Source organism: Eleutherodactylus coqui, chromosome 5 (assembly GCF_035609145.1).
Source record: "Eleutherodactylus coqui strain aEleCoq1 chromosome 5, aEleCoq1.hap1, whole genome shotgun sequence".
Taxonomy (NCBI): domain Eukaryota; kingdom Metazoa; phylum Chordata; class Amphibia; order Anura; family Eleutherodactylidae; genus Eleutherodactylus; species Eleutherodactylus coqui.
In genome coordinates, this window is record NC_089841.1 from 203583640 (window position 1) to 203727818 (window position 144179).

A 144179-nucleotide genomic window follows, 5' to 3' on the forward strand; every position below is an offset into this window, starting at 1 on the left:
CTGTGACCAATCACAGGCAATGCTCAGCTGTTATTCAATGAATCGCAGAGCGCTGCTGTGATTGGCAGAGCGCTCAGCCAATCAGACACAACCCTTTCAGCAGGCAGGGATTTTAAATCCCTACCTGCTGAAAGAGCTTCAGAGCAGTGCGAGAACAAGCAGCTAGACACGCCTGAGCCCCGGCAGTGGCGGACAGGTAAGTATATATATTTTTTATTTTTTACACAAGTTAGGGATGATTTTCAGGGAAGAGCTTATATTTAAAGCCCTTCCCTGAAAATCCCTGCGGGGGGTGCCGGCATCCTATTGCTTTCCATTGAGAGCAATGCTGCGCGGAGCTTCGTTCATGCATGTTTTACACGTGCGTGGACGCGCGGATTTTTGCAAACCTACACACGTGCAAATGCACGCTTCTGTGAATGAGGCCTTATATCAACATTACAATCACACATAAAACTTAATTTGATTCTGACAACTTCTTGTAGCTACTTTGATTTATTTTGACAGTGAGTGTATGAACCTCAACATGAAATCAGAAAAATAAAATTTGCCCTGCAAGATTTATCTTAATTCTCTAGCATTAGCATTGTAAAAATATAGATAAGCCATAACCAATGCACCATATGAAGCAGGAATTACCTTAGTGGTTGGACCCCCCATGAATCTGTCTATCACCATAATTAGTAATTTCCTTACCTTCATCCCTGCAGATCTTTACCTACAGTATGCTGAGCATGAAGAAATACAACATGAATGATATATAAAGTGTTGGAAAAATGTAGAGAATTGAGTAATGATTTACCTGTTGTGTGATTACGATTGTCAAACAAAGAAAAAGTTCAACCCAAAATAATAAATGAACTTGGATTAGAACATCTATCTGCAGCGGAATTTGTTATGGTAATATACTTGTGATTTGTGTGTTCTGCTCATAATATAACCATGATATAATTCCTGACACAATTAGCTGTGACCCTGTCTCCCATCCACCACTAAGCCCCCAAAAATTCCAGCCTCTCTGTGGTTTGGATCTGTCTGTGGCGGTTTAAACTATGGTTTACTCCCAAGGTTGCTGGCTGGGAATGAATGCAGTAATTATACTTCTTCAGTCACCCAAGGAAAATATATATTTATTCTACATTAAACCAAGACATGCTGATAAAACAGCATATGTCAATGAATATTCAAAACAGAAACAAGCTGATTTATACCTGTTGCCATGCCGGGTTTTAAAAGAGCTTTTGTTAACATCCGAAGAATTCGGCTCCTGATCCATATAATTGGTGAAAAATAGCCATGGATCTTCCTTTAATGTTAGTGATGTTTCAGATTCTACCTATTGGGTAGAGGTGATGAGGTGTAGTCAGAAAGACTGATCTCAATATCTCTATATCCCAATCCTGGTGTCATATATTGAAAAACAATAGTGTATTTGGATAGGAAGGCATGGATGCACTATACAATGGTATGGCGCACTGAGCCAAGGAGGCCTTGGAACATGGATTTCAATTTTATGTTGTGGCCCCTGTAAGCGATAGAGTAAAACCCAATTTCAAAGTTAAAGAGTAGCATGTGAGAGGCAGAAATACGCTTTCCACGTCTCACTAAGTCCCGTGGGACCGCTACTACGACGGAACTAAAAAAACATAAGCTCTGGCAGCACGGCCTATGCAAAAGCATAATCAAAGTGGCCTCCTTCTGCTAAGATAGGGGTTAACCATCCAGGAAGTCATCCACCATCATCTGCAGAAGATTCACATACCGGTCCCCGTTGAGAGTTCCTAGAATGAACACAAGTCCAACGACGGCTCCATGAATGTATCATACCAGAAGGAGGCCATTTCTAGTACGTTTTCCTTACTTCAGTTATAGCAGCAGTCCCAAGGGACGTAGGAAGATGGATAAAGTGGATTTTTACTACTCCCATGCTACTCTTGTACTTAAAAGTTGGGTTTTACTCTCTCTCTCTTACAGGGGCCGCAAAACAAAATTAAAATCCATGTTCGCGGCCCCCAGGGGCTGATGTGCCATACCACTATGAAGCGCATCCATGCCTTGCTATGCAAGTACGCTACTGTTATCTCAATATAGGACACCAGTTCTGAGATATAACGCTGGGTCCGTCTTCATGACTACCTCCTGTATAGTAGATGACATGGACCCTCTTACTTTTGATAAAAAATTTGTCTGAAATTGTAGGACAGTAGTAAATGGAGAGCTTAATATTTTGTATAATAAGGTCTATTAAAACACATGAATGGAATTTAGATTGGTGTTACCTAAGCATAAAAAATAATTCCCCTATTACTTTATTATTGTAGTTATGGTTTACATGTGCAGCTGTTAAAAGTTTTGAGCAGGCGTTCATTACATGCACATGCCTAGTGCTAAGATTACAGTATAGTGTTATTATGTTATTACAAGTCTTGGCTTGTAATGCTATATTAATAGTTAAAGAAAATTGCCACCCAAAGTACAGTAGAAGTCGTCTCCACCTGTTTACTGTGATGTCTTCTTATACTGTGTTCTTTACAGCAGATGTCCTCAACTTTTCGTAACTTGTGAGCTGCATTTAACTTTGAGTGATGGTTGGGAGCCATATTCAGATCAGAAATGAAGGAGAAATATCATAAATGTAGAGAAATAACAAATTCTGAAGTTGCAGATATTTGCTGAGAAATATTTAAGTGGAAAATTTGACATTGGTATTATGCCATCTGAATTGGAACTCTGGTCGTTACTTTGGCCATATCTGCAATAATGTCAATTGACTGTGCCTGGGGTCAGAACTCAGGACTCCTGTGGTAAGCCACCCAGCAAAGGGGTTGCGAACCACATATGCGGACCAGTGGTTCAGAGCATACATGTGCATGCGACTTTCTATGCACTGTTTAGCAGACTGAGCACTTGTTATACTCTATGTGTGTCCAGCCGATTGCAATATAGTACTGGCTAAATACTATGAAGAGAGTACAGCTTCAGTTTGGACTGGTATTTTCGGGAATTACATGAATAGTAATTTCATGATAAATTCTTACCAACTTTCCGCTATAAATCTATATTAAACTCTATAATAAATCTATAACAACTGAATCTACACAAAGCACTATAAGGCACCCATTGAAATAAGACATGAGACAGACCCTCTAGTGGGAAAGTGGGTCTTTACAGCTCTTTTTGCTTCGGCTAATCAAGGAAAGTGTCAAGCTAAGGCCACTTTCTATTGCATCCATATGTGGATCAGGCCATATCTAGAGGCCATATGTGAAGAAGACAACCCCATTAAGCATGAAAAAGAAAGAAATATTTTACGGTGGTCCGCTGTAGATTGTACCTGCGCCACTGTGTTGGTACAATCCACAGCATTTTTGCAAAGTATGAATTTGCAATTTTTATAAACCTTTCCTTGTATTCATTAGGCAAATGGTAGTGCATATCACTGTGCCAACAAATAGGTCAAAATGTTGTCATCTGCTTTTATCACACAAAGGAGTCAAACCACAACGTTGTTATTCTGTGGGGGGTCGTGGAGAAGGGAAATCACTGGCTGCCATATAAGCGTTCATATCTGCTAATACCCACTAGGGTCAATTTCATAGGAAGTCAATTAACCTCTCTGTATATTTTTGGAGTGTGGGAAGAAACACATGCAAGGACTGGAGAACATGCAAACTCTATGGAGATGTAGTCCTTGGTCAGATTGGAATCCAGGACCCCAGCACTGCAAGGCATCAATGCTAACTACTGAGTCTGTACTTTCAAAAATGCAAATCAGCTGTGCAAGCTCTGTACAGACATTCATAGAATCATAGAAAGGTAGCGTTGGAAGGGACCTCCAGGGTCATGGGGTCCAACCCTCTGCTCAGTGCAGGATTCACAAAATCATCCCAGACAGATGTCTGTCCAGCCTTTGTTTGAACACTTCCATTGAAGGAGAACTCACCACCTCCTGTGGCAACCTGTTCCACTCATTGATCACCCTCACTGTCTGAAAGTTTTTTCTAATATCAAATGTCTTAGAAAAAACTTTTTGACATTGCACCAGCCAAGAATTGTGAAAACGTCTGACGGCAGAACTGTGATTGCAACTAAGACATATATTACAGGCTGTAACTTAAGAGAAATACAAGTTAAAGGGGTATTTTCTTGTAATGCTATAGTAATGTATAATGCTAGGGTATACTGTAACATTATGATCAGTGGAGGTTTGACCTTTGGGACCCTGGTCTACAGAACAAAAAAATGTAGGGTCTATTCAGGCAATGTGCAAGGGACTACAATACAGCTCCATTGACAGTAGGTGCCTGGCAATGTAGGTGTGCCGAGAAAAAAGTATGTGTAGGAGTGCGTATCTCCTCAGTCGGACCTTCACAGATCAAAAAGTAATGATGTATGCTAGCAATATGCCATTAATATCTATGGTGGAAACGCCTTTCGAGTATGTCCACATGTAGCGGAAAATAGTGCAGATTTTCTGCAGTGGAAATTGCACACAAAATTCCTGATAAAAAACTAATCAAAATCTGCGCCATTGGCTTTTGATGTGGATCTGCAGTAGATTTACCTTTTTGATTGGAGGGGTGGAATTTGCTGCAGATCCGAATCAAAAACTGCATCAAAGACTTTGCCGGATTTTTTTTCCAGTGTTCATGCTGATTTTGCGGCAAAGTTTCCGCTGAGGAAATTCTGCACTATTTTCCATTACGTGTGAACACCAACTGTGTTAAAATAACAAAAAAAACTGTACTGCGTAACTTGAAGCTTCTGGGCCCCAATGCAAAACCTGTAAAAGGGCCCCTAACTATAATGCTTTATACATGGTACTAGGCTCTCTATATAGAGAGGCCTTATGAGCCCCTTAAGCCTCCTGGGCCCGGTAGCAACTCCCATGGGAATTCAGTTTCACCGTTGTCCTGGTGCTTGTTGTGAAAGATAATGTTACATGAAGTCACCTGACCTTTGCAGCCAATCTGTAGCATCACCGATCATTCTCCTGGCATCATGGCGTCCACAATGTGAGTTCTGATGCCAGAAGCATGGGTTGTGATGTTACAGCTGCCGATTGGCTGTAGTGGTCAGGTGACTTCCGGTGACATTTTCCCCAACAAACACCAAGACGACGGTGGAGCTACAACGCTGAATCCCCAAGGCAGAGGATGGGTAAGTACGGCTCTTTTTGTTATTTTAACACAATTGGTGGTATAGGGGCAATGTTGTCCGTAAACCAGACAACCCCTTTAAAAAGGCCATAACCATTAGATTGACGTGTCAGATGAACAGAAGCCTTGTTACATAGCGCTAACATACTGTATTCCACTGCTTGACAGTCAGAACATAATTCTCTGCTATTCCAATACTTCCATATGAAATGAGCGATTTCACTCCATATGGGTACAACCACCCTGCATATTTATCCACCGTTATTGTATATGTAAGAACGCTGTTCACCGATTCATAATTGATTTAAGTTGAAACATTAGTCATTTGTAGAGTTCTTGTGAATGGAAAATCTTAATGCTTGAATTAAAGTGTTGTAGAGTTGATATATTCTCCTTAATAAGTACTTCTAGCAGAAGCTACAAAGTGATAAATGATGATTTCATGGAAACATTTAAAGTCGAATGTTGTGTTGCAATAGACGGATGTCATTTCTTCAGATAGACAAAGTGAAGCTTGAGTAAACTTGCTATCCTTAATTTAAAATGTACATATCAGATTTGAGATGATTTTCTTCTGGGCATCGGTCCAGACCACAAGATCTAGCACCACTTCACATAGACAAATGCTGTAGGTCTCCTCTGTTCAAAGTTCAGACATGTCAGAACATCAGAAAGATCGGTGTGTTCTTACGGAACAGTTTCAACAGCAAATTACACAAATGCCTCCTCCTCGTATGAAATTAACCCCACATTTAAACATCCTGTGCCCAGTTCACTGACACCATGAATAGGACTCTTAAACATAACTCTCTATGTGTGTGAAATATAGGTGGTTCATTCTTTATGGTATTATAAACAGTCTGTCTGGCGTCTGTGAACCACAACACCAAGTTAATAAGCATGTGCTGGGAAAATAGAGCCATATCCAAACTAATTGTAGCTATTGTACGCAGTACCAAACTCACTGGTTGCAAGATTGCTTTTCATAACATGACAGAGAATCACTTTGGGTGGTTTCATATCTGCGTTGGAACCTCCACGGCTCTTTTTCTTCCAGCTAAAAGCCAAATGGATAGTGAACAGACTCCATTGCAGTCAATGGGGTCCATTTGGCACTGTTCGGTTCCATCCCAAGATGGAGTTCTTCAGCCACAGGGATTCCCCTTTCCTGCTCCCCAGAGCAGGAAAGCGGAACCTTGACGCAGATCTGAAATCACCCTTAGTCGACTTTATCTGTTTATGGCACCCAAGACAGCTCTGTAGATTTTCCTGTTATATCTCCATATGTACAGAGGGGTCACACAAAGATATGGAAACACCGTACGATAAGCATGGGATTTTAATCATTAGCACTGAGCTGCCCTTTTGACCCCAGCTTGGCTGAGAGCTTTCCCGCCAAATTTGTGTTTACTTCACCTCTTGCCCTGCTCTGGGTGGTTTTGGGGGCCATCTGGTAACAGCAGCTGAGTGGCTCAAGCCCCTGACCAATGGAATCTTGTTACTCAGACAGACATTCACTTCTGCCCAGCAGCATCTGTGTTATATTACCTCCACTTAAAATCAGTTTCTACATGTCTTATTGAAATATGATTTATAGTCCCATTTAACTTAAGGCATGCATTTCGTACAGTGTTTCCATATTTTATCTACCCCATGTAGACTTCAATATTGTTCTATAGTTCAATAAAACAACATTATTACGCCATGACAAATGGTTGGTAATTAACAGTCTGCACATCTGACACTACACATCTAGATAGATCCAAAACTCTTAGAAATTGTACTTCATTATTTGGATTTTTCTAATTATAAAGGAGCCATTGATATATTTACAAAGGTGCTGCTGTTAAAGAGAATTGTTTTTGAAGCTCTTAAGCCCCTAACACCTTTAAAACAATAATGCAATGCACATTTCCATAATTAATTTGTTAGTCATCCTGGTCAAATCATACCTTTGTAATGAAGGTTTTTAAATTTCCCATGCCACATGCAAATTACCGGTGAGCGGTCCAGTAGGCCGGTCGATCCATCTCTGATGGGCTAGTCGCGCCATATGTTCTGCTCTGCATACCTCCCTATATACCGCCACTTTATGATACAGTGATGTGATGCTCCTGTAATGTGGAACCTAGTAAGATGTGTGTCTGGTACTAAGACGCTGTTTTCCTTCATTATACTACTGCATTCTGTACTTTAGGATATAAAAATATCCCCTATTGTATGATAATAACTTTGAAGTTCTTTTCATCATCAATAGAGATGAGCGAGCATACTCGGTAAGGCGATTTACTCGAGAGAGCATTGCCTTTTTCGAGTTCCTGCTGGTTCGTCCGTGAAGATTCAGGGGGGCCGTGGGGGTAAGCGGGGGATTGCAGAGGGGATCGGCAGGGAGAGAGAGAAAGAGAAATCTCTCTCTTCTCCCCGCCCCCGAATATTCAGGAACGAGCCAGCAGGTACTCGAAATAGGCGAAGCTCTCACCTTACCTTACCGAGTATGCTCGCTCATATCTAATTATCAACATAATTTGAAGACTGTTTTGGTGACGCATTGTATTTTATTTTGGTAGTAAACGTTAATCGATATGTTTAGTATTTACTTATAAAAAAACCTACAATCTTACCGAAAATTTGGAAAAATTTCCAGTTTTCAAAATTCTTAATTGTTCTGTTGTTAAAATGGATGATACCATACAGATTTCTAAATAAATAAGATTATACATTTTGTTTATGAAGGTATTATTCTATTAATTTACTTTTTGTTTCTTTAGATATCTATAAGGGTGGTTTCACATCTGCATTTGAGGAGCAGGCAAGGGGAATCCCTGTGGCCCATTGGTTCCATCTCTGGATGAAACTGAACAGCGCCAGGCAGACCTCATTGACTATAATACGTCCTCCCACTTTCTGCCCAGCTTTTGGACAGAAGAAAAAGCGCTGCATGCAGCTTTTTCCTTCCGGTATTTGAAGCCGGATGTGCAACGGAACCTTTGACCGGAGGTTACAACACAGATGTGAAACCGGCCTAAGGCTTTTAAGTTTAATAGCAATTTCACCCATTTTTCAAACAATTTTTTAAGGGATCATTTTGGTTCTGCCATGCCTTTGAAAGGCTTATATATTAGAACTTCCCCATAAATCACCTCATTTTAAAAACTGCACCCTACAAAGCATTCGAATGAGGCTTTAATAAGTTTATTAACTCTTTAGGCGTTTAAAAGAATTAAAGCAACATGGAGGTGAAATTTGAAAATTCCTTTTTTTTTTTAAATTCAGTTTTAATCCACTGGTAACACAGATCCTACATGTGGCTCTAGTGCGCTACTTCATACGTACCTCTCATAAATGAAGGAACACCGTGTGGATTTTCAAGCCTTCTTTTTTACAATTTTTTTCAGCCATCATTTCAGGTTTTCAAAAGTCTTAAGATGCTAAAATATAGTAAAATGACCCCATCTTGTAAACTACAACCCATAAGGCATTCATCTAGGGGATTAGTGAGCATGTTAAGCCTGCTAGTGCATTACAGAATTAATTAGAATTGGTTTGTGAAAATTAAAAACTTTTTTCCAATAATACATAGATTTAGTTAAAAAAAAATTAATTTCCCCAAGCATTTAATGAGAAAAACCATCTAACAATTTTTTTATTGAATTTCTCTTGAGTATGCCAATACCGTATTTGCAATTGTAAACTGCTCTTTGGGCACTTGGAAAGGCTGAGAAGGAAGGAACATCATTTGGCTTTCTAATTACTATGCTACTATGCAGTATTTCGTGTTTTTTTGAGTTGGCTCAAATCTTTCTGCTTGGATGTATGACAGGGCTTGATAGAACATCATGTGCATTGGGGGCCTAAGTTGATGATTTACAGAACAGTGGGTCACAATAGCAGGGGCTATAAGGTGAAATAATAAAATAAACACCCAAGAAGCGTCCCCATTTTGAGAACTACACCCCTGAAAGCCTTTATCAAAAGGAATAGCGACCATTTTCAGAATACAGCTAACTTGAAAAAAAATTAATGTAGAGTAAATGGTGCAAAATGAAAATGCCCAATGTGTTGTACCCAGCTTGTACCATCAGAAACACATATCCCAATTGCCTCAGTGGAAAATTGACTGGTAAATGATAACCCAAATGTATTATTTTAAGCCACTGTATAAGCTCAGAAGTTTGGTGTTTGTCTCCAGTCCACAGGAAGAAGAGATCATCATGCAATGACGATAATACACGATATTTTCTTTAAAGGGGTGTGCAGAGTTTGAAAATGCACATATATAGATTGGCGTATGATGGCGCAACATGAGTGCCTATAGCACAGCCACGAATCTGCTGACAAATTGCATTCTGAAATTTGAACACATTATTATGTAGGATAAAAGATAGATATTCCATGAGAAATTCTCCTTGTATGCTGAGCATGGATCCATCTAGAAATAAGAAAAAGTCTAGAGCCTTTTGTACCGTAGTCGTGGGGTATATTAGCATATACTGCAGAAACATCGGTGGTTAAAAATGAAAATTTAGAATGATTAGGCTTAAATAGGTTGAGTTCACGAATCGATTGGGTGGAATCCTTAAGATATAAATGGTAAGCTTCTCGCCCGTTACTGGAGATGATGATTCAGAAAGTGTGACAGGTTGCTGGTTAGGGGGGAATTACTACCCGAAATGATGGGGTACCCCGGTGGGTTGTCTGTAATCTTCTGTGTCTTAGGCAAATGATAGAAATATGCTGATTCGTCAACATTTAGAAACTGTTTTTCCTTTTTATTTAACAGTCCCTTCTGATGTGCATCAGTTATAAGCTGCCTTGTATGCAGCAGTTGATAGGAGGTGTGAGAGACAGTGACTAGCAAAGTGCTGGAGGGCAGACATGTTTCGCCTAGAGTGCTCATATGTGGCTTTAGGGAGCACCTCGGCAGATACAGGTCACCGAGCAGCCTGGGCTCGGTGGAGGAAGCCAGCATTTGGGTGTCAGTAACACTAAGTTACTGACACATTGTAGTTTATGTAGTGGCTCCAAGCCGCATAGTCCGGGCTGGCTTTTCCTGGAGTGGTCAAAGCGAAGGGTGGGATGGCCACTCCCACGTACCAGGCCTTATAAAGCCTGGGCCTGCAGGTCTTGGAGGAGATGTGGGCTGAGAGAGCCGGCTCAGTGGAGCTAGGAGCCCGGCTAGCCCAGTGTGTGGCTGAGGAGGCAAGAGGTTCACAGGGAGACGCCCCTAACCTCAACACCTAGGAGAGAGTGTGATGAGACCTCTGCAGGTCTGAGAGACAGGCTGGCTGTGCGCAGCAAGCAGTACTTCTGACAGTGAGTAGTCAGGACCGAGCATATGTGTAGTGAGTGCTCAGACGAGCAGGTGTTTATTTCTGTTTTTACTTTATGTTTGCTGCAATAAACCCAGGCGAAGCCTGGACTAAAGAACTTTATTGCCTGGTGTCGCTGTCTCTGGCCGTGGACGCCCCGGCCGCTACCTTAGCCTGACGCTAATCCCTCACAGAGGGTATATCAAACTTGTAACGACCACTTGTCTGTGAGTATGTATGTGTGTGTGTGAGTGATTCTTATGCTCCACCCCTGGTGATGTAATCGCTCCGCCCCATGGAGACATCATTGAAGGTCCTACAACATATTTAAAACACAGAGTCTGACCGACAGAAGAACAACACAGTTAGGGCTCTTGAAAAGGGTAGGACAAAGATAACAAAATGAGAGTACAACTAAGCCGTTATTATCTCAGACACAACTCAGCAGTCCTGACAGAACACACTGACCTACCTCCACCACAGAGATCCAGTGAGCTAAAGGACCTGTGGTGATGTCACTGCTGAGGGAGGAGCCAAGCTCTGTTTGTCTTGTGTGGTAATCAAGGTGCTGTGTGTGTGATGTCTGGGGATCATAATGCATGTACTATTCATCAGAGCTGTGTGGTGCATTGCGCCACCAGAAACACTGGTGCTATAATTTCCTACACAACTTAGCAGCCAGACAGAACACACTGACCTACCTCCACCACAGAGATCCAGTGGGCTAAAGGACCTGTGGTGATGTCATTGCTGTGGGAGGAGCTAAGATGTGTTTGTCTTGTGTGGTAATCAAGCTACTGTGTGTGTGATGTGCCACCAGAAACACTGATACTATTATGTCCTAATAATTACTAGTCTTTGTAAAAAAGAGTATTTTATCAGATTATAATCCCCTCGCCTTTGTTGGCAGTTCTGATAACCATATCATAATTATGTGATAAAGAATTTAGAGCACATTTTTCTTGTCTAGTTATATTACTGTATTTAATAGGGTTCAGGGTTAAAAGATGACTTGGGTGCCACATCTATACTAATAATTGAATCAACTCGAGTATTAAAAGGACTAATCTCATTGTCCTTATCACTAAAGTGGGACATAATAGTGTAGTGTCTAGTTAAGGTCAATTTGTGAACAAAAGTATACAGATTTAGGAAAATCGGTAAACTATCCAATGGCACAGTGGGGCAAAAATAGAGGCCATTGGACAAGGACGTCTCATGTTGGCTTAAAAAATATTTTGATAGATTGAATAGTTTGAATGTTACACCTGATTCTTCTTGTTTTTTTCTAAGTCTCTTCCAACCTCGACACCCTCACCTCTTTTTTCTTTTTGATGTGAGACGGTGGGTTGTGGAAAAGAATTGAGTTATGGTGAGATCTGCTGATCATGATGTCATCTGCTTCTTTGTGGGTTTTAAATTTTTGTTTTACTGTTAACCTTGTATACGACTCAAACACGTTGCTAGTAAATTCATTCTTCAAAATCCTGTGTTTTTTCCTTTAGCAGCGCCAATTGATTCTCCATTTGTGATTTTCCCGGATCAGGATTCACGAGACCTGCCCGCTGGTACTTGCACGAAGCGAGCACTTCTGGTTGTTGTACGCCTAGCGCAAATCCATCAGGCAAGTGTGTAATTTCACCTATTTTTTTCATTTGTACGGGGACCCTGCACATTGGAACGCTGTTTTCTAATTTATTTAAGAGTTGCAGTTCTGAAGATGTGTCCACAAGTCCCTCATCCTTCCCTGGGTGCTGGCCCCTACTTGTTCTTCCTCTAGTAATAGCTCAGATCCATTATACCTCACCAGTCCTACCCTTGCTTGTTTCAGCGATTCTCCTTGCACCTTGCTCCAGACCTGATGTAACTTTAGTTTTACAAAGTTCTTTGAAGCAGACAAAAGAAAACGGGCTGCGTCTCGTTAAATAGCACTTCTTAGCCTGCTGAACATTTAGGCTGGGGCCGCATGCACTTTGCTGGCTCTCGCTCAGCTAACAACAAGCTCCCTGTTGCTGGATAACATGCCTCCATAATGGAACGCCATCGGTGACGTCCCATAAACAGGAACGAGACTATCTAGTCCTAGCCCATGTGACTGCTATACAGGGCATCACTGGACCTGAATAAGGTGGTGATGTCACAGATCATGTGACTCACCTGTATATTAAAGAATGAGCACAAAATTAAAATAGTAAGGGCATTACAAATTAACTATAGGCAGCATGGGGATACAATTAGAAGAAAAAATATGTCAGGCAACCCCTTTAAGAATACAGTAATATCAATTATTTATACTTTAAGTATAATTTTTTTCTCAATCCTAAAAGGGTTTGATAAGAAACTGAAATTGCCTTTTTTTCCTTAACACTTTATTTCCAGTCCCACTATGGGACTTGAACAGTCAGTCTTTTGATGGCTATATAATACACTGCTATACTTCAGTTCTGAGTATTTATGACATTTTGATTACATTTGATTCTATTTTTTGGGGGAGAACAGCAGTTCTTTTCTTTTACAGCATTCACCGTGCATTATACAATATTGCTGTCATTCTGTGGGTCAATATGATTAAGCAATGTATATAGTTTTTAACCCCTTATAGACCAGGGTGTTTTGGTCCTAAAGGACCAGACACTTTTTTAGGGCAGTAAAACAACCCCATGTGGTTGTTTTACTGCCCTATTTTTTTTTCTTCAGCTACCAAAATTATTTTTGTTGGTGTTTTTTTCCCGTGACATATAGGGTTAATTTTTTTATATCTTCTTTTCTCTTACTTTTTTCAGTTTTTTAAAGTTTTTTCAGTTTTTTATTGGGGGTTAAAAAAATGATTTTTTAACATTTATAGTTGTTTATTTTTAAAATTAGTATATATATTTACATTAAAATAAAGTAACAGGTTCCTCAATTTGTTCCAGACGTTTTAATATATCATTTGTATAGTTTTGGATTACAGGGTGCATATGGCGACGGTTTTGGTTGACGATGGCAATTTCTTTTTATTTTATTCTGTAATTTTTTTAAACTTATTTTTGTAAGTATCTTTTTTCAACATCTATGTCCCCCATGATGTCATATAAAACCTTTGGGGGTCATTCACATTGTCTTTTCAAAAAATATATATATATTTCACACTTTTCCACTGTAGCTGGCAGCATACATAGGAATCCCAGCTACAGGAAAAAACATCCCACGGTAATGGCAATAGTCACTATCAGAGCCGATAAAGGTCTGCTAGGTTCCTTCAGCTCTGCTGTAACAGAGGGCATCAAGTGGTCACGTGATCACCGCATTGAACAGCGGAAGTAACACTTCTGCTTTCTCTCTGCAGTACATAGCGCTCATTGAGCACTATGTAGCCTGGTAAGGAGAAGGCAGAAGCGGTTAAAACCTACTGCTTTCCTGAGAGAGAATTTTTGTTTTTTTGAGCATGTCTTCTGATGAAGAGCAAGTTCTTGCAGCTTGGCCACAGTTTCGCAGATTTTAAAAGCCATGTGAGACGCTGAAGGAAGAAGAGGTGGTTCGGAGTTTACCTTCTGGTCTTGCAGAGTGCCCATAAGGATCATTTTTACACCCTCTACAGTGACTTGATGCGCCATCCTGAGAACTTCAATGCCTTTTGTCCTTTGTTGGTCACCTTGTTCAATAAACGTCTGGAGGTGGTGTGTCCTGGGCATATGTACACCAACACCAACATGTGTCAGTGCATTTCTCATGAGGAATGGCTCCTGGTCACCCTGAGGCAAGAACATGTTCTATTTTATTTTATAATGACACTCTATGTCCCAAATGAAGCAGTGCACTGCATAGAGTCCCTTGTTCCTAATCATGTGTCTTTATAGTTAGTGCACAGGTGAGGAATAGTTTTATATGCCGCATGTTGACTTAATTTTTTTATTTTGTGTTTCAGGTTCCTCACTGCTGGAAATTCATTCGCTTTACTGCAATTTGTGTTCCTGTTGTGCAGCTCTTCGATAACAGGGCTTGTCAAGAAGACTTGCAACATCATTTGGCAGCAGCTGAAGACATCGGTAAAGGCCCCGACACTTGTCAAGACCGGATGGACATCAATGATAGATTTCAGGCTACCGTGTACTTTCTGAACTGCCTAGGGATAGCGAACACATCCATGTGAAGAAACCGTCACACTCAGGGTCCCAATGTTACAATTCTAAGCAGTATTTCTTAGTAGTGCAGTTGGCTTTGGCTGATAGTAACTATCGTTTTATAATTGTGGATATTGGAGACTCTGGGGGCACTGTGGATGCTCGTATTTTCAGGGCTTCCAAAATAGGTCAGTGGCTTCTTTCTGATCAGCTGTCCTTTCAGAACCACATATCCTTCCTGGCTCTTCAGGTCCACCAGCCCTATTCTTTATTGTGGCAGACGAGGGCTGTATCCTGACCACCAGTGTTCTGCTCTCCTTTGCTTGCAGAGAGTTGGATGCCATGAGGTGCATTTTTAATTACCAGCTCACAAAGGCTCGGTGTTTCATCAAGTGTGTTTTTGGCATTCTCACCAGCAAATGAAGAATTTACCAGAGCACATTGCAGATGCATCCCAAGAATGTGTGAGCCATAATTAGAGCTTGCATGGTTCTGCGTAATTTTTGCTGGGCCAGCGACGAAGGTTGGAATGCGGATTAGGATCAATTTGCAACTCTCTCACCAGATGTTGCAGCTGACCAAACACTGCACGGCAGGCCTGCATCATCTGCCCTCAGAAGTCAGGGACTTCTATGCAGACTACTTTCTGACCCCCTCAGGGAGAAGTTCCGTGGTAGATGGGCTGATGGATTCTGTTTACGGAGGCCAATGATCTGGTCTCTCCAAATCGCTTTATTTTCATTTTAATGAGCTTACATGTTTTTTTTTCAGAGTTAGACTCTCAAGAAAACGAGGATCAAAATATCCAGGTTTTGTAATATCCCCCTAATCCCCCTAAGAAGTAACACATTAACGCATTTTGCGTACATTGGCCAAAATCTAAACCAATCCCTCATTTCCCTTTTTCTTCCTAAAAAATAATAAAATAATACTTTAACTCTTGCGCCTGCCTAGTTTTTTGTTTACAGAAGTAGCAACAAGGTCTACAACCTTTGGTTTATGATCAACTTTAGTGTTCACATCCAGTAACATAATTTATACAATTGCATTCAGATATTGTTCAGGAATTTCTTCCCACCAATCCTGCTGAAGTTCCCACTGAAATTTGCTGCACTTTTGGTTGCTTTGCTTTCACCTTTCCATCTACTTAATCCCAAACAAATAAGGGTTTAAGTCTGGAGGAGGTGTGTTGCAGCAGTTCTGGAATTGCTGCCTTGCTGAGAAGTCTGGAGCTGGTTTTGGAGATATTTCTGCATCTTCAGGGCTCAGTGGGTGTGGTGTTTGGTGTGACGTGCTTGGTCGCACCTGTGAGTGATTACTGGGGCTATTTTACCTGGCCTGATACCAAGTTCAACTGCGGCTGATTTTCAGTCTCTGTCTGGTTGAGCTAGCATTCAGAGCTCTGATCCTGTCCTAGATCGTTCAGTTGCCTGCTGCATCTCAAGCTAAGTTCTGTGCTTGTTTTCAGCTCTAGTTTTGGTTTTCTTGTGTTATTTCCCTTTCCCACTTAGGGTCAATTAGGGGCCGAAACACATAGTCACAGCTGTCCTTATTGGGGCGATCGCCCTGCATTCAGGCAGGGCCCATTTCCTGTGTTAGGTTATATAGGGACAGTGTTTCGCATATTTTGGTTTTATCCCGGTTTTGTTAACTCGTTCATTTGCATTTGTGGGAGATCTGCAGGTGACAGATCCAGCGTGTCCTGGTTGGACGTAATACTGTGTAGGTTATGCCATTCTTTGAAGCCAACCATCTTCTTCTTATCTTCTTAAGTAGTTATGATATAACCTTGAAGTATGTTTTGTATCATCGTCCTGCTGAATGTCACTCTATGTCCAAAATGAAGCAGTGTACTGCATAGAGTCCCTTGTTCCTAATCATGTGTCTTTATAGTTAGTGCACAGGTGAGGAATAGTTTTATACGGTGCATGTTGACTTAATTTTTTATTTTGTGTTTCAGGTTCCTCACTGCTGGAAATTCATTTGTTTCACTGCAATTTGCGTTCCTGTTGTGCAGCTCTACGATAACAGGGCTTGTCAAGAAGACTTGCAACATCATTTGGCAGCAGCTGAAGACATCGGTAAAGGCCCGCCACTTGTCAAGACCAGATGGACATTAATGATAGATTTCAGGAGCCAATTGATGCTGCATGGCTTAGGGAACTCTTTTTTTTAAATTTGCAATCTTAGCAGTGGCTTTCTAACTGATACTCTACATGTCAAACCTGGAGACAGAAGTCTTCTCTTTACAGTTGAAATTGACTCTTGTTTAGTTTTTGCTGCATTAAAGGGGTTTTCCGTGGAAAATACTATTGATGACCTATCCTGTTAGCAATTTCTCTGTAGGACAGACCTACATTTCTACATTCCCTTTTGCCGAAAGCCATCCCAGCAATGATTGCTCCTGTGTTTTTACACAAGAGATATCATCGCTCAGTGACTGCAGGCAGAGTGAGTCAGAGATCATTTCGGCCGGTCTGCTTCCATTCACAGTAAACAAGCCATCATTCATAGATGAATGAAGATCAGTTTAATACAGAACAATGCAGTGGCAGACAAATGATGTATTTTAGGTCTGCATTAAATGTCCGATCAGCGATTTATTGATGATCGGTCTTTCACTGCATGCGTTCACACAGTACAATTATTATGCAGACTGTTCCATCTAATGAGTGATTTGCATGATAATTGTGCTGTGTAGAATGGGGCATAAGACTTACTGTCTGTCTTTTTTGGTTAATTGCTTTTTTTGCCATTATGATGGCAATATGCTCTTTCCTGAAGAGCAGAACTGTCCAAATCCTGCCCTAGAGGATGTAGATGCAGTTTATTCTAATGCTGGTCCAAAGGGTTTGAAAGTAATCGACAAAAGTTGAGACACCTGTAGGAATAGTTTTCATCCAATTTCAAAGTATAAATTGCTTTCAGTGCTGCAGAGCTGCTGTCCTTGAGGTGTTTCCTGAAATAAGCAGTTTTCTTAAAATCATGAATTCAAACTATTGTTAAATTTCAGGTTAATATTTCATAATATTTTTAACTTACCGGACTTGGGCTGTGTTAATATCAAGAATAACTGGAAAAATGGAGGCTCTCTAAAACCTCTGACCGGTAGTGTATGTAGCACAATAGCAAGCTTGATCTTTCGTGGAAAAAGAAAAAAAGATTTTCCATTTGTCCCAGACACCCAAGCAAATTAAAACTGGCAGCAATGTAAACATTGCATAAATCAAGCAAAGAAAAGTTTGTGCCAACAGAGGGAGCAAACTATGAAATGCAAACGCAATGAGTCACCTACATTGCACAGACAAAATTCTACTGTACCCATGTACAGTGCACAGCTATTTGCTAACAAAAAACACGGGTCCACAGCATTCTCATCACTGAAAAAAATAAGAGGCCTGAAAAGCACATTAAAAAAAGAAGTATCTTGGTCACATATATAGCAGAGCAGAGTAGGGGAGACTTCGCCTGTAGTCATTTGCTTGCAAAAAAAAAACAGAGCCCAACATCATTTTCAGGAATGAAAATGGAAAAGGAACTGAATTAAATAAATAAAAGATTAAGTATACTTACCTAATGTATTTTTTTATTTCCATCCCCCAATCTCCCCTGGAAGACTCCCTGGGCCACCTCTTTGCAACAGGTGTCTTGAAAATTCCCCTCTTTATATTCCTCGCAGGTGGTGTCCCACAATGTAGGCTTTTGCTGAATTAGGCCAATTAAGCCCTCTATGTCCACATTCCTAGGTATGGTAGTGCTGTAGCTGTGCTGCTCTAGGTCTTACTTCCTACTTTCTTCTTTTCTTTTTTAATTGCCTAGCAACAAGCAAAAACTGAGCGTATACAGATGTACTTTGCATATTCTTTGCGGGGTTTTTTGCACACAGATTAACCCTTTGCAATCCAATTTTGGATTCAGGGTTTCCTAGGGGGTTTTCTCTTTCTGCCATTATACAATGGCACCATCTGCTGGCTGGAGCCAGTACTGCGGTATGGGACATGCTGGAGAGGCCCCCGACAACAGAGCGGCCAGTAATATACAGTAAGAATACCCTGTCGGACGTCTTTCGACATCGGAGCTGTACAGCCTTCAATCAGAATGTCTTTAGACGTCAGACAGTGGATTGGAAAGGGTTAACTTGAATTTTCCATTGAAATCAATGGACGCTCAAAAAACACTGAATTTCCTTGCAACTGCGTATTTGTTGTATATTTACGCACTCCCATAGACTTGAATGGGCAGCTTTGGGCCACAAAAATGCATCAAAGTAGGACATGCTGGTTTTTTTAAAACTTGATCAAAAAAATATGCTCATCTGAATATCCAAATACAAATCAGTGGGGACCATGGTATCCATATTATCCACGTAAATATGCTCATGAGACTAAACCCTTAATAAATCTGTTTCATATCTCATAATGACAAGAATTTATCAAATTAAATTGTGGAAAAATATGAAAGCAAACACAATGCGTAGCTAGCTGTGTAACATTTTATTTCGGAGCGGCATACATATTTCTGGTCAACAGAAAGGTTCAGAGTTGTGTGATAGAAAAGCTGTACAAATGCCAATATACAGTTTGAGCTTAACCAAAGTAACTATAACCTGGGTTCATTCAATGGGGTAAATCCTTCAGCAGAAGCCGCTTTAAGAATTGAGTAAATCCTTTTTTTTCCCATGATGCGTTTTTTTCATAGCATGCAATTGAATGCTAAAATGGTGTGGGATCCGTGTAGAAAAGAAGCTGTGTGAATGGGACACAATGGAGTACATCTGAAACTGGTTCATACAAAAGTGTGGAAATGGATCTCAGAGGGGAAAATGGAGGAAGAAAAAAAATTAAAATCTTGATTTAAAAAAATTATATATATATGACTAAATAAATAGAAATTAAGTATAGCCAGCACTTAAAAAAATTAAAATATTCATGACTAAAACAATAAAAGGTTTGTACAGTAGGCTACTTTGGAGAAAATTGATGTGTTTGGATGATAAACTTCTAGGCAGAGCTTAAAGAGATTGTACAAGATTAGAAAAGGATCAATCTTTTTCCTCAAAAACAGTGCCACTCGTATCCCTAGTCTGTGTCTGGTATTGCAGCTCAACCCTATTTAAGTGACACATGCCCCGCTGCAATATCAAAAAGAGCCTACAGTAGAAGTGATACCGTTTTTGGAAAAAAACAAACTTTTTTCACATTGTGTACAAGCCCCTTAAAAGGTGTTGTCAGGCTTCAAAAAGCGTCACTTCCTGTTCTCCTGGCATCAGCACTCACATCCTGGGCGCCATTGTGGCAGGAATTCTGAATGCCGACACATCAGTTTCTGATTGGCTGCAGTGGTCACATGATATCCACGGTCAGTACAGACTGGGAGGGGCGCAGGAGCCATTGCACTGTTTCTTGGGGGCGGAATAGAGGCGAGTATTTCTTCTTTTGTATTGCTTCTAATGATTATTGTATTGCTTCTAGTGATTTACTAGGCAATCTTGAGGTCAGTCTTGTGCATTCTCCTTTTTCCTCCACAAGAATTTTTCATTCTTTACCCAAAGTGAATCATTCGAGCTGTCCTTTTTAGAAACTGAAGGCAAAATTGAAGTCTCACAAGCTTTTTTAATTACAGACAAGTCAGTGAGCCTGTTGATACTTTCATCATTTTGTTCACTAAGAATATCCCAGAAGTCTTTAGAATGGCGCCTTGGTTTGGTTGCTGCAGGTTCACCCTGAGACGGCATTGACAAGACAGCAGACCGATGATTACTCTGAGAGGTAAAAAGATCATCCAGTATAGATGTGTCACCAAGTAAGTCGGAAACAAGGTCTCTCTTCATTTTCCTCGGCAGATTTTTGTGTTTTAACAAGTGGTCCTCGGTGACATCGTTGATTTCTTTGGAAAAACTTGTACTAGACTCTGTTATTTTCAAGTCTGTATGTAGCGACTGTTTACTTTCGTGGTAGTTACTACTCTTTTCCATAGACATACTTAGAGATGGTTCGGTATTCCTCATGTCTGGGAGATGATTCTTTTTTGTCGGATTTATTTCAGTTTTCAGTTCACAGTCATCACTAATATCGAAATCCACAGGTTCAGTTTCCTTATTTGTGTAGTTTGGAGATAGAACTATACTTTTATTTCTTTTCATTTTGATTACATTATTTTTGACCTTAGATTTACTTTCTTTTCTTTCATTTTTAGTTAGAAGAATTTTATTTGGGTAAAGATCCTCCACCTCAGAATATCTTCTGGCATAAAATTCTCTAAGCATGGCTTGTCTCACATGTGATTTTACACTGACGAGATGGTGAGCAAGCTCTTCTGCGGAAGCCATTTTGAAATATGCCACCATTTGAGAAAAATGTCTCCTAAAAAAAAAAAAACAAACAATGTAAGTTTTTTTTTTTCATATTGCCCTATATTCTGTAAAATACACATTTATATTATAAAGTTAAAAAAATATAGTCCATGCAAAAGCCATAAAAGCATTAGTCCTGGTAAGATGTGGTTGGGCTTCACACTGTAATGCCCCAACAGTCATTGTTTTATAAATGATTTAACCAATGTTATAACCCTATTGTTCAGTAGAACCACAGGTGGTCCATATGTTGCCTCTGTAATATGGACACAAATGTGCATCAATTACAGCTATGCGAAACCAGTCTTAAAAAAAGGACTGACCAAAGTCTCTCACTTTCCAGTTAGTAACATTTTTAACGTAGCTCTTTCTTTCGCCCAACAGGTTGGAAGTTTTAAGACTGGTCATGAACTTTTACATATGAAGTGGTGTTTTATGAATGTATGGTATTTTTGTACTTCTGCTATTCTTTAATGCCAATTAACCTTTCTACATTTGGGACAAACTTATAACCATCGTGGTTAACTATTTGTGTACATGAACTGCACCGTTTCCACTATAAATCCAAGTGAAGAAGAAACATACTTGAATATGACTTTTCTTTCAAATACTACAGATCAGCATGTGGACTGGCAAACCATATTAGTCTAATGAAACTGGTGGTGGTCATATGAGTAAACAGAAGAACACATGCAAATATTTTGTGATGAAGACATTTGTCAGCAAGTACAACCTAAGGTTTAGTCAAAACCATTTGTTAACTTCTTGCTATACTTAGTAATGATGTGTGCCTTTTTTAAGTGGTAATTACTTAAAATGCTTCTCACTGTTAATCAAGACCAGACTTTCTTGCAACATGCAAACTGTTTCCTGAACACATATGTACAAAGTTGTGATTCTGTTCAGTGTAACAGCCAGTGTTGCTATGCAGACATTAAATTCCTTACTTTTATCTCCATTTTCCCCTCATTGTTCTAAAGTCCAACAGCTCTAAACCTTCTGGATAAGATCTCATACAAACATAGATCTATAGTCATATAATGACCATCATGCGTTAATATGGACATGTGTAGGTCAACAAACCTAGCCGACCTAATTATTTTACGGGTACATATGCATGTAGCAGAATTTACTATGGATTTTTAGTGATATATAATCACTAGTTCACCGTTGGTTGCCTGCTCTTTCCAATTTATATTGCAGTGTAAAAGGGGCCTTAACATCACAGGCAGGATTAGACTGAAAGGTGTAGATAACATAGGATCCACCATTAACAAATGGTGATAAGCTCTGACTATCTATCTCCCCTCCCTGCAAAATGAACCCTTCATAGGTCGCAGAGCATACCTAGAACAGTCTCCCAAAAAGTCATTGGTTCAGCTCCTGTCCATTGTGTGACCGGTCCATGAAGCTGCTGCAAACCATCTCTCGGGGTTGTCCGGTAACTGGACAACCCCTTTTCAATAGGACCCCCCGGCCTAAAATAAGAAACAGAGATATACCTACCCCTCTGCAGCCCGCAGTGCAGACTCTGCAGCCCAGACATTCTTGTGAGAGATGATGTCCATGAAATTAGGTGACTGCTGCATCCAATGGGAGGCTGCAGTGTCACTGCCCATTCTCCTAGTATCATCGCTCACCTCTCGAGAGCCACGATGCTAGGAGTTCAAGAATGTGACGCAGCAGTCGTCACGCGATTTCCTGTGATGTCATCTTTAAATGCAGCCCAGGAAAGTTGGCAGCCCCCACAATCATGTAGAGACAACAGAATAATAAATTCTAAAATAAAAACAGGTAAGAAAATGGAACATGTTTCACTATTTGGTTTTAATTAATAAAAAAAATCTAGGGAACATATTCCATTTAAAGGGGTTTTGTCATTTAATAAAAAAAAACCAAAACAATACTTACCTATTCCTCCCCAGGCAGTCTTCTTACTGCATCTTCTCCAGTCCCCCAGGTCACCTCACCGCAAGCAGACTGGATCCTTCTCTTCTTTTTATGGAGCATCTATTTTCTGCATTCTTCTTCCTGCAGGTCAGTGTAGGTTACGTCACTGGTGACATAACGTTCACTGCCTAGGAAGGAATGACGATCTATTGCTGTGTCCTCGTGAGAGATCATATACTATTGCAGAGAGACAGCATGCATGTGCAGTCTTAGCAACAGCTCGGCACTCCCTGCTAGGCTATGAACAGTGCCCTGCAGGAAGGAGAATGCCGGTAATGGATACTTCGTCACTGGAAGAAGAAGAATCGGCCAACTGGAGGTGAGGTGACCGGGGGAATGCAGGAGACAGGAGAAGATCGTCGGGTAGAAGATGCGGTAAGAAGACTGACGGGAGAGGAATAGGTAAGTATTGAATTTTGGTTTCAAATGACAGAGCCCCTTTAAGTCCAAGCAGTGATGTTTACTCAATGCATACCATTTCTGCTGATAACTCACATCATCTTTTAGCAGAATAGGGCTTCTAGCACTTCTCTGACCTCTAGGTATGCACTGAACTTTAATATGTTCAGTAAAGGTTAATGCATGTAATAGCAGATTAGCTTCCTTTTTTCTTCAGCTGTTCAAGTTTTCTTGCATAATCTACAGCTGCGGTTCCTTGAACCTTCTGTAGAATGGAATTTCTCTCCGCCTCAGTAGATGCAAAAGCTCTATTTTCTGTCAACTTTAAAATCTTTTTTTTTTTTTCAGTCTGAGGTGGTGGGATGGAAGCAGTAAAACATCACTTTGAGGACCTTTGATGGAAGGCTTGCATTCATTTGCTGTCAGTTTGTAGATGTTTCTCGCAGTTGGTCATCGTTTTAGGTATTTTGGCATCCACCATTTTCTTCTTTGCTAGACTGATTCTGTACTGGTCCATGCCATCTTTGGGTGATGTTTCAGTGGCAGACTGATGTTCTCTTCTCCATTATCGCTTTCTATGTCGTCTTCTTGTGCATTATTGCGCTCTATATCTTCGTCATCTCCATCCCCTACCTCAAGATGTGACTGTACACTTGGAGAGCAGTTGTTGATGGAACTCATTTGTTTCAGTTATATTATTGCAAACATGTTTTAAGCCTAAATATCACATACTAGTTTTGACCCAGTGATATGGGAAGTCAGATTTCAGACTCTCTCAGGTCTCTGGAAATATTAAAGAGCAAAACTTGGCACTATTTTACAGTTTACACAGAGATGCCTTCGAGTAAAACTCAGTGCAGCTTCTACATGCTTGAATGACCTTTGCAAGTCTTTGCAGACTATTATTACATAACTAGCATGTAGTGTTATGAAATTTCTACCCTGATTCCATGAATATTTGCATTTGCTCCCATAGCTAAGTCCAATTGCACCACTATTAGATTATCCATTATTGGGGATAATGGACAACCCTGTCTTGTTCAACTTGAGATATAAAACTACTTAGACAGGAATCCATTATACAGTACAATACCATAGAGTTAGGGAACAAATAGAGGGCCTCCACAGCATTTAAAAACAATCCCCTAAATTGTGTATTCCACAAAAAATTCCAGTCTGCTCTGTCAAACGCTTTTTTTTGCATCTAATGACAGAAGTGCACTGGGGTCCCTCGACCTCTCCATCCAGTCTACCAAACCCAGTACCCTTTTACAGGCATCTCTCAGATGCCAATCTGATCAATAGAAATCAAAGACTTGATTATTACCTTCAAATAGTCCCAACATATTTGCAAAAAAAATTATGTCCCCATTTAAAAGGGTGATTAGTCCACAGGATTGTCTCCAGGTTTCACTGGGGCAGAAAAAAAGGCTATTAATTAGTATTAAATAGCCCTTCACAGTATAGACAATATTAAAACAAAATTGTATTGATATAGTTAAAAAAATAGGGCTTAGGACAGAGATAGATACCACATTAACCCCATATTTGATAGTGAACGACTAAAAGAAATGATAATTGAGGAGGTGATGTGACTACCTGGACAAACATGTAACACAGAAACAAAAATTTAAGATTAAGGAAATAGGCAGGGTCCCCCCTAAATCAGCAATAACTTCCCAGGTAGTCACATATGAGCCCGAAATGCCCCGTGGCCTGCGGGTATGGGGGGGGGGGAATTGAGGTTCCCTAGTTAAAGGGTTGATACTGAAGCCCTACCAGGACCAAAAGTTCAGCTGTCCCTTTATGATCAGACAGAAGTGGCCAAGGTCTGGGCATAGGAGTCTAGCCTACATACCAGTAGAGAAAGACCTACATTGATTTAGTATTTTCAGTAATTCAAATAGGTCAATTCTTAGGTTACAATAGGTAGAATGTTGGTTCCCTTTATTGTTATTGGTTCATTAAAATTGGATCTTGTTGCTTCGTTGGTTCCAGGACTGTCTCCGCGTTTATCTACCTTGGGGAGCATAATAACTAATGTTGTCTTCTAAAATTGCCTTGGGAAAAACTATGCCCTTCCAAGTGATATTAAAAATTCTGGTCAAATATGTGCAGAATATCCTTACAATCTACATAATATTCATTTATAGGGCCATTTGACTCAAGGGTTTTCCTTCTCTTTAGGATATCAATGTGATTGGCTTGTTTAATATTGCTAGCTGATCTCTGGAGAGGTGGAGAAGTTCAATCTTATCTAAGAGGAGATCTAGATCATCTTGTTTTGGGCAGATATTTTCTTGGTCTTCTTTAAATTATATAGGTCCTCATAATAGTCAGAGATAGCTTGAGGAAAAAAAGATTTTACTGCCTTTTGGATTCACCCCCAAAAAATCTAGATTCCTCCTACTCAAGGGTGACCTATTCTTATCGCTCAGCACCTTACGTGCTCTATCTCCTTGTTCATAGTATTTTGCTTGATCCTTCCAGAAAACAGTCTCATAACTATCCAGCAATATTGTTTTAACTTTCCTCTTGCCTTATCCCTTCTTGTACTCATCCCCCTTCTTTTTTCCCTCACCTGTGTTCCTCTTACTCCCTTATTGTTTGGTAATTCTGTATTACATATTGTATTTTTAAGACATCTCCCATCACAGCAGGGCTAAAGGAATCTCCTTCCGTGGCTGTCTCAGCCGTGGCAGGAGATAGCGGCCCCATTGAAAACATGTGGAAACCGCTGGGTGTGAGGTGTTTTCATTTCAAAAACAGCCTCGCATCACTGTGGGGATTCCCTTCATCCCTGCTGTGGCTGTCAGAGCCGTGGCAGGAGATCACTATGTTCTCCCATTTTTTTTCAATAGGGCTGGTGGCAGCAGTGCTGGTACCATTGAAATCAATAGGAAAAGATCGCTGAAAGAATCCCCTGCTGCAGCTGTCACAGCCGCAGCAGGTGATTGTGATGTTCTCCCATTGGTCCCAATTGGGCCGGCGGCAGCCGATGGCCACATTGAAGATAATAGTCAGTATCTCCAAAAGAAAGAACATGCTGCAATTTATTTTCTGCATCACAACGCGGTGCTATGCAGGAAAACATTGCAAATGTGAATGAGCCCATTCAAAAGAATGGATTTCATATTTGTGCAAATCTCGCTCATCTTTATCGCCAGTGTGCAGGCGCCCTTAACCTTATTTCTTAAAAGCTTGAAAACCAATAAAAACTTTTATTGTAAAAAAACAATAAAAAACAGCTGTAAGGTCTCCAAAAAAGAATGGAAGCTGTAATAAAAAGAGGTGGACACACAAAATACTGAAACTTTCTATTGTAATTGGCGGTTTAAGATGATGTATAATTTTTAGTAAAATATCTTATTTTTTTTATAATCAAAAACAAATATTTTTGTTTAAGGCCTCCTTCACACGAACGGATTTCCGTCGCGTAATTCGCAGCGGAAATCCGCTGCGTTGCCCGCAGCTATTAGGTTCTATTGAACCTAATAGCTCAGTGCTCACGGTGCGGAATTCCATCGCGGAATTCCGCACCGTGAAATCTTCCGTCCTCTCCCGCGGCATGCTCTATTTGCCACGGGCGTACGCGCGGGCGGCTTCTATTGCAGTCAATGGAAGCCGTCTATTCACGCTATCTTCCGCTGTAGCACAGCGGAAGATAGCGTGAAATCGCCCTACCGCCGCTGCGTCATATGACGCGGCCGGCAGCGTCATGTGATGTGGCCGGCGTCTCACATGCCGCTGCGGCGCGTCACGCCGCAGCGTCATGCGGGACCTGGGACGCCGGATCCGCAGGTAAGTATGGGGTCTCTGGGGGGCGCCGTCACGGGCTCCGCCGCGGGAATTCCGCGGCGGAGCCCGTCGCGGCCGTGTGCAGCCGGCTTAATGGTTGTTTTGATAGAAGAAAAACAAAAGAACTACATGTGACAGTATTGTATGTACACAGCAACACTGTCTAGTACATTTTTCTTGCTGTTAAGCCATCACTGCTTAGCTTAATAGATTGGTCAAGCTGCCTGTGACTAATGGAACAGGTGCTTAGACACAAGGAGTAATAAGCGGGACTAGGCCTATGGACGTTAGGGATGATAAAAATAAACTGGACCACCAGGGTTTTCAAAGGTCACTTGGCCAATGGGGTTTAATGTCCACAAGCCACTGAATATACCATGGTCTGTCGGATAGTTTATAAACACTACTGATCATAGGGATCAAATTAGGTGGCATTAATTTTTCCTTAGTACAACTTTGCATCATAACTATATAGAGAGCGATGTGTGATCGCTATGTTGGTATAATTATGTTGGGTGTTCCATGTTATTTGGCACTTCTATTTTGGTACAGCTTTATGACGAACATCTAATTCACATATCATTATCATACTATCACTCTTTTGTTGCTTAAAGGGAACCTGTCACCATCTTTCTGCAGTCCTGTCTGGGCTAAGTACAGTCATGTGTCTGCTATGTGTATCTGTGCAGTAGTTTGAAAGCAACTTGCATTTTTTATTAGTAGAATGGGAATAGTATCATCTCTCCTTAAGGAGAGCACCTTGAAGGTGTGTGAGGAGACTTATAAGGCCCTCTGGGAAATATATGCAAATAAGGAAGATGGAACAATACCTCTGCAGCGCCACCTATTGGATGGTCAGACTGTTTTGGGGTCCTTCAATAGATGCTGAATTGTTAATACAAGTATTACGTATTGGCCTTAACTATGTCTCAGACATTTCAAGTGCTGTGATCAAAGGGGGTCCGACATCAGTCTCTTCCGTTAAGGCCACTTGCACACAGGCGGGTCGAATTCCACATGTGGGAGCCAGCAGCGGAATCCGACCCTGTGCCCAGCCGGCATCCACGCATACCTGTTTTTGCTTCTTCTTTTCTGCACTGTGGATGGTCTGCACAGCTCGTCGTCGGACATACGCAGTATGCATGATATAAAAAAAAAAAACTCCCGCTTTTTCTGCGGAATTCGCAGCCCATCTGCAATGTCAATTGCGGACAGGCTGCGAGTCGGACGGCTTCCATTGACTAGAAGCCGTCCGTGTCGAATCCGCAGGAAAATGGAGCATACTGCGACTTTTCAACTAGAAAACTAGAAAAACTACACAAAAAACACTCCCCCAATGAAACCCTTAGCTACATCTAGAAAAGGGGGCGTGTATTTTGCAAAGTCATTTTTGTTTTAAATTCGTGAAAGACTACTGTCCTACCCTAATATTAAACGAGATTATCAGAGTCAGTCATTTACTGGCATCATCAATTTCCTATTAATTAGTAGGAGAGCTTTACAGAATATTCATTAAGTTATTTGGGGTAATGTCATGGCTTATCTGCGCACTAATATTTTCCAAGTGGCAGGCCCGTTGCACTGATTTTTCACGAGATCTCACCATAATATACTGTTTATTAAATCTTTCCAAATTCCATTCTGGAGGATTAGCAAATAAATATTTGTTTTTTTGGAGATTAAGGAATTGCAAATGTGAAATACTGTAGTCTTACTAAACCAAGTTCCAATCTGATTTTGGCATGCAGCTGCCAAGAAAACTTTACCTTTCAATTGCCAAGAACATGACCTCAGAGTGCATGTGACAATGTGACCTTCTCAGAAAGGAGAAATTGTTTTTCCTTTTTACCCCTTAGAAAATGCATAGTTCAGCATGAAGGAAATGTTTGTTTGATTGCATGTTTTATTTTTGTATAGTTCCCATTATTTTCCAAATGGTGTCTGGCTGCAGCAGAACTTCAAAAACGAGGTATGAAATAACCATTTTTCTACTGTACTGCATAGGCTGGCTCAACAAACAGGATTGCCCTAATATTGGTTGTCATTATCAATGTCATCTTCTGTAGCGAAGTTTAATTTGACAGTTAAAAGGATTGTCCAGTTGTAAACTACTGTTGGCAACACAGGCCATCTGTAATACATTGTTGCAGGTCTGACACCCCAGAACCCGCCAATCAGTTGTCTGCCAAGTTAGTGTGTCCATACAATGAGTTAGTTTATGCAGGAAGCAGACAGCTACATTCCCATTGGAGTGGACAGGTTTGGTATTGCATGCCAAGTTCCCATTCACTTCAATGTGAGTTGGGCCTGCAATACCAAGCCTGGCCACTGCAGTCGGAATGGAGCTGTCTGCTTCCTGCAGAATGCAGTTTAGTGCACAAGCACACAGGCCAGGTGAACAGTTGATTGGCAGGGGTCCCTGGAAATGGCCCCCATTGATCTATAATACTGAGGATAGGCATAAATAGTTTATAACTGGATAACCCTTTTAACATGTTAAACTGCAGCACAAAACGTTTTCACGTTTTCAACGTTTTTTATTTTTTTTTAAGATAAGATGACTGGTTGCAGTGTTGTGTTAAACTTTGCAGCATCTGTGTGTAGATAAGTCATTGGCTTTGTACATGTATTTTGGGGATTAATATTCCACAATGGACACCTGATGTATAGCCATACAGTGCAAACCACATGTCACCCACAGGCTCCCATTTTATAAAAAGGGGGGGAAAAAAACCATATTGTATACTTTTTGTACAAGATGCCTCTGTGTTTAACAACATAGCAGAATACGCTATTACATACAGTTTAAAAAAGGTTTCCAAAATGTACTAGACCGTCAGAAGCCAAAAGGATACCTTTGTGACCTGCACTGGATGAATGGGGGCAGACAGATACATTTGATATATGTGAAAGAAGCTTTCCCAGCACACATGCCCAACAGACACGGCAAATGGGTGTGAATACCCTGTTTCCCTGAAAATAAGACCTACCCTAAAATAAGACCTAGCATGATTTTCTAGGCTTTTTGAGGATGCAAAATGATTTTTCAGGATTTTGGAGGATGCTTGAAATATAAGCCCTACTCCAAAATTAAGCCCTGCTTACAGTTAATTAAGAGAGTCAATTTAAATAGTGTCCAGGCAGCTATACATGTAAAATAATGAAATGTTTTTAAAGTAAAAATTAATATAAGACACGGTCTTATTTTGGGGGGAAACAGGGTATTGCTTATGCAGAAACAGCTCTTATGTAGCACAATAATGGGCTGTGTGTGAGATACATTGTGATAGATGCTATGTATATAACGTCTATTAACAACTTAATATACTGGTGTTACAAGTAAGTTTGGTTCCCTATTATGGTTTATTTTAGCTAAATTGTACTTACTTTCTTACTACTTCAGGTGTACTACCCAGCACGAACATAGTGTCACCCGACCGAAGTACTTTTTTCTCTTTGTGAACCACTGGACTCATTTGCTGGCTAGTGTCCTCTGGCGTTTCCATACTTCCTTGTTGCGAGAACCCATCCTTGTTGGCCAAATTACATTTCTATACTCAGAAACAAAAAGACATACATAAAATTATACCAACAAACCCAAATCCTTGCAATCTATTGCATTTCATAGTTTTACAATACAACTTGCCAAATCTAAATAGAATGACAAGAGGTAGAGGAGTAAGAGCAAAAAAACCCCGAAAAGCATGAATCTACTGGCTGTAGTCATTAGGCCACTATTATGTCAGCTTGCTTTTACATCACCGCAGCGATCTGTGTCAGTTACACTCTTCCAGTAACATCTCAAGACATATTTCCCATTTCCTTGTACAGTTTGTTAAAAGCATTCAGTGTCACCTAGCAAAACCCCACCGGGCGGCTTGGTTCAGCAAGGAGGTCTTGATGTAAAAAACAGTCTTTAAAATTATCTTTGGATTTCACATTAAGCTGCTGCGTTTCACATTTTGCGACAACGATGGCAGGAGGAACACATCCATCAACTTCAGCATCATATATTAGATGTCAACTTTTCTTCAACTACTAAGAAAGCAAAGTTTTACTGTGTGTTAATGCCGGACATTGACATTTTATTTTCCAATGAACCAATAATGAGGACTGGGGGACAAGGGCAGGAAATTAATTTTGCTTGTAAGAATATGAAACCGACTATTTAGTAGGGAATTTCTAGAAAGAAGAGAGAGTGATGAGCATGGAAAAGTAGAGGAGGTTATATTGATTATAAAGACGTCTGACTGCAGTGAGAAGAATTTACACACTTATCTTAAAGAAACAGCAACTCATTCTTTGGTTACTTGAGTTTATAAACACTAAGACAGAATTAACGGGTTTCATTTCCCTTTTGGATTTTAATGTATCGACTTCATATGGGCAATGACCAAGTGAATGAACAATTATCGGCCCATGTAAAAGGCACTTAAGCTTTTTGTCCCCTCCCCCCAAGAACCCTGGATCCATCTCTGTGTGTGTCTTGCCACAGAAGTCAAGTCCTGAGTTATGACCGTATGCACTGGCAATTTCCATTAATGCGGATACTGTAAACCACCAAATAGTGCCAATTTAGATAGCATAATATGGGCATCAAATTTCACAAGATACAAAAGCTCGAAGACTTCCCTTGTAATGCAACATTGACTGAACTAGAAAGAAAACAGAACCTCTTTAAAGTTAGTCTTTCTAAGTGGTTCCATTGTTTCCGTCATCAAAAACATAATTGAATGCCCCCTAGCAATATTTTCTTGTGACTACTGCTCTGTATAGATACTGTAAAAACTGGTAAAAATGTAATCCGATAGGTTAAGTATTCGGAATTGTAACTGCTTGATACATTACCTGCCTCGTCATGCCTACAACTTGTATTTCTTTAATAGGCCCTAACTTCATCCCTTCTAAAAGTATAGAACGTGAAGCAACAATGCGTTTTGTTTACACATCTGTTTAAACACAGATGATGAAAACACATTTATTGGAATAACATCCAAATCCTATAAAATTAGAAAGTCACTCACTCACTTGTCTCTGCAAGGAAAAAAGAAAACCCAAATGACTGTAAAAACATGTATTGTAAATAAGTCAACACAGCTGGCATTTGGAACTCAAAAGAATAAAAAAAAATCTTTTAATTGCATTTGTGAAAACATGTTAAGAAACTCTCGCTCTTTACAATTCGACTGGTCAAGGATCTTTGCCTGAGGATACAAAATGTTACAGTAAACATAATATTGTAAGATTTAATTCTGGTGTAAGCCTCAGGCAACCATGAATTATCCTTGAATTGTCTTAAATCAGCATTCTGGGACCCATGCCAATCAGTTACAAGACCTACCACAAACTCACACTGAAAGAGAGTTCATTTAACTGTCTCTTGTGTTCCCGGTGAAAAGAGAGCTTTCTAATATCTTCATTTTCTGCAGCCTATTTGACAATCTGTTGCTTCATAAAGAGAACGGAGGGCATTATTTTGGGGTATAATTTGTACATAGTCGAGGCGGATTGTCCTAACAAATTATCATTCATGACCCTAATATTACGTTTCTTGGGGCAGGACAGCGAAATCATAATGTATTCCTTCTTTTTGATTCCAGGACAAAATTATTCGTGCAAAATAAAGATTTATAACTAAATACCAACATTGATATTTGTGTGAGATCCTGTATGACACAGCTTCATATAGTTTTTGTAATATATCTTCACCACCTTTTAATTACTGTTTTTATCAGTTTAAAGGGTCACTCTGGAGAAACTTTATTTTCCTGGAGTGTAATTGCCACAGAGAGCATACTATTGCAGAGAACATACTTACTGATAATGAAAACAAAGGTTTTACGGTCCCTGAATTACTGTTTGGGGGGATTCGTCAGGCCAGGAATGCTACAGGAGGTACAATTACCTGTGGCCGAGCACTTTTCTAACCATGGACATGACATAGGAAATATGAGAGTTTTGATATTGAAGGGTGGTTTCAAGTCGCAAAACCATAGAAGAATTTGGGAATATAAATTGATAACAACTTTTGACACGCTGAATAATGGGTTAAATTATTCCCCAGGATTTATGTGTTAATTGGAGGTGTGAAGACATTTACTGCACAGATAAGATGGCCAGGTGAAAACCACCCTTCAACAGTAATTCAGGGACCATAAGCTTTCAATGCCTTCTCAGTGTCTAGTTAAAAATGTTTGTGTACCTCTTGTAGCATTCCTGGCCTGAACCCCCCACCCCCCCAACAGTAATTCAGGGACCATAAAACTTTCACTCCCTTATCAGTGCCTAGACAAAAAAGTTTGTTTGCTGTTGCAGAATTCCTTTTAAGTGCAAACCAATCACATCCATATCTGTGCCTAGCCATAAGTATGTATGTTAGAAGTGTGAATAAATATTCATGCCTCTTCAGATCTATTCCTTTTTTTTAGCCTGACGAAGAGCCTGAGAGGTTCGCAAGCTCGCTGTAACATCATGTATTTTTGTTAGCCATTAAAAGGTATCATATCTACAAGATTACGTGGTTTCTCTTGCTGGGAACAATCACACTGTACTCTACTGGCTAACACCGTACCAAGTCCTTCCTGCTGCTTCCCAGAGCCCTGGTGGGGTTCCTGCAGTCCTCAGCTGATCATACAGGATTCCTTCCTACTTACAGGATACATAAATCCCGCCTCCACGATGCGATGCCTATGATTGGTTCTTCGAGCGCTGCTCAGCCAATCACAGCTATCGCTTTCAAGATTTATAAATTGGCTGAACTGCTGCTTAGTTAATTCATAAATCCCGCCTTCACAAAGCGATGGCTGTGATTGGTTTTTTGAGCGCCATGGCTTAGCCAATTAAGGCAGTGCTCAAAGAACCAATCATAGCAATCGCTTCATGGAAATAGGATTTATGAATTGGATTAGCCGTCGCTTAGTTAATCCATAAATCTCGCCTCCATGACTCCTGTGATTGGTTCTTCGAGCACCGTGGCTCAGCCAATCAATGAAGCTCTTGAAGAACCAATCACAGCCATCACTTTGTGGAGGAGGGATTTATGAATCCTGTAACCAGGAAGTAATCTTCTGTTGGGCTGCGGGAAAGCAGCAGGAAGGAGCTAGACCGAGCCAAAATAAGCCCTAGTGCCGCCTTTGGGGCAACAATTAATATAAAAGCCTGACTTATTTTCGGGGAAACACAGTACATACTGCTCTTTTTTCATGCAAATCACAAGTGGGGCAGCCATTTTTTTCTTCAATATAGTCACAAATTAACTGACGTAACACATTCAGATCTACACAGCACTGACTAAGGGAGAGAGTGACCTACAATGGAATGAGTGGCCAACAGAAGTTTTAAAGTAACTGGAGCATGTATAATTTTTGACTCATGCTCATATTGATTTATATTACATGCACATATAGTTGGCACCAGCTATTATAGTAAACTTTAAAGTTTATTAGCAACTGCATAATTACGTTTAATACAAGTAAAGTTTGATATGGGTGTTAACCATCAAACCTGTTCTGCTGTAACAAACATTTCATATAGTGAAATATGTTAATCTAATTATGCATTTTGGAAGTTACGGATTATTTGATTCAAACATCTTAAGTAACCTTAATGTGGTATTTCCATCTCAGCACTCTTTGGCTGAGATGGGAAACCTGCGGCTGGTTTCCTGACCACCTTGCCGCATGTTACAGAAACAGTTGTATGCGACAGCCTTAGGCTGCTTCTGTAACTCCCAATGAAGTGAATGGGCATTATGGAAACAGTGTAGCACAGTGCACTATACTGTTTGTGTAGCTCCCTTGGCTGTTTCCGTAACGCCCTTTCACTTCAATGGGAGTTATGGAAAAAGTGTAAGACTGCCGCGCTTGGCTGTTTCTGTAACACCCGGCAAGGTGGTCGGTAACTAGCCGAAGGTTTCTCATCTCAGCCAGGAAGTGCAGAGATACAACAACTCATTTAATGTTAAAGTCCAACTTTTAAATCCAATGAATTTAGAGATCCCAAATTCTTTGTTGGTTAATATTGTGTTTTTATAAGGGTCCTCTACATAGATCCATTTTCTTTTCCCCTATGGCATACCGTGTTTCCCCCGAAAATAAGACCTTGTCTTATATTATTGCCCCAAAAGGGCACTAGGTTTTATTTTCGGGGAATGTCTTATTATACTTACCTAGCAGACTCGGTCCAGGTCCTTACCACTGCTCTCTGGAGCTCCGACACACTTCTTGCAGTCCCCAGCCGCCCACAAAAGATCACTTCCTGGTTACAGGATTCATAAATCCTGCCTCCAGGAAGCGACGGCTTCGATTGGCTGAGCAGCGCTCGAAAACCAATCAATGCAGCGCTCGATGAGCCAATGCGATGGCTGTGATTGGTTCATCGAGCGCCGCTTAGGCAATCAAAACCATCGTGTTGTGGAGACAGGATTCATGAATTGGCTAAGATGCAGCATTGATTGGCCAATTCATAAATCCCATCTCCACAACGCGATGGCTGTGATTGGTTCTTCGACTGCTGCTCAGCCAATCAATGCAGCGCTCGATTAACCAATCACAGCCATGGCTTTGGTTCATTGAGTGCTGCATTGGTTGGCTGAGCAGTGCTCGAAAAGCAATCAGAACAATCACTTTCTGGAGGTGGAATATATGAATTCTGTAACCAGGAAGTGATCTTCTGTGGGCGGCCGAGGACTGCAAGAAGTGCAACAGAGCTTCGGAGAGCAGCAGGAGGGACCTTCACCGAGCCTGCTAGGTAATGTATCTTTTTATTATTATTTAATGCAGCTAGGGCTTACTTTCAGAGTATGGCTTATATTTTAACGTTCCCTCAAAATCCCATAAAAACAGGTTAGGACTTATTTTCAATGTAGGCCTTATTTTTGGGAAAACAGGGTAGAAGAGAAACTGAACATGAAACTGATCTTATAGTTTCCTATTGGATGGGTTTTGTGTCCAGCTGCAAAGTGGCTCTGGACGAAAAAGAACTGGCTTAATAGAACTCTTTTTTTCTAATACGTACGTCCTAATTCCATCTACACGACCACAGAGTTGAATGGATTAAACTCTGGCTGCCTGCAGCTTACCGCATATGGATTTATTAGTGAGCTCAATGCATGAGTGTAGTGTGCAGCAATCTCCCAAGGTCCCACTAGTGGTGGCTGCAGGGACTGCAAGAAGCGGGGTCTTTGGTGATCTGTATTAGAAATACTGACTTAGACGTCTATAAAGATATATTATAAAATAAATCAACACAAACTGTTGGATTGATTTAGGTTAAAGAAGGTGTTCAAGATGGGACATTTACTTCACTTCTATAAAGGAGCAGAGAATAATGTGGTATTACATATCAGGTGCTATATACATTACAACTCAAACAGGAAATTAACTAGTATCACTTGTCACTGTGCTTTCACAGGGAATGTGTTATTAAAACCCAAGCATTTACTGCAGACGACAGAAGGAACGGTGTTAGTCCGTCATGTGGAACAATGGAAACACGTGGAATTACCGACACAGAAAGGTAGGTTGTCCTTAATGAAGTCAACACTTGCCAGAAAAAGTAAGCGAACCCTTTGAAATGACCTGGATGTATACATTCATTATTTACAGTCTAATTGTTATCGAAGCTACAATTATAGACAAAACACAATGTAACTAAACTAATAGTGCACAAACCGTTGCATCGCTCATGCCTGGTATGGAACATATCGAATAAACACTCACAGTGCAGGGAGAAGTAGAAAGTGAAGCCCATGTTTTGATGACTTTTCCAAGAGCTAACTGGCAATAGGTATTTCGATCATGGAGATGAGATTGGAAGTTTGGCTTTCACAGGTGGTAACCGTGCCTCAACACAAACAACTTTCAAAAGACATGTTCTAAAAAGGCTGAAAAGGCTACAAGAACATTGCTAAAAACCTGGCTGTACAGAAATCTATGGCTAGAGAAATTAACTGCAGTGAAGAAAATCCAAGACGGTTGCTACTTTCTCTAGGAGGGAGTGTTCTCACTCCAATAGCACAAAGAGGCGTAAAAGAACTCAAGTAACAGCAAAACACCTTCAGAAGACTCCACAAACAGTAAAAACCTTGCGGTAGTGTTGTATTATGTCGCCAGCGGGAGTTAGGGGTGGCAACATAATTCAGCTGGGTTGACACCCCCAGTTAGTGATTGGCTGTCCCCGCTGTGCTCTTGGCTGTGATGTGCCGAGCAGACTGTCCTCTCCACTGGCCACCCCAACAACACTGTCCTCCCTCCTGCTGTAGCGGCGAGATGCGTCCACTGAGGGCTACTCCGCTCCTCTGTGCGTGTGTCGCTGGCTGTCGGCATCGGCGCCCGTGACAGCTGGGGAAGGAGAGCGTGTATTAATTTTAACCCAAAAAGAGGCGTTAGGTCCTTTTTTTCGGGGTATGTCTTATTATATGTACCCATCAGGCTCAGTCCAGGTCCTTCCCGCTGCTCTCTGGAGCTCTGATGCGCTGAACCGTGGCATTGATTGGCCAATTCATAAATCCACAATGTAATGGCTGTGATTGGTGATACGTCCATTGCTCAGCCAATCAATGCAGCAGTCGATGAACCAATCGCAGCTGTTGCATTGGTTTCATCGAGCGCTGCATTAATTGACTGAGCAGCATTCGAGAACCAACAAGCGCCATTGCTTCCTGAAGGTGGAATTTATGAATTCTGTAACCAGGAAAAGATCTTCCGTGGGTGGCCGAGGACTGCAAGAAGCCCATCGGTGCTCCAGGAATACATTACCTTTTTTTTGTAATGCAGCTAGGGCTTATATTTAAAGCCTCCCCAAAAATCCCCAAAAAGCAGAGTAGGGCTTATTTTCAGGGCAGGTCTTATTTTCGAGGAAACAGGGTATATATGCTACACTGCTGCTTGTGGTGAAATATAATTCAAACCATGGTATCCATAGGTCATGTAAAATACTGCATGTGTAGGATGGTTTCATTCACTTTCATACATTTTGCACAACAAGAAGGAGTTGGTGTATAAAAGGTGGACGCTTCCATTATGTGCATGATTGACAAAGACTTGCCGTGTTCTCCCGAATAAACACACCCTATGCCTGGTACAAGATTTGGAGCGCTGTGGTCTTCTTCATATTTACCTCATAAACAGATTCCATTTAACCCCTTAAGGACCAGGCTGTTTTGTACCTTAAGGACCAGACACTTTTTAGGGATTTTACCCATGTGGTGGTTTTACTGCCCTATTTTGTTTCCTTTAGCTACCAAAATTATTTTTGCTGTTTTTTTTTGCTGTGACATATTTTTAGGATTTTTAAAAATATTTTGTTCACTGACTTTTTTTTCCCGTTTTTTTAGTTTTATTGGGGGTAAAATGCTGAAAAAAATTATTTTTTTTAACATTTATATATATATATATATTTTAATTTACTATATTTATGCTAAAATAAAGTATGGGAACGGGTTCCTCTATTCGTTTCGGACATTTTGATATATAATAGGTATGGTTTTGGTTTACAGGGCACATACGGCGCCGGTTTTGGTTTGTGTTATTTTCTTTCTTATGTACGTATTGTTGTTTTATTCTGTAATATTGTTTTACTTATGTATGTAATTATGTTTTTTACTATCCACGGCCCCCATAATGTCATGTAAAACCTCTGGGGGGGCATTCATTTTTTTTTATTTGACACTTTCCCACTGTAGCTGGGGCATCCATAGGAACCCCAGTTACAGGGTAAAGCAACCCCTGTAGTGGCATTAGTTACTGGCAGAGCTGGTCCGGGTCTAGTATGACCCTCCAGCTCAGCTGTAGCAGGGAATCCCGGAGGTCACATGACCCACCTGCTCCCACAGTAGAAGAAACCCTTCCACTTTCACTTTCTATTACACAGTGCTCATTAAATAGCCCTCCTGCCTTCTCCTCCAGGTTATCAGCTGTCACTAACAGCTGATAACCCGTCCTGCGCTCTGATTGACTGCAGAGCCAGGAGGCTTAAAGCGCCGCTGTAATTTTACTATCGGCTCGATTTTAAGCCCAGGACCAGGCACCGTATATTTACAGTGCCTGGTCATTAATGGGTTAATATGAATATTAATTTTACTTTTCTCTCTTTTAAAGGATAGTATATAAATCCGTGGCACATTCTATATGAAAGTCCATTTATGTTAAATAACGGATTGCACAATACACCATTTGATATTTCACCCCCTACATAAGACTTTGCAATCCCTTCAGAAAGTTTTGAGGCTGGAAAAAAAGTTGAAATCTTAAAGAAATAGACTGAAGCAGTGAAAAATGCTTATTTACAACAAACAGCGCAGAATAATACAAGCTCTGTATGTCCAAGACTCAGGAGTGTGCTGAATATATAATGATGACAGCAAGCTTAGTGCTTTCATTTATACCACACTGCAATAACATAAAGAGGGGTTTACTAATAATCCAGCTTTTACTACAAAGCATCCTGTTGTACGTCTGTCATACGCCAGGGAAGGAGCCAAGTGTCTGTCAGCCAGTTTGAAGGATTAAGGTCTTCTTTTATAGTGATACTTGTACCAATTTATAAAAAGTATAGATATGGTTTCTTAGCGCTGAGTTCCCTCTAAACTTTGGCTCCGGCTCCTACCACAGAGGTCGCGTATGACAGCTGGTAGGAAACAGAGAGGACTGCAGCCTTCCCCCATTTCAGTCACCACATTTCGGTTGCTATAGAGATTAATCCCGAATTGAATGGTTGTCTTTGTACATTTCTTTTGAGCAAAACTTTATGTAAACTTAAATGAAAATCATGCAACTGATTGAAAAAACTTGTATCTAACTGTGGGGTACAGTACTGAGGTTGTGACCAATGGACCTTGTATATTTAAGTAGTAATGTAACACTAACTCTTTTTCCATCGTGCTTCTCTCGCTCACTGCTAATTATTCAATGAAGACTTTGCTTTAGCAAGATATTCTGATCTCTTGTGCAAAAAAACCCAAAAATAATAATAAAAAACAAAAAAAACCTGGGGAATGCATTCCTATAATGTTAGGCTGAAACACAGAATATGATCAAAAGGTTCGCAATTTAATATTATGGCCACAAATTAATAACATGCTGCGGTACGGTTCTCTAAAAGGTCATACCGCTTGCTCAGTGACATACAATTAGGCCGAATGCCCACGGACGGATTATCGCTGCGGAATTCACAGTCAGACACCCGCTGCGAATTCCGCAGCAATGTCCATCCGTAGACATGCTATGATAAAAGATTCTCCTCTGCCCACGAGCGGAAATCAGCTGCGATTTTCCACTTGCGGGGGAGAACCGAATGCTCTAATCTTTACGGAAAATTGCACGGACGGCTTCTATTGCAGTCAATGGAAGCAGTCCATGCCGCGATATTCCACGCAGTGGGAACTGCGGAGTGTTGCAGGAATCCACATCACAGCCCAGCGCCGGCGAATCATGCCCGGCACAGCGCATGCGCACCGGCTGGGACGCTCACAGCGGATCTGGAGAGATGAGTATGGGGTCTCTGGGAGGAGCCGGATCTGATTTTGCATTTGGAATCCAACCTGGCCGTGGGCATGAGCCCTTATGCTGAAAAATGTCCAATCCTTGGACCTCAAGGATTACTGCTAACCTACAGATCTTTTAAAAGTAATTGTCCAGAATATAAAGCTTGACAACTCCATTATTTTCTTTGTTTTTTTTTAACCAATTCAAAACATTAAAAAATGGAAACGTTTATTTTTGCTTTAATTCCGTTTCTCTTCTTCTAAAATTAAACAGTGAGAAGGAATTATGAGAAGGTCATAACGCAGGACTAAACCCACCCTTAGTAATACTCATGCTATGGAATCTGGTCTCAGTAGATTGCCAATGGGTCATACGAGTTCCACAAAGAGTCAAAGTCTGCAGTGGTGGATGGTTTTCCTCAAGGTCCCCTATAAAGAGGCAATCGCCTGGCAGGTCAAGGCCCAACGTGGGCCAACACTGGCAAAATCCGATATTTCTAAAAATGTGTTTCTTTATTTGTGTTTTGAGTTGTGAACCTGAAGAAGTACACACAATGCTCAACTGGGCAGCTCCTGCGCATGATATTAATCCATTAAGTAATATAAGTAGATTTATACTTGAATTCCCCAGTGAGGGGCTGGTTTAGTGCATGAATTAAGTAATTTTAGAGAGAGGTATTAACCCTTTCCAATCCACTGTCTGACGTATTCCTACATTCTGATTGAAGCTTGTACAGCTCCAATGTCAGAAGACGTCCGACAGGGTATTCTTACCGTCTATTGCCAGCCACTCTGCTGTTGGAGCCTCTCTGGCGCACACACACTGGCTATAGCCAGCAGGTGGCACCCTTGTATAACAGCAAAAAAGAAAGCCTTTTAGGAAACCCTGAATCCAAAATTGGATTGGAAAGGGTTAATACTTCAGTATTTGACTGGATTATACTAGACTTTGAAGACCTTGTGGTTGATTGAACACCTCCTGAGAGGGGTTCTCTCACTAAATATAAATAACATCTGAACACTGGGGGCTCCACTGATCACTAGAACTGGGGTCCAGAGTCCCCGCTCTTACTTCCCTGTACAACTGTGATGAGGTGGAGTTTGCATGGGGCGATGGTCAAACATGTATGCTACTTTAAAAGTCTATAGGGCTGATAAGAATGGGACTGGAAAAATTGGGAGTTATGGAAAGTGTAGAGTAAAACTGCTCTGCACTTAAGGTTGCTGGGGTTCCAACATGTCCATTGTCAGAGAACTCTTAACAAAGGACTTCACACAAAGCACCCAGGCATGTTTCAGCCTGAAGAACAGTCTAAAGGCCCATTTACACTAAACGAATGTCAGGCAAATGATGCCTGATAATTGTCCCCGCACACAGGAGCGAGTAGCGCTGGCTCGTCAGCAGAAAGGTGAAGCGGCTGGATGAGATTTCACTCCCAGCTCTCCCCCGCCCCTCTCCATTCACTTAACACAGTGGCCATTTACACTGAACTTTCATTGCTCATCGTTTAGACTGCATAACATCCTGATCGTTCATAGTAAACAGCAGCCGTTCAGCACTGAAGAGCCGCTGTGTTAAGTGAATGGAGAGGGGCGGGGGAAAGCGAGGAGTGAAATCTCCGGCAGCTATCCCTGCATCTCTGCTGGCCGCATTGTCAGACAGCCAACGATACTGTATGTACGGGATACAGTATGTACGGGATACAGTATGTGCAGGGCTGAGTGTTGGGCATCATTTGCCCGTCATTCGTCCAGTGTAAATGGGCCTAAAGTTCTCAACCAACTGATTGTATGTTACAGAGGATTTGCGATTTTTTTAGGGAGTTTCAGATGAATTGTGATATAGGAGTTGAATACAAACCCCATTATTACAGCTAAGCTGAAGAAGGAGAGGAAGTGGAAGGTGAATGCTATCAAAGAACAAGTACACTACATAGTAGTCAGTGGAAACCTCGTATCTGCAACATAATCAGTGTTGAATTTATTGCACTATGAATATATCCATGTGATATTTCATAAAACATTGACAGCTTGACTAGGTTGCCAATAGCCATATACTATTACTTAATAAAACAGACAATATAGAAGAATTAAAATAATTTTCTCCCATAAAAAAGGAAATTTCTTTCATGATACGGTAGTACTTTATGAAGCTCATATTAAAGCTCTTACAATAGTCCGAGTTTAGCAAGCTTCTATTGTCCACATATAGGGGGCACCACTCTCAAACCTTTCATATGTTGTCCTTCATAGTGCGTAAAACATGAAAAGTAACAGTTATTAATAATAGTACAAAAGCACAATATTATTTCAGCTTTTGTTTTCCTTTGACCCGTGAGATAAAGCTTTATTCATAGAATACATACGGAATATAAATCACAGAAATGGAAAAAAATATATATAATTCACTTCCAACGAAGTAGAATGTCTTACCTCCACTGCGGGGGCGGTTATATTGGCAGGAAGCTGAGAAAACTGATTAAATTCAAAAACATCTCGCACCGCCCATCGGCTCATGCGATTCTCTGCTTTGCTTGATCCAACCACATTTTGATTTGAATGAATATAGGCAACTTCTGCAACCCCATCTGAGTTAGAAAAATATCAACAAACATTTTAGTATTTTTTTCCCCACAAGTGCCATATCTGGCACGTTTAGGAGACTGCGATTGGCTAAAGAAACATCTTTAAAATTAGACAGAAGGTTTACCTAAAAACATCTGACAGATCACTGAGACACGTCAGATGATGTCATTGGTTGGAGATGGTCTTGCTAGTCTCCCAAATGATAGAAAAAAGGGTCTGCAGTAGAGATGAGCGAGCATTGCCCTTAGCGAGTACCTGCCCGCTCGAGAGAAAAAGGTCCGGCTGCCGGCAGGGAGCTGCGGGGGGAGAGCGGGGAGGAACGGAGGGGAGATCTCTCTCTCTCTCTCTCTTCCCCCCGCCCCCCCTGCTGACTGCCGCAACTCACCGCTTCCCCGCGCCGGCACCTGAACCTTTTCTCTCGAGCGGGCAGGTACTCGCTAAGGGTAATGCTCGCTCGAGCAATTGCCCTTAGCGAGTATGCTCGCTCATCTCTAGTCTGCAGTTCTACCCTGTGCTGTGTACCTGTGTGCCTTTTCAGAGCTCCACTATGCCTTTGGAAGGTATAGGGTGAACCTACAGCTGCATTAGAGCTCAGTTCAGGGTTTCCGTCTCTCTGCTCCATTTTTGGAGGAGAGAAACTGATGTAAAACAGAAAAAGATTGATCCATTTTTTTCTTCCCCATTGATTTCTTTGGGGTTTAAAAAAAAAATGGAAAGCAGATGTGAACATAGCCCAAGTGCACTTTTGTTATATGCAGCTATTTTTGATACTTTAAGAACATCTGACACATTGCAACAACTATTTTTAACAAACTTTGTAATTTATTAAAAAACATTAACCCTTTCCAATCCACTGTCTGACGTCTTCTTACATTCTGATTGAAGCTTGTACAACTCCAATGTTAGAAGACGTCCGACAGGGTATTCTTACCATCTGTTGCCAACCACTCTGCTGCCGGAGCCTCTCTGGCGCACACACACTGGCTTTAGCCAGCAGATGGCACCGTTGTATAACAGTAAAAAGAGAAAGCCTTTTAGGAAACCCTAAATCCAAAATTGGATTGGAAAGTGTTAAAGATAACTCTTTGTGTATTTGGACTGCAGAGCCCAGGTCAGATTAAGAAACTCGGCCCAATAGGACGCTCGTCAACATGCGTTTTACCCGCGAAGGTGGGGCAATTTTCAAGCAAAAACGCTTCTGTGAAATTCCGATCCTCACGCACGATAGAAGATTGGAAGGGTTTCCATTGATTTCAATAGAAAACCTTGCATCGCAATCGCATACACATCATACAGCACGCGAGAGCCATGCAATGTATTTAAGGTCACACTTACGGACGATGGACGTTGCATTCCAAGGAACACGAAAAAAATAGGACATGCCACAATTTTTTTTCCTTGCAGCGTCGCTGTGAGGGAAAACATCGCTCATATGTAAGACTTCATTTAAAAGAATGGAGTCCATATTTGCTCGAGTCTCACAAAACACACAAAACGTGCGTGAAATTAGCACTCTGAAACTGGCCTCATAGAAGGCCTTATGTCTTTGCATCAAAGTTGCTCATACTAGGGACAACCGATTTCTCAGGTTTGGGAGTTGTAACATTGCGGGTCTCTCAGGTTTTTGAGATAGTTTCTAGAACGATGTAACTTTTTGTTGCACCTTGTGCTGTGCTTTGAAATGTAGCAGATAATGTGCAAATCATGATATATACACTGCATCTAATATCAGAATTACAATTTTCCCAGACACGTACATCATACATCAGTTTAAATGTGTAATTCTCACTCCATAACCGTTAATATAATTATAAATGCTAGAAAGAGTAAGGCCCAAAGTCCACGGGCAAGTGTGATTAGTGGAATATACGCGGGACGATCCGTAAATCAAGCTGCCCATAGGGAAACATCTGCAAATTAAATAAAGTATGCGCATTTGATTTGCAGACCTTTTGGTCCAGAAAACAAATCGCAGCATGCTCTATTTCAGTACAGATCCCGCACAGACGGCTTCAATTGAAGTCAAGGGAAGATGTCTGATCCGTGGTCCATCCCCAATTCAATTGCGGGAAAGCAGGAGTTTCAATAAAAACAGAACTCCAGTGCACATTTGCGGCGGCAGGCTTCCGCATGCATCCGCAATGAAGAAAAGAGAAGACCTGAAGAAGACCTGGACGGGTAAGTAGAAGTTCCGCAGTGTTGCGGGCAGGGTCTGATACCACTGCGGGCTCCTGCATGCGAAATCCGATCCGCCCCTTGGACATGAGGCCTTAGTCTCTTAAATTGTGCAGAAGCAGAGCAACAAGGACTACATGGCCAATTGTGGCTGCTTAATGTACCGTATATACCGGCGTATAAGACGACTTTTGAACCCCGAAAAATCTGCTCTGCAGTCGGGGGTCGTCTTATACGCCGGTAATACAAAAAAAAAAAAAGTGTAAAAAAAAAAAAATTTATTACTCACCTCCCACGGCGTTCTGTCGCGCTCCGGCAGGATGTCGCTCGCTCCTCGTCCCCGGCGCAGCATAGCTTTCTGAATGCGGGGCTTGAAATCCCCGCTTCCAGAAAGCTAATACACACGCCGGCAGCCATGACAGCATTGAATGGCTGTGATTGGCTAAAGCACACGTGGCTTCAGCCAATCACACTATTCAATGACATCATTGAATGGCTGTGATTGGCTGAAGGCGCACGTGTTAGCAATCACAGCGAGCGACATCCTGCCGGAGCGCGACAGAACGCCGTGGGAGGTGAGTAATGAATTTTTTTTTTTTTCTCCACTGTATACCGGCGTATAAGGTGACAGTTGGGGGGTCGTCTTATACGCCCCGTCGCCTTATACGCCGGTATATACGGTAAGATGACAATGTCGCACCTCAACTGATGATTGTGGTCTCATTACGACCTCAAAGTTGCCATGACATGATTGCTAGAAAACCGAACCTGCTAGATTTCACTATGACCACACTCACGATCATTAGTAGTGTGATGTTATGTTGCACAGCCACAAATACCCATGTAGCTCTAGCCTAAATAGAATTAATAGTAAGACAAGTTGGGCCCCAAGACACACCTTAATCAAACCATAGATTTTATTATTCTACATTACCTAAAATTTGGTCTAGAGTCCCCATATTCTTGTGCACACTTTTGTTTTCACTGGCACGAGGATCTTCATTCTTTCTGGACGATTTCCTTGTAACAATTGGAATCCGTTTTCTAAGCTTTCTGTTTTTCGGAGTCTGCTCTTGATTGTCAATACACATCTTCTTGCACTGAAGCTGATCATCATCAGATGAGGGAAATGCTTCTATTGTTTGAGAATTCCTTTCTGCATTCGTATTCCTATGACAATGTTCATGTTTTAGGTTTGAAAAACTAGCTTCATCTGATTTGCTTGGTATTGGAATGTCATCAGACTCATCACTAATGCATTCACTGCTAGAGTCTGTAGCCTGTTGGAAACGGTTCTTTAAATATGGAGATTTGGGTTTTTCAGACTTTGGAAGGATTGTTCCTCTGCTTTTATGGAGTTGTGTAGGAAAGACAATCTCATCGCTCTCATCTGAGCTACTCCTAGCTTCCAGAACTGCGCAAGAAGTTTTAGGAAACAACTTCTTGCTTTGCATTGTGGAGTCCGACTCTTCACCGGAGTCACATGAAATGTTCCAGTCAACCTTGTCAGAGTTTTGATCAGAGTTCTGAATAGTCACTGTTTTGGTCCTTTCGTGGTCACTCAGTTTACTAGTGGAACTTTCAGAAAGTTTGTACTTTTCATCCTGCTCATTGGGTCCTTTCTGCAAAAGTGCTGAAAACCCACATTGTTGCAGTGTAAGTAGCTTACCATCTTCAGCATTTACAGAGACCTTGTTGCTTTTATTCTTCGTTTTCCTAGTATCATCATCACTGTCACTACTAAAATCAAAGGCCTCTTTTTGAACCTGTTGACTTGATTTTACATTTATGGTTTTCTCACCAGTAACTGCAGCCTGCAAACAGATTACATAATGTAAGCAATTAGTCTACGAAGTCAAAAGACCAACAGAAATGTCAGAAAAATGGGAATATAAGAAATAAATATTTATTAGAGATGAGCGAACATGCTTGTCCGAGCTTGATGCTCGTTCGAGTATTAGCATACTCGATGGTACTCGTTACTCGAGCAAGTACCACGCACTGTTGGACCCCTCCCTGTTTTGACCCCTCATTGCATTAACACTTCCTGCTGTGACGTGCCATCGTGTGCTCGTCCACAGCAGTATGTGGCTGGCTGGGGGCGATGGAGGGCGAGGGAGAGAGTGAGAGAGGGGGACAGGGGGAGAGAGGGGGAGAGACGGGGAAGAGAGGGGGAGAGACGGGGAAGAGAGGGGGAGAGAGGGGGAGAGAGGGGGAGAGAGGGGGAGAGAGGGGGAGAGAGGGGGAGAGAGGGGGAGAGAGGGGGAGAGAGGGGGAGAGAGGGGGAGAGAGGAGAAGAGAGGAGAAGAGAGGGGGAGACAGGGGGAGAGGGGAGAGAGGGGAGAGAGGGGGAGAGAGAAAGAGGGGGAGGCGGAGGGGGAGAGAGGCAAAAAAAAAGCTTGGCACCCCAAGCATTGCAAAAATGCTCGGGTCTCCCATTGACTTCAATGGGGTTCGTTACTCGAATACAGCTCTCGAATATTACGAAAAGCTCACATTGAATAAAGAGCACACAATCATTTTGGTACTCGCTCATCTCTAATATTTATATATACACACACACACACACACACACACACACACACATATATATATATATATATACACACACACACAAACTATTTTTTACAACTAAAAGAAAAAATAACATATTTTTCCTTTATTGCAATATGGTTGCCTCTTTCTCCTGTACATAAGAGTAATTTTATAGACTGAGCACAGCTAAATGTATTGTTAATACGGCATAAATGCACGTCTCCAGTACCAAAAAGCCTAAAAATTTTTACATCTAAGAATAAAGTTTTTTTTTTCTTAATCCAATAATGTTTCCTGGCAAGTCGTATGATTTATAGCAGGAAATAATTCATCTTGAACGCACTCTGCCAACTTTTTAAGTTATATGACTTATTAAACTAAACAACGTTTCATGGCCAAAACACTACATAATCAAGTTATTTGCAAGAAAAACATACAACAGGGGTGGGCTGAACACCATGGAGATAAGCAATTAATAGGCATACTGTAGTCTATAATGCTTTTACCAGTGAAGACATTAGTAAGCACATGAAACTGATGCAAATGTGACGGAAGCAGAATATTCAGACATCAACATGTTGAGGGTCGCTTTGCTATTTACTGAAGCAATGTACCATTAGTTTAAAATATGACACACATATAAGAAAAATATTCCGCAATGTATAATGTAATCCAAAGTTGATGTGACTTTAGCATAGAGTGTAATGTCCTGAGAGGCATCATTAAAACTCGCCTATACTTTCCAATCTATGTTGCAGAGGTCTTGGACTTTCACCTCCGCTTCTTATTTCTAGAGGATCTTTTGTCTTCCTAAAATAATAAACGTACCCAAAAGGTAATAATGTTATCTAAAACAAATACAGGAATTCTCTGTTCCAGCAAAGCTAAATTCAAGTAAGGATAAGTGCCAAGGTATTGGAATCAAGCTGAAAGCACACATGTGCTATCAGATGTAACAGGCATGGACATTCAATCGGATTTTGGTATAGACCAATAAACATTGCCAAATAAAGCAAGAAAAAAAAACGTGTATTTTACTATGACCGTTCCCGTCAGCAAAAGCAATCTATCAGACAACAAAATAGTTCTCCTTCAGAAGGAAGCAAACCGTCTCCTTCGTGTTCCTAATAGATGGCTACAATGTGTTGTGGACTGTAAGACCAGGTTTGACCCCTTGGGATTACACGGTAGGTAGATCTCTGTAAAATCACTAACGCCTGTTAGGTAGTAGGGTAAGAAATTGATGAAGACGACTCAGGGTCTTGTTTTCCATTATACTTTATTAAAGGGATTGTCCCAAGAAAATAACTTATCCCCTATCTACAGGATATGAGACAAGTATATGATCAGTGGGAACCCCAGTGGTCTAAGGCCCTTTATCTCAAGAATGGAGGTGTTGATTGTCTCCAAATGAATGTAATGGTGGTCGCATGTGAACACTATTGTTCCATCCTTTTCAATCTTACTTCCAGTGATAACAGTAGCTGAGAGCTCGTATTCGGCTATCTTTGACAGTCCCTTAAGGCCCATTTACACTGAGAAACAATCGCTCAAACGATAGTTTAAGTGATCATCTTTGCATAACTCTAAGTAGCTAATTAGCTGCATTGTTCTCGGAGCTTTTAGCTGGTGTCCCGCTGAGAACTGCCAGCAGGATACCATCTGAAAGAATGCGATCAACGCCGCCCGCTGAGAAAATCAGTGTGCGGCGCTGATAACAGTCAATGAATGAATAGTGCACAAACTGTTTAGAAACAACGATTATCGCTCAAATGATGGCTTTTGAGCAAATTTTGAGCAATAATCGTTGTGTCTAAATGGACCTTTATAAATTAAGTCATTTGGGAACTCTCGGGACCCTCAGTTTCATCATCAGTTGGGTTCCTAGTAGTTGGACTTCCATCAATCTGATCCTTTTCCCCTATTCTGTGATTCTGTGGATAAGAGAAATTCTTTTTATGGCACAGCCCCTTTAAAGGAAATGTAAATGTCTAATTTATAGACCAAAACATTCTGTTTTCATTTCCCAATTGTATATTTTTATTCTATGTTGTTTACAGGAGTGTGAGGACAGCCAACTTGCCTCAGCTGCTGCTCTGAGCTGTGAATAGCAGTTTCAGAGATTTGCTTTCCAGCTGGCACTGGAACATAAGAAATCTCAGGCCTAAAATGAGTTGTTTAAAGGGGTTTTCCCACTACGTAAAATTGCTTTGCAACTACTCTGTACTTCCTGGTTCCTGATGACTGTGGCAGCCAATCACTGGCCACAGCAGTGATCTTCTATAGCCAGTAATTGGCTGTAGCAGTCACATGTCTTTGTCAGCAGCAACCAGGAATGACAGAGCAGTTGTGAAGCAATTTTAAGTAATGGAAAATCCTCTTTATCCTCAACAGTTAAAGGGGTTTTCCAGGGAGAATACTATTAATGACCTATCCTTAGGATAAGTCATCAATGGTTGATTGACTGAGGTCCATCGCTCGGGACCCTGACCGATCAGCTGATTTCAATGAGAGCTGCACTTGCAGTTACAAGCGTCAGCCACTACACAGAGGTCGGAGCAGAGACTTCTGCTGCTTCCACTCCGACCCCTGTGTAATTGTGGCACTGTCAGCAGGTGCGCAATCGGCTGATCGGTCAGGTCCCGAGTGACGGACCCAAGCTGATCAACTATTGATGACCTATCCTGAGGATAGGTCATCAATAGCATTCTCCTCAGAAAACCCCTTTAAGGCCACCCAGGAGACCCATACTTGCTGTGCTACAGCGGAAGATAGCACGAAGGACGGCTTCCATTGACTGCAATAGAAGCCGTCCGCGCGTACACCCGCGGCAAATAGAGCATGCCGCGGGTGAGGCCGGGAGATTTCACGGTGCGGAATTCCGCACCGTGAACACTGAGCTATTAGGTTCAATAGAACCGAATAGCTGCGAGCAACGCAGCGGATTTCCGCCGCGAATTACGCGGCGGAAATCCGTTCGTGGGAAGGAGGCCTAAGTGTTGTGAGCATGCTGTGTATTATGCGCAGAGGTCACTGAGCATGAAGGGTAAAGAGGGAGGAAGAAATGAGATGTCCCATCACCTTTCATCAATAGTAAGATCATGTGTTATCTGCCTTCAGCTTTAGAATAGAGGTATAACCTTTCGTTACAATCCTGTCCTCCCATAACTACCAGGCCACTACTGCATATATCTTAGCTGTAACAGCAGTAGAATCATGTTATCTCAAATGTCATTTCTAGAGATGAGCGAGCATGCTTGCTAAGGACAATTACTCGATCCAGCATTGTCCTTAGCAAGTAACAGCCCGCTCGGAAGAAAAAATTCGGCTGCCGGCGGCGGGGGAGAGCAGGGAGGAACGGGGGGGGGGGGGGCGGGAGATCTCCCCCCTGCTCACTGCCGCAACTCAACGCTCGTCCACGCCGGCAGCCGAATCTTTTCTTCCGAGCGGGCAGGTACTCGCTAAGGACAATGCTGGATCGAGTAATTGTCCTTAGCGAGTATGCTCGCTCATCTCTAGTCATGTTATTTCCTCGGGAGAAGGTACGGCTAATGCTCCTTTTACACTGAACGATTCTGAAAGAGAATTGCTAGCACAAGAGAACGAGCTGGTGACGTCATCAGCAGCTCACTTGTGCAGCTTGTTTAGACAGGCAGATTCATTGTTGCGAATCGTTCACTTCTCGTTTAGTGTTTCACATTTCTATGTTGGGAGGGGTATCGTCTCTCGCAGAAATCCTGTGTATGGTTTCTGGCTTGTTTCTCAATTCCCAATCATTGTTTTAAAGACTTGTTTAAAGAGCCGTACAATGATTTGAAGGAATGCTGCCATCCAATAGAAGTATTGTTCCATCTTCCTTATTTGCATACATTTCTATGTGAAACACTAAAGGAGAAGTGTTTAAATGCAAGAAGTGAACGATTCTCATTGGTTGTTCAGTCATTGAGGAGTGAGGAGTGAGTGAGGAGACTCAGAAGGCCAATCATGCTCCACTGGTACAATTTGAAAAGTAATGTAACATCTCCCTTATTTTCAAAATAAATGTTACATTACTTTTCAAATTGTAACATTAGGAATATGCTTCTGCATGCTGGTGATGTAGAGCGTTGGCATCTCTCCAAATGCCAGTACATGGTCAGGAAGGAATGTTTCCATCCTGTTGCAATTTAGTTGCTGATTTTAATGGCACTTAAATTAAAAAGTTGCAATGGAAATTTAGTGAAATGAAAATCGTGTTGCAAGCCTTATCCCTTATTTAGGGCTCATGCCCACGGATGTATGGACTCCGCCAGTGGAATATCTCAGCGGAGTCTACCACGGCGCCCCCCCTCCCCCCCCCCCAAACCCCCATACTTATCCTCCATACGCGTCCCACATGGAGGGCTGGCGTGCATGCGCAGTACAGTTCATGACATGCCCGGTGGTGGGCGGGGCAGCGTATTCACGGTATAGCGTGACGGACGGCTTCCACTGACTACAATAGAATTCTGCAGCGTGAACATTGAGCTATTAGGTTCAATAGAACCTAATAGCTTCGGGTCAACGCCGCGGATATCCACCACGTACAACGCAGCAGAAATCCGTCCGTGGGCATTAGCCGTTACGGTGGGGGTTTGAGAACCAACGTCTTCATGCCCCAACATGCCGTGTTAGAAGATCACTTTTGGTTGGATTATCCATCGATTACACTTACATAATTTGCAATACACGGTTATTGATATTTATTTACTGATCTTCCACTTTATAGTAGGCTGATTTGCAATCTCAAAATGAGTACATGCCAATGGTGACTCACTGCAGCACTGCTCAGGGTTTACCGCAATACATCTATTCGTTTGCTTGTAACATTTTTTAGAAACCGGTGTCCTTCTTACCCTTTATATGAATGTTTGCTCTGACTGAATAAGACTTTCAAAGTGGATCTATCAGTATATGCTATGTATACACATATACACAGTAGTCTAATCATTGTCCTAAGGGGTGAGGAACTACAGGTAGTACAGACTTCTAGCTGAAATGTGCAGCCCTTACATAGGACAGAATATTAAGCTGACAAACTTGCTTTAATAGAGTTCAATATTGTATGCGGAACATGTCAAGAAATAATTAAACTATTTCATAATTTGCATGGGGGTTTAAGGCCGTTTTCACACGGACGAGAAAATTGAGTGACTTTCTTGCGATGTGACAGCACTACAAAATCGTATGTATATGAAGCCCATGCTTTCCAATGGGTTCCTTCACATTAGTGATGTTTTGTAGCCTGCTACACTGCGGGAACAAAAATTGCGGCATGCTCTATACAGCTGCGCTTTGCAATGTTTTGTAGCCCATGTTTCCCTATGGAGCCTTCCTGTCTGTTGCATCGCATCACACAAAAACACAGTTTTCTTGCGGTGCAACTTTTACAGTACGAAGTCCTACGGTTTGTCCCTAAAATAAGCCCTAGCTGCATTAAAAAAACAATATATTACCTAACAAGCACTGTCGGCTCCGCCGCACTTCTCCTCCCGAAGCTCCGGCACATTTGTCTGTAGTCTTCAGCCAGTGCTCCCTGGTGATGGCGTTCAAAAATCTCACCTGCCCTGATTGGTTCTCGAGAACCGCGGCTCAGCCAATCACTGCGGCGCTCAATGAATCAATCACTGCCATCGCATTGAATTTTTGGGGTGACATTGGAAAAAAATGCAACTGCACCATTTTTGAAGGGGCCTTGTTTTTATGGTATAACACTGCAACTAAAATCAGATGTTACCTATATTCAGTGGGTCAATATGATTACAATATCCAATTTATAGTTTTCCTTTGTTGTACTACTTAAATGCATTTTTTTTTAATTACCGTCACCAATTTTTCACCTCTATAATTTTTTTTCGTCAGTGGGGTTGTTTGAAGGAGTTATGCATTTTTTTTCCTGACAGCGCTCATTGTACGGGATCAGACCTTTAGAGATGCGCCAATACCTGATACTGTATATGTTTATTTATGTCATTTTTTTAAACGGGAAAAAGGATTTTTAAAACGCAAAATTTCTTATAATTAAAAAAAAAAACTTTTTCACTTACCTTTAGGTTTTTTTTTAGTACTCATACAGAACCTGAACTAACAATTGTTTGATTGCCTATACAACAAATAGAGAACGAAAGAATATTGTATTTCTTCAGGCATTTTATTAAGTCATGCCACAGGCACTGCTTAATGGGCAGAAATACATGAAAGCCGACAATCTTATTCTGAGGAGTTCAGGAGATAGAGAGAGCCTACATATATAGACAGATGTTGCCAAGCTGGGAAAGTACATAGCAAGGTCAAAAGCAAAAAGTCAATTAAAATAAATCATTAAAATAAATTCATATATAAATTAATTAAATAGATAAGACACGGCCCAAACATAAACAGCATTAGAAATAAGGTACAGAATTCATATTAATACCAGCCATAGCTATAAACACATTCCAGATGAAACAGACTGTCGCATATCAATGGGTCTGAGGGGAGCTATGCCACATGAACATGCAGGGGTTCAAGCTTATTAGATAGATAGATATTGACAACAGGACCAAGTATGGGGAGTCCTGGTTGTCAGGGAAATCAAGCCATGTAAAAGCCCTACGGAGCCATAGAAGAACAAACCACTGCAGCCATATAAAGGGGATGCACCGAACAACTCTGTACCCAACAAGGGACTAAACAAGGCATAATAGAGTATGTGCATAAACCCATTATAAGGGTGCGTACATACGCACGCACAAAAACACGCTTCTATTTGTAACAATGCATTCCCTATGGTGTGTGCACATGTCCGTACTTTGCAGGTAGGTGCCTGCAAAAATTGGACATGCGTGCACGCATTGTTTTCAATGGAGCCGCGACTGCTGCCGGCGGCTCCATTGAAAACAATGGTCTGCCGGCTCCCTGCATTTGTTTTCAGGGAAGAGCTTTACATATAAGCTCTTCCCTGAAAAAGAAAAATTTTAGTGTAAAAAAAAAATTACTTACCTGTCCGCTGCTGCTGTGTCCCCCATGGGGATGAAGAACACATCTGCCACATGCGGCAGATGTTTCCTTCATCCCTACTAGTTAAAAAAATTCCCTGCTGCTACATCTGCCACATCTGTGACAGATGCAGCAGAGGAATTCTTCAATTCTCTACTGCAGCTGTCACACGTCAGCTGCGTTAGAGGATTCTGCTGCCGGCAATTGATTTCAGGGAAGGGCTTTAAATATGAGCCCTTCCCTGAAAATCAAGTAAATGTGGTTTAAAAAAAAATAAAAAATACATACTCACCTCCCTTCAGCTGCCGGGGCACAGCCGCGTCTTCTTCTGCTGTCCCCTGCACTGTGGTGCTGATCTATCAGCAGGCAGGGATTTAAAATCCCCGCTTGCTGAAAGAGCTGAATGTGATTGGCTGAGGTGCTCAGCCAATCACAGGCAGCTCTCCCAGAATGAATGACTGCTCTCCTCGGCTGCTGATAGCTCAGAACTATGGAGCCGGGGACAGCGCCAGACGTCGCGGCTGAGCCCTGGCAGCTAAAGGGAGGTGAATATTGATATTTTTTTATTATAAACTTTTTTATATGGCTTTTCAGGGAAGGGCTTATGAAGCCCTTCCCTGAAAAGCCATTCACAGGGATGCCGGCAGCAGGATTCTCTACCGCAGCTGTCATGTGCGACAGCTGCGGTTGAGAATTGAAGAATTCCTCTACTGCATCTGCCACAGATGTGGCAGATGTAGCAGCAAGAATTCTTTTAACTAGCGGGGGTGAAGGAAACATCTGCTGCATGCGGCAGATGTGTTCTTCATGCCTGTGGGCGTCACAGCAGCGGTGGAGAGGTAAGTTGTTTTTATTTGCACTAAAATGTTTTTTTTTTCCAGGGAAGGGCTTATATGTAAAGCCCTTCCCTGAAAAAGAATGCAGAGGGCCAGCAGAGCATTGTTTTCAATGGAGCCACCGGCAGCAGCCGCGGCTCCATTGACAACAAGCACGCAGTTGTGTTCATGCGTGTTTTTGCTCGTACCTAGGTGCGGACGTATGTACGCACCTAAGTACGCACAAAAACATGCTTGTGTGAACGCACCCTAAGGGAGGTACTTGAGAATTGGAATTGGGACTGCAGTGTACGCCACTCTCCATTGATGCATTTGACCTATTTATGCCCTTTATGTTTTCATAAACAACTTAAAGGCAAGTTAAACTCATTTTATACGGTCACTAGAAATTCCATTTAGTCTAAAACCAAATAAAATACAGAAGGGTTTCTAAGGAGTAATATTGTAGGACTCACTGCTTTTTCCATGCATATTAATAGTGGAAACAAAAGAGGGGGTTATCAATATTAGACTCATGCTATAATTTTCCAAGTAACTGAAAGTAATAAAGAGATTGGTCACGGAAGCGTTAGCGGTCTGTTTAGTGACATTCACTAGATAAGGACTGCATGGTTTTTGGCTGCGGAAATTGGCTGCTTGCTCGTTTTTATAAAAGGGGCTCAGACACATTGGACTTCATTTATGAAAATTAGGACAGACAAAAGGTGGCAGTGTGGCTTGAAGCAAACAAAAAGCAAACTACTGAACATATTTTCCAAGCTACACTGGAAAAATGACAACTAGCAACTCACTGGCAGTCCACTCTTTTAGCCGACACAAGCTTTAATTGACGATTTTCATTTTTGAAGTGTGTTAAGGCCCATTTACACGCAAAGACAATCTTTCAAACGATTGAAAGATTGACAGCTTTAGAGATTGTTTTGCATAAACTGCTAATGGACACTAATGCCCATTAGCAGTTTATTGCCTTTATTTGCGTGTAAATGAGCCTCCAGCATCTGTTTGCAAATCCCAGCATGTGATCTTGCACTCTTCACATGGGCTGCCGCAGGTTGTCACCTGAATACAATGTAATCAACTGCTTCCATGAAGAACACAGCGGTGGTCCCTGCTATCTCTCTTCGGCTGAAAAATGGATTTTATGCTCACCTGAAAATCATCATTCAGCCGAAAAGTGAAAGATGGCAGAGTTTACACGCAATGATTATCACTCAAAAGCCATAGTTTGAATGAATTTTGAGCGATAATCATTGCTTGTAAATGGGGCTTTAGTTGAGGAATCTGGATAAGAGCACAAGTGCTAAAATCATGCAGCATTCAAATGCATCTACTAAGATCCACCGTATCTTGTAAATACCAGTATAACGAGAAGTTTACTCTAAAGTCCTTAAAAGTCATTTCAACTAAATCACAATTCTATTAATACCCTATTGGTTTACTTACAGATCACCAGCACCGCCAATTTTAAACTTCTGATCAGCTAGATTACCCTTACCAACTTTAACTTTTTATTTTTCTAAACTTTTCTAAACTTCTCTTGAGAAGGCACCAATGGCTGTGGAAGATATGGGGTAGTAATCGTTTTAATTAAATTTACCTTACTTCACTTAAAACCATATTATGATTTTGGACAGAGTTCTTAAGAACTTCATGCGTCTAGAAAACAAATCTATCATCACGCTCCTACAGAAGATGACAAAATTAAGTTTTTTTTCTTTACTGCATCCACATGATCATAGCTTGTGACTTACAGTATTTATCCTATGCCAGTGACTCACTAGGGTGAGGTGGTACAACTTGGTTTGTCCATATATCAAAGCTAGACAAAATATCCTCACACATCTGCGAATCTGGCAGAAAGTTCCATTTGTGGACAGCAATGGTAATATTGTCATCTGTTTTGATTTCTAGTGAGCTCTATAAATGTGTGTATTTAACTTGTGGCACAGACACCTCGTAATGATCAGCGGGTGGTAAAATGGGAGAGATGCTGCGTGTAGGACACATGAAAGGACCGCTGAACCAAAATACAAGTTGCCATATTTAAAAGCTCTAGTAATACCATTAAGTAATGCATATCGGAAAGCATTAGGATTCTATTAAAGCCTAGAGAGCATCCTGATGTGTTTATAAATAAAACGCTTAATCGCAAGTTTCCAAAACCGTAACGGTGTGCGGCCTGTCAACTTAATGGATGCAACGTGAACCATTCCGCTTGCAATGACTACGTCCCTGTCTACTGCAGCATGGAGTCCTTGAACAGGTCAGATGGCAGCTTCATTATAAGGATTATATATTGCATAATGAAGCCTTCTTGGCACACTGAATAAATGCGTTAAGGGAATAAATTTAGCGGGATTTAAAGTTACATAGTATGTAAGCCCGAAAAAAGACATATGTGCATCCACTACAGCCTATTTGCACCCCCCCCCCTCCCCCCACTGGGATTGTTGATCCAGAGGAAAGTGGGGAAAAAAACAATTTTCCCGATTTAAGGGAAAAGATTCCTTCCCGAATCCAATCTGACAATCGGAATAATCCCTCGATCAACACCCCTCTGAAGTAATCAGTGACTATAACATGTAATATTGTAACGCTCAAGAAAGGCGTCCAGGCCCCTCTTGAGCTCTTTTACTCGAATTTGCCATCACCACATCCTCAGGCAGAGAGCTCCATAGTCTCACTGCTCTAACTGTAAAGAACTCCCTTCTACGTCAATGATGAAACCTTCTATCCTCTAGACGTAGCGATGCCCTCTTGCTACAGTCACATTCTTGGGCATAAACAGATCATTGGAGAGATTCTTTGTCCTCTGATATATTTATACATAGTTATTAGGTCGCCCCTCAGCCGTCTTTTTTCTAAACTAAATAATCCCAATTTTGATCACCTCTCTGGGTATTGTAGCCCATTCTGTTTATTATTTCAGTTGCCCACCTTTGTACCCGCTCAAGCTCTGATATGTCCTTCTTGAGTACCGGTGCTCAAAACTCTCCACAATATTCCATGTGTGGTCTGACCGGTGACTTATAAGGAGGAAGAACAATATTCTCGTCATGCTCCCCTAGACCTCTTTTGATGCACCCTATGATCCTATTTCCCTCGGCAGCAGCTGCCTGACACTGGTTGCTCCAGTTAAGCTTACAGTTAACTAAAATTTCCAAGTCTTTTTCCATGTCAGTGTTACCCAGTGGTTTCCCATTTAGTGTGTGATGTATTTCCTCTGCCCATGTGCAGAACCTTACACTTATCATTCATCAGATGAGTGTCCACACCTAAATTTAAAACTTCCTCCTATGACTGCAATTCAGCCATAAGAGGCTTTAAAACATCTTTTTGGGTGAGCAGACAACTGCTTCAATGGCTTACCATTTTAAATACAAGATTAGAATCCATAGTATATCAGAAAAAGACCTTCAAAGCAAGATAGAGCAATGCATATACAGCAAGTTGAGTAGTCCTCGCTTAAACGGTTAGTTATATAGCTTGTTATAGGAAATCTGGATAAAAATCAGCACAGCAGTTGTACAATAGCTCCCAAAATGGATGTAATCATTTTGACCATTAACAGAAATATACTTGAATCCCAATGTATAATCAGTAACAGGCTCCCGCACATACTGTGTGTCATGTAAGATATCGGGGTCTCTAGTGGCCAGAGTACAGGGCCTGGACACAAGTGCTATCTCTACACCTCAGATATTTTCCCAGTAATTAGAGTCATGGTACTGGTACAAATAATTAACAGGTATCATCTATTTGGTCTCTGGGAACTGCACACGTATCAAGTCATGGCACAGTACTATCAGCAACGTGTTCAATAAGTATATACAACTCACATACAGCAAATAACCACGTCCTGTACTCGCACACATCGCTTACAAATGGATTGAGGCTTCATTTCCATAAATTCTTCTCTCATCAAAGTGTCCATCCTCAGTAGTGATCACACGGTATTTATTTGCATAAATTATCCATATTCATCACTAACTACCGTATATACTCGAGTATTAGCTGACCCGAGTATAAGCCGAGTAAATATGCTTTACTACAAAAAACTGGTAAAACTTAATGACTCGAGTATAAGCCTAGCTATACTCCAGTATATACTAGGTAAAGAAAAAAAAAAACGCAATACTCACCTCCCTGACGGTGCGGCAAGCTGCTTTAGACTTTTCCCCGCTGCCACCTCCCAGGCTTGGTTTTAAATTCCCTCACTATTAGCGCTGTGTGAGGAAGCGCTGTGATTGGATCAAACGCCAGGCAATCACTGCCAGCGCTCGATAAACAAATCAAAGCGATTCAGTGATGTCATTCACTGAATGCCTGTAAATGATCGAGTGCCAGCTGTGATTGGCTAGCACTCGCTCCAATCACAGCGCTTCCTCACACAGAAGCTTGCCGCACTACCAGGGACACAGACGCCGGCTGGGAGGGGAGTATTCCATTATTTTTTTTTTTAACCTCACTCGAGTATAAGCCTGGGGGGCTTTTTCAGCACAAAAAATGTGCTGAAAAACTCGGCTTATACTAGAGTATATATGGTAGCTTCTGTTAATTTCCAAAAATGGCTGATTTGGTTGGTGCTGTGAAATTACTGAGACGTAGTGTGGGGAGAAGGCTCATGTCATTGATGGATATTACATTTCAGGTTTTTTTAATTGTGAAGCATTGAACATAATGTGATACGTGGACTGTTTTAAAGCAAAAAAAGTTAAATAGATTGATCTAGTTTTGTGGGAAAAGATTCAGTACGTTATCACTAAGATTCAGTATTTTATTCATTTAAGTCCTTGCTTACCATAGGCTTATACCTTAGGTGGGTGGTCACCCTCAATACAGACATAGCTGCCAATACCCCAAGGCTGTTTGCCAATGCAAATCAGCAGCCAGTTGCACTAGCCAAGAGAGGTTGCTCTTATTTGACTGTTTCTGTAACTTCCATAGACTTCAATGGAAAGAGCTGTACGCAAGCATGGCCATCTCTCCATTAAAAATGATGCAACAAGTAACTGCTGGATGTATCAGACAACTGAGATCAGAGCATTCCCATAAATGTGTCAGATGGGAATAACCCCTAAAATTTGACAATATACTGCAATACAGTCCAGAGCTGCATTCAACTTTTTCTGAGATTTACCGTACTAACCGAACTTCCATCACTACTAAAATACTCTGTACAGCATTGTGGGAGAGTTAATGATCTATAATCCCATATGTAAGACCCTAATGTGGAATTCTAATATATACTAATGTTAAATGCTGGCTTAGTGTACTGAAATGACTTAATGGTTAATTCCTTCCATACACCTGCTCTCTCACATCACACACAGAAAGTACAGCTAATAATATAACACTTATAATATTATACGAGGAGTAGCTGATAAGTCTTTGGCTTTGTGGTCTTTTTTTGTTTCTATGGTAACGAATGTTACATCACATGAAAGCCTTATGTGTCTTAAATGTTTTCAAAATGTTGTGTTTGTAGCTTATGCCAACAGTGATCTCGGTACGCGGGAAAACAAAATGGCGGAGTCTAAGGTGATATTCACAGCAATAAGAGCAGAGGCGTGATAACATTCTTGTTTCTGCAAGGAAAGTCCGCAAAGGATATTCATGGTGATATGTCGCAGACATTGGGCGATCAATGCCCTTCATATTCTACAGTTAAGAACTGGGCTGCCAAATTTAAAGCAGGCCACTTCAGCACCAATGATGAGGAACGTCCTGGACGACCGAGAGAGGTTGTTGTTTCGGAGTTCGCTGATGCTGTGCACAACCTCATACTGGAGAATCGGCGCATTTCAGCTAAAGGAATAGCAGACATCATGGGGATTTCTGGTGAACGTGTTTGTGTCATTATCCATGAAGAAGCTATCTGCAAAGTGGGTCCCCAAATGTTTGACAACAGATCAGAACAGCATGCGAGTGAAAACTTCCCAGTACATTTGTCAGTGTTTCTGGTCTAATAAGAACTTCCTGGATCGACTGGTCACTACGGATGAGACCTGGATTTATTTGCATGACCCTGAAACCAAGGAGCAGTCAAAAGAGTGGAGGCACAGTGCTTCTCCTTGCCCAAAGAAGTTCAGGGTGCAAAAATCAGCCACTAAGGTGATGGCGTCTGTGTTCTGGGATAAGGAGGGCGTGCTGCTAGTGGACGACCTTCAAAATGGTTCCACCATCAATGCAAGGCATTTCATTGAACTTTTGGACCAATTGAAGGCAGCTCTGAAGGCCAAAAGGCGCAGCAAGCTATACAAAGGAATCTTGTTCCTGCAAGACAACATCTCCGCTCACACTGCACAAGCAACCACGGCAAAACTGGTGGAGCTAGGCTTCCAGCTGGTTGACCACCCACCTTATTCACCAGATCTAGCTTCCTCCGACTATCATCTGTTTCCAAACCTGAAGAAACACCTCAGGGGTACCAAATCTCACACCATTTCTGATGCCATGGCTGCTACGGATGACTGGTTTGAGGCACAACTGAAATCCTTCTTTTTGCAAGGCTTACAGACCTTGGAATACCGATGTAAGAAGTGTGTTGACATCAGTGGAGAGTATGTGGAGGAAATGTAAAGTTTCATCTTCCTATCACGTTTCCTTCTGTACACATATATGCACACATGTGAGCTTACCATGTTATCATCTTCAGCACCTGATTCCTGACTTAGAATCACAGCGGAACTTCTAATTCCTGCTTCTACTTGACCTTCACGCTGCATTAAAAAAGAAAAGAAAAAAAAAAAGATTTACAACTTACTGGGGGAAAATGGGTTGCATCCTGTATTTCCTCATTTCCCTCTCTGCAGGATATATATGTGATTCTCAGTTCTCTTAGAACTGGTGGAAGAAGTATTTGCTGTTATACTGTCTTTTATACACTGTGCACAAAGAACTACAGAGCCTGCTCTGTCTATAACATACAAACACAGACAAATTAACATCATGTAAAACAGTGTACAGCTGTTCCGAGCAGAGTAGAGGTCAATAAATAGCAGTAAATCACTCACTATAACCTCTAACAGAATGTCTGTGAAAGTCTCTGCTTCTTTTCCCCCTCCCCCGCCCCTCTGCTCTTATAGACTTCAATGCGCAGGATGATTTATTTCACAGTTCTTCATCCTGTCGACTCAAATAACAGATAAATACCATAACTTGACAAACAGGCAATGTACAGCAAAATTAGGAGGAAGGGAGACCACAAGTGGTCAGCAATTCAGAGGGCTTTTTCAGCACAAAACATAATTGTAGGCAAATAAAGTGAACTACACTTTTGCTAATTATCACATTGGGGATCATGTAATCACAAGTTGTTCGAAATGTTAGTGATCATTGAAACACGTATGAATAATGTGTATATTTAAAAAATAAATAAAATACATGTACAAAAATGTACAATAATGGAACATGTGAATGTTTGCCGATATAAATTGTGTAATTCATTGAGAACACAATAACATATCAACGATTAGTGGAAACCAAAATTATCAACTGAGGGCTGAATTCGAAATCACCCAGAAAATCAATTTCTCTACCAAATGCCAATTGGGCTGCACAGTGCTGGTCTGCGAGTACAGATCCCAATAACGGAATGTCGGGCCCTCATGCCACCCTCATAGAGTCTCTTTGACAGTTTGGTCAAAGAAGCAGACCATGTCTGAGCTGGAGGTCACTTTGTAGGGCTCTGCCAGTGCTCCTCCTCACACAAAAGGAGCAGATACCATTCCTGATGCTGGGCAGATGTCCTTCCATGGCCTTATACAACTCTCCTCATATAATGGCCCGTGTCCTGGTATCTGCTCCATGCTCTTGAGACTGTGCTGGGAAACACAGCAAACCTTCTCGCATTGGTACGTTTGGATGTGCCATCCTGGAGAAGCAGGACTATCTATGGAACATGATCGGGCTGGGGGTACTGCCTCATGCTACCAGTATTGGCACAGTGACAAGGACACTAGCAAGATGTGGAGAGAGTAATTGTCTGTGGCCACCACCTGTAAAACCATTCCCTTTATGGGAGTTGTCTTACTGTTGGCTCTCCGGTGAACCTGTCTTCACTTACATTTGTAACACAGCAAGTGAAAGTGATTCACAGTTGCTTAGGGCTCATGCCCATGGGCATAGGCTAAAACACTGTGAGTACCCCCGCAATGTTTTACCTGTGTTTGTAATGACAGCTTTGCTGGCAGACACTGCATATTGGCAGCGAGTGTACTGCGCATGCCTGCATATCTCATGCATGTGGTCATGCGCAGTATGACTATGTCCTTTTTTAAAATTCCCCGCTCCGTTTCAAAGCAGAGTTGCATATGAATCGCTGCTCATACACAATGTACTGCTTATGGACAGCTTTGCATACGCTGCATATACAAAAGTATAGGGCTCCCGCTGCGATATATTTCTCACGCGTATCTACACACAGAGTCTACTTGCTAATGTGAATATATCCATTAAATTCTATTTACTTTCATTGACTCCATTCATTGCGTATCGCACACGTATGAAAGCAGTGAAAAATGCCATGAGGCCTTGAATGGACAGATTAATATCGCTAAAGTTTATGTGACTTATTTATGCCAAGACCCAACACCGCTCCGATCGTGGAAATGTAGTGCAGTACAGAGCTTTACCCTTCCCTAAATCTAGAAATCAACAGAATTGGACAGATACTGAACAAATACGGGACACTAGATAGTTGAGCTCAACAGCCTGCAGAATTATGAATGCACATTCTTGGGCGCGACTCTCATCGCACAGAACACGGACACTCCGCATGTGTGTTGCGCAGGAGACCAAGCATGTGCATCTTCTATTCTTCTGCGAGACCCGTAGAAAATAGAGCAAAATTGCCCATGTAAATACACCCATGGAACGAGAGTTGTATTTTTGTGCATCTCACAATGCACAAAACTCGCACGGTCTTCTTGTCTGTACGAACGCACTCTTATATGAATACTATCTTTACCTCTAAATTAATAAGCATAACTGTAATGAAAAGACTACAGATTTTAATCATTATCAACGGTCTTCCTAGGGTAGCCTAAAATAGGTTACAACATTGTTGCAAAATTGCAGTCCTCCCAAATGCAGTCCAAAAAGTGGATCTTTAATTACCCATACAAGTACAGTAACAACGCTTGTTACATGCCTGGGTGAATAAAGATCCACTTATGGACTGCACTTTTGAATTCTGAAAGTTTTCTGCACTAGTTACTATTGTCCCATGATCAGGAAGTAGGTTGTTGGAACGGCGCCATTTACTGTTTGGACACCACGCTGCTGTTCTTCTGTGTATAAATACAGAATATTGCTAGAATACTAGAAACAACAAGCTTAAAAATTACCTCTAAAATATCCCTTGTAAGACAGGTCCCTTCGATTCTAAGCTTGAACAGGTTGTGAACACCAAACAATTCTCCCTTATGCTCCTTTGATCCTTGTACAGCTTTAAAATAGCGCTTGGCATTCTCATTCCCAATTGTCGCACAGTGAAGTTGCTGTGAAACACAAAATAATGTGACTCAATGTGCTTTAAATATATGTAATACCGTAGACTCACAGCTGCAAAACACAGGAAATAACAGAAGTCGTCTTCTACTGGTCTAGCGGTATTACAGGATGTGTATCTGCCAGCTGCTTATCACAGCAAGGAGTGACTGAGAAACTGAAACATCTGAAATTCTTCTACATTACTGGTATGCTGCGTGCAGACATGACGATCATCGTTAAAGGTTTGTAAAACGAGCGAGTGTGAATGATAATCGTTCAGTTTAAACGTGAGCCAACAAACTGAGTGACGAACAAGAATCGAGCACTTTTCGTTCGTCATTCTTTTTTTTTTAGCCGGACTACAAATTATCATTGGATCGGTCAATTGGCCATGCACGCTCCTCTGGGTAATATGCAAATAAAGGAGATGGAATAAAACCTCCACAGTGCCACGTATTGGAAGGCAGCATTCCTTCAAGCCAAAGTCAGACTCTTTATACAAGCCTTGTAACAATGACTGGGAATGAAAAGCAAAGCCAGACTCCATGTACAGACAGCTGTTTTTTAGGGTATTTGCCCTTCATTTCCAGTCATTGTTACAAGGCTTGTATAAAGAGTCTAACTTTGGCTTGAAGGAATGCTGCCTTCCAATAGGTGGCACTGTGGAGGTATTATTCCATCTCCCTTATTTACATAGGAACGTGGATCACTGAACGAGAAGTGAACGATTCTCAACGATGATCCTACTGTGTAAACAGTTTGTACGAGTGTGAACGAGTTAGCGGTGACGTCACTCGCTCGTTCACTCATTCAAACAGGGCTCGTCTAAAAGGGGCATTAATCTATTACAAGTAAAGTACAAATATTCTGTACTAGTACCTTCAACTATACAATAAATGATTAATTCTATAGTTGAATCCATACAGCAATGTCGGTTTTCCAGTATGCGCCACAATAGCTCCAGGCATAGCGCCATATGCATCATGGAACAGATACCAATATTACCTGATCGACACCACTGACTTATGATGGGGGTCCATTGGGGTTCCAATGTGGTTTCCATTGATTTAATGGGAATAGCAAAAACTAGATGGAAATGGTTGACAGAGGCGCCAACAGAATTGCTAATGAGCTTTCAAAGCAGATATGAATAGAGCCTCAAATGCCAAACTGTCAGATAGGCAAATGAACACATCTTGCTACACACTAGTGGGGCTTAGGACTATCTGCAAAGAGGAACCCCCGGTTTCACCCTTGACCCCTCCAAGTGGGATATAGTCTTTGCTGCAGGGTCCTCAGGCATTTGCGTAGATAGTCCCGGTGGTCTGGCTATGGAGCTGTACAGGGCGGAGATACAGTACCTGATGATGTGCACTTGAGCGTAGTAGTTTAACTGGCAGAGGTCTGGGCAGTCAGCGCAGGTTCAGAAAAAAGGCCCAAGCAGAAAGTCGGGGCAGACAGCGAACAATAGTGTAGTCCAATGACCAGAACCTAGTGTTGTTCACCATTTTTATAAATGATCTAGAAGAGGGAATTGAGGGGAAACTGATCAAATTTGCCAATGACACAAAGCTAGGAGGGATGGCTAACACTGGAGAAGAGAGCGAGGATCCAAAAAGATTGAGAACTTGAACAGTGGGCGGCGACTAACAGAATTGTATTTAAACATGGAGAAAGGCAAAGTCCTACATCTAGGCAAGATAAATGAAAAAAGCACATACAGAATGGGAGGAATTGAGCCAAGCAGCAGCACATGTGAAAAAGACTTGGGTATACTAATAGATCATAGCCTGAACAAGAGTCAACAATGTGATGCGACAGCAAAAAAGGCAAACGCAACTCTGCGATGTATTAAGAGAAGCTAACAGTCTACATATCGTGAGGTAATTATCCCCCTCTACTTTTCCTGGGTCAGACCTCATCTGGAATATTATATCTAGTTCTGGGCACCCTAATTTGAAAAAAAAAGAAAGACACCGACAAACTGGAACAAGTTCAGAGAAGAGTTATCAAGATGGTGAGTGATGTGCAAACCATGTTCTATGAGGAACGGTTCAAGGACCTGGGAATGTTTACTTGCCAAAAAGAACAGATATCTGAAGGGCGGTCACAGTGCAGAGGGATCAGCCCTATTCTCATTTGCACAAGGAAAGAATAGAAGCAATGGGATGAAACTGAAAGGGAGGAGACGCAGATTAGATATTGGAAAAATATTTCCGACAGTGAGAGTGATCAATGAGTGGAAAAGGTTGCCACGGGAGGTGATGAGTTCTCCTTCAATGGAAGTCTTCAAACAGATGCTGGACAGACATCTGTCTGGGATGATTTAGTGACTCCTGCATTGAGCAGGGGGTTGGACCAGATAACCCTGGGGGTCCCTTCCAATTCTACCATTCTATGATACTAGGTCAGTGAGCACAGAAGTCAGAGTAGTCGAGGGTCAGGCAAAACTCAAAACTGGAATGTACATGAACGGGGGCTTTGTCACAATGGCTATAAATGACCGATTGCTTAGGCATCCTCAATGGAGAGGGGATGCCTAATACAGGAGGAGGTGGCTGGATCTAACGAGAGCATGCGCACTGTTCCTTTAAGAGGAAGGACGGGAGTGTGCGCACACCCTATGGGCCGAAGACAGGGAGGGAGCTGAGGCAGTGCAGCGAGAAGACACGGACTGACAAGCAGACTGTGGGCACCCAACCACAGCTCCTATGACAGGTAGGACACAACAATAGCATGCCATGTCACAAACTCAAGCTGAAAAACTCAGGATATAAACATTTTCATTTTTTAAAATCCCAAAATAGTCAAAATTATTGGCAGAAGGTAGAATCAGAAGAAAATCTCTATCTGGTCTACATGTAAAATTATTTTGAAAAGAAAAGCAACTTACCTGTTTATAAACCTGTCTTAAATATATGATCTCTTCCACTGTCCCCAATGATATTAGCCTTAAGACTTTCACATCTCTACACTGTCCAATTCGATAAGCTCTGTAATGCAGTAAAATCATATTATATGTTTTTCACAGTTTACATGAAATAATGAGAGTATGCTTTTTATTCAAAACACATTTTTTAATAGGGCAGGATGGATTAATTAATCCAAATTAATTGGATTAATTCACAGTTTTAATACCAGGGATTCTAATTTTTAGTTGAATTGGGAAATCGATATTAGCACCAACCATGGGGCCATTACCATGTTTCCCCAAAAATAAAACACTGTCTTATATTACTTTTTGCCCCTAACGAGGCACAGTGTTTTATTTTCAGGGGGTGGGGTGTCTCAATACTCACCTAGTAGCTCACCTAGTGGACTGCGGCACTCCTGCAGGCTTCAGTGTAGTCCTCGGCGCTGACACAGCATCTCTTGCGGGTAATGGTGCTTGAATACCCTGCCTCCAGCAAGAAAGAGATTGCTGTGATTGGTTCATCGAATGCCGTTGTTCAGCCAAGCAGAGCTGGCGCTCTGAATCAATCACAGCCACTGAGTGAATGACATCACTGAATGACATCACTGACTGGCTGTGATTGGTTCAGAGCACCGACTGATTGGCTGAGCCACGGCGCTTGATGAACCAATCACAGCAATCTCTTGCTGGAGCGGGGAATTGAAGCCCCGTTATCAGGAAGAGATGCTGTGTCAACCCCAAGGACTACACTGAAGACAGCCAGAGTGCCTCAGAGCAGCGCAAGGGACTAGAACACCAACTGCTAGGTATTTGTTGTTTTTTTTTCATGTTGTGTTGCTAAGGCTTATATTTCAAGCCCTCCCCCTTACCAAAAATCAGGGTAGGGCTTATTATCGGGGAAACACAGTATCAGGTCAAGAGGAAGCATCTGCATAGTGGCAGAGAGCCAAGGTTTGAGGAGGCCACGTGAGCGCAGCAGCGTATAAAGTGCTGATGATCCAGGGAGTAACAAAGAAACCAAGCAGGGAGTAACAAAGAAACCAAGCACAGCACTGATTGGCTGACATTCTGCCAATCGGCATAATGCTTGCTGCTTCCTATATTAGGAAGTGTCACTCTCCTCAGTCCTTCTTTCGGGCTTTCTTCAATCACCCATCATACTAAAACCTGTATAATGAAGCCCCTGTCATTTCCTTGTGTAGCCCTCTTCCCATGTGTACAACTTCTGCAGTTGCTCCAGGAATGGGGTAGTAAATACAGACATGGAAAGATGCGAGAATTATCCAGCTAGTATGTGGTATGCAGGGTACATCATCCCTAGGACCCGCAGTGATATAACACAAACATATGAAAATCCATTCATGTTATTTTATGGTGTATTGACAGATAACTAATTCTAATAAGTAACTCAAGTGAAATACCTCATCTATCAATGCCTCCTAAAACGTCTATTTGCTGAAGAGGACAATATGGGGGCTGTGGAGGTGGATGCTACAAGGAGGGCACAGGAGGTCTCTACAAAGAGGGTTTTGGAGGAAGGTACAGAGTGGAATGTTGAGAGGAGACTATGAGTGGGCTGTGATGAACTAAGGGGTGATGATTATACATAGGGGGTGGTAGAACCCAATCCTCCATGAGTATATAGCTTTGAAGCCCATTCTTTTACATATAGTAAGTGACGTACTTACACAGTAATTTGTAAAAGGGAATCGGTTACTACCTTTGGGGCCAATCAAGTAACTTCATGCCATTATGCACCCGAGTTTAGCTTTCTAAAGAGGCCCCTGTGACCAGCAGCCATCTAGGCAATATCTAGACAAGGGAGTTAAAAGTTACTTGAGATTTGTCCATGAATCGTCTTCACTGGCATCGGCCGCACGCATATGTGAAGCTGAGGACAATATATCTTGCCTCGCTGTGCATGCCGATGCTGGTGGAGAGGAGACATGACTCAGCTCAGGTAAAAGATCATTTCCTTTTCTAGATGACACACATAGCCGCTTATTACATGGACATCTTTAGAAAGTTAAACCCAGTTACAAAAAAGCAGGCCACAAAGGTACTGACAGCTTCCCTTTAATGTATATTGATGATCAGAATTGTCCCACAGAATTCTAATATATTCTATCTATATTTATTAAGGAATTGCTGTGCATGTGATTAAAGAATGTGCTATGTGTTTTTACATCAGGCAATCACATGCACAGCAATTCCTTAATCATTATATATATATATATATATATATATATATATATATATATATATATATATATATACACACACACACATATATATTATATACATATACACACACACCTACCAGGAAAGTAAGACATTTATATCTACCAGGAAAGTAAAGGTTAAAATTGGGGTAAAAAAATTTTAATTTTATGCCAAATCGCCCAATCCTACCTGTCAATTGCCTGAAGGTCATTGGCTGGATTCCAAGTTGGGTCAAAGACTACAACTACATTTGCTCCAACGAAATTGAGCCCGAGACCACCAGCCCTATAAAAGGGTAGCAAAAAATCATCATTAACAGAAAGTAAATCATAACTTACAGCCCAATTTACATGCGTGGGCTAAAATAAAACATAAATGTACTTACATAGTGGAAACTAAGCAAATATTCACATCCTGCATACTGTTGAATTCCTTCACTATTTTAACCCTGTCTTCCGCCTTTGTAGCTCCATCAAGCCTCCGGTACTCTAGTCCTGTTGCCATGCAGTATCGCTCTAACACACCAAGCAGCTGAAATACAAGAGGCATTGCACAGGTTCGATCTAACGATTCAATTATGTCTTGTGAAGTTGGCAATAAAAGAAAAATCCCATTGTATGGAGTAAACACCTATCCAACCTTGGATAATAAGGACAGGGTTTTCATACAGGAAACTGGTTTATCTATAGATCCCCAGCAAGGACATAGAGTTAAAAGGGTTTGCCATGGTTAAAGGGGTATTCCCATTACATAGGTTATTCCCTATTCAAAGGATTAAACCACCCCCGGGGCAAGAGGCACCCCTGTCTCAGGTTCATGCTGCCCGTGGTCAGCGATACCCCTTTAAAGCAGTTCAACATACCAGATTGCTACAGACGGCCAAAGTTTAAAGCAAAAACAGTCAAGTATGCTAACTAAATAGTTATGCAAAGAAACTACTTTTACCAAGTTAGGCCTCCTGCACACGGACGGATGTGCATTGCGGAATCCAGACTGGGCGTCCACCTCCGGATTCCACAGTGAATACCTTCCATAGCACACTATGGAAAAGCGGTTTTTCCTGCCCACCAGTGGAAATCAATTGCAGTTGTCCGCTCGCAGGAAAAAAAAAAGAAAAAAATCCCAGCATGTACTATTTGAAGGCGGATTCCGTGCGGACCCGCAGCCCTTCCACAATCATCATTGCAAAAAGGTCACAGGATCCGCATCATCCCCTAGCGGCGGCGTGGCATTATCTGTACTATGTATGTGCGACAGTCGTCACATCCGCTGTACAGAATAAAAGAATCGGGACAGGTACACGGAGTCACCGATCGCGCACAGGGTCGGATCCTGCATGCGGGATCCGACTCGGTCGTGTGCAGGCGGCCCAATATAGCACTATAGATTTCATTATGCTATTGAATGTCACTTCACAAATGTGTTTGACAACTGCTGCAAGAAGCTCATTTGCTTTATCAATCAGAGGTTATGGGCCAGGCAGCCTACTTTAGCAGGCATCACATGGTGCTCACCTTTGTGGAGAAGGAGAAAAGAAGAATCTTGTCCTTGTTTTTTCTGCAGTGATTCAGGAGCTGCTGAAGGACCTGCAAATGAAAAATGTTACAGCAATGAACCAAGCAATCCTAATAGTTCTTGTGAATACCGGAAATATAATGCAGAAATAGGCGCAAAATTCTAAATCAAGTAAGATGCTACATTTGGAGTAGTATTACCAAAAGGGACAAGCTGCAGCATTCTAGTTTGTCTATTTTATAGCAAAAAATCTATGGGAAGAAATCTTTTTGGGAGAATGCATATTTAATCTTCCCATTTCTACAACATTTGACTGTTTAAATCTCCATATAATTTGGCCACATTTATTTCCCATGTATTTTCTCCAATATATTTACATAACAGCATCTTTTAAGATTCTACTGGTTGGCTTTGGAAACAGACAGCAGTTTAGCTCCAGTGCTCTGTTAGATGTATGACATGTAATGGTCCAAGTGAAAGCAGTTGCACCAAGTCTGTCGTAGGATTGGCATCTTCCCTCCCATGTCACAGTATCATTGATCCATTATATTTTAAAACCTACCAGTTCACATGATCATTATTAATCCCCAGAAGCAGTGATCGATGCTTGTTTGGGTGTTCCCCTACAGACACATCTGGGTACTATTAGGCCCCATGTCCACTGCTAAATTGTCATTTAAAATCCGCCGCGTTTTTCCCGCAGCGTGATCCGAGCTTATAGGGATGCATTGGACACCTGCAAGTAGTTAAATACCTGCGGATGTCATTTTCCCCTGAGAATCAGATTGCGTCTGCGGGAAAACACCCGCGGCATGCTCCATTTTTAGTGTGGGTCTCCCGCGGGGACGGCTCCTGCAGGCTTCTATTGAAGCCTATGGAAGCCGTGGAAATCCGCGGCACACCCGTACCTAAATTTCTGCTCTCCGGCGCGATAGAGCAGGAGTTTAAAAAAAAATGGAGTGCCCAGCGCATGCGCGTGGCACGCTGCCGGCGTGCCGAGCACATTCACCGGGCCGAAGAAAGAAGTTCCGGCCGCGACGGAGGGAAGATCCACAGCATCCGGACAGGTAAGTTTAATCTTCTTTTTATCCTTATGTCCGCGGGAAAGGAGGGACCCGCTGCAGGATTCTGGATGGAGAATCCGCGGCGGGCCTAATTTTCACCGTGGACATGAGGCTTTAGACAACCCAGACGTACCAAGCGTGAGCAGGATTCTACTTTGTTCCATATGTATAAGATTCCCATTGGCTTAGGATGCTTTATTAAGGGTACATGGCCATAGAGGAGATGTCATATAATTATTTATTAATACTATAATCATAAATGTGTATATATGATTTTTAATTGATGTATACGGGATACTCCTTTTTCTAGTCATTGCATATATAAAATATCCATGCAGACTACAAGGTCTTAAAATAAAGTCTTCACGGAGCAAAGAATCTGAGCTCCCCACCTGCCTCATTGTGTTTATAGAAGATGTGCACTCCTCATCCTCTTGTCATACTTGAAGATGCCAACCGCCCGCCCCCACAAGATGTTCCTCTTGTGAGTAGGTAAGCAATGCGGGGAAGTATACAATGTGAATACTGTAGTTTTTAAGAAGAGCATGTCCACATCTGGCAATGTGACTTTCATGTGACTTGACTGACGCAATGCTTTATGGGGGAGAGGAATTCTTCTACACTAGTAAAGTTGGCTGCGCCCAGTGGATAATAAATATTTAAACCATTAGATTTATTCTGTTCTAAATATTTACATCAAGGATACCCAGTGGCAGAACTCGAGTCCGCACTTCAAGAATACACTTGTCTGCAGAAGGCAAAGAAGATTCTAACTAGTAACTGCTCAATTACAACTCCAGCTTAAGGAAAATCATGTGTCAGTACTGTTCCATTTACACCCATGCAAAACACAGGTTAGTGAGCTGACATATTAGTAAAACATAACAGTGTCAAACCTAAATTTGGCTTTTCATTAATTTTGGTATGTGAAGGGTGAGCATGCGTGGCTCGGATAACAAAAAATGTAATGGGGACCCACATCTCATATGCAGAGGACTATTCCCGCAGATGAGATATAGGTCCCTATTACATTTTTTGCTCAAGCCCCACCACCACCCTTAATTCCAGCTCTGTTGAAGAACACCAATAAAAGTGTGCTTGAGGGTGCATTCACATGTGATGGACTTTGGCGTGGAACTGCAGTCCTTGTAATTGAAGAAGTGAAATCTGCTGCAGGTCTATGTCCGCACCAATGGTGTGGAATTTGGTACAAATTTTGCGCTACAGAAAATCTTCCCCAAATACGCTATTCATGAATACACCCTTAAACACACTGGTACAAGATAAAATGTAAAGCCTGGATTAGACAACGATTATTGCTCAAAACATATTTTGAGCGATTTTTTAGTGATAATCGTTGTGTGCTTAACAGCTCAAGGTGATTGCTCAAACGTTGAGCGATTACTTTGCACTCCGAGCGGAGGATGCAGAAGGCAAGCGTGGCCAATTGCCTTCTGCATCCAGCTATTCCCCGCTCGGAGCACCTGGCTGTTATACACCTAAGCACTCCGAGCAGGGGATGCAGAAGACAAGCGCGGTGGCCCTGCTTGTCTACTGCATCCAGCTGTTCTCTGCTCGGAGCGCCCGGCTGTTACACAGCCGAGCGGGGAATGCAGAACACAGCTGGACCGCTGTGTTTTACATACCCAGCCTGTCTTCAGGGAGCGGGATACAGCTGAAACAATAGTATCAGCTGTATCCCGCTGTGAATTCCTGATCGCTGATCTTTCAACATGCTGAAAGATCAGCGATGGCTTAACGAAAACTGCACGATGTCAGGGCAGTTAGACACAACGATTATAGATCAAAAGATGGCTTTGAGTGATTTTTGAGCGAAAATGGTTTTGTCTAAATCAGCCGTAACGCTAACGACTATTGGAATATAAGCGTGCAATGCAAAGCAGCTACAATACCTCAATGTTCAGGAGAAAAACAAAAATCACAAACACACCTTCATTTTTCCACTGTATTTTGGGTCAGAAATGGTTTCAAATGCAGCTTCTTTACTTTGCTGAACAAACTCTGGAAACTTAGAAAATACTTCACTACAGATTCTTTGAATATGGTATTCCTGTAAAAACAATTATAGACTAAATATGAAAAAATAATACATCAAACAAATCATTAGTCTAACTGACTGCAGGACAATCACAGCTTTCATTAACAGCACTATGGAATGTAAGATACAATATTGCCCTCCATACCTTGCAGAGAGCATTAAGGAGGTGTAGGCAAGATTGTATAATGCGTTTGCAATGCAAACTATTGGATGGTAGCTTCCTATAAGATCATGTACAACTTTCTAACCAAGTCCGCTCCACACCTGGCAGGTGCCAACTGTTCTTAACAGTTAATAGCCATCAGCAGTGGCTAACTACTTAGATGCCGCGGTCAATGCTGGTAGCTGCATCTAAGCAGTAAGCTGGGAGGGTAGGCTTCATCCATTGCCACAATGGCCCCTGATGCTGATGGGATACCAAAGCAGCTTGGAGCCTAGTAAAAGTTCCCAGGGCTGCCTTGAATGGAAGCCTATTAAGCCCTGCCTAAGGAAGCGCTAAATAGGCAAAATTAAAAAGTATACTGCAGCTCATTCTCTTCGATATCGTTGATTTTTTTGGAACGTAACAAAAGAATCTAGTTTGTGATGCATATGGATTTATTTATGCAAAAGAAATACTGTTATACGTTCTATGGAGGAATCCTTTGAGGAGAGAAAAATCTAGGAAAATCAAGACTCAGTTCATGTGTAAACATTATGTTTAAGTATAAAATGTCTTTATTTGTTATGATTGTGGTATATTGAAATTAACAAGCTGTGGTCTACCATATACTGCAGTAAAGAAATATTGCAGTATATGGTACAAGCGATGAAGTGAAAGCAAGTTCAAGTCCCTCAGTGGCACTAAAAAAATGTATAAAAAGTTTCATTAAATTATTATTGCGGCTGTAAATGCCCAGAGCATTAAAATATTGCATCCCATCTACCAAAAATGTACCCCACAATGGAACCAATAAAAACTACAGCTTACTCCACAAAAAATAAGCCCTCACACGGCCCAATCAACAGGAAAATAAAAGTTATGGGTTTCAGAATATAGAAAAAGAAAGCAATCTTCTATTTTAAAAATCTTACCATAATCGTACTGACTCCCAGCATGAGGGGACATTTTAAGCACGGTGAATGCCATAAAAACACCCCATGCCAAAAAAATGGCACACTTGCTTTTATTTTTTAATTTACCCCACATACAATTGTTTTAAGTGTTTCAGTATTTTATATGGTACATTTACCCCCCCCCCCCCCCCCCCAAAGCCAGTTCTGGCCCATGTGATCAAATCGGACATGTTTCACTTTGTGTGGTAATAGCTTTGCAATGCTATTAATTAATCAAGGGATTCAGAGATTGTTTTTTCGTAACACGTTTTACTTTATATCCATGGTAAAAATCTGGTTGGTATGTTTTGTGTTTATTTAGAAAAAAAATTCTAAATTTAGAGAAAATCGGAAAAATTTGTATTTGTCAAAAAGTGACATAAATCAGCCTATTCTAAAAACTGCACCTCTCAAAGTATTGAAAACCATTTTTATGACGTTTGTAACCCTTCAGGTGTTCCACGGGGATTAAAACAAAATAGAAGTGAAATTTAAATATTTTTAAAATGTTCAAAATTTTAAATTTTAAATTTTTTTGCAGATGCTAAACTATTTTTTCTCCATCACAGCCGGAGTTATCGGAGACACAAATCTCAATCTTTATTACCCTGAATCAGAAGGTTTTAGAAATATCCCACCTGTGGCCCTAGTGCACAGCAGGACTCATACCTTAGAAATTAAGGAGCATCTTGTTGATTTAGGAGGCTCCCTCTTATTGGGACATCTCTGCATGGACAGATAAGGACCGCCTGAATGTTTACAGTCTATGGGCAGTCCTGAAGTGGTTAAAGGGGTTGTCCCGCGAAAGCAAGTGGGGTTATACACTTCTGTATGGCCATATTAATGCACTTTGTAATGTACATTGTGCATTAATTATGAGCCATACAGAAGTTATCAGAAGTTATTCACTTACCTGTTCCGTTGCTAGCGTCCTCGTCTCCATGGTGCCGTCTAATTTTCAGCGTCTAATCGCCGGATTAGATGCGCTTGTGCAGTCCTGTCTTCTTCTTTTCTGAATGGGGCCGCTCGTGCCGGAGAGCGGCTCCTTGTAGCTCCGCCCCGTCACGGGCCGATTTCAGCCAATCAGGAGGCTGGAATCGGCAATGGACCGCACAGAAGACCTGCGGTCCACCGAGGGAGAAGATCCCGGCGGCCATCTTCACCAGGTAAGTAAGAAGTCACCGGAGCGCGGGGATTCAGGTAAGCACTATCCCGTTTTCTTTTTTATCCCCTGCATCGGGTTTGTCTCGGGCCGAACGGGGGGGCTATTGAAAAAAAAAAAAAAACCGTTTCGGCGCGGGACAACCCCTTTAATTAGTGCCAGTAAAACAACTCACCATGCAAAAATCAAGAACTCATACAGCTGCATCAAGGGAAAGAATATTATAGTTCTTGAAAGGAAGGATAAAAATATGAAAATGAAAAACTGAAAAATCTCTGAGCTCGAATGGGTTAATGGGATAATTTAATCTCTGGCTAGTAATTACCGAGATCAGGGCTAGCTGCGGATTGCAAAAGATAATGATTTACACACATCTTCATTTTTCGTTTTATGTCTGCTCTTTGTACAATAAAACCATCACTATTAGTGTAAAACAAACAATACATTGCATATGTTACATAAGGTGCCTGAATGTAACTCACCTGCTTTTTGCTAGTACTGGAGTCAGACTGTAGCAGAGCTGCGTGGTTTGCAACCTTTCGAAGGATAGCTAGGTAACTGAAATACAGGGTCTTCACACTTTCACCATGTGGGGTTTCCTAGAATAAGAACGGTATCATCATGTGTTCATTAAAGGAGATGTCCCGAGGCAGCAAGTGGGTCTATACACTTCTGTATGGCCATAATAATGCACTTTGTAATGTACATTGTGCATTAATTATGAGCCATACAGAAGTTATAAAAAGTTTTATACTTACCTGCTCCGTTGCTGGCGTCCTCGTCTCCATGGAGCCGACTAATTTTTGGCCTCCGATGGCCAAATTAGCCGCGCTTGCGCAGTCCGGGTCTTCAGCTTTCTTCTATGGAGCCGCTCGTGCCAGAGAGGGGCTCCGTGTAGCTCCGCCCCGTCACGTGCCGATTCCAGCCAATCAGGAGGCTGGAATCGGCAGTGGACCGCACAGAAGAGCTGCGGTCCACGAAGGTAGAAGATCCCGGCGGCCATCTTCAGCGGTAAGTATTGAAGTCACCGGACCGCCGGGATTCAGGTAAGCGCTGTGCGGGTGGTTTTTTTAACCCCTGCATCGGGGTTGTCTCGCGCCGAACGGGGGGGGGGGTTAAAAAAAAAAAAACCCGTTTCGGCGCGGGACATCTCCTTTAACACATCTTGAGATTTTTTGATAAGCCTAAGGAGGTCAACTGGTAAAATTACATTTCTAGTAGAAAAAATTCTTAAAAAAAAAAAAGTTTATTTTAAGGGTCTCGTATGACACAGTGTTAACCCTTTCCAATCCAATTTGTATCCTGGTTTTCCTAGGGGGCTTACTCTTTTACTGCTGTTATACAACGGCGCTATATGCTGGCTAAAGCCAGTACTGCATGAGGTGACACATTGGATAGACTCCGACAACAGAGAGGCTGGCAATATACAGTAAGAGAAACCCAACAGATGTCTACCAACATCGGAGCTGTACAGCCTTAAATCATAATGTCTTCAGAGGTTAGACAGTGGATTGGAAAGTGTTAAAGCAGCAGAATGCAGTCCTAAACTCTCGCTCATGACCTGAAGGTTGCAAGTTCAATCCCTGCAAGGTTCAGGTAGCAGGCTCAAGGCCTTCCATCCTTCCGAGGTCGGTATAATGACTACCCGGCTTGCTGGGAGGTAATAAATAAATTACCCGAAAGGGCTGTGGAATAAGTTGGCGCTATACAAATAACAAGTCCGCCGCCCCCCCCCCTCCCTTCCCTTCCAACATACTGATAAAGGACTTGATTGTGCACTCATGTGGCCTTGGGCTTAACAATTACATAGTTCTTAAATTTAACTGCAAAGAGAGTATGACCCACATATGACTATTGTTTTTTTTTACAGGCATCATCACACATAAAGAACTGATCCGCTATCTACAGGATAGGTGATAAGTATCTCACCACTATGAGTCTGACTACTGGTACCACCACTAATCAGGAGAATAGAGGTTCTGATTATCCCGAACGGATGAAGTGGTGGTCACGAATGCTTACTACCACTCCATTCATTTCAACCGGATTGCTTGAGATAGCCGAGTACACGTGGTATCCTGTGGATAAGGGCCAGGTTCTTTTCGTGGGACAACCCCTTTGACTATAAAATAATTAAATGATGTTTTCATTCTAATTACCAGCTCTTCTTCTGATTGTTGCTAGCTTTTCAACTCAAAGCCCTTCTTAAAGGGAACCTGTCACCACGGAGCAGCATCATAAACTGAGTTACAGTGCTGTTTGGGGAAGTGAAGGGGGGCCTAATGACTACATGATATCAATAGTGATGATAATCACCTTGACTCCTTGTTATCAAATACTCATCTCTCACCTTTCTACAGTTGATTTCAAGTTGCTAAGGTTCCAATAATACTCTACAATGGCATCCTCCACAGTTGGGACTTCTCCTGCTCAGGTCTTCAACTGTTTTAGTATTTAATCCAACTGAACTGAAGAAGGGGTTTTGCTCCAAAACGCGTTTTCCACTTCTGGTTGTTGGTATTATCAATTAAAGGAAAGAGTTACATCTAATAGTTCTGAAAATTCAAATAATTTTTGGAGAGTTGCACCAAACCACCATCTTTTTTGCTGTCCTCCATGCCACCTACAGTGTCTCTCTTGTACACTACCATATGAGCAGTATCTGCCCTCACTTGCCTTCTTCCCCCTCCCACAAGCAGGGTCCTCTCTTCATCTGAATCAGTTTGTCACTCGTTTAGTTCCGCCTTTATTATTATAGTATTGGAAACCCTTTTCACATGTTCAGCGCCCTAAAATTAGCAGCACTTTAACAATAACTAACAAGTACTTCACAAACAGTTGACAAAAATGAAGCACTTTCTTTTTTAATTTGCTCATCATTTATGTGGATTTTAACTGTGAAACTGTTGTTTACATATAAAAGTTAACTTCGATCAAGGAGACCGACGATCTTCTACTGCCCCTTTCTATGCTAGCTCGCACATATCACATTTTTAATGATAATTGAAAAAATGGGGAAGGATAGAAATGCTGGTAGTGATAAACACTACTCCTGTTTCTAGGACAGAGATAGCCATGCTAGATCTATACTGCTATCAAACTACTAACGATTACTTATCCGTCTGTGAGTGAGTTACATGCTCCACACCTGATCACATGACGGTGACGTCTTCAAAGGTTCTTCATCTCGAGTCAGTGAGTTACATGCTCCGCCCCTGATCAGCTGCTATGGAAGAGGACCTGTGATGATGTCACCGTCATGTGATCAGGGGCGCAGCATGTAACTCACTAACTCAGGATGATCAGGGGCGGAGTATGACGGCGCTTCATCTGGAGTTACATGCTCCGCCCCGATCACATGACGGTGACGTCATCACAGGACCTATTCCATAGCAACTGAGGCCACAGGGATTTGTAGGAGATGCATAACTCACTCAATCGGGATGACCTCCAGATGAAGGACCTGTGATGACATTACCTTTATGTAATTAGAGGTGGAGTATGTAACTCATTCACTCGGGATGATCATGGGCAGAGCAAGAGTGAGTTACATGCTCTGCCCCTGATCAAATGACTATGACATCATCAAAGGTCCTTCAGCCCAAGTGAGTGAGTTACATGCTCCGCCCTCAATCACATGACAGTCGTGTCATCAAAGGTCCTCTAAGCACATGACTGCTGTCCGGTTAGGTGTTCATTAGTATTCCATAGCGACTGAGGCCGCGGTGGTTTGTAGGAGGATAGAATACTAACGAACACCTACAGCAGCCGTGTGCTTACAGCACCTGTGTTGTCACCGTCATGTGATCAGTCACCTGTGTGGGAGTAGTTCGGGATTACATGACCAGGAGGTGATCAGTGTGTGCAGGACTGTGATGTGCTGCTGTTCCTCCCTATTGTATGAAGAATGTATGTAGCAGAGCTGTATGTGATGTACATGTAGCAGTGCTGTGTGTGTGGCATGCATGTAGCAGAGCTGTGTGGCGCATTGTGCCACCAAAAACACTGGTACTATATAATTTCCTATGAATTACTAGTAGATCTATAAACGTGGTCATCTCTGAAGGTTGCAAATCAACAACCCAGACATATGCAACCCTATTATCCTTACAATGGGAAGTTCTAGTATGTTGTGCTTTGGCCACATTGTAATTGTAACATAGTGTTGCATTAAACGTTAAAGCTCCATAATGACTATTAGAACTTGCCCACAGTTTAAAGGACATAATATAAAACATACAGTTATATGTAACTCTTGTTGCAGTTTTTTAAGTTCCACACAGTGCCGCACTGTTTCTTGTAAGATGTTCAAATGGTTATAATGACATCAGATAATTGCATGTTTCCTTAGTTAAGCCTGAATGAGTGTAATATTCTAACCGGCCAAAAACAACAGGCCGCCATATATCACAAAGTCATTATTGCGACAGACAAACCATAGGAACAGACGCTTTAACAGCCTTTCCCAAGACATGACTTTATAATGTTTCCAGTGGACTGGAGGGTACACTTTATTTGTCTCCCTACTTAAGCAAGCAGACACATAAACTGCAGGGTCAAGGATGTGTCAACTGTAGACTTCAATGTCCAAGGCTCCATTAGGGCTCGGTCACACGAGCGTGTGTTTTGCGCACACATAATGCAAGCTTCTAAAATAACCAATGGATTCCTATAGAAGCGTTCATATGCGCGGAATTAGCAGCGCAAAACAGCACAAACCTAAAAAAAGATAGGACATAGGTGCGCATTTTGCCAGTATAATTTAGTTTTTCTGCCAGCAGCTAGGGCTTATTTTCAGGGAATTGAAACTCGGGGATTGCCATCACTCCATTGTTCTCAATGGAGCGGCAGCAGCGCCAGACCCATTGAAAGCAATGGGATAGTATTGCGCTCCTCTGCCACAGCTGTGGCAGGGGATTTTTTTCATCCCTGCGGGAAGTTCCATCATCACTGAACACTGTGACAGTGCTGTCAGTGTTCAGTGATGAGGTGCCCTTCGTAGAGCGCTGTGCATATGAAACCTTGCCCATTCGTGCATTTTCAGCTTATGCAAGGAGTGGATGTTTTTCAGGGGCACATAGGAGCACAAAAAAAACACGTTTGTCTGACCGCGGCCTTGAGAGGCAATTGTGTAACTCTACCATGCTACAAAATATCGAAAGGAAGCATTCTATAACCTACAGTGCGTACATAATGTATGGTCTATGTCTCATAGTGACAAGTGCACAATATGACTTCACAGTAGATTGTGGCTACAAATTCTAACAAGACAAGTTCACATAGGAACCGGTTTTAAAAATGGGACTTACAAGTTCTACTTCATTACCGAGATACTAAATGGAAATCTTCCAAGAGTGCATCTCTCTATTGCAAAACTGGTAACAGAGCACAGGGTTGCTTCATGGATGATCCCAAACAGGACCACCATTAACCCTCTGTGAAGCTTGTCATCTGTGACTAGACAATTAAAGGAGTATTCCAATTTAAGCGTTTATGACATATCCACAGGATAAGCCATATATGCCTGATAGACACAAGTAGCACCCCTGCTTGCTCAGATCTTTCTGCAACACCCTATTAAAGGGGTTGTCCAGCTGTAAGCTATTGATAGCCTATCCTAAGGTGGTAGAGAGTCCGTCATTTGGTACCCCCAACAATCAGTTGTTCCCTGGACTGATGCATTTGTTGATTTCTGCAGGAAACAGACAGCTCCATTCTTACTACAGTGGTTAGGCTTGGTATTGCTAGCATTGAAACGAATGGAAATTTTGTCTGTATTACCAGGCCTGGCCACTGCAGTAAGAACAGAGCTGTCTACTTCCTGCAAAAAGCAGCTCAGTGCACACGCACCCCGACCCGGGTGATTAATCCCTGCCCATTTACTATTAATGGCCCATTTTAAAGACAGGCTATCAATAGTTTACAACTAGACAACCCCTTTAAACTTCAATGAAGAAGGCAATGTGCAAGTGTGGCTACCTCTCCAGTGAACATTATGGAGACTACAGTAGCTGTGAACTGATAAACAAGGGGTTATGGGAACACCATTCTCCTGATAGGAGAGAGTCCTAGATGCGGAGTCTGTGCTTATCAGGCAATTATGATACCGCCCCTTGAAAGTATAAAGTTCTTTCTGCCTGCAGCCACCACTAGTTTATACATCCCTACAGATAAGGACGTAAAAATTAACACAACCATTTTCTTACTTTGTAACAACAATTTCTCCTTCTCTTGCCACTATTACAACTGCACCGCTCACCGCCCCGAAGAACTAATCTGAGATCAGGAGTCTCCAGGACTGCTTGGTAGATGGCCTTTTGAAACTCCGACAGGGAACAGTAGACTGTCTGCAAATGAAAGACATACAATGGATAGATAAAACTTTACAGGAAAACTAAAATTTAAGTAAAGGCCCGTCTATACACAAAGATAATCTTTGAAACGGCCGAAAGACCGCTAGTCGGTTGAAACGCGTCGTTGCCAAGACGTAAATTTGAATGAACTGTCTCAAGCTTTTATGTAAAAACTTCTAATAGAGGAACAAGACTTTCTGCACTACAAACCTGGCTATATCCACTTAACTGAAAGTAACAACTTTGTTTCCTTCACTGCCAAGTATCATCATCCTTCTTCTCGCCCTACTACCTGCATCAGTGATCCTATTCTCTCTCACCGGCTGCCATTGGTCACCTCTACTAATATTCAACCCGCCTTCTTTCTTCTTCAAAATTTTGACAAAGTTAAAAAAGATATATGTACAAACTTCTACAAATCTTTCTCTGCCATACATTGAATACATAACAGTGGCTTACTAACCCGATCTTCCTTTCTCGGTAACTGGCTACTTATAAGTGCCTTGGTACGTCTAAGGAACAATGAAGACATTTTCAAAGCCAGCTTTTGCATCACTTTCCTTCCCGTGGCTAGTTCTCGCTTTGTGGCATTATGTCTTTGGCCGAGTTCTATTGGATGTGAATATTCTTCAATGAACTGGGTTCTGCCGCCTAAACAGCCAGGCACAGCCCTAAATTAAAATAAGAACACATTCATATAGTATTTTTTAACACTGAATAAGAATTTCATTATACAGCATCCATTCAGAGGTTAGTACTGCTCAGTACTTACACTCCTCTGCCACCAGGATCCAGGGCTGAGGCACTGCTGTGGCCACGTTGTCTGCTTGGTCAGGTGACCACTGCTGCCAATCAGATGCTGTAGTATCACTGTTTGTTCTCCTGGCATTGGCGCTCACATCAGGGCACCATGATGCCAGGAGAGGTGAATGCCAACACTGCGCCGGTTGCCTGACTTTTGGTGATGTCAGCTGTCACAACAGACATTGGGACCACGGCGGGGCTGCAGCACTGGTTCCTGGCGGCAGTGGAGGGCAAGTACTGCTCAGTTTGTTATTTTACTACAGTGAGTGCTATTGAGGTGATGTTGTCTGGTAACTGGACAACCTCTTCAAAATGAAAAGTTTATGCCTTAGACGAAATTTTAATATTTACATAAAAACGATGACTGGTTTAGAAAATCTGTTTTAGATTAATAGAACCTCCATTAACCCTTTCCAGTCCACTGACTGACCTCTGAAGACATTATGATTTAAGGCTGTACAGCTCCAATGTTGGAAGAAATCCGTCAGGGTTCTCTTACTGTATATTGCCAGCCTCTGTGCTGTCGGAGCTTATCCAACGTGTCACCTCATGCAGTACTGGCTTTAGCCAGCAGATAGCACCGTTGTATAACAGCAGAAAAAGAGTAAGCCCCCTAGGAAAACCAGGATACAAATTGGATTGGAAAGGGTTAATAAGCTGAAGTAAACCGAAAGTGAACCTGCCTATGAAGAACTGCCCATGCATTACACGGAGATTGCATTGATTTCAAAGGGCACTATGAAATGCTTATGTTTCCAAGACTGTAGCTGATCACTGGTAATCCAAGTAGTAGGGCAGCAGGTGATCAACTTATTTAAAGAGACGCTACTAAATAAAAGGGATTGCCAAGAGTAGACACTCCCTTTAAAACATGTACGCTGTACAGCCTATTTAATTTAATCATAAAAGTCCAATTCCTAATGAATCTGACGCTGTGAATATTTTCAAATGAGTGCGCCAAACATGTAGCAAAATCAAGTGGAGCGCTTTGGAAAAGGTGAAAGAATAAAGAAGTTATCATTTTCAGTTTATGTCAATTGGCATGTATTGTGTAGAAATATTTAAGAACCAAATGTTCGTTCCTAATCACGCTGTTTACATGTAACGAGCGTAAAATGAAATGCCTGCAAAAAACGAACGATAAGCAAACCATCGTTGGTCATGTTTACTTTTAACGATTATTGTCCAAAATTTGCGCAATCCAACGATATTTTGAATGATAATCATTCCGTGTCAAAGGGACCCTAGTCTCCACTGTTAATAGAGCTCAGAGCTGTGGAGAGTGAGAAAGCGCCCTCCTAAAAGCAGCCCAAGCCCGGCCTAGTCTGCTTACACCGCTATAGCAATGGCGGCAGGCGAAGGAAAGCAGTTCTGAAAACAGAATGTCCCAAAGACACTTACCAGTCCATAACGCACCACAACTCCTCCATGTTGTTCTGTAGTATAGTCCCTGTAAGTCCGATACGAATTTTGCACCTTAACGCTTTCATGACTTCTGTCACTCTTGCCTTTGGATTTTTTATTTTATGAACTTCATCTACAATGACTGCTGACCACTCTATACTGTAGATAGAAGGAGAGGAACATATTCCCATTAGGTCACGTATATAGAAGTTAGGGGGGAAACAATAGCTACGTGCTTTGCTTTTCTGGATTCTCCTTAAGCCTAAACATTTTTTTCATCAATCATACAATACTAAATGCCCACGGACGGATTATCGCTGCGGAATTCTCGATCAGACACCCGCCGTGAATTCCGCAGCCATGTCCGACCATAGACATGCAATGTTAAACGATTCTCCCCTGCCCACAAGCGGAAATCAACTGCGATTTTCCGCTCGTGGGGGAGAATCTCGGCATGTTCTATTTTGTGCGGAAGATTGCACGGACGGCTTCCATTGCAGTCAATAGAAGCTGTCCGCCCCGCGATACTTCCGCAGTGAGCACAGCGGAAGTATCGCAGGAATCCACGTCACAGCCCAGCACTAGAGTATTAGATATCAACCATGAAGCAGAAACTAGAAAGTTGTGTGTACCACTTGAAGGCTTTTACTTTATGGCAAAAGGGTCTATTAGGGAAAGGAGGGGGGGGGGGGATCTGTTCAGCCTGATTGAATTAATACTCGCCTCTCCCTTTAATACTCTTCGACTTTGGCTGCAGCAAGCTAGAGATGATGTCACCAACACCAAGGACATATGTCTGCTGCAGCCAATTACCAGCTGACTTCAGCTAGCGATCAGCTGCAGCGGTCACTTGTCAGGACATCATCAGTGCTGCAGCCGGAGATGGAGAGCAGCATGGGACCAGCGGAACAAAAGTGACAGGGGATCAGGTGAGGCGAGTATTGCTTCTTTTATTTATTTTTTTTTAACAACAGGCTCATCATCTCAGAAAAAAATGCTTTGTCCTGAGATAACCCCTTTAAAAGTTTAGAGGTATAAGCAGTAGAAAGGGGGAGATTGTGATCCCACTAGATAGAGCTCTAATAAGACCGCTTCTGGAATACTGCGTTCAGTTCTGGAGATCTCACCTACAGAAGGACACTGATCATATAGAACGAGTCCAAAGCTACATCTTGTTTATTGTTCATTTCTTATAAATAAAAGGACAATGAGGAATAAGAAGTACGGGAAGTTACTGTTCTATGGAAAAGATATGGAGCTCCAATTCTCACATCACAAGCCTTATTTCACGTTGCTGCATCCCACTTACCTATTTAGGTCATCTAAACACAGACGAAGAGTCTCGTAAGTAGTTAAAGCGATTTCATATTTCCCTTGTCTTAATCGCACTAGTTCGAAATCTTTCCGGTTCCCATGAATGACAGTCAGCTTGAAATATCCCCATGTCTCCAGCTCATCTCTCCAGTTGAAAAGTACAGATAATGGCGAAACAATGAGGAAGACCTGAAATAGAATGAAAGCAATGATGAGGCATTCTAAGGCATCTGTCAGCAGGGTGGTCTGTACAGCCCACCTTCTGGATAACACTTTGTACTGAGCATGCTGTTCTCTCTTGGACGGCCAGACACTTCATCCGCATGTGAGGGACGGGAACAAATAGTTTCTTAATGACAAAGCGGAGTCTCGTCAAGCAATTAGATGTGATTACACACAGGCACGTTGAGAGGAGTTGAGAGGCAGAGGAGTTGAGAGGCAGAGGAGTTGAGAGGCAGAGGAGTTGAGAGGCAGAGGAGTTGAGAGGCAGAGGAGTTGAGAGGGAGAGGAGTTGAGAGGGAGAGGAGCGGAGTTGAGAGGGAGAGGAGCGGAGTTGAGAGGGAGAGGAGCGGAGTTGAGAGGGAGAGGAGCGGAGTTGAGAGGGAGAGGAGCGGAGTTGAGAGGGAGAGGAGCGGAGTTGAGAGGGAGAGGAGCGGAGTTGAGAGGGAGGGGGAGAGGGAGAGGGAGAGGAAGAGACAGAGACGGAGAGGAAGAGGGAGAGAGAGAGACTAGGAATAAAAAAAAGAATCTCGGAACCCGGCGTCCCACATACAAAAATGCTCGAGTCTCCCATTGTAGTCAATGGGGTTCGTTACTCGAGTAGAGCTCTTGAATTTTAGGAAAAGCATTTGGGTGCTCGCTCATCTCTAATGACCACCATAGGCATGTACAAGATACGCGTGTAATATAAACCTAAAATACGCCCTAAATCCGCAGGATTCTACCGTCCCATGAGTGTGGAGAAGATTTCAGGAGATCTTATCCCCGCAGTACGGAGAAAGTCTGCCGCATAAACTTACCCGCGGTGTGGATTTGAAATATCAATGTATGTTGTGTATTTTTGCACAGATTTCGCCTCTTAAAATGAAGGGATGAAATCCAAGTCAAAATCCATGCATTACGTGCAGATTGTGACATGGATCCACACCAACATCTGCTACAGGTGAATATAGCTTAAGGCTGCTTTTACGCGGCCAAGAAAATGGCGCGAGAGTTGTAGGTGGCGAGGCGCACGAGTCTCACACAAATGTGAACGCCATTCTTCATGGTATGTCTTATGTTTAGGGGATCTCTTGGAAAGCATCGCCTATTGTTTCAATGGGGCCGGCGAAAGCATTACACAGCATGCAAGTGTAATGCAAGGTTTCCCGGAGGATCGCTACTTCCCTTTAGTGATACGAGGCGTTTTGGGCACAAAGACGTCTTGCATCAGCAAGAAATTGCATGTTTCCGAGCTCGATATTGGGCCAAGTGTCACACGCCGATATCGCGCTTGACCATGTGAAACTAGCCTAAGGGTACATTCATAAGTAGCTAACTAGCTGCAGATGTTCTGCAGCAAATCGTTAACATGTGGTGTAGATTTTGCTGCTGATTTGCTGCAGATTATTTTTTCAGCCGAGCATCAAGGCTGCTACATGTGAACATAAGTGTATGTTCCCACAGGGCAGAATGCTGCCGGGGCTCACAGTCAGTTGCAGCACAGATGTTTAAATTGCTGACATTCAGAAAGAAGGCGGTCACTGCTAATGAACTACACTGCAGCACTAAAGCTTATAGCAAGTACTGCAGTGTAGGACTTTTTATTTATTCCTGGAGATTCACGTTTTTGCAACCGACTGAAAAGCTCCCAGCACACTTACTGCAGGATCGTGGCAGCAAGTATGGCACCTGCCCCGTATCAGATGCATATCCTAATGTTGTACAGGGCGAAAAATGTGTTTATTCCATTTGAAGAGTTTGAAACAACACAAGTGGTTTAATGCATTTCACTATAAACAGCTCCATTGTCTAAAAGATTAGCGTTAATAGGTTAAAGAGAGTCATCCGCTGTAGGTACTCCGTACGTATCTATAAAGGGACCGGTTTATAAATGTGAACTGCGAATGTTAAAGCCACAAGGACTTGTCGCAAGTATACAAAATGCTAGAACTAAAGATAATGCTTATATCTTTCAGCTCCTGATCACACTAATGTCATGGTATCCTTTATTAACAGACAGAGTTAAAGGGGTTGTCCCGCGGCAGCAAGTGGGGTTAAGCACTTCTGTATGGCCATATTAATGCACTTTGTAATATACATCATGCATTAAATATGAGCCATACAGAAGTTATACACTTACCCCCTCCGGTGCTGGCGTCCCCGTCTCCATGGCGACGACTAAACTTCTGCTCTGGTCGCACGAACAGTCGCGCTTGCGCACTGAAGATTCCTCTTCTGGAGGGTCCGGGCTCACGAGCTGTGTCCTGGCTCCTCCCCCTTCTCAGCATCATCGCGTAGCTCCGCTCCCGTCACGTGGTGCCGATCAGCCAATGAGGTGGCTGTAATCGGCAGTGGAGCTCAGACTGGAGAAGAACATCCACGGTGCACCATGGGAGAAGACTCGCAGTGCACCATGGGAGAAGACCCGCAGTGCACCATGGGAGAAGACCAGCGGTGCACCTTGGGAAATGACGGCGGCCATCTTGGAAGAAGATTTTTATAACTTCATGAAACAGCTTCATGGTGAGTAGAAACGCTATAAAAAAACGATTTACATGGGTAGTTTGTGATGCTTGCTTAACATGGGGGACTGGGGTGTGAAAATGTTCTCGTTTTGGCCGCGGGACAACCCCTTTAATGACATATCTGTTGTGCAACAGATCTCACTGGCACCTAACTGTTTATATTGGAACAGAGCAACAAACATTGCTATTCTCGGCATTAAAGACCAATGGAACCCTGATGGAGAGACTTAAACTGCCATCTTATGTTATAGAGAACAAAGGACTGAAAAAGGTAAAATGTTTAGGAAGAGATGGACTTTATGGAAGAAACTAGAGATTACTTATATTTAGTGCATTGAACAGCTGAATTCTATCAGACAGCTATGAATCCAAAAAGATACACAAGGTTATTCAAAAAGAAGGAGCAGATTTGGGGATTTAGTTACAAACTACAAAAGACAGGTACACCATCCACACATCACTGAAAAGAGGAAGGTTCAAAGTTTTCTATGGCGCAGCAGTAAGTTACATTTTCTGCCACATCGCAGCACTGATTCTTGTTCTTTACAGTTTATAGGAAAATGGTGACAAAACCGGAGAAATCATTTTGTCTGCTTGAGTTTCCGAAGTATGAGCCCTTTGTTCAAGTGCAAAGGGAATTCTGGCGTTGATTCCAAAAACAGCTGCCTTGTCAGAAGAACATTTACAAGTGGCACAATAAATTAGTTCAACCGCATATGCATATACACCTCTAGAGCCATAAAACTGTAAAGGAGAGACCCAGTGCTGCGGTGTGTATGTCTTACTGGTATGTCATAAAAAACTTTGAACCTTCCTCTTCTCAGTGATGTACAGATTGTGTACCTGTCTTTTGTAGTTTGTTTGTACCTAATCCCCTAAATCTGCTCCTCCTTTTTGAATAACCCTGTATACTAGAATAATGTTTTAAAAGTTGGTTAGTCTAAATATGTAAATTTAGTGAATATTTGAATGTAAAATCTAACCTCTTGGTGACACCCACTATACATGTACAGTGAATGTTCATGGGGTATATCTGGAGCAAGCTCAAAAATTCTACCTATGCCTGTGGCATAACAGATTGCTGTTAAAAGTACAATATACTGAAGTATTGCAGTATACTGGGCAAGTGATCAAGCAATCATAAGTTCAAGTCCCCTAGTGGGACTTAAAAGTAAAGTTAAAGATTTTTTAATTATTACAAAAAAAAAATATTCAAAGTTTAAAAGACAACACTTTTCCCACTTGAGGGTGCAGTCAAACTTAGCCGACTTGCTGTAGATTTACACAGTGGAAAAAAATTATGCAACAAATCCACACCATTCGGTATAGATTTTGACGTGAATTTTGGTGCTGATCCATAGAAAATTATACCCTGTTCAATTGAAGGGGGTGAGCTTATGGTTGCTTAATAGGAAGTAATCCAAGGCAGGCCTGGGAGCCTTCATTTTAACCCGCTTAGAATTTTAGTAAACATTTTTTCAGTACATTATATGGTGCATTAAATTGTACTAAGGGCTCACACCCACTGGCAATACGACTTCCCTGTGATGCGAGAGTGAGTGAAAACGCATGATAATGACACCAATGATTTTCAATGGTTTCATTCTCATTAGCAATGTCTTCACTGTTAACGCACATCACAAAGAAAAATCTGCGATATCGCCTATTATTTTCAATGGAGGCAGCAGCAGCGCCAGCCCCATTGAAAACATAGGGAGTACATCACGCTTCCATGACACAGCTGTGACAGGCAGGGGATTCCTTCATCCGAAAGCCCTGTCACAGCTGTTGCAGAGGTCCCGATGCTATCCCATTGCATTCAATGGGACCGGCACTGCTGCAGCCCCATTGAAAGCAATGGAATCGCGGTGATGATTTTCGGGGAAGGGCTTGAAATAGAAGCCCTTTCCTGAAAATCATTTCTTCCTCTGGAGGAGGAAGAACGAACAAGCCTGATGGCTCAGTCCTTAGCACTGTTGCCTTGCAGTGCTGGAGTTCTAGGTTCAAATCCGACCAACATCTGTATGGAGTTTTAATGTTCTCTTTGTGTTTATTCTTCTTGTTCTCCTCCAGACAAGGAAGAAAAATAAATGTGCTAGCTCAGTTGTTAGTATTGCCTTGTAGCACTGGAGTCCTAGGATCAAATCCGACGATGGATTACATCTGTACAGAAAGTTTATTCAGTCTTTTCTCCTTTCCTGGAGAATAAATAAGAAGCATGGTGGGCCCGTGGTTAGCGCTGTTACCTTGCAGTGTTGGAGTTCTACTGTTCACTGAGCCATCACTGTGCATGCTTAGGAAACAAAACTGGAAACGAAAAAATTGATTCTTTTCCAGATTTATCCATTTCCCATTGGCTACAATGCAATCAAAAACGGATCCGTCTCTATTCTGTTTCAGCAACTTGAATCAAAAATGCGGTAGTCCGAGCTTGTTTTGCAGTGTGAAAAATGGAATGGAGACGGAAAATACGGCAACGGATTGAAATGGAAGGTCTTCTGTTTCAATCCTTTTCTACAGGCTGGAAAATAAACCTTTTCTGTTTTGTAATTTCCACTACGGAACAGCAAAATGAAAACGAAATCGCTAGTGTGAAAAATCTCTAATAATGGTCAGGAAAATCACAACTAAAGATCTAGTAAGCTACACATAGATCAAATCAAAACACATTCCAAGGTAATGTAATACTAAATATCTTGCAGGGGTAAAATACGTAATGGCTGAATTGTTGGGTTTGTTTTGGTCATCCACCAGACAACCTTAACCACCCCCAACCACTGCGTACAGCTGGTCTGGGGAAGGTAGTGGCCAAAACTAGAGATAGGTGTGATTTTTATGGCATATCCAGTTTTGTTAACTGAAATAAAAGCTGGAAAATTGAATTCAAAAGAATAATTATTGAAACAATTTTAGCAATAAAGTTTAATAGTGGATATTCGAGTTTTATTGCCACAATGACTCCACAATTGCATCCTGGGGGTCCTAAGGGGCACAGGTGGGACCCATCTATCTGGATGGCTGTTTAGATGTGCAGGCTGTTTTCAATGTGGTATCTAAATAGTTAACTGCCAGATTTGAGGCCAACTCTGACCGCAGCAGTTGCCAGCGGCTGTCCAAAATAGCTGCCAGCCTGGTATGCAGCCGACTCGGCTCCTGAACCCGTTTCATATACCCCCTGCGACAACATGACGTATATTTACGTGGTGTGGTCAGGAAGTGGTTAAGGCAAGAATACACAAAGTCCTTCTTGTATCACAGTAACATTTATTAAAGGGGTTGTCTCATGAAAGCATGTGGGGTTATGCACTTCTGTATGGCCATATTAATGCACTTTGTAATATACATCGTGCATTAAATATGAGCCATACAGAAGTTATTCACTTACCTGTTCCGTTGCCAGCGTCCCCGTCTCCATGGATCCGTCTAAAATCGCCTCTTCTGGCGATTTTAGACGCGCTTGCGCTGTGCGGTCTTCTCCCTTCTGAATGGGGCCGCTCGTGCCGGAGAGCTGCTCCTTGTAGCTCCGCCCCATCACGTGTGTCGATTCCAGCCAATCAGGAGGCTGGAATCGGCAATGGACCTCACAGTGAAGATCCCGGCGGCCATCTTACTAAGGTAAGTAAGAAGAAGGAAGAAGTCGCCGCAGCGCGGGGATTCGGGTAAGTACTACCCGTTTGTTTTTTTTAACACATGCATCGGGTTTGTCTCGCGCCGAACGGGGGGCCTATTGAATAAAAAAAAAAACCGTTTCGGCGTGAGACAACCCCTTTAAGTCTCAAATAACTGCTGGCCCAGATACATCATTTCAATAGACATATGTGTAAATAATTATTGCTGCTCGTAACCCGGCCACATATTAGCGTTATATTTCATTTTCCATATAACCCAATATTCCGGCTTTGTAATTAGATGTGATATTTCAATGCAAAAATCAATCCAGTAGGTTAAAAACTGCACTAAAAAGTGTTTCTCCAGCTCATTAAGAACATATTTTATTAATCTGATTACATATGTCTCAAGGTCGAATATCAGCTAAACCTGATCCCATCACCTTGTCATACCGAGGACAAATACACATTCATTTCCTGTACAACTGCAACAACACACAAGAGGTCTCCTCCGAGGAGAGTTCACTCATCAGCGGTCAGCCTTCACACTCCCTTATTGTGGCCAAGACATTATTCCAAGATATCCCCTCTACATGGAGACGAGTGTTATCTCATATTAGCTGCTCCAAATCTGCAGGTCAATGAATACGTGTTTGCTTTGTTTTTCCACCCAATTGTGTGGATGGAACAGAGGTCATTTACTAAAAGTGTTCTAGGAGGGTTATGGAATCACAGCGGAAAAAGACATCAAGCTTAAGTCAGTTCGGAAAAAATCTTAGTTTTCATTCAAAATATGTCAAAAATCTAATTTCAGTGTTAGACAATTTTTGCCTTGGGGCCCAGAAGCTTCAAGATACGCCTCTGCTGTTCGTTCTGTCCTACACACTGCTTGAACAGTAAAAGACCGTTTACATGCAACGATTATTGCTCAAAATGCATTCAAACAAGTGAAACTGAGTGATAATTATTATAATTGCTACGTGAAGCCATTGTGCACTGTTCCCTCACTTGTCGTTTATCAACGAGTTTCAGCCTGCCTAAAAATGGTCGGTAGTTTGTTTGCTTTTTGCTTCATTTAAATGGAATTCTTCAGTCTTTGAAAGACTGAACAACTTGAGGGGAGGCGTGATTGTGTTTAGCAGGGCAAACAATGACTACTTGTTTACTCATGCCAGCAGAAGATGATGGGTTTTCTTCACGCTAATTAAAAACCTGCTGGCCAGAGATTCCTCGCATAAACACACCTCCACCTGAGTAAACAACATGTACAGAGTTTACTTTAACTAATAAGGGAAAGAGAGAGGATTTCAGAGGAGTATCTGTATGTTTAAATGCTCAGTATTTCTATGCAAAAAAGTCATTAATTCTTTCAGCTAATCATTCATTCAAACGATAATCGTTGTGTGTAAATGGGGCTTTACCAAGGCTGCTGTAATCACCAGACTTTATCTGTAGAAGGACTTTCTAATTAATAGACAATAATTGTTTATACCAAAAACAAAATGGTAATCATTTGGGTAAGATATTCACTATTTCAGTGCTTTTCCACCTGATTGATGCTAGAAGCATTGTGCCACACCATATGTATGGGATCAATAGGGTACACCCATACAACTATGTGAGTTTGGCACTTTTGGTGAACGTGCACAGTAGGTACACGAGTAACAAAAAAACCTGCTGTGCTACTGATTGAAGGTATGGGGCTAGTCAGCCCCCAGGGAGCACACTAGTGGGCTAAGAGAGAGAAGCCAAGACAGTGAATGAAGCCTGGAGAGAAGTGGAGCTTGCGTGAAAATGGGTTCTAGAATCAGAAATCCTGAGAGAGGTCAATCGAGACTGAAACAGAGCTGCAATAGCTGTCGAGTGTTGAAAGGGAACCAGTGACTGCATTGTTCCGAAGCATCATTGAAGCCCCAACAAGTTCTACATCATATTAGAACTGGTTACACCATTGGCTGATGAAATGCCAGCTCAGACTAAGGCTGTATTCACAAGGCCAATATTCTCACCCGACTTCTGCCCTTGTCTGAGACCCGCAAAACTTGCATGGAAAAAGAACCCATTCATTTGAATGGGTCCTTTCATACAAACGATTTTTTACTTGGATGAATGGTCAGCGGTTTAAAAATTGTTTCATGTCTTGTTTTTGTGCAAGTCTCACATTAGAATGTGTAGTGTCTCGCACATTGCATAGCACTTGAACAGGGCGTCCTTGTGCTCTTGCAATGCAAGTTGTGTCCGAGAATTTTGGGTGTAACTCGCTCCCGACCGTGTGAATACGGCATGAAGGAGACAGTGTGTGCTATGATTGGAGGAAACTGGGGAATCTGCACGAATGAGTTACTGTAACGGTCCCACCCCCTCTGTAGGTGTCCTCATGCACGTAAGGAAACATACAAATGGCACCCAGAGCAAAGAGGTATAAATGAAGAAGTTTGACAAGTTCTGTGCTGTTCTATTAAGTTAAAGTGAGACACGTAAAAGGTGGTAACCCAAATTGTGGACTTGAATTGTGTAAACATTATATGCAGAAGCTTTCAATGGCATCAAGTGTGACCACTGGAGGTGCCAGGGAATCGACATCCAAGTTGGTGCAACCCCACAGAATAATGCCTATGTAGTGCATGCTGCAGTATGGAAAAAGCCTATTTTAGACAATCTGTAACTGTTTTCTTTCCAATTTTTCTCTTCAAGTGCAATATATCCAAGTAGTGAGTGAGAAACCATTAAGCAATTGTGCCTCTCCTAAAGACTGTAACCTTTACGCTTGTGTACCACTTAGAATTACAGTAACCATCAACGGCTTCCATTGACTTCAATGGAAGCCCTCCAAAATGGAGCACACTGCGATTCTTTTTTCCCGCGCGTGCAATCCGCACGCCAGGAAAAAAAATGACATCCACATGCTTACAATTGTTTTGCGGACACTAATGCATCCCTACGGGCGGCTTGATTTGCGGGTTCCGCAAATCAAATCCACAAATGGACATTGGGCGTAAGGGTAAAGGTTTCTGGAGATGGGACCCTGATCCAGCGATTTATTCCGATAGCAATATTTGCAAACGGGAATGAATTAATTACGATGATGGGACCAGTGGCATTTATCTCACACGGTTTTCCCTTCTTCTGGATCAACATGGTGGGGTTCTAGGTTGGATTTCATCGACCTGTGTCGGTGTAAAACTTAGCAACTATGTAATTATGTGGGCTGAATAAGCAAACGAGACAGCTTTCTGGCGGATAGCTATCACTCCTGATTTCCCAATAAACATACATTATATATAGAAACTGTTATTATCTTCAACATAGTATACCTTTAATGATAAATCGCAGCTAGTCAAAAATGACCCTTTACCACCCACATCAAGCATTGGTTTAAATATCCAAATGTTCTGCTCGCACACAGAAAACGGACGGGGATTACATTATAAATGACAATGAAAACTGGCAAAGAAAAAAAAAGCAATCTTACTCTTTCCCTTTAAATGGAGCAGAGCCCTCCAACTCAGTCAAACTTTAAAGATAATCACTCCGGGTTAGGACAGTATGTGTTCTGGTCCTCATTCAGAAAGGAGCAGAATGGAAAACCATGACATTTTACAAATCTTTCATTCACACACCACAAAGCAAATACAAAGGCCGAGGCCCCCCATCCCCTCCCAAATGGAAAGTGCTTGTGCTCGGCTCCCTTAAGCTTCCATGCATTTCGAATGGAAGGGTGGCAAAGCATTCATCTCCATTTCATGCACCTCAAATATTCTAGCTCAGCTTTAAGGCAAAACACATAACTATGCCTTCATACTGAGATTTCATCAAACAAAGCGGGGCTTTGGCAGACAAATCCAATCCTGTCCCGAACCTGCTGAAACCATCGTTGACTAACACCTATAATCTCTGCCATACATACTGTGTGTGCGGATCACTGAGGACAATAGGTGGCATTTGTATCCTCTACAGACAGAACTATATATATTGTAAGAGGATGTATTGACGGTGTCTACATGACTATTAAGACGCTAATTCTGGGGCTAAGACGTAAATGAAGACTTTAGAACTTCTAGGATTAGAGAAATGATCTTCTACAAATATCACCACTAAACCCGCAAGAAAACGGCCTGGAAAATATGTGAGCGTCAGTAATGATATGTTCACACTTGTGTTTGGAGGTTGGGAGGGGTGGGGGGGGGCTCCTTTCTTTACAGAGAGAAAAAATAAAAACATTTCCATCCATTTCCTAAAAAGTGGAAAATTGACCTACTTTATTGGGTTTTTTTTTTTTGCCTTCCTCTGGATCAACATTGGGAGATAATAGGCTGAACTGGATGGACATGAGTCTTTTTTCAGCCTTACATACTATGTTAAAGTGTCTAGCCAATGCTACTATAAATCACAATCTGCTGGTGAAATCTCCTTGCCCGTTTTTGATTTCTTCCAAATTATTTTTCGTTCCGCCTTGTTTGGAAAATCCAGAAAGTTACTTTTTGTTTCTTTGACTTCTAAGTCTTTAAGGTGAAAAAAAAAATGTGATAAATGTAGGCGCAGCTATAAAGTTCAGTACACTACAGAAAGTAAGCTCAGCTTCTCCGTTTTATCTTAAACCAGCATAAAAAGACGCGTTTCGGGGCAACGCCCCTTCCTCAGTTATAGCCAGGGATACACCTAGTCTTGACTATTGGTATGTGCGTGGTGTACCAGGCAGAGAGGCAGAGCTCATGCACATACCGAGAGCCAACACAAGGTGTATCCCCAGCTAGAACTGAGGAAGGGGCGCTGCTTCGAAACGCGTCTTTTTATATTAATATTTCAGTCACATTTTTTTCTTCACTAATCCATCAGAATAGTCTCACCTGCCAGTGCGACTACCATTGGGTTGGCTGCACCCGAACAACTAGGTCTTTTCCACAACCCACCATCTTAACAAGAGAGAAGAATCCTACATTCCTCTACCTATAATTTTTCCAAATCACTCCCCCATTCAGGTAGCTCCACCCCTATTTTTGTTTTTTTCAACCTTTCTACTTCTAAATCTTTGACAGACACCAGAAATGTTGGTTACTCATATACATAAAATATGACATGACTTTTAGGCCGGGGATTATTACGACTGCCAGACTGAAGTCAAGAAGGAGATCCAACATTCGGAGGTTGATAGGCTTAACTAGATGGACATGTGTCTTTTTTCGGCTTATACATTTTGGCAAAATTTCTAACTTAATCCTCCGAGTAGGGCATTTTTTCCAAAAACATGTAAGCACACCGGCAGTGCTCTTTCGTTGGATATTTGCATCATCTATCAATAAAGAATACATTTCAGACCCACATCGTGCCTGGTGTTGCACTTTCGTATCTGGTACACAAATGAGTGCTAACAAATATCCCTAGTATACCCTACAATTGTCTCTCAATCAGAGAAACCGCCCCAAAATGGAGATGGCAATCTTCATTCTGTCCCCAGAAGCCCCTAATAATAGTGTATAATAGTAGAGCGTGGGTTAATAGCTGCACAGGGATAGGTGGGAATGGCGACAGGCACACCACTACTTCAGCAGATGAAGAATGTTATACAGATATATACAAAGGTTGCTAAATCTATAACAAATCATGTATAGCACCTCAAGAAGTCAGAAGGTCTCCTGTCTGGTACATTTCTTGTGTCAGTAATCACATTCATTAGGCTAAATTAAAAAAGAGACATCGGTGCCTCAGGCCTCCTTCACACAGGCGCTTTGTACAGCGTTTAGCAATGCTTTTTCAGCGCTGCGCTAAATGTTGTACAACGCTCCCATTCATTATAATGGGCTGGTCACACAAGGCTGAAAATGCAGCGTCTTCAATGCTGCGCTTTGACAGCGTTGCATGTCCTATTTTTGGCCATTTTCAGCCCAGTTTCGCCCATTGAAATGAATGGGCAGCGGTTTCAGCACTACCGAAAACGCAGCACAACTTGTTACAGCGATTTTGGCAGCGCTAAACGCCCTAGCTACACTACCTGAGTTTATAAAAAAAAAAAAAAAAGAATACTCACCTTACAGGTAATGTCGCTGTCCCCGGCAGCGCTCTCGGGACTTGTCAGCCGGCAGGGGAACCTTTTCTCTAGTGACGGGGACTTGAAATCCCTGCCTCCAACGAGAGACTGCTCTGATTGGCTGAGTGTCGCTGATTGACAGACCACTCAGCCAATCACAGCCAGCACTGGATGCGTCCAATTACAGACATTCATTCATTGAATGGCTGTGATTGGACACATCCAGTGCTGGCTCTCATTGACTCAGCCAGCTGTCACTCAGCGGCTCTTAGCCAATCAGAGCAACCAGCCTCCTTCACAAGGTCCCGATAGCGGTGCCGGGGACAGCGACTTCACCAGCTAGGCGAGTATTGACTTTTTTTCTTTTATCAGCAGCCTTGGCTGCGTTTTCAGCTGTGCTCAAAATGCAGCCATAACTCATGCCAGCGCTACTGAAACCGGGCGGAATCTGCAGTAAATGCAGCGTTGAAAACCGCTGCGTTTCTGCAAACGCCTGTGTGAGGGAGGCCTTACACTTCTGGTAACATCTTTGTTCCCATAGACGGAGCTCTGTGGGGGTTGTTCTTTTACATGACGAGCTGTAGTTTTTATTGGTACCATATTGGGGTACATATGTTTTGTTTCAGTTTTTTAAACACTCTTTGCCATGCAGGATAAATAGTGCATTCAATTTCTTGTACAGGGCGTTCTGAATACGATGATACAAAATATGTACGGAGCGCCTTGAACCGCAGAAGCTATGATCGCTATGATAATGCATCCCATTACTTCTGTACTGCAATGCATTATAGCTTACAGTAGTGATCACAGGCCACGGCAGGCCTGGACCACATTGCTCAGCGTCCGGTTGCCATGGCAACCCATTGGCCCTCTATAATGACAGTAACGTCATAGAGGGATCAAGCTCCCTATGTGAACTCTTTACATGCCGCGTAAGAGGTTAACAGTGGGGGTTCAGTGTTCTAAACTATTCCCGCTGTTGCAGCAGCAGGCCGGCTGTCAGTCACAACCGGCTTCATTTCTGAGCCCGTGCCATCCACAGGGAGTAAATGTACATCCTGTTACATTAGGTACCATGTGCCCAAAGTGTAACCTTATGTCCTGTGGCGTTAAAGGGAACCTGTCACCCCGGAATAAATTAAATTATGGGGCTGTTGGAGGAGGTGACGGGGAAGTATTTTTATACTCACTCGTTCCAGCACTGTCTGCCGGTGAACAACAGGTGCCGTCTGAAAACCAGACCTAAACAGGGTATGGTGCTGGAAGGAGTAAGGCCACCTGCACACGGGTGGATATGCATTGCGAAATCCGGAGCAGGCGTCTGCCTCCAGATTCTGCAGCAAAGCCAACCCATAGCATGTTATGACAATATGCGACTTCCTGCTTATGAGCGGAAATCGATTGCAATTTTCCGCTTGCAGGGGAGAAATTGCAGCATGCTACGATTTTGTATGGGCGCCACACGGACGGCTTCCACTGAAGTCAATGGAAGCCGTCTGTCCCGTGGCCATTCTTCAATCATCTTTGCAGAATGGTCGCGGGAGTCATGTCATCGCCATAGCGACGGCACAGTGTCATCTGCACTGTGCATGTGCGCTGGCCGGCACATACGCCAGACAGGTACGTGGGGTCACTGACCGGGCACTGGGCTAAACTCCGCTGAGGGGTCTGACCCATCCTTCGGCTCGCCTCTACCTCCCTGAACAGCGCCATAACTCAGTTTACGTTGCTGTTCCAAGGTGACAAGTTCCCTTTGAATGCCTATGGATTTCCCCACCTGAAAGAAAACCGAACAGCAAAAACTTTTGACGAGTTTATCACTGTCTTATGTATTATCATGGAAACGTGAGGTTACGACAACCAAGATGCATCCCGGTCAGAGACACAAGTTGCTAAGCATCCTAAGACTTATACCGTACATAATATATCGACCTTTACCGTCATTGTCATATTTCGGAGCTGAAGATCCCATGATAGTGGGAGACGGTGGATAACCTCAACCAAGCTATAAATAAACTCGCTAGTAAAATCGGAGGAAACGGCAGTATTTTCATAAAACTCACTTTTTTTTACTAAAACTGATATGGTCAAATTAATCTGCAAACAATCAGGGCAATCCTTCCATTATTGTGGTCCCCAGTAAGCTGGCACATCTCAGCCTGGCATCAGCGGGAAGCAAACCTCAAGCATGGCTGAAGATGAAAAAGTGTATGTCCAACTGATTTAAAGCCTTAAAGAGGGGCCCCAAGCAGCTCTGCCAAGTCCACATGCTTGAGAATAATAACATGGTACATGCTGGGTAATTATTTGTTCCAGGTTCATCTGAATCCTCAGCTGCTGAGATAGATGCTATCGGAGTTATGTAGACAAAGTAAACTAAAGAGAATGCTCCAACAATGGCACGATGTGCGGTGAACCGTCAGAAACTCCTGGCACGGCTTCAGAGAGAGCCCACAGAGAGACACTGGGTGACCAGAAGAAACCGGCCGCAGAAACTGGCACACAATCTGCTAGGGGGCAGATCTCATTCACCCAAGAGATGCTGATTGTTAGGTGATAGAGACCACCCTAGGTCACCCGAGGCCAAAGCAGACCACATGGGGAGGGAAGAATAGACGGAAATACTAGGGATGCAAATACGGAGAATCAGAGTCCTCTGGCGATAGTGATCGGCTATTAGAATATTCAATAACATGTTAGAAGTTTGTATCAAGTTAAGTTCAACTCACTTACAAAGTTGCAACTTCAACTAGGAGTATAAAAAACAAATAGCAGATCGGCAGATCAGGCCGGGCTCACACAAGAGGGGTTTCATCGATTTTCATTGTCCCACACACACAAGCGTTTTTTTTTTAAATTGCGTATAATATGTGGAAATTAACTTATAAACTGTCACTCTTATAAAAACAATGCAATGAGATAGAAATCCTCACAAAAGTTTAACTAATAGGGCATTTGAGCACCCACCACGTAGTCCACCCAGGGCCGGTCTTTTTGGGGCCCCTACACACGGGCGGATTTGAATTGCGGAATCCCCCATAGGAAAGCATGAGCTTCCGCAGCTCTGTGCACACATGCGGATTTCACAAGCAGAAAATAAATCGCAGCATGCTCCACTTTAGCGCGGATTCTGCATAGATGGGCTCCATTGATCGCTATGCTCGATCCGCAATTGCATTGCGGATTTGTAGGTGGATACTTCTCAGGTTGCTTGGAGACCAGGCTGGGAGGTGGGGGAGGGCACCGTTGGGTTTGTGATGTTTTTTCCGTGCGGATGATTCGCTAAGCATCCGCATACATCCATATGGAAAAACTCTCGAATCCGCGGTTGTCTGCCAGCATTTTAATTAATTTCCGCAATGATTCGCAGGTCTTCCGCAGTGGAAATCCGCATGCAGAATCTAGCTCCGCCCTGTGCAGAATTCAGGAACCCCCTTCCCCAGCAACCATTATGGAAGAAAAAATAGTAATGCTATGTCACCGTTGGAAACAATGGGCGTATGTATTGGAATCCGGACGCCAGATGTTTGGCATGCAAAACTCACAAATTATGGGGCATGCCGTAATTTATGACTTTTTGCCTTTTTACACTACCCTTTGCACTTTTTTAAGTAGACGGCCTGCTGGATTTAAACCAGAAACGAACATAAAGTATACCTGCGCAGGACATCATCTCACCCCTCCACAGTGTGGCGTAGTCAGACATGCGCTGTTTATGAGATTTTTAAAAAATGGCAGGATGTCCCATCTTGGTCCAAAGACAAAGGCCCAAATCGCCCGTGAAAGACTACAGGAGCATTAAAAATAAATGCATGCTACATGAGGATTCACGGAATTTTTTATGCATGAAGCCAGAAGACAGTGTAGAAAAAAAATTGGCATCAAATGGTCTTTCCTGCATTTTTTGCGCAAGTGAAAAATGCAGTGAAAACGCGTGCAAAAAAACACATAACCATCAAGTCCACAAATACAGACACAGAGAAAACGGTGTTATTTTCACTGAAACTGCATACGCAGTGAATCAGCCCTAAGGGGACGCTAACAAGTGGTTGAAATGATGCGTATAAGACCACATAAAAAAAACAAAACATTGGTGCAGATTTTGGCGCACTTTCTTACGTCAATCCCCAGTAGATTTCACCATTTCAAATTGAAGGAGTAAAGTCTGCAGCAGATTAGAGTCAAAATCCTCATCAACTTGCAGATTTTGATGCAGTTCTGATGTGGATTTTACACTGCACCATCTGCACCATTTCCGCTAGGTTTGAACATACCCTTCGTATATACCGCCATAACATATCTCCCTTCGTACTTTGTCCGTCACTATTAAAATCTCCACCAACAGTAGTATATATCTCCTCCCACAGAACACATTCCCACATAAAGATTCAGGTGCCGGCGGGGGAGAGCGGTGAGTTGCGGGAGTGAGCAGGGAGGAGCGGGGGGGTAAGAGAGTGAGAGAGAGATCTCCCCCCCCCCCCCCCCGTTCCTCCCCGCCACTCCTTACCCCCCGCCGGCACCCGAATCTTTAGAGACGAGCGGGCAGGTACTCGCATAAGGCACTACTCGCTCCAGTAGTTTGCCTTAGCGAGTACGCTCACTCATCTCTAATGTCAAGGCTTACCAAGATAGATGAGCTGATCATCTACTACAGGAACTCTCTCCAGCCCACCTGCTGGATCGAGGAATGGGACTGTTATTGATAGGCGAACCTGGAATTCAGGTGCTGGTGGGGCGCCCTCCGTGGGCTCCCACCAAGCACCAGGTGAGTGCCCACTTTTAATTATTCTAAAGAAACTGTTTACCATTTATCCAGGACCCACGCGGCGCTGTTCACTCACACACACACACGTAAAAATATATATATTTTTTCAATTGTAATAATGACCCCCCACAGTGGCATCAGTAGTAATAGTAATTCCTATATCAGCCCCAGTAGTAATAGTGACCCCCCTCCCCCACATTGGCCTCAGTAGTAATAGTGCCCCCACCTCACAGTGGCCTCAGTAGTAATAGTGACCCCTCCCTACAGCGGACTCAGTAGTAATAGTGACCCCTCCCTACAGCGGCCTCAGTAGTAATAGTGACCCTTCCCTACAGGGCCTTAGTAGTAATAGTGACACCCCCCCTACAGCGGCCTCAGTAGTAATAGTGACCCTCCCACAGCAACCTCAGTAGTAATAGTGATTCCCCCCCTACAGCGGCCTCAGTAGTAATAGTGATTCCCCCCCTACAGCGGCCTCAGTAGTAATAGTGATTCCCCCCCTACAGCGGCCTCAGTAGTAATAGTGATTCCCCCCCTACAGCGGCCTCAGTAGTAATAGTGATTCCCCCCCTACAGCGGCCTCAGTAGTAATAGTGATTCCCCCTCTACAGCGGCCTCAGTAGTAATAGTGATTCCCCGCCTACAGCGGCCTCAGTAGTAATAGTGATTCCCCCCCTACAGCGGCCTCAGTAGTAATAGTGATTCCCCCCCTACAGCGGCCTCAGTAGTAATAGTGATTCCCCCCCTACAGCGGCCTCAGTAGTAATAGTGATTCCCCCCCTACAGCGGCCTCAGTAGTAATAGTGATTCCCCCCCTACAGCGGCCTCAGTAGTAATAGTGATTCCCCCCCTACAGCGGCCTCAGGAGTAATAGTGATTCCCCCCCTACAGCGGCCTCAGTAGTAATAGTGATTCCCCCCTACAGCGGCCTCAGTAGTAATAGTGATTCCCCCCCTACAGCGGCCTCAGTAGTAATAGTGATTCCCCCCCCTACAGCGGCCTCAGTAATAATAGTGATTCCCCCCCTACAGCGGCGTTAGTAGTAATAGTGATTCCCCCCCTACAGCGGCCTCAGTAGTAATAGTGATTCCCCCCTACAGCGGCCTCAGTAACAATAGTGACCTCCACAGTGGCCTCAGTACTAAGTGTCCCCTATATCAGCCCCAATAGAAATAGTGACCCCTATATCGTTCCCAGCAGTAATATTAAACCCCTCCACAGTAGCCCCAGTAGTAAAAGTGACTTCCCCCACAATAGCCTCAGTAGTAATAGTGACCCCCCCCCATAGTAACCCCTCCTAGTAGTAATAGCGTCCCCCTGAGAATCATATACCTAACTTCTCCTTGTAGTCTGAGCGCCGCTGCAGTGGTGCTGGCCCATCAGGATGCACACAGGAATGCGAGCGCATGCAAGGCGTGTTACTAAACTGCAGTGTTGGCCTTAAGTTAGATGGCACCATGTGTAGAATTCACCCCCTGACATAAGGAAAAAACAACACATATTGCACTGATAGGCAGTCTGCTTGTATTTTGCTTGTGCAAAAAGCAGCATATTGGCAGCACACATACACCACAACAACTCAGTGCATAACTACTGTACCAGAACCAAGGAGATTGCGTTGCGGGGATGCTGATGGGCTGACAGCGGCTCCTCGGGGGAGGAGACAGAGGATGGTTCATGTAGCTTCCCAAGACACTGGCACATGGAGGAAGCGGATCATCTGACCAGGTGAACCTAAGGGGAACAATCTACCCCAGCTTACATCCAGCTGGTGCCCACCCTTCTAGCTGGTGGCTGGCATCCTATGCGACAGCAGGGGTCGCACGCAGATAAGGCCGGCCGTGCCTAGCTGATAGAGATGACTGGCAGGAGCAGTGTATTAAAAATTAAAACCATATGTTTACATCCATACCCTTTTACTAGACGCCGCTGGGTGCTCCTTTCTTATTGTTCTCAGCAGGAACTCCGGCCTATTATTTTCAATGTCTTCTCGCGTCCCCTTCTTGTGTAACACTGCAGCGAGAAACGATATGACCTAAAGAAGGAAATCACATCTTAGCAACCAAGAGCGCAGACATATATAGTTTTACACTTTCTGTAATATCCGCATACATATTAGTGACATGAGATGATGCAAAGAGCAGACAGATAACACTAGGATATCACCTTTGTATTCACAGGTTATCTGCTGAGGCGCCCGGTAACGAGGGCACTCATGGATCAATGATATGCCAGGACTGAATTCTATGGTCCATCTAAATAAAGTTTATGACATGTCATGTCAAACTCCTTTAAGCATAGTTAGTATACATAACTTTCCCGAGCCTTCACCAGGGCCCCCAGAAACCATGCAAGGAACAGTGATGGGTGGCATCCGTGTGCTTTCTGTCCCCTTTTATCTGATATATAGTGAATATAGCATTCCACAATTATCAAATCACACAACAGTCAACCATGGTGGCATTAGGCTCAATGTCCACGGGTGGATTTGATTTGAGATCTGCAAATCAAGCCGCCCATAGGGATGCATTAGCATTCACAAAATAATTAAAAGCATGCAGATGTCATTTTTTCCCGGCGTGCGGACCGCACATGCGGGAAAAGAAGAAATCGCAGCATGCTCCATTTTTCTGCAGATTCCGCACTGATGGCTTCCATTGAAGTCAATAGAAGCTGTCCGATCTGCAGTACACCAGCAGCTGACACTGTGGACATGCAGTGGATATAAAAATTACTGCACACGCCACGCCAGCCAGGTGCTGAGCGCATCCGCAGTGTAGAAGAAAGAGGATCCGGCCGTGGACGGACAAGACCCGTACCAGCTCCGGACAGGTAAGAAAATGTTTTTTAGGCCTCATGGCTGCGGGCACGGACGGAAACCGCTGTGGGATTCGACATTTGGAAACCGTGCGTGCCCGTGGACATGAGGCCTTAGTGTGATGGTTTAGAAACACTGTGACTAGGAGCTGGACAACCTGCTGCGGTCAAAGGAGCAGGACTGAGGCCTTTGTGACCGCCCATTGTAAACTTACATCGCTGCTGCCTGGGCTCTGTGCAGCATCAAGGCAAATTTATATTCCATCAGCGGGCGATTGTAGCTCTGCAGAGCAGGTAAAACATCTGAAACGGGACGTCATGGGGACCGGAGTGGTTCAGATTAAGTTGGAGCTGCTCGTGCTTGTTGGACGATCAGGCGATCCTCTGCTGGTGGTTTGTTGAGTGCATCCTGAGCCCGATCAACTTGTGTGCCCTCACACATCCACCGCTCCCAACACCTAACAGTCTGGTCAAAACAGTCTGGTCAAAATAGCACTATCTTAGCTATTCATGAATGAATAGCTAAGTACTATCTGTAATTGGCTGAGCGCTCAGCCAATAGCTAAGCACTAGCTGCTATTGGCTGAGCGTTCAGCCAATCAGCACAGCACTTTCAGGAGGCGGGGATTTTTAAATCCCCGCCTGCTGAAAGTGCTGGACAGCAGTGTCGGGGAGCCAGCCGGAGGACGCGTCTGAGCGTCGGAGAGGTGAGTAATTTAAAAAAAAAATGTTTTACCACTTATTGATGCTTTTCAGGGAAGGGCTTATATTTCAAGCCCTTCTCTGAAAATCATACTGCAGGGTTTGCTACAAACCACTGCTTTCAATGGAACCGGCAGCAGCGTCGATCCAATTGAAAGCAATGGGATAGCATGCTACACTTCTGCCACAGCTGTGACAGCTGTGGCAGAAGTCTGCGGCATTCTCCATATCTTTTCAATGGGGCTAGCGCTGCTGCTGCTGGCTCCATTGAAAAGACTGGCAATATCCCGGTCCTATTTCGGCGTCTTTCTTGTGCTGCGAGGCGAGAGTTTTCACGTGCTCTCGCAGTGCAAAAAAGAAAATATCGCCAGTGGGTGTGAGCCCTTAGTTAGATGACTGCTGCAAAGTTTCCTTCGCAGCTCAGGACGTATCAGCCTATCATTAGGCTCCGGGTTAAAAAAGCAGTTTTTTTTTTTTTTAAATATAGATTGTGATAAAATAAAAAAAGCACCAAGATTTTTTAAGAGTAATAGCCCATTTTCTGATGAGACATTCCCTCTAACTGAGGGAAATATTAACTATACTACAACAGGACGCGTTTTGGGGGCTTTTTTTTTTCCACTTAACGTGCTTTTTGTTTTTGAATCCGTGAACTTTTGCGATCACAGCAGGCGGGTTTAGCCGTTTCTGCATAGGCTTAGCTATAGGACACAAAAAACACCATAAAAAATCAAAGTTAGGTTGCTTTCACACAGCCGGGAAAATTGTGATGGGAGGCGTTTTTGACATAAAAACACCTTGCATCACACTGAAAACACACGTAGGCGAGCGCGATATCGGGCTGAGTTTCTTGGCCCGGTATCGCACTCACCCGTGTGTAGGTGGCTCTAGAGACATTAACCCCTTAACGACCAGCCCATAGTGTTTTTACGTCCTCCCGAAGTGGGCTCTATTCTCTGAGGACGTAAAAACATGCTTCCTGCAGAGAATAGTGCCCCTCGGGCTGTGGACGTGACAGCTCCATGCTGTCGGTGTCCGCAGGTAGCTGACAGCATGGAGCTGTCATCCCGGGCTGTTCGGGCACCCCCCCGGCATTGCGATCGGCGCTATGCAATGGATAGCGCCGATCGCAAAAAAAGTAAACAAAAGTACACAAAAGTTAAAGATTCAGCTGCTCCGATGGATCGGATCCATCGGAGCAGCTGAAATTACTCACCCAGGTCCAGCACGCTGCTCCCCGCTCTCCTGCCGCTCCGGGGCCCGAAGCCGGTCTTCTGCGCATGCGCGCCAGGCGGCATTACGTCAGCCGCATGCGCAGAAGGCCCGGCGGCGCGGGAGATTTAAAATCTCCTGGCTCCCGGCTCCTGTAGGTAGCCGGGAGGCAGGAGATGTCAGCGGGGACTGCGGTGAGCGGTCCCCGGTACCGCGATCGCCGTTATCCAATGGTTAGCGGCGATCGCGAAAAAGTAAAAAAAAAGTTTTAAAAAAGTCAGTTTCACCTCCCCTCATGGATCGGATCCATGAGGGGAGGTGAAAATACTCACCCCCAGTCCTCAGCGGTGTCCCGATGTCCCGGGACCCGAATCCCCGTCTGCGCATGCGCGCCCGATGATTGACATCGGGCGCGTGCACAGACGGGCTCGAGCCCCGGGGAATTTAAAATTCCTCTGCTCCTGGCTGCCATGTGTAGCTAGGAGCAGAGATTATACCGGGGACATGATCACTGTCATCCAATGGATGACAGTGATCATGTAGAGTGAAAAAAAAGTGTAAAAAAGTTAAAAAAAAAAAAAGTAAAAAAAAGTTTTGAAAAGTTTAAAAAGCGTACGTTTCATCTCCCCTCATGGATCATATCCGTGAGGGAGGATGAAAGTACGTACCTAAGGCCCCCAGATTTATCCGCGGACCTTACCACAGCTTTTGCACACGCGCCCGTCGCCAAAATGGCGGGCGCATGCGCAAAAGCTGTGGATTGCCAGGATAATTTAAATTCTCCCTGCTCCTGGCTACAAAACGTAGCCAAGAGCATGGAGATTTAATGGGGGTCCGCGGTGAGCGGTTCCTGGTCACGTGTTCGCCATTATCCAATAATGGCGATCACGTAAAAGTAAAAAAAAAAATTAGAAGTTTCATCTCCCCTCACTGATGCGATCGGTGAGAGGAGATGAAACTTTTTACCGGAGGCCTGCGTATTTGAATCCCGACGCGATCTTCCTCCGTGGACCTTCCCGAATTCTGCACATGCGATTGCCGGCAAAAAGCCGGACACATGCGCAGCAGTCGGGGAGCCCAGGAAATTTAAAATCTCCTTGCTCCCAGCGACCAACGGTCACAGAGAGCCTGGAGCAGTGACGGGTGGCCTCGTTGAGCGGTCCCCGATCACGTGATAAAAAGGTAGCGATCTACCTTAGGCCGGTCTCACATGACCGGATAGGAATTACGGATTCTGCATGCTTCTGATCCACGGTAATACGCAGATCGATCGCATTGGATTACACAATTCCGCTCACATTAGCGGGTCGGAATTGCGTAATCCACTCGCAGAAAAGAGAACGCAGCAGGTTCTATTTTACCGCGGATATCCGCAACATAGAGCCCATTGTGCTCCATGGTCGCGGATATACCCGCAGCCCATACGCAACTACATTGTGTACGGGCTGCCTGTACCCGCGTCATCGCTAAGCGATGGTGCGGGAAATACAAACAAAGGTGTACTGTGCATGACCGCCTGTGTGAGTAGGCAGTTATGCGCAGTACATTACGCAGCCGTACGCAGGGTCACAGCCGGGCTCACAGATGGGATCCGCTGTGGGCCTCCGCAAGCGGATTCTGCCTGCACCCGCGTGAGCCCGGCGTTATTCAGACCGCTACCTGTGATACGTATTTTACAAGAAGCCCCGGGAACGTTCGCCTTCCTGCAGTTCCAGGAGCACCTTGTTGAGCGCCTTCTGTGTGAGACCGCCGCACCTCATCAAGCTTACGGAGACTCACGGAACGCCACTTTTTACACCCCATACCCGCCACTGAGGTCATGAAATACCCCCAAAAAGCATGAGAGGAGGGGGGGGGGGGGATACCCGGTTTTATTGCCCCATGGGCCCATTCCAACCAGCCTCCGTAATTACCCCTGTCTTCGGAAATACTACACAGTTCACATTTTTACTTTTATCTAAGATTTGCGAACGCCAAAAAGGGCGCGGAGTGTGTGGGGGAGGGGGGGAATTTTTAGGGAGTCAATCTTTATTCTGTACAAATAAGCAATGGGGCCTGGAATTTATTCAGTTGTGCCCTAAAATCCAACAGGTGTTCCGTCCTTTATAGGCCTTGCCATGCGTTCTGTAAGTAGATTAGGGCCACAATGGGTATGTTTCTGAACTCGGGACAAACGGGGGTATCCATTTTGGGGTGAACGTCTTCATTCCTATGTGCACTGTACAAAAAAACTGTTTTTAAATTGAAAAAATTGCCAAAAAAATTGAAAATCGTAACTTTTTCCTTCTGCTTTGCTTAGATTCATTCAAATACTGTGGGGTCAAAATACGCAGTACACCCCTAGATGAATTCGTTAAGGGGTCTAGTTTTCAAAATGGGGTCATTTGAGGGGGTTCTTTATAGTTTTGGCCGCTCAATGGCTCTATAAGTGGGCAATGGGGCCTGAAATTTATTCAGTGGTACCCTGAAATCCAACGGGTATTCCTTTCATTGTAGGCCTAGCCATGGGTCCTGTAAGTCTATTAGGGCCACAATGGGTATGTTTCTGAACACGGGACAAACAGGGGTATCCATTTTGGGGTGAAAGCCTTCATTTATATGTGTGCTGTACAAAAAAAACTGTTTTTAAATTGACACAATAGCCCAAAAAATGAAAATCCTATTTTTTTCCTTTTGCTTTGCTTGAATTTATTCAAAAACTGTGGGGTCAAAATATGCAGTACATCCCTAGATAAATTCGTTAAGGGGTCTAGTTTTCAAAATGGGGTCATTTGTGGGGGTTCTATATGGTTTTGGGCGCTCAAGAACTCTACAAGTGGGCAATGGGGCCTAAAAGGACTTCAAGCAAAATCTATGTTCTGAAAGCCACCGATTACTCCTTTTATTTTGGGCCCCGTTGTGCATGCAGACATAAGATTAGGGCTACAATGGGTATATTTCTGAAAACAGTACAAACAGGGGTATCCATTTTGGGGTGTAAGTCTTCCTTCATATGTGTGCTGTACAAAAAAAGCTGTTTTTAAAATGACAGAATTGCCAAAAAAACAAAAATCCAAATTTTTTCCTTTTGCTTTGCTTGAATTTATTCAAAAACTGTGGGGTCAAAATACGCAGTACACCCCTAGATAAATTCGTTAAGGAGTCTAGTTTTCAAAATGGGGTCATTTGTGGGGGTTCTCTATGGTTTTGGGCGCTCAAGAACTCTACAAGTGGGCAATGGGGCCTAAAAGGACTTCAAGCAAAATTTGTGTTCCGAAAGCCACTGGTCGCTCCTTTCATTTTGGGCTCCGTTGTGTATCCAGACATAAGATTAGGGCCACAATGGGTATGTCTCTGAACACGGGACAAACAGGGGTATCCATTTTTGGGTGCAAGTCTTCCTTCATATGTGTGCTGTACAAAAAAAGCTGTTTTTAAAATTACAGAATTGCCGAAAAAACGAAAATCACAATTTTTTCCTTTTGCTTGGTTTGAATTCATTCAAAAACTGTGGGGTCAAAATATGCAGTACACCCCTAGATAAATTCCTTAAGGGGTCTAGTTTTCAAAATGGGGTCATTTGTGGGGGTTTTCTATGGTTTTGGGCGCTCAAGAACTCTACATGTGTGCTATGGGGCCTAAAAGGACTTCAAGCAAAATTTCTGTTTTGAAAGACACTGACTACTCCTTTCATTTTGGGCCCCGTTGTGGACTCAGATATAACAATAGGGCCACAATGGGTATATTTCTGAACACGGGAGAAATAGGGGTATCCATTTTGGGGTGTAAATCCTGATTTTCATGTAAACTATAGGAAAAAAATATGTCTTTAAAATGACAGATTTGCAAAAATATGAAATTTTACTTTTTCTCCTCTAAATTGAATTAATTCCTGAAAAAAAACTGTGGGGTCAAAATACTCATGACACCCCTCAGTGAATATATTAAGGGGTGTAGTTTTTAAAATGAGGTCATTTGGGGGGGTATCTATTATTCTGACACTCATGAGCCTTTCCAATCTCGGCTTGGTATAGGAAAACAAAGTGTTCCTCAAAATGCTAAAAAGTAATGTTAAATTTGTACGTCTCCTAAATAGTTAAAAAAAAAACAAAAGTTTTTCCAATGTGCGCCCAAAATAAAGTAAACGGGTGGAAATATAAATCTTAGCAAAAATTTCTATATTATGTTTGCACATATTTAAGATATTGCAGTTGGAAATGTGAAAAAATGACGATTTTTTCAAAATTTTCCCAATTTTGGCGCTTTTAATAAATAAACACAATTTCTATCGGTCTTTTTTTTCCGCCTAAATGAAGTACAACATGTGGCGAAAAAACAATGTCAGAATCGCTTGGATATGCAAAACCTTTCTGGTGTTTTTCCATGTTAAAGTGACACATGTCAGATTTGCAAAATTTGGCCTGGTCATTAAGGCGTAAACAGGCTTGGTCACTAAGGGGTTAAATCAGAACAACCCCTCCCAAAAAATGCTTCTAAAAAAACACTATACATGTTAACAATTTTTAGGCCTCTTTCCCACGGACAACAGAGATATCAACGCTACAAAATCACTGGTTTCGTAATTCTGCGTTTTCACTCGGGGTATAGTATCCGCACGGGCAACAGCAATACCGCTGCTACAAAATAGCTGTGATATCGCTGCTATGTCCATGCCACTTCGTAACATCAGTGATGCAAGTTCGTGCGATGTGAGAAAATAGCAGCCTCCATAGGGAAACATGGGCTACAAAAAAATAGCAAATGCCGCGATTTTGTATCCTTGCAATGTCGCAGGCTACAAAACATGGCGCGTGTGGGAGAACCCATAGGAAAACATGGGTTCCACATACATGTGATTTGTAGCGCTGTGACAAAATCGCCCGTGCGGATACAGCCTAACCCTCACATTGCGCAATTTTATCACCAGCGTGAAGGCCCCCTACGGCAGAGTCCACCGATGACCAAGTAATACACACCTGCACCGTCTTCCCAAGACCCATGTCATCACCCAGAATGCACCCTGTTGACCGCACATAGTGGTCGTACAGGAACCGGACGCCTTCTCTCTGGTAGTCACGTAAATAGCGGTTGATGGTGTACGGAATGCAGACTCCAGCCTCCGACAGCGGAAAGTCTTCTGCGGGGGCCGACGGCTTCTTGCCTTGGAAATGAGGTTTCTCCAGATCTTCATCATCAAACATGGATGAGTTCCAGGAGGCGGAGACCTTACAGAGTCGGGAGACCGGGACCGTCTTCTCCGTTGCGTCCGAGAAGGAGACCACCGCGTCTCTATGGCCGACGGACTTTATAAGAGCTTCTCTGAGCTCCCCGTCCTCAGAGTACGGAGCCAGGCAGCGGGCGTCGGGCTGCCACAGGCCTGAAATAGCAAGTGAAACGCGGTATGTAAATGAAGTCATGTTTAATAGAAAGATCTCTGCAGCACAGCCAGGCCTCCCCACAACAGCTGCTGCTGCTGCTTCACAGAGTCCTACAACTTGCTGGCTTCATCCCTTCATGTCCCAAAAAGTGACGACCAGACATGGATTTCTAATGTTAAAAACGCATCGCACAGAAGCCGCAAGTTCCTGCTTTGTGACGCGCTAAAAAGGAGGCTCCATGGGGAGACATGGCAGATTAAAAAAAACCAGAAAGATGGGACATGCTGCCATTTTTTTTCTTGCAACATCGCAAGAGTGAAAACATCGCAAATGTGAAGGAAGCCATTGAAAATGATTGGTTTCAGAATTCTGCGTTTTCACTCGCATCGCACAATTTTATCGCCAGTGTGAAGGCGCCCTTATCAGTGTTAGGCTGGGGTGACGGAAATCTCGCAGATTGGCTGCAGCGAAAAAACGCGAGATTTCAACTGGGAAAGCACTGCTTCAAAACCGGCGGCACTTAGCCGCCGGTTTTTGAGCAGCTTGGCTGCACGCTTTTCCGTTGCGGACGGCACTCTAATACAGAAAAGTGCAGACGCAACGGGAAAGAAAAATTGACATGCTGTGACCAGGGAATCAGCGCCGCAGCGACGGATTGGCCGTCCCATGTGCACAATATTTTTGACAAATCTCGTCCACATGGCTGGCCAACCCTGGGATTAGCGGCCGCAGGCGGACTTGCTGCAGCAAAATTCCAGATGGCATTTCCGCGGCAAATCCACCCTGTGTGAGCCCAGCCTTAAATCTACGCCACTTTTCTCCCCAAATTGCAGTATCCAATTGCAACGTGATGCGGAAAAACAAATCATGGCGCGCTCATGCATCGCACCGCCGACTGTGTTCAATGGATCCGGTGGCAGCATGGCGCCTTGTGCTGGGTGCACGCGGTGCAATGCAAGGTCCCCCAAATAATAGGAGACGCGATCCTCCGCCGCGGCTGACAGCCAGAAGGGAGGATCGTTACTTCCCCGAAGTGATGCGAGGCGGTTTTGAGATAAAAGCGCCTCGCTTCTGTGGGAACATCACATTGCGAGCGCGATATGGGGCTGTGATTCACGCTCGCCCGTGTGTAGTTGGCCTTAGGGCGAGTCTCACAGCGTTGTACTCATTACAGCCGTTCACTCTGCTGGCAAAGAACGGGCAGAGATCGTGTACGGACTGTGACTGGCACTGCACATGCCCGGGATTATGGCGTCACGAACATGCACTGTTCCATAGCGGGGTTAGAACAAGCAGATTGTGGAGCCAGACCAGCCCATAACAACCCAACGCAGGAGGCAGCTGAGACACGAGTGCGGACAAGGGATCGCTGTTGTCATAGCAACCTGTCCGTTTACTGGTAACTTCTAATGCGAATGTCAGAAACCGAGAACCGGACTATTATCCGTATCATTCATGCTAGCCTACGGGGATATTCACGTACACGACTGGTCACACAGATCGCGGTGCGCAGGTACTCGGGCGCAAATCGTAAGGCAGTACGAATCTGGATATAGGCAGCTGCCCAGCCAGGATAATAATGGATGCCGGTGGCTACAGCACAGAGCCATGTACTTGCCTTGGGCGTCCATGGTTACAGGCTTGGGGTCGTCACTTGTCATCCCTGATATTTAACAGTGAGGGAGGGCTACACCACTGTGTACATGGGGGAGAGCAGTACGCAGGGGAAAGCTACAACATTGTGTACACGGGGGAGAGCAGTACGGAGGGGAAAGCTACAACACTGTGTAGACGGGGGGAGAGCAGTACGGAGGGGAAAGCTACAACACTGTGTATACGGGGGGAGAGCAGTACGGAGGGGAAAGCTACAACACTGTGTACACGGGGGGAATGATGCGGAGGTAGGGCTTACACTACTGTGTACACGTGGGAAAGCAGTACGGAGGGAGGGCTACACCACTGTACACGGGGGGGGGAGTGGTGCGGAGGGAGGGCTACACCACTGTGTACACGGGGGGAGTGGTGCAGAGGGAGGGCTACACCACTGTGTACATGGCCACTGCCGGCTCACAGCCTGTCCATCCCGTCCTGCAGGGAGCATCCTACTCTATGGAGCTAAAGGACCTTTGGTGACATCATGACCATGTGATCAGTCACATGATAGGGGGGGGGGGGTCAGGCTCTCCGCACTGTGGTTGTGAGAGTGGGGAGAGAACGCCTAATGGGCGAAGGGCTGATGGCAGAGCCCCATGGAAGTGGGTCATGCTCAGCAGGAGCATATGTATGTGATATGTACAACAGAGCCCAATGGGAGCCGGTCATGCTCAGCATAAGCACATGTATGTGATATGTGCAGCAGAGTCCCATGGGAGCCGGTCATGCTCAGCATAAGCACATGTATGTGATATGTGCAGCAGAGCCCCATGGGAGCCGGTCATGCTCAGAATAAGCACATGTATGTGATATGTGCAGCAGAGCCCCATGGGAGCCGGTCATGCTCAGCAGGAGCACATGTATGTGATATGTGCAGCAGAGCCCAATGGGAGCCGGTCATGCTCAGCAGGAGCACATGTATGTGATATGTGCAGCAGAGCCCCATGGGAGCCGGTCATGCTCAGCAGGAGCACATGTATGTGATATGTGCAGCAGAGCCCCATGGGAGCCGGTCATGCTCAGCAGGAGCACATGTATGTGATATGTGCAGCAGAGCCCCATGGGAGCCGGAGCATCGTTCATAAGGGGGTGTTTACGCTAACCCGTTCATGGTATACAGCACACCGCGGTCAGGCGGTCACATTCCCTGTACAAATAGAGGAGAACGACTGAGCGATCAGCAGAGCAGCCAACAATGAATGTCGTGGCTGCAGTAATGCCGGCTGCACATCGGCGGATTTGCATTGCTGTATCGGGTGGGCGTACGCCCCGGGCTCCGCAGCAAACACCGCCCCCTAGCATGCTATGGAAAAGCGTTCTTTCCTGCCGACGAGTGGAAATTAATTGCTATTTTTTTTCCTCCTCAAACACAAACAATCTCGGCACGCTCCATGTGTGCGCTGTCCGCATGGACTGCATAGAAGGCACTGGAGGCGTCCGACTCGCAGCCCGCGCTCCGTTAACATTCCGCAAAGGTCGCGGGACCCGCGTCATCACAGGAAAATCTGTACTGCGCATGTCCGACGGCAAACAGGCCAAGACCGTATGCAGCTCGGAAAAATGACCGCTAGGCATGGTCACCGGCCGGGCACAGGGTCCCACATCCAGACCCCAACCCGTCCGTGTGCAGCCGCACTAAAATGAATGATAAGCAAATGAATGATCATTCATCGTTGGCCGTGTTTACACAGAACCATGATCTTCAAATTCTAACAATACAACGATTTATTTTATATATTGTTTCAATGATCGTTCCGTGTAAACACACCCTGGGCCGGCTGCTCACCGGTGTAAGCGTATTCGCACGCACCTGAGCGCTGTGTATTTATGGAATGAACTAGGTTTTGGGGGGGGGGGGGGTGCACGCGTGTCGGCGTATTTTGCTGTAGTTTTTGCTCCCGCAGTGCATGTTTAAATGTCTGCAGCAAACAAAGATGCACCAACTGAGATGTCTAACTAGTTCCACATGTGTTCTTTTTTCATGCATCTCCTTGTGTTTTGCGCCCGCATCTGCGCACCCCCCGTTTACTTTCAAAAATGCAGAAAAATAAAGTATGTTCTATTTTTCTATCTTTTTTGTTATGCAACCGAAATGCGTGCGCAAAATATGGGAATGCGAATGAGCCCATTGAAATTAATGGCTTCTATGCTCTGCGTATTGCGTACAAATACACCTGCACGAAGCCGGCCTGAGGCTGCATTCCCACGACCGTATATCAGCTCGGTTTTCACGCCAAGCCGATATACGTCGTCTTCATCTGCAGGGGGGGGGGGGGGGATGGAAGAGCCAGGAGCAGGGACTGAGCTCCCGCCCCCTCTGCCTCCTCTCCGCCCCTCTGCACTATTTGCAATGAAAGGAGGTGGGGCAGGGCTAAGTTCCGAGAATTAGCCCTGCCCCTGCCCCGCCTCTCCCCATTGCAAATAGTGGAGAGGAGGCAGAGAGGGGGTGGGAGCTCAGTTCCTGCTCCTGGCTCTTCCATCCCCCCCCCCCCCCGCACACGAGGACAACGTATATCGGCTCGGCGTAAAAACCGAACCAATATACGTTCGTGGGAATGCAGCCTAACTCAGTAAATTCCTGGACGGTTCAGTAAGAATAGAGGGGGCTTTATTCGTATTTTATAAGGAAAATGTGTTAGAATAGTTGATCATCAGGGATCCGTCACTCATGATCCTGGCCAATCAGCTGATCAGGTGCCTTTTGTTGCACTGACTCTTATGTAGTGGCCGGTGCTTGTAACTGCAGGCACAGCTCTCCACTACAAGGGAGTTGTAGCAGCTGCTCCTGCTCTGACCCTTGTGCATTGCTGCACTGACGGCAGCCACTAGATCAGCTGATTGACCGGGGTCCTGAGCGACAGAGCATAGGTCATCAATAGCATTTCCCTGGAAGACCCCTTAAAGGCATAGTCACACCTATTCCAGTCCCTGGAAGACCCCCTAAAGGCATAGTCACACCTATTCCAGTCCCTGGAAGACCCCCTAAAGGCATAGTCACACCTATTCCAGTCTATTTCTGTTGTTTAGCTCCATGCTCTGAACCGAACAACAGAAATGCTGGACTACAGCACTAAGTGGACCCAATTAACTATAATGTAGTCCGACCAGCATTTTGTACTAAAAATATTGTAGCATGCTGCGGTATTTTGTCATTGATTTAATGCAAGATCTGCGGCAGAACAGAACCTCCAATGCTGATATGAATGTGGCCTAGCAGATGCATTTTAGTGCCCATATTAAAGGGGTGGTACCAGGATTACAAGGTATCCCCTGTTCACAGGATAGGGGCTAACTTGCTGATCAGTGGGGGAGCTCATCTCTGAAACCCCTACCAATCCTTATAGTGGGGGTCCTGTTTCCCCTGTCCTCCTCACTGTGGGCTTGCAGTGAGAAGAAGACTGAATGACGCAAAGGTCACACAAGCACACTAACGCCCCATTCGCTTTCACTGGGACCGCCGGAGATATGCGAGCAGGAAGCACTGGGATATTTTCATCGGTCCCAATTAAATGATTGGAGTGCCGACAATGCGTGATCGGCCAGCTTTCTCTTCACTGGGGAGGGGAGAAGCGACCCTGCAATGACAGACAGAGGGGGACATTAGAACCCGTTTCTTGAGATTGGGGGACCCAATCCAATTAACAAATGATCCCTTATCCTGTAGATCGGGGATAACGTGATCCTGCTAAACCCTTTAAGGATGATTGTGATGATCCGTTCCTGCGTCTAGTCCTCCGAACCAAGAGTACCGTAGATCACTATGGAGCTTTGAGTCTGGGTCCATAAACCCACAGTCACAGTCATCCATAATACACTTCTCTGAGAGTAGATAAAGGCATACATTGTTCATATGGTTTATTACTTCCTCTATAAAGTGTCAGCTGACCGTGACTTCTGGATCATTTTAAGTAATCAGGTTGGTCAGCCTGTCCCTATAGACCCACATAATTATGGGGCCGGGATGAGCCCTACTAATGATATGATTGGGTTAGGGAATATGTATAACTTAGGCTGGGCTCTCACACGCCGGATTTAATGTTGAAATCTCGCGGTTTGGCCGCAGCAAAAAAAATGCGAGATTTCCGCTGTGAATCCGGCACTTGGCCTCGGGTTTTGAAGCAGCCCACTCGCTCCCAGGCGGATTTGCCGTGGCAAAATTCCAGACACAATTTCCGTGGCAAATCCACCCTGTGTGAACCCAGCCTAATGGTATATATTGCCTTTAGGGCTTATTTAGACGACCGTATATCGGCTCGGTTTTCACACCGAGCCGATATACGGTATCCTTGTCTGCAGGGGGGGGGATGGAAGAGCCAGGAGCAGGAGCTGAGCTCCCGCCCCTTCCCTGCCCCTCGCCACTATTTGCAATGGGAGGGATGGGATGGGGGCAGAGCTAAGCACCGTTACTTAGCTCCGCCCCCATCTCGACCCCTCCTATTGCAAATAGTGGCGAGGGGGGGCGGGAGCTCAGTTCCTGCTCCTGGCTCTTCCATCCTCCTCCCCCTGCAGACAAGGACACCGTATATTGGCTCGGCGTGAAAACCGAGCTGATATACGGTCGTCTGAAATAGCCCTTAAATTGTACATTACAGTTTAGTCATTCTTTGAAATATTTTTTTAAATACCTATATTTCGCACTCTAACATGCTGTATATGCACTATTCAAATTGCGTAGTGAGTATGCAATAACGCAAAAAATGTTATATCATACCACTTAAACCTCAGTGATAAATAGATGGGTGCTTCAGCCCAAGGTCTAGCCTTTCATACTATCACTCTGTCAGTAACGTCAGTGCCCTCATGAATAGTCCGGCTCTTGAATATATCAGAAAAGCCAGATGTGTCTTTCCTGTTTGTAGCACACACAGAAATGACTCAACTGTTTTTCAGTTCCTCCCTTTTATGTTTTTTGACTCATTTAGTAATGTTTATGGTATTGATCTGCTATTTACAGTCCGTGCAATCTGAATAAATAACTAGAATGCAATAAAAATGGGAAAAAATTTTTAATAATCATGTAAGCGTCTGTGAGGTTGAACTACAATCTTGTATTCTGGATAGGGAATAACTTGTAATTGTGGTACAACCCCTTTAACCCCTTAGTGACAGAGCTTTTTTGCTTTTTTCTATTTTTGCTTTTTCCTACTCCCTTTTAAAAAATCGTAGTTCCTTTATTTATCCATCGACATCGCTGTATGAGGGCTTGTTTTTTGCGGGATCAGTTGAATTTTTCATGTATAGAAGAAGAGGAGGCAGCATAAACGGTGCTTCAAAAGATAAAAAATGTATCCTTTATTGATCCTTTTTTTTAAAAAAAGGCAGACAACGTTTCGACCTTTGTCGGTCTTTATCAAGCCATAAAGTCAAAGCCAGAAGTACTATAGATAGAAAAGCTAAGGGAAATAAAAAGGGAGGCTTCATCCTTCTCCTTCCAATTAGATCCATTCTTGGCTTTGACTCAAAAAAACTGCATGTGTGTTTCCAGTATTAAGGTGTCCAAATGCATTAGATAAAATTAAGGGGGTTTTGTCATTAGAAGAAAAAAAAAAAAATCAATACTTACGGTACCTGTTTCTCCCCAGGCAGCCTTCTTACCGCATCTTCTCCAGTCCCCCAGGTCACCTCATTGCAAGTCGTCCATATCCTGCTCGTCTTGTTATGATGTGCCCATTCTCTGCATTCTTCTTCCTGCGGGAATGCCGATCTATTGCCAAGACTGCGCATGCAAGCTGTCTCACCGCGAGAGTTCATATACTATTGCAGAGAGACAGCACGCATGTGTAGTCTCGGCAATAGCTTTGCACTCCCTGCAGGCTGTGAACGCTATGCCACTAGAGACGTAGCATACGTGCCAGCAATAGACGCTTTGTCACCGGAAGAACTAGAAGAATCAGCTGGCTGGAGATGAGGTGACCCGGGGGACTGCAAGAGCCAGGAGAAGATCCGGTGAGAAGACTGACGGGGGAGGAATATGTAAGTATTGAATTTTTTTTTCTAGTGACAGAACTCCTTTAAGTTACTGCAGGGCTGTACTACCCATCAAGCAATTCTGGCCCCTGCCATTGCTTCCACTCTTCTTCCTTACTATACACGTGTTGACCTGCACTACATTTACTAATGATATTCAGTTCTGTCCTCCACCCTCTGTGTAGCAGTGTGTATCATCTGTTATCCTCCCCTCTCTCTCCTCCCCTTTGCCTTAGAGTAGGCAGAACCATAGAACAGGACAGAAAGGAGTATGATCAGTGCTGCACACTGCTATTTGGCAAGCCGAGCACAAGACTGAAGATAATCAGTAAAAGCAGTGAGGTCAGCATGAGTATGTTGTGGAAAAGAAAGGGGGCACTATTTACTTTTGTGGGCACTTAAGGTGCACTATTAACTTGTGGGGTAACTAAGTGGGTACTACCAACTTCTTGAGGTAATAATGTTGCTCTATGAACTTGTAGGGGCATTAAGGGGGATTTATTAGTTTGTGTTGGGCACAAAGGGGGGACAGTTATTGGTAAGAGGCACGTACTGTTAAAATTTCCCTTTGTGCCACCTCCTGTTGCTGCTATCCTCTGCCCTCAACTTATTCTTTAATCAACCGCTGCCACACATCCACCTTGGTGCTGACACTGTGTGCCTCTTCTGATCTGTCTCCTGTGCCTCAGTATGAGAAGAACCAGAGAGCAGGCAACAAAAGCGCAGGTCAGAAGCTGCACACAGTGCTGGTGCCAAGCACTACAATGGATGTGTGACAGCACCTCATTAAAAAAGTAATGTGTGTGGTTAGAGTATGACATTAAGGGAAGCAGCAGCACAAAGGGAAACTATTAGTTGGGGATCGCAAAAGTTGCAGTATTACTGTAGGGACCAAAATTGTTGCAAGGGGGCACTATTACTCTAGAAAGTTGCAAAGGAAGGGTAATTACTGTAGGGGGCACTATTGTTATATTGGGCCACAAAATGGACATGTTCACACATAGTATAAATCCTGCATCAACATCTGCGGTAGAAAATATGCTATGTCCAAACGTGGCTGTAGCTTCTTCCAATAGCTTCTGTGAAGAGAAACTGAGACAAAGGTTTTTTTTTCTTGCAGGTTTGAATTACATATTCAGAAAAATACTCACTATAATGTGTGGCAGAGGAGCCACTGCAGTGGTGTGTCTCAGCCTCTAGGGGGCCATATGCCAAGAACATGGTTAGTAGAGATGGGCTTTTCTCTTCTCTGAAGCTGTCTGAACATGCCCCACTTCAGAGGTCCTGTGAAAAAGGTGTGAGGCTCTCAGTTGTGGCTGGCATGTGAGCTGTACAGTAAAGACTGTATAGCATGAAAAGGTAGGGGATTCACCCTGTGCTCTTTTATGGTATGTGAAGCTTTGGATACTAAGTCTATTAGAGTAAATGTTTAGTAAGATGCCAGATGGCCAGGATTTATTTTCGGTACACTGTGACTGTGAATGTTTGCTGTGGACAAACAATACAGCTGGCAGAAGCTAGATGGAAAGTAAAAATTGGTTGTGGAGGTGAGATATGCCAGCCCTCGTTTGTTAAGTCAGTTATCACTGCTCAGAGAGAAGCGGCAAAGAATGTAATTAGAAAGAACTTGTCATGAAGATGTAGGTTACCAAACTACCATCAACTTTTTATCTTCACCAGTGACTGTCTCACAGTGGTCATTCTATATTCTGGAAGACTTAGCAGAACAGTTGCATACATCATGGCAAGCCATCCCCAGGATACACGCAGTGAGATGGGGTGGGGTAGGGGTGAGGGTACTGGCCTGCATCAGCTGCGGTCTGTATTATTGGTTTTTGTAGATCTAATTAGGCAGCATTATTATTAACGTTGTCAGCATTATTTGATATGGTGGCGGGATGCTTTATTGATGTTTTTTTTGCGTTCTTTATTTTTTTTTCGTACGACGTTCACCGTGCAGGGTAAATAATGCACTACTTTAATAGATCGGACTTTTACAGATGCGGTGATACCAAATATGTATTTTTCTTTTATGATATTGATTTATTTTTATTATAGCTATGGCAAAAGCGGGGGTGATTTAAACTTTTATAATTTTTTTTTTTTTTTACAATTAATAAAACTTTATTGATCTTTTTTTTTTACTTTTCTTTTACGTCCCCCTGGGAGACTACAACATGCGATGCTTTGATCGTTCTTGCAGTATGACGTAATGCTATAGCATTACGTCATACTGCATTCTGACAGGCAGCCTATCAAGCCATCCCACGGTGATGGCTTGATAGGCATTCTCTCAAGGCAGCCCTGGGGCCTTTCAGAAGGCCCCGGGCAGCCATGACACCTCCACGGCTTCCCCAATTTCACTGCTGGGGGGCCGTACGAGATGGGGGGATTTAAATGCCGCTGTCAGAATTGACAGCGGCATTTAAAGGGTTAATATCCGTACGGCTGATTGCAGCTATTGCCTGCGGGTGTCAGCCTTAATAAACAGCTGATGCCCGCGCTGTATGAAGAGCGGTCGCCCTGTGACCTCTCTTCATACATACCCCGACGTTCCAGGACGTAAATGTACATCCTGGAGTGGGAAGGGGTTAATGTGTATGGGCATATTTAGGGCCATAAAAGGGTACCCAAGTTGTTGACCACTTTTTTTTTTTAGTTCAAACTCCCCCTCACCCATACTGGGGAATATTCATGTGTGGTGGCTTTGTTGCTGAAATTGCAAATTCAGATGTATAGGGTAGTTGCAGAAATTTCTGCAACAAATCTACTACATGTCAACAATACCCCAAGGGCACCTTCACACTGGCGAGGGCAATATCGGGCTGTGATTCATGGCCCAATATTGCCCTCTCAATCTATGTGAAACCCCTGGGTGTGAGGCATTTTCATGTGAAAACTGCCTCTCATCACTGCGGGGAATCCCTTCGCCATGGCTGAAGAATTCCCCTGGCGCGGCTGGGGATCACAATGTTCTCCCATTTTTTTCAATGGGGCCATTGCTGCTGCCACCGACACCATTAAGAGCAATGCGCGAAATCACAAAAAGATAGAACATGCCACATTTTTTTTTTCACACAGCATCACAAGAGTGAGCACATCGCAAATGAGAATGAGGCCTCTTTCTCATGATTTTCTCGCATGACTCATGTGAAAGCGGCCCGAAGTCACTGAAAATCATTACTTTCATAATCATGCGTTTTCACTCACTCTTGCATCGCAAGAAAATCGTGCGATTTTTCTCACCAGTGTGAAGGCCCCCTTTACTTAAAGTGGAACATAGCAGTAACTCAGTGTTCTAGTGCAGACTGTGCAGCATAACATTTCCCCACATGGTGTAATTGTTCTATGAGCTAAACTTTGTTCTGACATGAGATGAGTTTTGTCACCTCATAAAATTTTCAGTTTGTCTCTAAAATCTGGCAAGTCATTTGATAAGGTTAGTAATGGTGTATTTTTGATGTTGGGGAATAGTTGCATTTTGAGAGCTTGGTAAGGTATAGCCTTTATGCTCAAGAATCCACTTTTATATTCCGTTTCAAGGAATCCTTTTACATGTGAACCAGATGTTTCAGTTCCATGCTGTAGAATTTATGATGAGAGCTCTCACTAAACCAATGAATTAATTTGTTGAGGACACATTTCATAAATTCTCTCATAAATCCTCCAGGTAAACATATTGATCTGATTTGAGGATTTATAGCATGTGTTCTCGGTGATATAGAATTTTAATAGGATAACATTTTTAGAGGTGTGTGTTTCTCATCATTTAATAAAAAGATTAAAAGACTAATTTATTGGAGCTTACTCACTCGTCAGTCAAAACATTTGAGGTGCTACATGGTTTTCTTTTTATTTAAATATGTTCCCAAATTTGGAACAAAATGGTAGTGTATGGTGAATAAATAGGAAAAAAGGTTAGTCACTTCACATTTTTCCATCCTTTTGAACGGTATCATTTCTTTTGCCTCTGGCTATCTTCATATCACATTCATAATCTACATTTTCCCAGTCATCTCCACGACAGCACCACCGGAGGTAGCCTCCTCCTGGTTCAACAGGAACACACCGAGAGGTTAAAAGCTCCTCCCTCTCCCACCTTCCTCAGTGTTCTTCCTGTCCTGCCAAGAGGCAGAGTCACTGAGAGGTGCTGGTGGAGACACTAGCAACGGATCGAAGGGCAGAGGGTGTCAGCCTGTCATCCCTTCCTGAGGATCGTCTCCTGGGACGCAACATGGGGTGGTTCCCCCAGGCCAGATTCCTCCCATGGTGGCCCATGGAGGGTTCATTCACAGTGGGAGCCTCTGCTTCCTCCTCCGTTCGGGGGTGCAAGCTCCTGTAGACTGCTGCCGGCATAAGGCCAGGTGCGGCGCTCTCTGGCTTCCTTAGGTGCAGTGCTGAGGGGCGGAGCGGCATCATCAGGTGACTAGCGTGATGATGTTAGCAGTCTGCGTCTCGGGACATGAGGAGGGGGCATGGCCAGGCGCAGAGGGCGCGAAATTCAAAAAAAATAAATAGTGTCCGGGTAATCTTCTCTCAGATTCCTAAGTTAAGCCATCGCTATTGCAGGCTTATTGTTTCAGGGGGACTGCAGTGCCACATAACAATGAGTACTCCAGCACTGGACATTGCTGAACCGGCTACTACAGCGGGGATCGTAAGTAGCCCGTTGGGCAAAATAATGCTAATTTCCGTTTTTTGACCTGGAATATCACGTACTTATTTGCATACCTCTATGTCTGTTTGCCAGGGGGATAAGAAGGACGCCCCTCCCAGAACAAAATTTAAAAAATGTGCAGAGTGCGGAAGAAGGTTACTTTCTACATATGATAGGCCACTATGCAAGGTATGCGTAGCCAGGCTGGTTAAGGAGGAGTCAGGTGGTTTTTTTGGAGGATGTCAGAAAGCTGGTTGCGGAGGAAGTACATCAGCTCTGACATCACAGACTGTGCCACCAACTGGGGCATCCAGGTCCAGGCGCCACAAGAGGCCTTATAGTCCAGAAAGATACTCGGACTCCTAAAAAAAGTTCAGTCTGGTCAGACTTTTTGAAAATCCAGCTCCTGAGGTCTAGTGATGGCCTCCCAGGGAGGGTGGAAAGCCCTTCGGAAGATATGCATTCTGTTTAAGGCTCTGTGGAATCCCCTATAACACCGGTTATGGAGCTTGCAGGGGAAGATGAACCTGCAAGTTGTACTGCATCTATAGCTTCATGACTTACCACCAAAGAGGCGAAGGGACAGGCCCTCGGCTGCAGAGACCGCCGCAGCAACAGCAGCAGAAGTGGTAACCTGAAAGCAGGCCATTCAGCAAGAGGTCTTAGAGGTGGTGCGCAAGCAAAAGGAACCGGTTGATGCCTATGGGCAATATGTAACTTAATTGCTGCGTGCTATGACTGATGACATCCAAGTTAGCACACAGGGGTGCATCTCCTATCTTCTAGAGATGGCAACACTGCCAAACATGCCATATGAAGGCCATATGAGCATATATGAATGCAGAATCTGCCAGACACAAAGGTAGTTAGCTGCTGCGCAGCCTGCTCCACCACCACATACTCCTCCCCAAGGTGCTATTCCTGCACTACAAGCACCACAGTGTTTGTATGGCTACTCTGGCCAACAAGCCTGGGAAAAGGCTAGCCCCAGCCATTGCAACTTGCCGGGCTATCTGCGGCTACATCACGAGAGTCCAATGAGGTCACAGAGGGAGTGGGCGCTCCCTCTTTGAACTCTTTACATGGCGTGATCTACATAGATCACTGCACGGAAGAGGTTAACAGAGGGGCTCGCTGTCGCGATGCACTTCTGCTGGTGCAGGGGAAGACCGGCTATTAGTGACAGACGTCTCCCGCTGCTGGATAGCGCAAGATCAGGACGTAACTGTATGTCTTATTGCGCTAAGTACCACTCTGCCAGAACGTACAGTTGCGCCCTGTGGGATTAAGGGGTTATTGTACAATTTACAATAGTCTGCTTCCTGGTATTTAGCAGTTCTCCCTTCAAAGACTATTGATGCTGTATCATCAGGATAGGTAATCATTAGTTGATTGCTTGTAGTCTGCCGCCATAGGCCGCGACCAATCATCTTGGCTATTGATGTCCTATTCTTTAGGATACATTAGCACTATTTTAGGCTGCATTCCCACGAACGTATATCGGCTCGGTTTTCACGCCAAGCCGATATACGTTGTTCTCCTCTGCAGGGGGGGGGGGGGAGGATGGAAGAGCCAGGAGCAGGAACTGAGCTCCCGCCCCCTCTCTGCCTCCTCTCCGCCCCTCTGCACTATTTGTAATGAAAGGAGGTGGGATGGGGCGGGGCTAAGTTCCGCAAATTAGCCCCGCCCCGCCCCACCTCTCCCCATTGCAAATAGTGCAGAGGGGCAGAGAGGGGGCGGGAGCTCAGTTCCTGCTCCTGGCTCTTCCATCCCCCCCCCCCCTTGCAGAGGAGAACAACGTATATCGGCTCGGCGTGAAAACCGAGCCGATATACGTTCATGTGAATGCAGCCTTACCTGTGGAAAAGCACGTTAGCACCCTGACTTCTACATTCTCTGTAGTAAGTATTGCCTAGGTGCGTTAATGCAGGTAGGCATGCTGAGCTGCGGCCACGCAAATACTATGGGGGGAAAATAGGGCAACACATAATTGGAATGAAAATACATTCACATAGAACAGAAAAAAAATGGTTACATAACAAAAAAGGTTAATCTTACCGGAGAGTGACGAGCAGACACTTCTCTGCGGTGATGGACTTCTGCATATTTGTGTCCTTACGTGTAAGGTCTGGGCGCAGCAGCTCCAGAACAGAGTCGAATGTGCACTCTGACATTCTGCAGAAAGCAGAACATTTTTCCCCATGCAGCCGCAGGTCCTGGTATAGGGTGGCAAAAAGGCCCTTTTCCGGGCGCTGCCTAACTATTGGGTGCACCCAACACTGGTGTTTTTGGGTGCCAGCGCCAACACTTCCTCTGTGGCTCAGTCATCCTCCATGTGGAGTAGAGCAGCCATGAAATGAGGGACTTTCTAAGTGCAAAGTAAAATGGCTCCTGGGCGTTGGACAACTATCTGAGGTTTTGCTACTTTTCCAGTTGGAGTGCATTTTGTTTCATGCGCGGATGATGTGCAGTGCATCCACGTACATCCGCATGCGGAAAAAAATGCACTCCGTGATCTCCCGTGTGAAAAAAAAAAAAGGCATTTTACACTCATCTGCAGTACATCCACTGCGGAAATCTGCATCAAATATCCGCAGGGCCTTATTTTCCCCTTGGACATGAGGCCTAGCGGTAAGCAGCCACTCCCCCAATATATGGTAGGTATGCGGATGGCTGTTCATTAGTATTTAGCACCTGTGCAATGCTCCTCAAAGAACCAGTTTGTCTTTCTGCATGCTGAAGGATATGGTGCTTATACCTGACCTTGAATTTGTATCAGTATATCAGCAAGTATGGACACATTCTGCAATTGTATTTTTTTCCTTGTATTGATATATCCCTCTTCTGTGATTTGTATGGGAGCCAGCACTGTACAAGCACATAAAATCCTACATTGCTGTCTTCAATACCGGATAAGGGGCCTGTTAGACAGGGTAGGGCATGCAGTTATGAGTAGACCAAAACAAGGACCGCCACCAGGCACGTAACTATAGAGGATGCAGGGGATGCGGTTGCAGCCGGGCCCAGGAGCCTTAGGGGGCCCATAAGGCCTCTCTTCTCCATATAGGGAGGCCAGTACTATGAATAAAACATTATAGTTGAAGGCCCCATTCCAGGTTTTGCATTGGGGCCCAGGAGCTTCAAGTTACGCCTCTGACCGCCACCTATCATGGCTGCTAATATATAAGCAAATTTTGCTATACAAGTTACTGTATTTAGAGAAATGATTATTTTGCACATTCCTACACGATATAATTGGATGTATACTTTAATACTGATTAAAAGCTACAACTGAACATACATTGTTTCTGTATTTTTAGACCCCGTTGGCTAAATTTACACTGTAACTAATAGATGGAATAATGAATAATAATAATAATAAATAATAATAATAATTAAATAATAATAATAATAAATGGTAACTTTGCTGCATAGATTAAAGAAAAAAAACAGGCTTAGAAACAAGACACCAGCCTGATATCATTGTTAGCTGATGAAGGCACTATTAACTCATATTGAAGGTTTTTATGGGTACATTTCCCTCTGGCTTTGTATGGCCAATAAGGGCTTCTAGGCTCTTAATATATGGTTATTACAATTTTTAATGCCCTTCTGTCGGTCACCCATTTGTGCCCTCAGACAAGATGACGGAGCATCTCATGTAGCCATAACCATACATCTGTATTGCGGCTGTCTCATTTGCACAATGCTTGTTTTATTCAGCTCTTCAATTACTTTTTCATAGCACATTAATTGCTTTAGAAGTGCTGCATTCCAAACATTCTACAAAAATGTCACATTTTTGTAATCACTTTTACGACAGGAAATGGTGCATCTGTTAGTAAGGAGGCTGTAGGGATTCTTATGAATCACCAAATCCAATTGCCAAAACTAATTAATTCAAAGCCAAACATGATATATAAGTTTAAGCAATGTGCTATGTTTAGGATTTTGTGGAGAGAGCCTCTACAATGGCAACTTTCACAACTACATCAAACTCTAAATTGAAGATTTAGCAATAAACTCATTTGCTAGAATAATGCAATTACAATTGTTTTGGAAGGTTCGGTGACAACATAGCGCAATAATAAATATATGGATTTCACTCGAATTACAGATTTTTCTACTTGTTTTACACAAGGTTTAAGAACAATCTAATCAGTATACATTATATGATTCAGTAAACTGCGGTTCCCATCATGGTAAATTAGAAAATTTCACTTTGAGCACCTATAAACTCTTGGTTTTTCTTTTAGACAGTTTTAACCACTTGAACTCCATGTATGTTGCAGCCGCCAAGGTGTTCGCGCAAACTGCTGTACTTGTATAGCGCTTGCACTATGTAGGCTTAGGAGCTGAGCCCACAGTGTCCTCAGCGGGAGTGAGTTGTAGCTGACAGCTTGACTCCTACTAGCTCTGATCTTGGTCAATAAGTCTCACAGATGCTGCTGTCAATGCAGAACGTGTCATTTAAGGAAGAGGGAAGTGGCTTCCTTCTTCACACCATCGGCCACTCCAAGATCTGATTGCACTTTGCTGATGGTCACCATGGCAGTTGCAGGCCACATTAGGCCTCTGGCATCTGTCATATTTGTTGGCCTATTAGGCCCTGCCAGAATGGCTTCTTTTGGTCATCTTGCCTAACAAAAAATGGGAAGACAATTAAAAAGTGACATGCACTTCCAAGTTGTGCTAATAAAAATGTTAACTCATCCCAAAAAAGAAGACCTTGTACAGCTCTGTAGGCAGAAAAATAACAAAAGTCATGGCTGTCTGAATATGGCAGCGCAAAAATATTTTTTTTCAAGTAAAAATGTTTTTATTGTACAAAAGTAATTAAATATATATATAAAAAAAAAACCGATAAGTTCGGTATCGCCATAATCATACTGATCACCACATGGTAAATGGCATATGAACAAAAAATAAAAAGGTGTCAGAGTTGCATTTTTTGTACTCTTAGCTTTCAATAAAATGTGTAATGAAAGGTGATCGAAACGTCTGCACACCAAAACCGTACCAATGAAAAGATGGTGACACAAATATAGGGGGAAAAAACTGTGTGCAAAGGTAGCAAAACATACAAAAAGTATAGTATATAAATTAGGTATTTCCCACAAATGAAAGGAAGTATATGTGTCGCTCTGCTACCTCCATAATTTGTTTTTGATTTCTAACACCTTTTTCTTCCCTTTAATTCTTTATTTATTTGTCTTTGAAGAATATAATTAAAATGTAACATTGTCAACGGGGATGTCAGGTTGACATATTTTTCAAAAGCTTGTCCCTACCAACAAGGCGGAAAAGAGGGAGAAGGGAGGAGAGAATTTTGCTGCCGTACGTGGCAGTACACTGGGCCACCGTTGGCTCCACCATCTGAGCTTATGCTCATTCTAATGGGTTGCGCTGTGTTTATAATTTTTTTTTTCCTTTTGCCTGTTTTAGTTATTTTTTCTTTGATTTCACTGTTGGAAATCATTGTGTTCCTTTTTTGACCTCTATAAAATTTGGATGGCAGGTGTATTTCAGAGATGTATCAGAATGCCTTTAATACATTAGATTGATTTTATGGAAGGTTTATATTTACCTGCTTCTTCTGAATATTAAGGGGTGTAGTTTCCAAAGGAGATTTATAGGCCATGCAATGCTACTGTATGAAATTTGGTATGTAAATGGGTAATATTATGCCTCTGCAGTACCAACTAATGTTTGGTAGCTTTCCTGTAAATCAATGTCCAACCATTTAACAATCCTTGAAATTGACTAAGGATATAAGCCATAGGGAAAAAAGACACCTATCTACAGACAGCTGTTTCAGGGTTGTTATTCCTCAAAGTTTGGAAACTATCACTCTATTCATGAGGCACCCTAACTTAAAGGGGTTGTCCCGTGCCTAAACAGCAAAAATATTTTTTTGCCCAGTCCCCCAGGTACTCCAAAGGAATACCGCTGCCATGTGTTATTTAAAAAAAAAAAATTCTCTTACCTGAATCTCCGTTCAGCATCTCTAAAAAGTCTTCTGTCCAAGATGGCGCCGCTGGTCTTCTCCCACGGTGCACCGTGGATGTTCTTCTGCAGTCTGCGTTCCACTGCCGATTACAGCCACCCCATTGGCTGATCGGCACCACGTGACGGAGGCGGAGCTACGTGATGATGCGGAGAAGAGGGAGGAGCCAGGACGCAGCTCGTGAGCCCGGACCATCCAGAAGAGGAATCGTCTCTGCGCAAACGCGCCTGTTCCTGCGACCAGAGGAGAAGGATTCGGTCGGCGCCATGGAAACAGGAACGCCAGCACAGGGGGGGGACCCGCTGTAGGTAAGTAAATAACTTCTGTATGGCCAATATTTATTGCACGATGTATATTACAAAGTGCATTAATATGGCCATACAGAAGTGTGTAACCCCACTTGCTTTCGCGGGACAACCCCTTAAAGCTTTTTACAGAAAAAAGGAGTTGCTCCTAAATTGTGTTTACCGCTTGTTATATTTAGCTTTTTATACCAATAGGCAAGAGCCTCTCAATACTCTGCCTCTTTACTGATATCCTTTCTGGATGCTATCGGTAGAGAATCTGGTAGTAGGAAGTTCACCTCTGACGGGAGACATGACCCATCCTATAGTTCTCCTTTTCTGTAAGATTTATTTTCAGAAATTGGATCAGAAATCCATGCAGAAAATTAAGCAATTTGATACTTTAATACGTTCAGTGCAGCAAAGTTTGGTGTTGCTGGAAAAAACAATACATGCAATCCTATTGTGCGAATTACCAAGTCCAAACTCCATCAATTGCAATGATACAAAATACAATGAACCTTCTTTGGAGTGGTGGGGTGGGCTCTTCTGAAAAAACATAACTAGTTCTGGATTCTCACCATTTGAAGATAGTCCGAATATGTCCAACCTTGAATTAATGTTACCCAGATCTTTAACCTTTTGTGTCTCTATAAGAAATCTTCTCACGTGTTCTGAAATTGGTTAGCATTGAGGCATTGTTCACACTATCCAATCTTTCTTGAAAGGAACAAGCCTCTTAAAGTTCACTTACTTTATCCTGCTGGAGATTATATATATATATATATATATATATATATATATATATATATATATATATATATAATTTGTGTGTATGTATATGTAAAATATAGAATGTCTTTTAAGGATTTCCTACTGAAAAATAAAATTGCTTATTTATAAAGTATTTTATGTGAATGAGGTTATATAGGACAGACCTCAGTGTTATTAGCTTGAGTACAAGAATTTTTTTGAAAGATTAAACTGTGACAAGGTAAATGGATTAGTGGTATCCACAGTGGGGAAGAGATTAAAGGCATTAGCAGTGTTACATGACAATAAGTATTACAAGATTTCTGTAAAATATATTTGCAAATCAATGTCAAGAATGAAGCTATCACAGCAGTTTACAGGGCAGAGGGGCTGACCTTTATTAAGATGTTACTTTCATCATCCCCGACTTAAACAGAAGAAATGCTTATATCTAAAGGGTTTTCTGGACTCTCAGATGGACTATCCTTGGTTCTGTTGCAACAGAGAAATATTTTCCCCAACAGTGTGTGCCCTTTGGAAGAAGGTAATCAGTAGCCCATCAATAATCATATATTCGAAAAAAAATTGTAGAACATGCCGGATTCACACCATGTTTTTGCATGCTGTTGAAGGGTACTGTTTTGGGGGATTCAAATGTACCTTTAAAACACGATGCAACAGGATACATAGTATGTAAAACTGAAAAAAAAGACACATGTCCATCCAGTTCAGCCTATTATCCTGCAATGTTCAACCAAAGCAAGGCAAAAAAAGCCCACAAAGTAGAAGTAAATGTTCCTCATGTTAGGGAATAAATTCCTTTCTGACTTCAATCTGGCAATCAGAATAATCTCTGGATCAACAACCCTTCTAAAGTAATCAGTGACTATAACATGTAATATTGTTGCACTCAAGAAAGGCATCCAGGTCCCTCTTTGTAGTCGTTCATCAAATTCATCATGATCACATCCTCAGACAGAGAGTTGCATTGCTCTTACAGTAAAGAACCCCCTTCCATGTCCGTGTAGAAACCCTCTTTCCTCTAGACATAGAGGATGCCCCCTTGTTACAGTCCCAGTCCTGGGTATAAACAGATCATGGGAGAGATCTCTGTATTGTCCTCTGATATATTTCACATAGTTATTAGCTCGCCTCTTAGCATTTTTTTTCTATGATAAATAACCCTAATTTTAATAGCCTCTCTGGGTATTGTAGTCCACTATTCCATTTATTAATTTAGTTGCCCGCCTTTGACCCATTCAAGCTCTGATATGTCCTCCTTGAGTACCAGTGCCCAAAACTGTCCACAATATTCCATGTGTGGTCTGACCAGTGACTTATAAGGTGATAAGTCCTCTTCCATGTCAGTGTTTTACCATTTAGCATGCAATGATGACCAGATCCATTTACAACTGCATGCTGTCCTCTCTCGTGTTAATTGCTTTACATCACTCTTATACAAAAAGAGACAGCTTCCTTTTTTCTTTCCTATAGATCAATAAGATGAAGATGGATGCTTTTCTATGATGGAGGTTTGTGGCCACAGGGTACAATAAATTAGGTGTCTTGTTGCATATTTTCTAATCTTAAAAAAACCCCAGTACCTTTCAACAAAATCAATGTGTGAACCTATATTTAATCCCTTTAGGACATAAATCCTTAATGGCCAAAATTGGTTATTTTCAGAATGCTTCCCTTAGGAATCAACTCAAAAGGTCTAAAAAGGGCAAATACAAATTTTGGATACTAATTTGGTATGTATCACCTATCCAATGGAGAGTTCAAAAACAGAACTTCGTGTGATTCTGCCAGCTACCAACCTACCTAAGCCTGATTATTTCCATTTCAGTGTGTGGTACTACTATAAGGCCTCCTTCACATGGGCGACACCGCATCGCTGCGAGAAAATCAGAGCGATATTGCATCGCTGCACTGTACGATATCGCTGCAATTTTCTTGCAGCAATACCGCGATTTGTAGCGCTACAAAGTCGCATGTGATGCTACAAAATCATGCAACTTTGTAGCATCTGCTACTGTCAAAGTTGCATCGCATCGCATGCAAACCGCATTTTCGTGCGATGCAACAGAGAGGAAGGCTCCATAGAGAAACATGGGCTACAAAACCTAGCATGTTGCGGGCATATCGCCGGACCTGCGAGGTTTGTGTGTCGTTTTGTAGCATGCTACAAAACATCTCATGTGTGAAGGAACCCATAGGAAACCATGGGCTTCTCATACATGCGATTTGTAGCATCGTAGCAATGCTACAAAGCCGCGCGACTTTGTCGCCCGTGTGAAGAAGGCCTAACACCTAGGCAGCACGCCTGCTGTTTTAGGCTTACATTTGACAGAGTGCTCTCCTTCAGACCTCAGTCACACGGGCGTTTTGACTCACAAATTTTTGATTGCATCAATGGCGGCCCCATTGACATACAGAGAACATCACTCTCCGCTGCCACAGCTGTGGCAGAGCATTTCTTCATCCCCGTGGGAAGTCCCTTTGTCACTGAACACTGACAGCATTGTCACAGTGTTCAGTGAAAATGGGACTCCCCACAGGGATGAAGAAATCCTCTACCACAGCTGTTACAGAGGAGAGCGATGTTCTTCCATTGAATTCAATGGAGCCGGCAATACAGCTGGCTCTATTGAAAGCAATGGGCTGCCGGCAAGCGCTGCAGTGATTTTTAAGGAAGGGCTTAAAATATAAGCGCTGCCATGAAAACCATCCTAAAAATGTGTAAAAAATAAAAAAAATGTATACTCACCTCTCTGCAGCTACTGGCTCAGCCATGTCCAGCCGGCTCTTCTCCTGCACTGCTCTGAGTAGTATTCAGCAGGTGGGGATTTTAAATCCCAGCCTGCTGAAAGGGCTGACTCTGACTGTCTGAGCACTGTGACCAATCAGAGGCAGCTCTCAGCTATTGAATGACAGCTGAGAGCTGCCTCTGATTGTTCCCTGCTCTCAGCCAATCAGAGGCAGCACTCACCCATTTAGGAATTCAATTATTTCTCTTCAATTACATCAATGCCCATACCCTGTGCCAGTCACTGCACTGGTTGCCAATTCTTTAGAATTCAGTTTAAACTTATCATGCTCATTCATGAGGCTCTCCATATCTTCCCCTTTATCTATGAATCTACCCATGCCCTGCATTCTACCAATGATCTAAGACTAACATAGTCTATAACACATGAACCCACTTTTATTTTTCAAGACTTTTTTTTTACACTGCACCAGTCCCTACCAATGTGCTACCCAGACAATCAAATTAATTCCCAGCATCCTCAATTTGAAGTGTGCCCTAAAACCACATCTCTTTAGGCAAGCCTATCACATTTCCTAATGTAACACTTCTCCGTGTACCCCCTTATACATCTTTCTTCAGAACCTGATCTCCTTATCTAACAGTATCCCCCAATACTCTATACTGTGAAATGCACTCTATATCTGCACATACACAGATACTTGATGACCGTCTTGTATAGGTTTAAGGATTATTCACATGGGTGTAAATATGCACCTATTACACAGTGAACCTATTGATTTCAGTGGGTTCATTCAAACCTACATATCTTTCACGTGTGAAAAAATACGCAGCATGCCCTATTTGGGTGCATATTTCGGTACCATAATAATCCATATTAAAGTCAATTGCCAATGGGGGCATTCTTGCAGGTTTTTCTGTGCATTTACATAAGCAGTACACAGGAAATGTGCATATTTTGGTTGCGTAAATGTGTTGCATATTTATGTGACTGCAATTCGCATACCCCCGTGTGAATGAGCCCTAAAATGTAATACCAAATTTAGTAAAAGATAGCTGGACTAATAAGTACTCTTACCTTTTATGTCACCTCTGCTTCCTCATAGACTGTACGCTCTTGTAATAACCCACTCTCCTATTGTTTGAATTGTCGATTAGTTTGTTACTCTGTACTCTTTAAGGTACATTTACACACAACGATAAATCGCTCAAAATTTGCTCAAAAGCCATCTATTGAGCGATAATCATTGTGTGCAACTGTGTGCCCATCACGCACTTACCGTGTACTTTTTGTGCATCACTGAGTACAGGTCAGCATAAAATCAATCGTGGGACCACACACAGTTCTCCGTGAGCAGCACTGATGAGAGCTGATAAGATTCTTTCAGCAGCTGTCTCTCTGGAGAACAATATCAATGTATTTAGAGAACAGACCACCCGCTGTTCTCTAAATACATGCAAATGAAGTTACTTAGCTTCTAATGAGCTGATTAACCCATTAGTAGCTAATGCAAAATGATCGCTCAAAACTGTCAGTTTTTGACGAATTTTGAGCGATCATCTGTGTGTGTAAATGGAGCTGTTAATTTCACTCGGGCGTGCGAGATATCAGGGCATGAAACTCGGCCCAATATCACTCTTGGGACATGCAACGTCCACGCAGATGTGGGGCGTTTTTGTGTTAAAAAACAAAAGAAAAAAACTCCTCCCATCACTTCAGGGAAGCAGTGATCTTCTGGAGTGGCTTTCAGTGCCGCCGGAGGATTGGCAAGTGTTTCACATTGTTGGCAATGGGACACTTTGCATCGCACTCGCAAGCGCCTCGCAGGCTGTGCACTGTTTTTTCCGGCCCAATTGAAAACAATGGGCGAGGCTTTCCGAGGGAATGCCCAAAGATAGGACATGCCACGATTTTTTCTCGCACCGTGATGCAGGAAAAAATTGCTCATGTGTATGATTTTATTCAGAAGAATGGCGTTCATATTTGTGTGTCTCGCAATGCACAAATCTTACACGATTTTCTCGACTGTGTAAAAGCGGCCTTACTTTTCATTGTACATGTACACTCTGATTTATGAAGTGCTGCTGAATATGTTTGTGCTATATAAATATAGATTATTATGATTTTGTGATAAACGTATCTGGCTAGAATATCCCCTTAAAGGGATTGTCCATGAAATTAAGTTTTTCTCTTGGATAATCAAGACTTACTGATTGGTGGGAGTTTGACCGCTGGGACCCACATGTACCCAAGAACAGGGTCCAGTGCATCGAGGAATGGAAAGAGCAGCGGTCACAAATGTGAAATGAATGCAGTGACAGGACGCAGGTGTGACTACTTCTCTGTTCATTCCTGGATGAGGGAAAAATATTGTGAACTTTTAATCGTTCAGATTTTTATGAACACAGCGATACCAAATATGTGTTGCTTTTTTTTTATTTAGATTTTTTTATGAGAAGATGGAAAAGTTTTTTTCTTAAAAAAACTTTACAATTATTTTCCTGTTTGAAAACACTTTGTCAAACCTTTTTGTTTTATACCCCAAGGGGGAGATGAACTTGCGACCATTTGATCGCTTGTACTATATATTGCAATACCTCAGTAGTGATTTTTAATGTTGTCTATGAAGTGCCCACCACAGGCAGGGCGCCATAGGCATCCATGCATGGCCGCCCTGGCAGCCTTCACTAAGCTCTGGACTACCTTGCTAGCCCATCTGCACCCTGCAATCGTGTTGCAGGGTAGGGTCTGATAGGGCACCAGAAAGAGTCCCCTTCCTCTGACTAACTGTTTAGATGCACGGTCAGCTTTGACCATGGCATCTGAACTGTTAACTATGATCGGAGCTAACACCGATTGTAACAGTTGCTAGCTACTGTCAGTTGTGAAGAACAGCTAATAGCTGCCAGCTGCGGAGCAGAGTCAGCTCCATACACCCTTCATGACCACCCAATGTAACTTTGCGTATTGTGGTCATGAAGTGGTTAAAAAAATTAAACTTTTAAGTGTAAAAAGGGATACAAATTCTACTGCTACTAGTTCTTAGGTGTATTTAAATATAGCAAAGATTTACTAATAACCGCCGCTTCCATATTATCTCCAAGTTAGATTCCGAATTCTTCTGCATTCCTTGTTTTGTTGCAAACACAACAAACAAAAGCTTGCTTTTCTTGGCAATTAGGATGAAAGTAGAAAGTGCAGGCTCCTGCCATCACTAGCCGTGTCACATGTACTGCCGAGCCCGCTTCCCATGAAATAGACATGGTTGAGAAACAAGTGATGACAAAAATTATTTTTCTCATCAAATGATGATGTTGCAAAGTGTTGACCTGAATTAGGATGCTCCTCTTTGTTCTGCAGTGGAATGGAAACATTGTAAACGTATTTACAACTGAACTGTGTCTCATTATACGGTGACCCTCCAAAAAAACCTTTTGTTTCAGCAGCCGAGACAAAGTAAGCTTGCCAGCCAGAAAGTAAGACTGTCTGTTTCATCTAGCTCTTCATGAAAGGCCTTTGAGCCCATCTTGGCTTCGGCTACAGTAACAGTTGAAGCTGGATGGAATTCTATACATATGAATGAACACCTTGCACGAGAACCTGGCCTCAGACACGCCATCCCATCCTTATTCGGAGGTCGTGTACATATAACATTGCACTGCAAATGAGTAGCTAAAAAGCTGTTTTCCTCCTCAGTTTTGGCAGCCGGACAAATAAAGTGTGAAACATTACTTGTTTCATTATAGGAGACACTCTAGTGCTGAAACATATCATTGCTCAATGGTATGGTAAAAACGAGGGACGCTTCGTGATGAATCAAGTGCTGACTGATTATATGTTTAGATTAGTCTGCACTCTTTTTGTTGTGGTTCTTTCTTTCTGTTGTATAGCTTTGTTCGCATCTGTGTTGGATACTTCATTCTGAGCCTCCAACAGGGCCGGACTTGGACTAAAGAGCAGCCCTGGCACACCAAGCCCACCAGCCCAGATACTAAATCACTCCCATTGTGGAAAATGCGCGGCATACTCATTTTTCTGCAGGGAATTTTGCTTTACTTGATCATCCCCCTTGCTATCCGCTTAGGCCATTTGCCACACGAGTGTAGCGCATTTGCACAATGGGCTATGTTTTTTTGCATGCCTGTGCATGTTTAACTGAATTTTTTGTGTGCGCACACAAAAAAGCACTCAAACATACCCAGACTAATTGCAAGTTAGGCCAAATGAATACGGCCGGGTCAGATTCTAAGCAGAATCGGACCCTGTGCCCTGGCGGTGACCCCCCCCCCACCCACTCCACATACCTGTCAGTTGTCTTTTTTTCTGTGCTGCGGATGTGCTGGCTTGTGCGGCGCCTGCAGAGAATGATGTGCTGGTGATGACGTAGATCCTTGATGAATTGCTGTAGGATGGACAGCTTCCATTGACTGCAAAGGAAACGGTCTGTGTGAGGCTCGCACTAGAATCGCAGTTGATTTCCTTTCGTGGACATGGGAAAGCGTTTTGCATAGCATGTCTATGGGCAGTATTTGCTGCGGGATCCAGAGGCCTACATGGGCTCCGGATCCCGCAGTGCAAATACGCCCGTGTGTTATGGGCCTTAATTAGTTCAATATGTGTTATTTTTTGCACAGGAAAATAGAGCAAGCTCCATATTTCTTTGCACAAACACAATGCGTGCACAAAACATGCTTATGCAAACCCATTGAAAACATTTCACAGAGGGAGGGAGCTCCCTCTGTAATTTCACAAGCATTCCACCGTGAAATTGCAGACAAATGATGGGTTGCCATGGCAACTGGGGGACTAACATTTGCTTATGAGTTTGCCATTGCTTTTACTTTAAAAGAATACAGCTGATATATGCTGCAGTACCAAAGTAATGTCTGAGCATTCCTCAAAATCGCAGGTTCTAGTCCCCATACAGTGACGTGAAAAAGGGAATTAAAAACTGCAAAAAAATCAAAATAATACATAATTAAAAATCAGTTTTTTGTGTACATTTTCATGGTAAAGAAAAAAAGAAATTAAAAAGTCCATATTTTTGCATGCAACTCTGTTCAGCTCACCTAGAGGCGGACACTGATCAACCCCAAGTTAGACAGTAAGCAAGTTATTACTGAGCAAGTCTGAACTCTTTAGCCAGGTCCAGGCAAACTGCTCCATCTAAACATGGCTTGGAAAAGGGTAAGTTCACTGTCTGTACCCTGGCTTTATCATAGTAGGACATACCCAAACCATGCAGTGTGGCTTTGAGGGTGAAGGAGTCATCGGGAGGCCAAGCTAACGGGCCACCCACTGTCCAACAAGCAAATTGCACTGCCTGCACAGAACATCTCTCTGACCATAGGTCTGCACAAAGCATCCTCCTGACACATCATCTGGTGAGGTGAGAAATTAAAGGGTGCTTTTGCGGACCGGCGGCTGTGGATTTCAGTAGTGGCCAGACACACCAGTTGTAGGTTGCCATAACATGGACTAGCCCTCTGACTGATTGTGTAGCATGGCCCACCTTAAATCTGCACAGTCTGGCAGATGGCTAGTCCTGTCCTGGTTTATAGTATACATCTGCAAGAAAAATGCTGCAGAAAATCCCAGACAAAATAGCACAGCCTGACTTTATCTGGTTAAATGCCTGGAGGCAGCATAGAAAACAAGTTACCCCAATAGGGTCCACTGGCCACATGTGAATCATGTGCCCACTTCCGTTATTTTTGTTGTTCGGTTCTGTAAACAAAAATAATTAGTGCAGGTGTTTTCAGATTGTTTTATTTTTCTTTGCGCATGTCAACAGTAGTAGTTAAGGGAATGTGTTTCCTTGAAAATGACCTACTGTGTAAATCAAATTTTTATATTTAAAGGGGTTGTCCCGCGCCGAAACGGTTTTTTTTTTTTTTAAACCCCCCCCCCGTTCGGCGCGAGACAACCCCGATGCAGGGGTTAAAAAAACCACCCGCACAGCGCTTACCTGAATCCCGGCGGTCCGGCGTCTTCATACTCACCTGCTGAAGATGGCCGCCGGGATCCTCTGTCTTCATGGACCGCAGGGCTTCTGTGCGGTCCATTGCCGATTCCAGCCTCCTGATTGGCTGGAATCGGCACGTGACGGGGCGGAGCTACACGGAGCTACACGGAGCCCCATAGAGAAGAGGAGAAGACCCGGACTGCGCAAGCGCGGCTAATTTGGCCATCGGAGGGCGAAAATTAGTCGGCACCATGGAGACGAGGACGCCAGCAACGGAGCAGGTAAGTATAAAACTTTTTATAACTTCTGTATGGCTCATAATTAATGCACAATGTACATTACAAAGTGCATTATTATGGCCATGCAGAAGTGTATAGACCCACTTGCTGCCTCGGGACAACCCCTTTAACATTTTTTAATGAAGTTTTGGTGATTTTATTTTTTGGTGTCACTGTCTGTATTTTAAAAAAATCCTAATAACCTCGAGTTTTCACCGTCACCAGTAAACTGAAATTGTAGGCTGCCAGGTGACACCACTGTAGGAACCACATGGGACAAGCGGGTGAGAGAACACTGCTGCTCTGTTTGCACACTTGTGTTAGCCCTCCAATCATACACATCTGCCACTCTGATGTCACATGAGAGATGTTTTATAGCCTGAAAGAACCCATTGGAAACCATGGGCTTCACATATATGTGTTTTGTAGCCCACATGAAGGAGACCTAAAGTGTGAGACATTTGTACAATCATCAATATATTCTAAATCCTCTGGCAATTGGATGAGGCTCACCTGCAGTCTCTAAAATGGATAAGATAGTCATACAGTGTGTTGGGCAGGTACCTTTTCCATTTTACCTGTGCTAGGACAGACACACATAATACCAGCATATACATAACTTGTTGGGGCACTATTGAACCCTGGGACACTATGCTACACATTACCTTCTTTGACTGATGTGTCAGCCTATGGGTTAGATGCATCACCATGGAGTATAACGCTCATGGGAGGCACTGCGCCAGATACCATCATCTCCCGATTCTGCTCTTTTTGCTTTCCACTCCTCTGCCTCAATCTGTGGTGCTTTTGTGTCTGCAAGACAGATGACAAGGAAAAGTCCATCCCCTTACCATGGGGTGCAGGAGCAGCCACCATTACCTTGGTCAGAGGCAACAGAGCAGCAGCCTTAGCAGCTTCATCTGCCCTCTTGTTTCCTCTCGCCTCTGGAGTGGTCTCTGTTGTGAGCTTGGACTTTGACGATCGCCACCTGTTTGGGTAGAGTTAGTGCCAACAACAATTCTAATACAGCTTCTGCATTTCTCATTGCCCAAGGACCTGACAAAGCTTCTACTAGGTATTTCCTTCGTGTCTGATGAAGAATTTCCTGAAATGCATTAAGGACCAGTAGAATTAAATCATATTCCAGGATTACGTCTGTGACCTCAAGTGTGAAAGATGCAGAGGCAACTATAGCACTATTACAAGAAAAGGGCCAGCATCTGGATGCACAGCCATAAACCACTTATCTATGGTTTGAGACATGACAACTTCAAAATAAAGATATATGTTCTAGTTGGAACATATTACTTTGGCAATTCAGTTCATGCATCATGGTTGAAAAGTATGACACTGGCCTTTGTTTGTTGTCAGCATTCAATCCAAGCCAGTAGTATTTGTCATACACCTAATGTGATGTGCAGTACTTATAAATAACCTTATTGGCTTGTATTCAATATAAACTTTGTAAATACTCATATTTGTTATCCAGATTGAAAATGCTATACTTTAACCCCTTCCCTCCACAGGACGTAAGGGTACGTCATGGCAG

General features: G+C 43.0%; 1 protein-coding gene across 1 annotated transcript; it reads right to left on the minus strand.

Moving 5' to 3' along the window:
• Positions 1–19057: 19057 nt before the first annotated feature.
• Positions 19058–116013, minus strand: ERCC6L2 (ERCC excision repair 6 like 2). Its single transcript, XM_066604082.1, has 19 exons — positions 115914–116013; positions 113894–114294; positions 106120–106242; positions 87079–87272; positions 85767–85928; positions 84025–84232; positions 83415–83555; positions 77691–77807; positions 74844–74963; positions 71828–71899; positions 70699–70844; positions 70503–70598; positions 68070–68169; positions 65032–65184; positions 62323–62403; positions 46249–47128; positions 42987–43141; positions 30458–30621; positions 19058–20933 (listed from the first exon to the last, which is right to left on the minus strand). Exons 1-19 carry the CDS (start codon positions 115954–115956, stop codon positions 20066–20068), a joined length of 4224 nt encoding a protein of 1407 aa, XP_066460179.1. The 5' UTR covers positions 115957–116013; the 3' UTR covers positions 19058–20065.
• Between the last annotated feature and the right edge of the window lie 28166 nt (positions 116014–144179).

What these genes read in the sequence shown, in the direction of transcription:
- ERCC6L2 (XM_066604082.1), bottom strand. Translation starts at nt 115,956, where the DNA reads ATGACAAGTGACGACCCCAAGCCTGTAACCATGGACGCCCAAG. An exon ending in TGTAACCATGGACGCCCAAG is followed by an intron (nt 114,295 to 115,913) that starts GCAAGTACATGG and finishes TTGCTATTTCAG; the next exon opens with GCCTGTGGCAGCCCGACGCC. An exon ending in GACCTTCAGGCAATTGACAG is followed by an intron (nt 68,170 to 70,502) that starts GTAGGATTGGGC and finishes ACTGCATTACAG; the next exon opens with AGCTTATCGAATTGGACAGT.